This window comes from Triticum urartu, chromosome 6A (genome assembly GCF_056163025.1).
Source record: "Triticum urartu cultivar PI428250 chromosome 6A, HENAU_Tu73, whole genome shotgun sequence".
Classification (NCBI taxonomy): Eukaryota; Viridiplantae; Streptophyta; class Magnoliopsida; order Poales; family Poaceae; genus Triticum; species Triticum urartu.
The window spans coordinates 105,875,624-106,019,802 of NC_141878.1; the positions used below are offsets into that span (position 1 = coordinate 105,875,624).

General features: G+C 44.6%; 5 protein-coding genes, 3 long non-coding RNA genes and 2 pseudogenes across 11 annotated transcripts; 4 read left to right on the forward strand and 6 right to left on the reverse strand.

The window, feature by feature from the left end:
* Positions 1-27,009: 27,009 nt before the first annotated feature.
* Positions 27,010-32,222, forward strand: LOC147964276 (uncharacterized). The gene is made up of 2 exons (XR_015607497.1): positions 27,010-27,421; positions 31,623-32,222. It is a non-coding gene; the product is annotated as an uncharacterized LOC147964276 (long non-coding RNA).
* LOC125531199 (tyrosine-sulfated glycopeptide receptor 1 pseudogene) lies at positions 27,432-31,602 on the reverse strand (annotated as a pseudogene).
* Positions 32,223-36,923: 4,701 nt separating the features above from the next.
* LOC147964277 (protein FAR1-RELATED SEQUENCE 5-like) lies at positions 36,924-39,404 on the forward strand. Its single transcript, XM_087529906.1, has 5 exons — positions 36,924-37,041; positions 37,599-38,041; positions 38,176-38,857; positions 38,899-38,960; positions 39,306-39,404. Exons 1-5 carry the CDS (start codon positions 36,924-36,926, stop codon positions 39,402-39,404), a joined length of 1,404 nt encoding a protein of 467 aa, XP_087386032.1.
* A 3,511-nt stretch (positions 39,405-42,915) lies between these two features.
* Positions 42,916-45,127, reverse strand: LOC147964278 (uncharacterized). Its single transcript, XM_087529395.1, has 2 exons — positions 44,264-45,127; positions 42,916-43,476 (listed from the first exon to the last, which is right to left on the reverse strand). Exons 1-2 carry the CDS (start codon positions 45,125-45,127, stop codon positions 42,916-42,918), a joined length of 1,425 nt encoding a protein of 474 aa, XP_087385521.1.
* A 3,338-nt stretch (positions 45,128-48,465) lies between these two features.
* LOC125515729 (uncharacterized) lies at positions 48,466-50,420 on the forward strand. Of its 3 annotated transcripts, none has more exons than XR_007287104.2 (3): positions 48,512-49,276; positions 49,411-49,547; positions 49,666-50,420. It is a non-coding gene; the product is annotated as an uncharacterized LOC125515729 (long non-coding RNA). The 3 variants fall into 3 exon arrangements; XR_007287103.2 differs by having other exon boundaries at positions 48,514-49,547; positions 49,666-49,989; positions 50,082-50,420; XR_007287102.2 differs by having other exon boundaries at positions 48,466-49,547.
* A 2,802-nt stretch (positions 50,421-53,222) lies between these two features.
* On the reverse strand, positions 53,223-55,697 carry LOC147964279 (uncharacterized). Its single transcript, XM_087529907.1, has 5 exons — positions 55,452-55,697; positions 54,778-54,888; positions 54,530-54,679; positions 54,343-54,441; positions 53,223-54,098 (listed from the first exon to the last, which is right to left on the reverse strand). The coding sequence occupies exons 1-5, from the start codon at positions 55,695-55,697 to the stop codon at positions 53,223-53,225; spliced, it is 1,482 nt and encodes a 493-aa protein (XP_087386033.1).
* A 4,417-nt stretch (positions 55,698-60,114) lies between these two features.
* On the reverse strand, positions 60,115-63,666 carry LOC125515728 (tyrosine-sulfated glycopeptide receptor 1). The gene has a single exon (XM_048681235.2). The coding sequence runs from the start codon at positions 63,331-63,333 to the stop codon at positions 60,256-60,258; it is 3,078 nt and encodes a 1,025-aa protein (XP_048537192.2). The 5' UTR covers positions 63,334-63,666; the 3' UTR covers positions 60,115-60,255.
* Positions 63,667-101,657: 37,991 nt separating this feature from the next.
* Positions 101,658-105,521, reverse strand: LOC125515725 (tyrosine-sulfated glycopeptide receptor 1-like; annotated as a pseudogene).
* Positions 105,522-113,207: 7,686 nt separating this feature from the next.
* Positions 113,208-118,718, forward strand: LOC147964280 (uncharacterized). 2 transcript variants are annotated; one of them, XR_015607498.1, is made up of 2 exons: positions 113,208-113,663; positions 118,009-118,718. It is a non-coding gene; the product is annotated as an uncharacterized LOC147964280 (long non-coding RNA). The 2 variants fall into 2 exon arrangements; XR_015607499.1 differs by having other exon boundaries at positions 118,233-118,718.
* LOC125515726 (tyrosine-sulfated glycopeptide receptor 1-like) lies at positions 113,649-117,344 on the reverse strand. Its single transcript, XM_048681234.2, has one exon. It carries the CDS (start codon positions 117,342-117,344, stop codon positions 114,174-114,176), a length of 3,171 nt encoding a protein of 1,056 aa, XP_048537191.1. The 3' UTR covers positions 113,649-114,173.
* Positions 118,719-144,179: the final 25,461 nt, after the last annotated feature.

A 144,179-nucleotide genomic window follows, 5' to 3' on the forward strand; every position in this document is an offset into this window, starting at 1 on the left:
GAAGATTAACTCCCACTTGATTCAAGCGATTGTAGTACCCAGACAATTTGAGCACATGCTCACTAGTTGAGCGATTCTCCTCCATCTTTTAGCTATAGAACTTGTTGGAGACTTCATATCTCTCAACTCGGGTATTTGCTTGAAATATTAACTTCAACTCCTGGAACATCTCATATGGTCCATGACGTTCAAAACGTCTTTGAAGTCCCGATTCTAAGCCGTTTAAGCATGGTGCACTAAACTATCAAGTAGTCATCATATTGAGCTAGCCAAACGTTCATAACGTCTGCATCTGCTCCTGCAATAGGTCTGTCACCTAGCGGTGCATCAAGGACATAATTCTTCTATGCAGCAATGAGGATAAACCTTAGATCACGGATCCAATCCGCATCATTGCTACTAACATCTTTCAACACAATTTTCTCTAGGAACATATCAAAAATAAAACAGGGGAGCTAAACGCGAGCTATTGATCTACAACATAGATATGCTAATACAACCAGGACTAAGTTCATGATAAATTAAAGTTCAATTAATCATATTACTTAAGAACTCCCACTTAGACAGACATCCCTCTAATCCTCTAAGTGATCACGTGATCCAAATCAACTAAATCATGTCCGATCATCACGTGAGATGAAGTAGTTTCATTGGTGAACATCACTATGTTGATCATATCTACTATATGATTCACGCTCGACCTTTCGGTCTCCGTGTTCCGAGGCCAGATCTGTATATGCTTATCTCATCAAGTATAACCTGAGTATTCTGCGTGTGCAACTGTTTTGCACCCGTTGTATTTGAACGTAGAGCCTATCACACCCGATCATCACGTGGTGTCTCAGCACGAAGAACTTTCGGAACGGTGCATACTCAGGGAGAACACTTCTTGATAATTAGTGAGAGATCATCTTATAATGCTACCGTCAATCAAAGCAAGATAAGATGCATAAAAGATAAACATCACATGCAATCAATATAAGTGATATGATATGGCCATCATCATCTTGTGCTTGTGATCTCCATCTTCGAAGCACCGTCGTGATCACCATTGTCACCGATGCGACACCTTGATCTCCATCGTAGCATCGTTGTCGTCTTGCCAATCTTATGCTTCCACGACTATCGCTACCGCTTAGTGATAAAGTAAAGCATTACAACGCGATTGCATTGCATACAATAAAGCGACAACCATATGGCTCCTTCCAGTTGCTGATAACTCAAATACAAAACATGATCATCTCATACAATAAAATTTAGCATCATGTCTTGACCATATCACATCACAACATGCCCTGCAAAAACAAGTTAGACGTCCTCTACTTTGTTGTTGCAAGTTTTACGTGGCTGCTACGGGCTTAAGTAAGAACCAATCTTACCTACGCATCAAAACCACAACGATAGTTTGTCAAGTTGGTGCTGTTTTTGTTGGAAATATGCCCTAGAGGTAATAATAAAAGGATTATTATTATATTTCCTTGTTCATGATAATTGTCTTTTATTCATGCTATAATTGTGTTATCCGGAAATCGTAATATATGTGTGAATACATAGACACCAACATGTCCCTAGTAAGCCTCTAGTTGACTAGCTCGTTGATCAACAGATAGTCATGGTTTCCTGACTATGGACATAGGATGTCATTGATGACGAGATCACATCATTAGGAGAATGATGTGATGGACAAGACCCAATCCCAAACATAGCACAAGATCGTATAGTTCGTTTGCTAGAGTTTTTCCAATGTCAAGTATCTTTTCCTTAGACCATGAGATCGTGTAACTCCCGGATACCGTAGGAGTGCTTTGGGTGTACCAAACATCACAACGTAACTGGGTGACTATAAAGGTATACTACGGGTATCTCCGAAAGTGTCTATTGGGTTGACACGGATCAAGACTGGGATTTGTCACTCCGTACGACGGAGAGGTATCTCTGGGCCCACTCGGTAATGCATCATCATAATGAGCTCAAAGTGACCAAGTATCTGGTCACGGGATCATGCATTACGGTACGAGTAAAGTGACTTGCCAGTAACGAGATTGAACGAGGTATTGGGATACCGACGATCGAATCTCGGGCAAGTAACGTACCGATTGACAAAGGGAATTGTATACGGGGTTGCGTGAATCCTCGACATCGTGGTTCATCCGATGAGATCATCGAGGAGCATGTGGGAGCCAACATGGGTATCCAGATCCCGCTATTGGTTAATGACCGGAGAGCCGTCTCGGTCATGTCTACATGTCTCCCGAACCCATAGGGTCTACACACTTAAGGTTCGGTGACGCTAGGGTTGTAGAGATATGTATATGCAGTAATCCGAAAGTTGTTCGGAGTCCCGGATGAGATCCCAGACGTCACGAGGAGTTCCGGAATGGTCCGGAGGTAAAGAATTATATATAGGAAGTGCTATTTCGGCCATCGGGACAAGTTTCGGGGTCACCGGTATTGTACCGGGACCACCGGAAGGGTCCCGGGGGTCCACCGGGTGGGGCCACCTATCTCGGAGGGCCCCACCAGCCCCAAGAGGCCCATGCGCCTAGGGTTTCAAGGAGGAAGAGTCCTAAGAGGGGAAGGCACCTCCTAGGTGCCTTGGGGAGGAGGGATTCCTCCCCTTGGCCGCACCCCCCTAGGAGATTAGATCTCCTAGGGCCGGCGCCCCCCCCCTTGGCCCTCCTATATATAGTGGGGAGATTGAGGACTTCTTACCCTTGCCTTTGGTGCCTCCCTCTCCCTCTCCAACACCTCCTCCTCCTCCATAGTGCTTGGCGTAGCCCTGCCGGAGTACTGCAGCTCCATCACCACCACGTCGTTGTGCTGCTGCTGGAGCCATCTTCCTCAACCTCTCCTTCCCTCTTGCTGGATCAAGAAGAAGGAGACGTTACGCTGACCGTACGTGTGTTGAACGCGGAGGTGCCATCCGTTCGGTGCTAGGATCTCCGGTGATTTGGATCACGTCGAGTATGCTTTCCTCATCCCCGTTCTTTGAACGCTTCCGCGCGTGATCTACAAAGGTATGTAGATGTAATCCAATCACTCGTTGCTAGATGAACTCCTAGATGGATCTTGGTGAAACCGTAGGAAAATTTTTGTTTTCTGCAACGTTCCCCAATAGTGGTATCAGAGCTAGGTCTATGCGTAGTTCTCTTGCACGAGTAGAACACAATTTGTTGTGGGCGTTGATGTTGTCAACTTTCTTGCCGCTACTAGTCTTATCTTGCTTCAATGGTATTGTGGGATGAAGCGGCCCGGACCAACCTTACACGTACGCTTACGTGAGACCGGTTCCACTGACTAACATGCACAAGTTGCATAAGGTGGCTGGCGGGTGTCTGTCTCTCCCACTTTAGTTGGAGCGGATTCGATGAAAAGGGTCCTTATGAAGGGTAAATAGAAGTTGACAAATCATGTTGTGGCTTTCACGTAGGTAAGAAAACGTTCTTACTAGAACCCTACTTCAGCCACGTAAAACTTGCAACAACAATTAGAGGACGTCTAACTTGTTTTTTCAGCAAGTGCTTTGTGATATGATATGGCCAAAGTTGTGATGAATGATGAATGATCTATATGTGATGTATGAGATGTTCATGCTATTGTAATAGGAATCACGACTTGCATGTCGATAAGTATGACAACCGGCAGGAGCCATAGGAGTTGTCTTTATTTTTGTATGACCTGCGTGTCATTGAGAAACGCCATGTAAATTACTTTACTTTATTGCTAAACGCGTTAGCCATAGTAGTAGAAGTAATAGTTGGCGAGCAACTTCATGGAGACACAATGATGGAGATCATGATGATGGAGATCATGGTGTCATGCCGGTGACAAGATGATCATGGAGCCCCAAGATGGAGATCAAAGGAGCTATGTGATATTGGCCATATCATGTCACTATTATTATTTGATTGCATGTGATGTTTATCATGTTTTTCATCTTGTTTGCTTAGAACGACGGTAGTAAATAAGATGATCCCTCATAATAATTTCAAGAAAGTGTTCCCCCTAACTGTGCACCGTTGCGACAGTTCGTTGTTTCGAAGCACCACGTGATGATCGGGTGTGATAGATTCTAACGTTCACATACAACGGGTGTAAGACAGATTTACACATGCAAACACTTAGGTTGACTTGACGAGCCTAGCATGTGTACAGACATGGCCTCGGAACACAGAAGACCGAAAGGTCGAGCATGAGTCGTATAGAAGATACGATCAACATGAAGATGTTCACCGACGTTGACTAGTCCGTCTCACGTGATGATCGGACACGGCCTAGCTAACTCGGATCATGTTATACTTAGATGACTAGAAGAGGGATGTCTATCTAAGTGGGAGTTCATTATAATTTGATTAGATGAACTTATTTATCATGAACTTAGTCTAAAATATTTACAATATGTCTTGTAGATCAAATGGCCAACGTAGTCCTCAACTTCAACGCGTTCCTAGAGAAAACCAAGCTGAAAGACGATGGCAGCAACTATACGGACTGGGTCCGGAACCTGAGGATCATCCTCATAGCTGCCAAGAAAGATTATGTCCTACAAGCACCGCTAGGTGATGCACCTGTTCTCCCTGCAGAACAAGACGTTATGAACGCTTGGCAGGCACGTACCGATGACTACTCCCTCATTCAGTGCGGCATGCTTTACAGCTTAGAGCCGGGGCTCCAAAAGCGTTTTGAGAGACATGGAGCATATGAGATGTTCGAAGAGCTGAAAATGGTTTTCCAAGCTCATGCCCGGGTCGAGAGATATGAAGTCTCCGACAAATTCTTCAGCTGTAAGATGGAGGAAAATAGTTCTGTCAGTGAGCACATACTCACTATGTCTGGGTTACATAACCGCTTGACTCAGCTGGGAGTTAATCTCCCGGATGACGCGGTCATTGACAGAATCCTTCAGTCGCTTCCACCGAGCTACAAGAGCTTTGTGATGAACTTCAATATGCAGGGGATGGAAAAGACCATTCCTGAAGTATTTTCTATGCTGAAATCAGCAGAGGTAGAAGTCAAGAAGGAACATCAAGTGTTGATGGTCAATAAAACCACTAAGTTCAAGAAGGGCAAGAGTAAAAAGAACTTCAAGAAGGACGACAAGGGAGTTGCCGCGCCCAGCAAGCAAGCTGCCGGGAAGAAACCAAAGAATGGACCCAAGCCCGAGACTGAGTGCTTTTATTGCAAGGAGAGTGGTCACTAGAAGTGGAACTGCCCCAAATACTTAGCGGACAAGAAGGCCGGCAAAGCAAAAGGTATATGTGATATACATGTAATTGATGTGTACCTTACCAGTGCTCGTAGTAGCTCCTGGGTATTTGATACCGGTGCGGTTGCTCACATTTGTAACTCAAAACAGGAGCTGCGGAATAAGCGGAGACTGGCGAAGGACGAGGTGACGATGCGCGTCGGGAATGGTTCCAAGGTCGATGTGATCGCCGTCGGCACGCTACCTCTGCATTTACCTACGGGATTAGTTTTAAACCTCAATAATTGTTATTTAGTGCCAAGTTTGAGCATGAACATTGTATCAGGATCTCGTTTAATACGAGATGGCTACTGATTTAAATCCGAGAATAATGGTTGTTCTATTTATATGAGAGATATGTTTTATGGTCATGCTCCGATGGTGAATGGTTTATTCTTAATGAATCTCGAGCGTAATGCTACACATATTCATAGTGTGAGTACCAAAAGATGTAAGGTTGATAATGATAGTCCCACATACTTGTGGCACTGCCGCCTTGGTCACATAGGTGTCAAACGCATGAAGAAGCTCCATGCAGATGGACTTTTAGAGTCTCTTGATTACGAATCATTTGACACATGCGAACCATGCCTCATGGGTAAAATGACCAAGACTCCGTTCTCAGGAGCAATGGAGCGAGCAACCAACTTATTGGAAATCATACATACTGATGTGTGCGGTCCAATGAGTGTTGAGGCTCACGGTGGCTATCGTTATGTTCTCACCCTCACTGATGACTTGAGTAGATATGGGTATATCTATTTAATGAAACACAAATCTGAGACCTTTGAAAAGTTCAAGGAATTTCAGAGTGAGATTGAGAATCAACGTGACAGGAAAATCAAGTTCCTACGATCAGATCGTGGAGGAGAATACTTGAGTCACGAGTTTGGCACACACTTAAGAAAATGTGTAATAGTTTCACAACTCACGCCGCCTAGAACACCTCAGCGTAATGGTGTGTCCGAACGTCGTAATCGCACTCTATTAGATATGGTGCGATCTATGATGTCTCTAGCCGATTTACCGCTATCCTTTTGGGGGTATGCTTTAGAGACTGCCGCATTCACTTTAAATAGGGCTCCGTCGAAATCCGTTGAGACAACACCGTTTGAATTATGGTTTGGGAAGAAACCTAAGCTGTCGTTTCTAAAAGTTTGGGGATGCAATGCTTATGTCAGGAAACTTCAACCTGAAAAGCTCGAACCCAAGTCGGAAAAATGCGTCTTCATAGGATACCCTAAAGAAACTATTGGGTATACCTTCTACCTCAGATCCGAAGGCAAGATCTTTGTTGCCAAGAATGGGTCCTTTCTAGAGAAAGAGTTTCTCTCAAAAGAAGTAAGTGGGAGGAAAGTAGAACTTAATGAAGTATTACCTCTTGAACCGGAAAATGGCGCAACTCAAGAAAATGTTCCTGAGGTGCCTGCACCGACTAGAGAGGAAGTTAATGATGATGATCAAGATACTTCTGATCAAGCTCCTACTGAAATTCGAAGGTCCACAAGGACACGTTCCGCACCAGAGTGGTACGGCAACCCTGTCTTGGAAATCATGTTGTTACACAACGGTGAACCTTCGAACTATGAAGAAGCGATGGCGGGCCCGGATTCCGACAAATGGCTGGAAGCCATGAAATCCGAGATAGGATCCATGTATGAAAACGAAGTATGGACTTTGACTGACTTGCCCGTAGAGCGGCGAGCCATAGAGAATAAATGGATCTTTAAGAAGAAGACAGACGCAGATGGTAATGTGACCATCTATAAAGCTCGGCTTGTCGCTAAGGGTTATCGACAAGTTCAAGGGGTTGACTACGATGAGACTTTCTCACCGGTAGCGAAGCTGAAGTCCGTCCGAATCATGTTAGCGATTGCCGCATTCTATGATTATGAAATATGGCAAATGGACGTCAAAACGGCATTCCTTAATGGTTTCCTTAAGGAAGAATTGTATATGATGCAGCCGGAAGGTTTTGTTGATCCTAAGAATGCTGACAAGGTGTGCAAGCTCCAACGCTCGATTTATGGGCTGGTGCAAGCATCTCGGAGTTGGAACATTCGCTTTGATGAGATGATCAAAGCGTTTGGGTTTACACAGACTTATGGAGAAGCCTGTGTTTACAAGAAAGTGAGTGGGAGCTCTGTAGCATTTCTCATATTATATGTAGATGACATACTTTTGATGGGAAATGATATAGAACTCTTGGACATCATAAAGGCCTACTTGAATAAGAGTTTTTCAATGAAGGACCTTGGAGAAGCTGCTTATATATTAGGCATCAAGATCTACAGAGATAGATCAAGACGCCTCATAGGTCTTTCACAAAGCACATACCTTGATAAGATATTGAAGAAGTTCAATATGGATCAGTCTAAGAAGGGGTTCTTGCCTGTATTACAAGGTGTGAAATTGAGCTCAGCTCAATGTCCGACCACGGCAGAAGATATAGAAGAGATGAGTTTCATCCCCTATGCCTCGGCCATAGGGTCTATTATGTATGCCATGCTGTGTACCAGACCTGATGTAAACCTTGCCATAAGTTTGGTAGGAAGGTACCAAAGTAATCCCGGCAAGGAACACTGGACAGCGGTCAAGAATATCCTGAAGTACCTGAAAAGGACTAAGGAAATGTTTCTCGTTTATGGAGGTGATGAAGAGCTCGTCGTAAAGGGTTACGTCGACGCTAGCTTCGACACAGATCTGGATGACTCTAAGTCACAAACCGGATACGTGTATATTTTGAATGGTGGGGTAGTAAGCTGGTGCAGTTGCAAGCAGAGCGTCGTGGCGGGATCTACATGTGAAGCGGAGTACATGGCAGCCTCAGAGGCAGCACATGAAGCAATTTGGGTGAAGGAGTTCATCACCGACCTAGGAGTCATACCCAATGCGTCGGGGCCGATCAAGCTCTTCTGTGACAACACTGGAGCTATTGCTCTTACCAAGGAGCCCAGGTTTCACAAGAAGACAAGGCACATCAAGCGTCGCTTCAACTCCATTCGTGAAAATGTTCAAGATGGAGACATAGATATTTGTAAAGTGCACACGGACCTGAATGTTGCAGATCCGTTGACTAAACCTCTCCCTAGAGCAAAACATGATCAACACAAGAATTCCATGGGTGTTCGATTCATCACAATGTAACTAGATTATTGACTCTAGTGCAAGTGGGAGACTATTGGAAATATGCCCTAGAGGCAATAATAAAAGCATTATTATTATATTTCCTTGTTCATGATAATTGTCTTTATTCATGCTATAATTGTGTTTCCGGAAATCGTAATACATGTGTGAATAATAGACACCAACATGTCCCTAGTAAGCCTCTAGTTGACTAGCTCGTTGATCAACAGATAGTCATGGTTTCCTGACTATGGACATAGGATGTCATTGATGACGAGATCACATCATTAGGAGAATGATGTGATGGACAAGACCCAATCCCAAACATAGCACAAGATCGTATAGTTCGTTTGCTAGAGTTTTTCCAATGTCAAGTATCTTTTCCTTAGACCATGAGATCGTGTAACTCCCGGATACCGTAGGAGTGCTTTGGGTGTACCAAACGTCACAACGTAACTGGGTGACTATAAAGGTATACTACGGGTATCTCCGAAAGTGTCTGTTGGGTTGACACGGATCAAGACTGGGATTTGTCACTCCGTATGACGGAGAGGTATCTCTGGGCCCACTCGGTAATGCATCATCATAATGAGCTCAAAGTGACCAAGTATCTGGTCACGGGATCATGCATTACGGTACGAGTAAAGTGACTTGCCGGTAACGAGATTGAACGAGGTATTGGGATACCGACGATCGAATCTCGGGCAAGTAACGTACCGATTGACAAAGGGAATTGTATACGGGGTTGCGTGAATCCTCGACATCGTGGTTCATCCGATGAGATCATCGAGGAGCATGTGGGAGCCAACATGGGTATCCAGATCCCGCTGTTGGTTAATGACCGGAGAGCCGTCTCGGTCCTGTCTACATGTCTCCCGAACCCGTAGGGTCTACACACTTAAGGTTCGGTGACGCTAGGGTTGTAGAGATATGTATATGCAGTAATCCGAAAGTTGTTCGGAGTCCCGTATGAGATCCCGAACGTCACGAGGAGTTCCGAAATGGTCCGGAGGTAAAGAATTATGTATAGGAAGTGCTATTTCGGCCATCGGGACAAGTTTCGGGGTCACCAGTATTGTACCGGGACCACCGGAAGGGTCCCGGGGGTCCACCGAGTGGGGCCACCTATCCCGGAGGACCCCATGGGCTGAAGTGGGAGGGGAACCAGCCCCTAGTGGGCTGGTGCGCCCCCCTTGGGCCTTCCCCCTGCGCCTAGGGTTGGGAACCCTAGGGTGGGGGGCGCCCCACTTGCCTTGGGGGCACTCCACCCTCCTTGGCCGCCGCCCCCCCTAGGAGATCCCATCTCCGAGGGCCGGCGCCCCCCCTGGGGACCCTATATATAGAGGGGGGAGGGAGGGCAGCCGCACCCATGCCCCTGGCGCCTCCCTCTCCCCTCCAACACCTCCTCCTCCTCCGTAGAGAACGGCGAAGCCCTGCTGCGGTGACTACTGCATCCACCACCACGCCGTCGTGTTGCTGGATCTTCCTCAACCTCTCTGTAACACCCCGGATGTAACTTTCCCAATTTGTACTCCAACTCTTGTCGTTTCCGGCGTTAAGTTATTTTATTTTCTCGGGTTCGGGTCTTTGTCTCCGTGTGTTGTTGTCGTGTCATGCATCTCATATTGTGTCATCATGTGCATTGCATTTGCATACGTGTTCGTCTCATCCATTCGAGCATTTCCCCGTTGTCCATCTTGCATTCCGGCGCTTCGTTCTCCTCCGGTGGTCATTTCTACCTTTCTTTCGTGTGTGGGGATTAAACATTTCTGGATTGGACCGAGACTTGCCAAGCGGCCTTGGTTTACTACCGGTAGACCGCCTGTCAAGTTTCGTATCATTTGGACTTCGTTTGATACTCCAACGGTTAACCGAGGGACCGAAAATGCCTCGTGTGTGTTGCAGCCCAACACCCCTTCAATTTGGCCCAAAACCCACCTAAGCCTTCTCCATCATCTAGAGCGTTCGATCACGATCGCGTGGCCGAAAACCGCACCTTATTTGGACTCTCCTAGCTCCTCCTATGCCTATTTAAAGATCCCCCGGAAATCTCCTTCTCCTTCCCCCCCGAAACCCTAGATTCGTCTTCTGCCGCGCCGGACATGTCCGACCCCCCCGGACAAATCGCCGCCGCCAACCGGGGCGCGCCACGTGGTGCGGGCGCCCCACATCGCCGCCGCACTCCCCGCGGGCCCGCGCGGCCCGTGGCCGGCCCCCGCGGCCCGGGATCCGCCGCCGCCACCCGGGGCCTCGTCTCCCTCGTCCGCCGCCGCCCGTGCCGGCCGGAGCGCGCCGCCGCCTCCGCCGCTCCGCCACGCCGCCGCCTCCGCCGCTCTGCCGTCGCCTCGCCTCGGCCCCGCCGCCCTCCGCCGTCCTCCTCGTCGCCGAATCCCCTCTCCGGCGAGGAGCTCCAGCGAGATCCGCCACCGCCTCGGCTTCCGTGTCCCGGGTTGACTTTTTCTGCGAGGTTGAATTTCGTCTAAGTCCAAAAATTCCAGATCCAAGTGCTCATGTTCGTAGCCCCGTAACTTTGCATCCGTAGCTCCGATTTATGCATATAGCATATCAAAATGTTCATCTCAGAGAGTACATAATTTCATTCCATTGCATCATTTTCATTTGAGTTCATCTTGATGCCTGAAATGCTGTTAGAAGAGGGCTACTTGAGTTAATTGTCAGATCTGCTACTCCATTTAGAGTTTTGTCATTTTTGCCATGATTATTGTATGCATGCTATGCCCTGATGTTCTACATATGTTTTGTTAAGGGTTTTGTCATCTTTCCAGAGGTGCAACCCATGTATTTTTGTGATGAGTATGGTGACTAGTGCAAGCTTGCAAAGTGAGGCACTCGGTAATTCTGTTTTCAGGGACTTAGCAATTCCACCAAGTCCTTGAGCTGTTTATCTCATATGGCCATATGTTCATGTTGTTTCCTAGTGATCCGTGCCTCTTTTGAGGATGATCAGTAAGGATGTTTTGTTAATCCTGTAGTGCTCTATCCATCCATGTCTTTGTTTGCAATTATGGAGCACCCTAGCTTGAGTCAATCGAGCTCTACTTTTGCTACTTTGTGAATCTGGGCAGATTGTCAACTTGTTTGCAATTTTGCCGATGATGTTGTAGTTGATCCGTGCATGCTATGCTATTGTTCTTGCCATGTCTAGCTTGCATTTTATGTGTTCTTGATATATGTATGATTATCTTTTCATGACTTGCACCGTAGTGAGTGCATCGAGCTCGTAAACATGCCTACTTGAGTTATGTTTCAGCATGTGCCAGTTTTCACTAAGTATGAAAACTGATTATGTTTTTGCTATGATCACATGCTTGCATTTGTATTTTCTGATCCCTTTTGGCTCAAGGTCACTAAGGGACTTTTGTTAAGCTCTTTGAGTAGATCCATGCCATGCTTTACTTTGTCATGTTCAGTTCCTATAGCATGTAGTTTTGTTGCTCCGAAGAGTGCTATCTGATCTGAAATTCCAGACAAGTGTTAATTTCACTAAGTCTGAGATCTGTTTGTCATATGCATTTTTCCATGCTTGTTTGAACCTGTTAATGGATGAATTGGCCGTAGCTCAGTGCTAGACTTTTGTTAAGCATCTTGAATGCATCCCTGCCATGTATTTTTTCATCTTGTTTGGGTGCTTTAGCATGTTCATCTCATTGCATTTAGATGGCTACTTGCTGTAAATCGCAGACCGGTGTCATTTTTGAATCGCTTGCCGTTTCCAAACCGTAACTACGATTCCGGCGTCCTTTATATCATTTTCAAGCGATTTCATCTCATCTTTCCAGTGCCACGCTTGGATTTCCAAGTTGAGGCCAGGTTCTTGCATTTCCTGTCATATCTTGCATTTTGCATCCCGCATCGCATCCCGCATAGCATATCATCTTTGCATCATCTTGTTTGATCCTTGCACGTGGTTGATTGTGTCTTGTTGCTTGTTTGTCTTGTTTGGGTAGAGCCGGGAGACAAGTTCGCTAACGAGGAGACCGTTGAGTTTGCTTTCGAGGATCCAGTCAACTCTGACAACTGTGCAGGCAAGACGATCATACCCTCGAAATCACTACTATCTTTGCTATGCTAGATTGCTCGCTCTTTTGCTATGCCAATGCTACGATGCCTACCATTTGCTTTCAAGCCTACCAAATTGCCATGTCAAACCTCTAACCCACCATGTCCTAGCAAACCGTTGATTGGCTATGTTACCGCTTTGCTCGGCCCCTCTTATAGCGTTGCTAGTTGCAGGTGAAGATTGGAGGTCGTTCCTTGTTGGAACATTTATTTACTTGTTGGGATATCATTATATTATATTGTTATCTTAATGCATCTATATACTTGGTAAAGGGTGGGAGGCTCGGCCTCTCGCCTAGTGTTTTGTTCCACTCTTGCCGCCCTAGTTTCCGTCATATCGGTGTTATGTTCCCGGATTTTGCGTTCCTTACGCGGTTGGGTTATAATGGGAACCCCTTGATAGTTCGCCTTGATTAAAGCTTTTCTAGCAATGCCCAACCTTGGTCTTACCATTTGCCACCTAGCCTCTTTTTCCCTTGGGTTTCCGGAGCCCGAGGGTCATCTTATTTTAAACCCCCCCCCCCCGGGCCAGTGCTCCTCTGAGTGTTGGTCCAAACTAGAGTCCTGTGCAGCGCCCCCTCGGGGAAACTCGAGGTTTGGTTTTAGTTGTATGGAGCGCTCATCTGAGTGTGCCCTGAGAAAGAGATATGTGCAGCTCCTATCAGGATTTGTCGGCACATTCGGGCGGTGTTGCTGGTCTTGTTTTAACCTGTCGAAGTGTCTTGAAGAACCGAGATACCGAGTCTGATCGGAACGTCTGGGGAGGAGGTCTATTCTTTCGTTGACCGTGAGAGCTTGTCATGGGCTAAGTTGGGACTCCCCTGCAGGGATTTGAACTTTCGAAAGCCGTGCCCGCGGTTATGGGCAGATGGGAATTTGTTAATGTCCGGTTGTAGATAACTTGAACCTTAACTTAATTAAAATGAATCAACTGGGTGTGTTACCGTGATGGCCTCTTCTCGGCGGAGTCCGGGAGGCGGACACGGTGTCGGAGTAATGTTTGCGCAGGTTGTTCTCTAGTTTCTCGCTCGCGCTTTGCCTCCTCTTCTCGCTCTCTTTTGCGAATAAGTTAGCCACCATATTTTGCTAGTCGCTTGTTGCAGCTCCACATATTACCTTGCCATACCTATAAGCTTAAATAGTCTTGATCGCGAGGGTGCGAGATTGCTGAGTCTCTGTGGCTCACCGATTACTATTACACCAGAAGCAGGGCCTGATGATTCTGCTCCAGGAGACGCGCTTGAGCTCAAGTGGGAGTTCGACGAAGACTCTCAACGTTACTATGTTTCCTTTCCCGATGATCAGTAGTGGTGCCTAGTTGGGGGTGACTGGGACCGTGTCGCATGTTGGGTTATCTTTTATTTTGGCGCCGTAGTCGGGCCATGAGTGTTTGGATGATGTAATGTTATTTATGTACTTGATTGACGTGGCAAGTGTAAGCCAACTATGTTATCTCCCCTTTATGATTTATAATACATGGGATGTTGTGAAGATTGCCTAACTTGCGACATATGCCTTCAATGCGATTATGTCTCTAAGTCGTGTCTCGACACGTGGGAGCTATTGTCGCATCGAGGGTGTTACAAGTTGGTAATCAGAGCCTTCCCCGACCTTAGGAGCCCCATTGCTTGATCGTTTTTAGCGGCCGAGTTTTGTCTAGAAAAATGTTTTGAGTCATTTAGGAATTATATATCGAAGAGTTTAGGAATTCTTTTTTACTTCCCAGTCTCCTCATCGCTCCGGTAAGGCATCCTGACGTAGAGTTTTGACTCTTCTCTTCTCAAATTTCACTAAAAAAATTTAGGATCACATGGGTATCTTGGAATCGTTCCGATGGTTTTATGATGAGAACATTGTCTTGGTGCCTCCTGTCAGGGGTTTAGTGGAAGTGTCCCGGGGAGTTGAGCTCTGAGGTGTTGTCATCATAATTTTATCGTTGCAGTTCTGGAATACCTGAGTTTAGTACGTCGACATCGAAAATCTATTTTATGCAGTTCGTTGGTGAGATAACCTCGACGCCACCCAGTACTGGGGCGGGAGTTCGGGAGTATCGCCATAACTTGTATAACGGATGCTTTTCGAAGGTTGAGGTAGATGGTTTCCGAAGGTTTCTTGGTTATGTGTTGAAGGATGGATACAGCTGGATGTAGGATTTGCTAGATTTGGGTGAGATATTATGCTTCCCCTGTATCCCCAACACCTGATTGCATAACCGGAAAGGTTCGGGAGTTTCATAGGTGGGAATTCTTGTAGCTCTAGTTCTTCTTCCACAGATATTGGTTTGAGATTGGGATTTCTTGCCGATTATTCATTCTTGATCCGTACCTTGTTGATTTATTTCTCTACCTTAATTCTACGCGGCTTCTCAATTTATGGATATGTGACCATTTCAAGAGGAATGCATTCGTTCATTTTGTTCGGAGGTGAAGACTATATGTTGCAATTTTCATTCCGTTGGATTCAGCTTCAATATTTGTCTGTCAATGTGCTAATGGATGTCAACCTCTTCAGGATGGCTCCTCCAACACGCACGACTCCGAATCCTGATCCGCCACTACCTCCACCTCCTCCGGAGGCATGGCAAGCTGTGATGGCCGCAACCAATGCAAACACACAGTTGATCATGCAAATTCTTCAAGAGCGCAATCAAGGCAACCAAGGGAATCAAGGCAACAATCAAAATCACTTTACTACACTCAACTAGTTCCTTGCTAACGGGCCAAAGACTTTCAGCAATTGTGTTGAGGCAACCGATGCTGACGATTGGCTAGTGGATCTGTGCAAGCATTTCGAGTGCAGTAACGTCAGGCCTGAGGACTTTGTCAAGTTCGCTTCCTTCCAACTCAAAGATCAAGCTACAGAATGGTTCCAGCAGTACAAGGACTCCAGAGGTGGACGTGTTATCACTTGGGATGATTTCCGTCGAGATTTCCGAGCTCATCATATTCCCCAGAGCGTGGTTGAAAGCAAGCGTGAGGAATTCCGCAACCTGAAGCAAGGTTCTTTGTCTGTCTATGACTACAACAAGTTGTTCCAGAAGCTCGCCCGCTTTGCCAAGCAGGACGTCCCTGATGAGAAGAGCATGATATATCAGTTCAGGGGTGGTCTCAGAGAAGAAATTCAGCTAGCTCTTGTTCTCTTTGAGCCCTTGAGATACGATGAGTTCTACAACATGGCACTGAAGCAAGAGGCTGCTCAGTTGAGGTGTGATGCTTCCAAGAAGCGAGTCAGAGATGCTACTCCTTCTTCCTCTACTCAAGTGGCCAAGCAGCAGAAGTATTGGCTTCCTCCTCTTCCGTTCCGTCAGCCATATCAGCAGAAGAGCAAAGGTGGCAGTGGATCTTCCCACCCACCCAACCCTGGTTTTCAGAACAAGACTTCGTCTCAAGCTCCAAGATCGAGTGCTCCGTACCACCGTCCGCTTTCAGAGGTCACGTGCAACAAGTGCCAACAGAAGGGTCACTATGCCAACAAGTGTTTCAACCAGAGGCGTCTTCCTCCTCCTCCTCCTGTCAGACCGGCAAGTACAGTTGTGGTCAAGCATAACCCCAAGCACGCTAAGGTCAACTTGATGAATGCAGCTCAGGCAGAGGATTCGTCAGATGTCATCATGGGTAACCTTCCAGTTAACGATATTCCTGCAAAAGTTCTTTTTGACACTGGTGCATCGCATTGTTTCATTTCCAAACCTTTTGCATCAAAGTATGAGTGCGATTATCAGTATCTGAAAAGTTCCTTGCAAATTGTGTCACCGGGCAAGCAGATGACAGCTAACATCTGCGTCCCGGAGGTTACTATCACATTGGGTGATTACAAGTTCCTTTCTTCCCCAATTGTTCTTGGTAACTCGGATATTGATCTTATTCTCGGAATGGATTGGCTTTCTAAGCACAAGGCACATCTTGATTGTGCTGCCAGGCAGATTCAATTGACTCATTTGTCTGAGGATGTAATTGTCTTTGCCGCTCGTGATAATACTATCCGTCTGTTTTCTCTCAATGAGAAGGGTGAATTGGATGCCATCTCGCAAATTCCAGTCGTTTGCGAATATCAAGATGTCTTTCCAGAAGAGCTTCCAGGAATGCCTCCGCACCGGCTAGTTGAATTCGTTATTGATCTTGAGCCTGGCACGAAACCTGTGTGCAAGCGTCCTTACAAGCTCGGACCTGAAGAGTTGAAGGAGTTGAAGAAGCAACTCGATATTCAAGAGAAAATGGGTCTTATCCGGCCTAGTTCTTCTCCGTGGGGTTGTGGTGTTCTTTTTGTGAAGAAGAAGGATGGAACGGACCGACTTTGTGTTGATTACCGTCCAGTGAACAAGAAGACCATCAAGAACAAATACCCACTTCCCAACATCAATGAGCTATTTGAACAACTTAAAGGTGCTCAAGTATTCTCCAAGCTTGATCTCCGTATGGGTTATCATCAGATTCGAATCCGTGAGCAAGATATTCCCAAGACGGCTTTCAGGATAAGCTTTGGTTCATATGAATACACAGTCATGTCTTTTGGCCTCGTCAACGCTCCTCCGACGTTCTCTCGCATGATGAACTTCATCTTCAACGCCTACACCAATGACTTCGTTTTGGTCTATCTCGACGACATTCTGGTTTTCTCGAAGAACAAGGAAGATCATGCCAAGCACTTGCGTTTGGTACTCGATAAGCTCAGAGAACAACAGTTCTACGCCAAGTTCTCCAAGTGCGAATTTTGGCTCGATGAGGTTCTTTATCTTGGTCATATCATCTCTGCCAAGGGCATTGCCGTCAATCCTGAGAAGTTGTCTGCAATTGTGAATTGGGAACCTCCTCAGAACGTGAAGCAACTCCGTAGCTTCCTCGGTCTCGCAAGCTATTGCCGAAGATTCGTTGAAAACTTTTCTAAGATCGCGAAGCCTCTCTCTAATCTTCTCCAGAAGCACGTCAAGTACGTTTGGTCTCCGGAGTGTGACATTGCTTTCAACACTTTGAAAGAGAAATTGATCACTGCTCCAGTTCTCACTCCGCCTAATGAATCCAAGCCGTACAAGGTCTTTTGTGATGCCTCTCTCCAAGGTCTTGGCGCAGTTTTGATGCAAGAGAAGAAAGTTGTTGCTTATACATCTCGCCAATTGAAGCCTAATGAGAAAAACTACCCCACTCATGATCTCGAGTTGGCGGCAGTTGTGCATGCTCTTTTGACTTGGAGACATCTTTTATTGGGAAGAAAAGTGGATATTTTCACTGATCACAAGAGTCTCAAGTACATCTTCACTCAGCCCAATCTCAACCTCAGGCAAACTCGATGGGTCGAAATGATTCAAGAGTATAATCCGAGTATCGAGTATACTCCAGGCAAGGCCAATGTGATTGCTGACGCATTGAGCAGGAAAGCTTACTGCAACAGTCTGATTCTTAAGCCTTATCAACCCGAGCTTTGTGAAGCTTTCCGCAAACTTAATCTGCAAGTTGTTCCTCAAGGTTTCCTCGCCAACCTTCAAGTCTCTCCTACCTTGGAAGACCAGATTCGCCAAGCCCAGCTTCTTGATGCTATGGTGAAAAAGGTGAAGATTGGGATTGCCAAGAGTCAGCCCAAGTACAAGTGCTACCGCCTTGATGACAAGTATACTCTCTTCTTCGAGGATCGTATTGTCGTACCCAAAGGTGACCTCCGTAAAGTGATCATGAACGAGGCTCACAATTCTCTCCTCTCCATCCACCCTGGGAGCACGAAGATGTATCAGGACCTCAAGCAAGCTTATTGGTGGACTCGAATGAAGCGCGAGATTGCTCAATTCGTGAATGAATGTGATGTCTGCAGAAGAGTGAAGGCAGAACACCAAAGGCCAGCAGGTCTCCTCCAACCTCTTGCCATTCCAGAATGGAAGTTTGACCACATTGAGATGGACTTCATGACTGGGTTTCCAAAGTCCAAGCGTGGCAATGATGCTATATTCGTTGTCATCGACAAACTCACCAAAGTGGCTCATTTTCTGCCTATCAAAGAGTCGATCACTGCAGCTCAATTGGCGGAACTCTATACCTCTCGAATTGTCTCTATGCACGGTATTCCTCAAGTGATCTCTTCAGACCGTGGCAGCATCTTTACCTCGAAGTTTTGAGATTCTTTTCAGAAGGCCATGGGCACCAACATCCGCTTCAGCACAGCTTTCCATCCTCAAACTAGCAGTCAAGTCGAGCATGTAAACCAGATTCTTGAAGATATGCTCAGGGCTTGTGTGATCTCCTTCGGCATGAAGTGGGAGGATTGTCTTCCTTATGCTGAATTCTTCCACAACAACAGTTTTCAAGCAAGTTCGGGCAAGGCCCCATTTGAAATTCTGTATGGCAGGAAGTGTCGTACCCCTCTCAACTGGTCTGAAACCGGTGAACGTCAGCTGCTGGGTAATGACTTAATCACAGAGGCAGAAGAAATGTGCAAAGTCATTCGTGATAACCTCAAAGCAGCCCAATCCCGTCAGAAGAGCTACTATGATAGTAAGCACCGTGATTTGGCTTTCGAGATCGGAGATCATGTTTACCTCCGCGTCTCTCCTATGAAAGGTACTCGTCGCTTCGGTATCAAAGGGAAGCTTGCCCCTAGATACGTGGGACCTTTTAAGATTGTCAGCAAGAGAGGCGACCTCGCCTATCAACTCGAGCTTCCTTCAAACTTTGCAAATGTTCATGACGTGTTCCATGTCTCTCAGCTCCGAAAGTGCTTCAAGACTCCTGGCCGCACCGTCAACTTCGAGGACATTGAGCTCCAAGAAGATCTCTCCTATCATGAGCACCCAGTTGCTATTCTTGAAGAGACTGGATGCAAGACTCGCAACAAGTCAATCAAATTTCTCAAAGTCAAGTGGTCACACCATTCCGACCGTGAAGCTACCTGGGAACGTGAGGATCACCTCCGTTCTGAGTACCCGGCGTTCTTTCAGTCCTAGATCTCGGGACGAGATCCTTTCGTAGTGGTGGAGTGTTGTAACACCCCGGATGTAACTTTCCCAATTTGTACTCCAACTCTTGCCGTTTCCGGCGTTAAGTTATTTTATTTTGTCGGGTTCGGGTCTTTGTCTCCGTGTGTTGTTGTCATGTCATGCATCTCATATCGTGTCATCATGTGCATTGCATTTGCATACGTGTTCGTCTCATGCATTCGAGCATTTTCCCCGTTGTCTATTTTGCATTCCGGCGCTTCGTTCTCCTCCGGTGGTCATTTCTACCTTTCTTTCGTGTTTGGGGATTAAACATTTCCGGATTGGACCGAGACTTGCCAAGCGGCCTTGGTTTACTACCGGTAGACCGCCTGTCAAGTTTCGTATCATTTGGACTTCGTTTGATACTCCAACGGTTAACCGAGGGACCGAAAATGCCTCGTGTGTGTTGCAGCCCAACACCCCTTCAATTTGGCCCAAAACCCACCTAAGCCTTCTCCATCATCTAGAGCGTTCGATCACGATCGCGTGGCCGAAAACCGCACCTTATTTGGACTCTCCTAGCTCCTCCTATGCCTATTTAAAGATCCCCCGGAAATCTCCTTCTCCTTCCCCCCCGAAACCCTAGATTCGTCTTCTGCCGCGCCGGACATGTCCGACCCCCCCGGACAAATCGCCGCCGCCAACCGGGGCGCGCCACGTGGTGCGGGCGCCCCACATCGCCGCCGCACTCCCCGCGGGCCCGCGCGGCCCGTGGCCGGCCCCCGCGGCCCGGGATCCGCCGCCGCCACCCGGGGCCTCGTCTCCCTCGTCCGCCGCCGCCCGTGCCGGCCGGAGCGCGCCGCCGCCTCCGCCGCTCCGCCACGCCGCCGCCTCCGCCGCTCTGCCGTCGCCTCGCCTCGGCCCCGCCGCCCTCCGCCGTCCTCCTCGTCGCCGAATCCCCTCTCCGGCGAGGAGCTCCAGCGAGATCCGCCACCGCCTCGGCTTCCGTGTCCCGGGTTGACTTTTTCTGCGAGGTTGAATTTCGTCTAAGTCCAAAAATTCCAGATCCAAGTGCTCATGTTCGTAGCCCCGTAACTTTGCATCCGTAGCTCCGATTTATGCATATAGCATATCAAAATGTTCATCTCAGAGAGTACATAATTTCATTCCATTGCATCATTTTCATTTGAGTTCATCTTGATGCCTGAAATGCTGTTAGAAGAGGGCTACTTGAGTTAATTGTCAGATCTGCTACTCCATTTAGAGTTTTGTCATTTTTGCCATGATTATTGTATGCATGCTATGCCCTGATGTTCTACATATGTTTTGTTAAGGGTTTTGTCATCTTTCCAGAGGTGCAACCCATGTATTTTTGTGATGAGTATGGTGACTAGTGCAAGCTTGCAAAGTGAGGCACTCGGTAATTCTGTTTTCAGGGACTTAGCAATTCCACCAAGTCCTTGAGCTGTTTATCTCATATGGCCATATGTTCATGTTGTTTCCTAGTGATCCGTGCCTCTTTTGAGGATGATCAGTAAGGATGTTTTGTTAATCCTGTAGTGCTCTATCCATCCATGTCTTTGTTTGCAATTATGAAGCACCCTAGCTTGAGTCAATCGAGCTCTACTTTTGCTACTTTGTGAATCTGGGCAGATTGTCAACTTGTTTGCAATTTTGCCGATGATGTTGTAGTTGATCCGTGCATGCTATGCTATTGTTCTTGCCATGTCTAGCTTGCATTTTATGTGTTCTTGATATATGTATGATTATCTTTTCATGACTTGCACCGTAGTGAGTGCATCGAGCTCGTAAACATGCCTACTTGAGTTATGTTTCAGCATGTGCCAGTTTTCACTAAGTATGAAAACTGATTATGTTTTTGCTATGATCACATGCTTGCATTTGTATTTTCTGATCCCTTTTGGCTCAAGGTCACTAAGGGACTTTTGTTAAGCTCTTTGAGTAGATCCATGCCATGCTTTACTTTGTCATGTTCAGTTCCTATAGCATGTAGTTTTGTTGCTCCGAAGAGTGCTATCTGATCTGAAATTCCAGACAAGTGTTAATTTCACTAAGTCTGAGATCTGTTTGTCATATGCATTTTTCCATGCTTGTTTGAACCTGTTAATGGATGAATTGGCCGTAGCTCAGTGCTAGACTTTTGTTAAGCATCTTGAATGCATCCCTGCCATGTATTTTTTCATCTTGTTTGGGTGCTTTAGCATGTTCATCTCATTGCATTTAGATGGCTACTTGCTGTAAATCGCAGACCGGTGTCATTTTTGAATCGCTTGCCGTTTCCAAACCGTAACTACGATTCCGGCGTCCTTTATATCATTTTCAAGCGATTTCATCTCATCTTTCCAGTGCCACGCTTGGATTTCCAAGTTGAGGCCAGGTTCTTGCATTTCCTGTCATATCTTGCATTTTGCATCCCGCATAGCATATCATCTTTGCATCATCTTGTTTGATCCTTGCACGTGGTTGATTGTGTCTTGTTGCTTGTTTGTCTTGTTTGGGTAGAGCCGGGAGACAAGTTCGCTAACGAGGAGACCGTTGAGTTTGCTTTCGAGGATCCAGTCAACTCTGACAACTGTGCAGGCAAGACGATCATACCCTCGAAATCACTACTATCTTTGCTATGCTAGATTGCTCGCTCTTTTGCTATGCCAATGCTACGATGCCTACCATTTGCTTTCAAGCCTACCAAATTGCCATGTCAAACCTCTAACCCACCATGTCCTAGCAAACCGTTGATTGGCTATGTTACCGCTTTGCTCAGCCCCTCTTATAGAGTTGCCAGTTGCAGGTGAAGATTGGAGGTCGTTCCTTGTTGGAACATTTATTTACTTGTTGGGATATCATTATATTATATTGTTATCTTAATGCATCTATATACTTGGTAAAGGGTGGAAGGCTCGGCCTCTCGCCTAGTGTTTTGTTCCACTCTTGCCGCCCTAGTTTCCGTCATATCGGTGTTATGTTCCCGGATTTTGCGTTCCTTACGTGGTTGGGTTATAATGGGAACCCCTTGATAGTTCGCCTTGATTAAAGCTTTTCTAGCAATGCCCAACCTTGGTCTTACCATTTGCCACCTAGCCTCTTTTTCCCTTGGGTTTCCGGAGCCCGAGGGTCATCTTATTTTAAACCCCCCCCCCCCCGGGCCAGTGCTCCTCTGAGTGTTGGTCCAAACTAGAGTCCTGTGCAGCGCCCCCTCGGGGAAACTCGAGGTTTGGTTTTAGTTTTATGGAGCGCTCATCTGAGTGTGCCCTGAGAAAGAGATATGTGGCAGCTCCTATCGGGATTTGTCGGCACATTCGGGCGGTGTTGCTGGTCTTGTTTTAACCTGTCGAAGTGTCTTGAAGAACCGAGATACCGAGTCTGATCGGAACGTCTGGGGAGGAGGTCTATTCCTTCGTTGACCGTGAGAGCTTGTCATGGGCTAAGTTGGGACTCCCCTGCAGGGATTTGAACTTTCGAAAGCCGTGCCCGCGGTTATGGGCAGATGGGAATTTGTTAATGTCCGGTTGTAGATAACTGGAACCTTAACTTAATTAAAATGAATCAACTGGGTGTGTTACCGTGATGGCCTCTTCTCGGCGGAGTCCGGGAAGCGGACACGGTGTTGGAGTAATGTTTGCGCAGGTTGTTCTCTAGTTTCTTGCTCGCGCTTTGCCTCCTCTTCTCGCTCTCTTTTGCGAATAAGTTAGCCACCATATTTTGCTAGTCGCTTGCTGCAGCTCCACATATTACCTTGCCATACCTATAAGCTTAAATAGTCTTGATCGCGAGGGTGCGAGATTGCTGAGTCCCTGTGGCTCACAGATTACTATTACACCAGATGCAGGGCCTGATGATTCCGCTCCAGGAGACGCGCTTGAGCTCAAGTGGGAGTTCGACGAAGACTCTCAACGTTACTATGTTTCCTTTCCCGATGATCAGTAGTGGTGCCCAGTTGGGGGTGATTGGGACCGTGTCGCATGTTGGGTTATCTTTTATTTTGGCGCCGTAGTCGGGCCATGAGTGTTTGGATGATGTAATATTATTTATGTACTTGATTGACGTGGCGAGTGTAAGCCAACTATGTTATCTCCCCTTTATGATTTATAATACATGGGATGTTGTGAAGATTGCCTAACTTGCGACATATGCCTTCAATGCGATTATGTCTCTAAGTCATGCCTCGACACGTGGGAGCTATAGTCGCATCGAGGGTGTTACACTCTCCTTCCCCCTTGCTGGATCAAGAAGAAGGAGACGTCACGCTGACCGTACGTGTGTTGAACACGGAGGTGCCGTCCGTTCGGCGCTAGGATCTCCGGTGATTTGGATCACGTCGAGTACGACTTCCTCATCCCCGTTCTTTGAACGCTTCCGCGCGTGATCTACAAAGGTATGTAGATGCAATCCGATCACTCGTTACTAGATGAACTCCTAGATGGATCTTGGTGAAACCGTAGGAAAATTTTTGTTTTCTGCAACGTTCCCCATCAGTTTTAACCTTGGCAAGGACCGGGCGTAGCCACACTCGGTTCAACTAAAGTTGGAGAAACTGTCACCCGCTAGCCACCTTTGTGCAAAGCACGTCAGGAGAACCGGTCTCGCGTAAGCGTACGCGTAATGTCGGTCCGGGCCGCTTCGTCCAACAATACCGCCGAACCAAAGTATGACATGCTGGTAAGCAGTATGACTTATATCGCCCACAACTCACTTGTGTTCTACTCGTGCATATAACATCAACACATAAAACCTAGGCTCGGATGCCACTGTTGGGGAACGTAGTAATTTCAAAATTTTCCTACGCATACGCAAGATCATGGTGATGCATAGCAACGAGAGGGGAGAGTGTGATCTACGTACCCTTGTAGACCGACAGCGGAAGCGTTAGCACAACGCGGTTGATGTAGTCGTACGTCTTCACGGCCCGACCGATCAAGCACCGAAACTACGGCACCTCCGAGTTCTAGCACACGTTCAGCTCGATGACGATCCCCGGACTCCGATCCAGCAAAGTGTCAGGGAAGAGTTCCGTCAGCACGACGGTGTGGTGACGATCTTGATGTACTACCATCGCAGGGCTTCGCCTAAGCACCGCTACAATATTATCGAGGATTATGGTAGAAGGGGGCACCGCACACGGCTAAGAATATGATCACGTGGATCAACTTGTGTGTCTAGGGGTGCCCCCTGCCCCCGTATATAAAGGAGCAAGGGAAGGTGCGGCCGGCCAGGAGGAGGGCGCGCCAGGAGGAGTCCTACTCCCACTGGGAGTAGGATCCGCCCCCCCCCCCTTCCTAGTTGGAATAGGATTCGGGAGGGGGAAAGAGGAGAGAGAGAAGGAAGGGGGGCGCCGCCCCCCTCTCCTTGTCCTATTCGGACTAGGGGGGTAGGGGCGCGCGGCCCAGCCCTGGCCACCTCTCCTCTCTTCCACTAAAGCCCACTAAGGCCCATATACCTCCCGGGGGGGTCCGGTAACCTCCCGGTACTCCGGTAAAATCCCGATTTCACCCGGAACACTTCCGATATCCAAATATAGGCTTCCAATATATCAATCTTTATGCCTCAACCATTTTGAGACTCCTCGTCATGTCCGTGATCACATCCGGGACTCCGAACAAACTTCGGTACATCAAAATGCATAAACTCATAATATAACTGTCATCAAAACCTTAAGCATGCGGACCCTACGGGTTCGAGAACAATGTAGACATGACCGAGACACGTCTCCGGTCAATAACCAATAGCGGAACCTGGATGCTCATATTGGCTCCCACATATTCTACGAAGATCTTTATCGGTCAGATCGCATAACAACATACGTTGTTCCCTTTGTCATCGGTATGTTACTTGCCCGAGATTCGATCGTCGGTATCTCAATACCTAGTGCAATCTCGTTACCGGCAAGTCTCTTTACTCGTTTCGTAATACATCATCTTGCAACTAACTCATTAGTTGTAATGCTTGCAAGGCTTATGTGATGTGCATTACCGAGAGGGCCCAGAGATACCTCTCCGACAATCGAAGTGACAAATCCTAATCTCGAAATACGCCAACCCAACATGTTCCTTTGGAGACACCTGTAGAGCTCCTTTATAATCACCCAGTTACGTTGTGACGTTTGGTAACACACAAAGTGTTCCTCCAGCAAACGGGAGTTGCATAATCTCATAGTCATAGGAACATGTATAAGTCATGAAGAAAGCAATAGCAATATACTAAACGATCGGGTGCTAAGCTAATGGAATGGGTCATGTCAATCACATCATTCTTCTAATGATGTGATCCCGTTAATCAAATAACAACTCTTTTGTTTATGGTTAGGAAACATAACCATCTTCGATTAACGAGCTAGTCAAGTAGAGGCATACTAGTGACACTCTGCTTGTCTATGTATTCACACATGTATTATGTTTCCGGTTAATACAATTCTAGCATGAATAATAAACATTTATGATGATATAAGGAAATAAATAATAACTTTATTATTGCCTCTAGGGTATATTTCCTTCACGACCCATATCATCTTAAATTGGTTCTGCTTCCCCCCCTTTTTTAAGAATACCGAGTCGGATTATTCTCCTACCAGTAAAAATATAACATGTTGAACAAGATCTTCAGGGAAACCTGCTTGATTTAGATCGAAAAATCACCTTAGAATGGCCTCATCCAAGCGGATGATTGTCGTTCATAAGATAGGCACGTGGTATGTTTGATACTGAGCCACTTCTCCTGTAGTTGTTAGCTCGTTCTTAAAAAAAATCAGATCGGGTCTTCATAATCTAGAGTAAAAGGATTCGAACCTTTGCACGCCGAACCTTAATACATGTATTCCGAAACATTAATTTACTTTAAAAATCCATGAATTTAAAATTTTAATACAGTGTACAAAAATTAGCACAATTAAAAATGTTGATACCATTCAGAAAAAATGCCGTAACAGTTTTTATTTCAAAATCACGCATTTCAGAAAAATGTATTTGACAATGAGAAAAAAGATTATAAAATGTAAATAAAATTTCCATGTAATTAAAATAATGTTTCATACCCTTCAAAAAGAATTGTATGTTGCATTTAAAAAATATTCATGCATTTGAAAAAAATATTCATGATATTTTAAAATAAGGGTTTATACAATGGACAAAAAAATTCTGTGTACTTTAAAAAAATTGTTTTATTTCATTCAAAAGAATGTTTGAACATATATTTAATTTTCTTTAACACATATTTGTTAAATTTTTAGAAACATGTATTTGAATAAATATTAATCATGTATTGCAAACTTATAAAACATGTATAAAATAATGTTTCAGAGGTATAAAAATGCACAATGTGTATGCAAAAAGGTCAACATCAGACACATATTTTAAAAATTGTTATCAAGTACTTGAAAAATATTAAGCATTTATAAAAATGCTCCCGATCTATACAAAAACGTACAATGTGTATGTTAGAAATAAACACGTGTTGAAAAAATTACTCTGCAGTAGAGAAACACAAAAAAAACCTCAAAATAAAACCCTTGAAAATCGGCACAGAAAACCATTAAAAACGAAAAATAGAAAGGAAAACCAGCTCCGGCAGGAACCCGAATTGGGCTGGCTCATAGCGCGCTCTTACTCTGTCTCGCAGTAGGCGAGAAAACGCTCCCCGCGCTCCACAGCCTGCTTTCCGCGGTTCCGCGTTCCCCATCACTCCTCTCTCCCGGCGAGTCGCAACTCCACCATTCTCACCGGCCTTCTCCTCCTCTCACGCCGCCGTGCTCGCAGCGCATCCTCTCTGCCACGTTCGCCCCGTTCCACGCACACGCATGCATCTATTTCTCCGACGCAATGCCGGCCTTCTCTTCCCAGCGCCGTCCGCCTCGGCAGCAGCGCGCTCAGGCCGTTCGGCGGAATGCCGACCCGAGTGTCTTTTCTTGGACCGCGAGTCCGCGACGGACGGTTGCCGTAGAGAGTCCGGGTGGGATCGTGGACCATGCTTGGGAAGTCCTCTGATGCGTATGTGTCTACGCCGGAGGGGCTAGCTACGTTGCAAGGCCCGTGGTTTCTTGGCCGCCTAAATCTTTGGACATGGTACGTAGGTGCTTCTGATCACCATTCCTCTCGTGTTCTGCTAGTGACTGCGTACTAAGTATTCAGTTTGTATTTCAAAGATGGTAGTCGTATTACATTCTCAGTTTCTCATTCCATTTGTTTGAGGCTTGGGCCGACCAAACATTTGCTGTAGCTGGCAATTCGGTAGTTCAGCTCCAACTCTGCGGTTCTTAAAACCGTTGATCCAGAGAAAACAGCTGAAAGACATAATATCTGCCCAATGAAAACCATTTCCAATCTTTCACTGACAAAGCAAGATAGTCATTTCACATGTTTACACTTTGTCTCATGCTTGTGAAACTTAAAAGCATATGTAATACATACAGAAACATCTAAAGGTCCTTGTAAAAAAGATCTGAAGGAAGATGAATACCAAAATATTTCCTGAAAAAAGTACGTAAAGCTCAAGATGGCAACCTGTTAGGCTCTGTGCAGAAATACAGAACAAACTGATTATCAGAACTAGTAGTTCTACTGAAACTAAGAAAGTTACATGTACATCATGCACAAAACTGCAATATTATCTATCATGTGTGGTTTAGTGGTTCATTGTATCTTGGCTGATTTTCGCATCTGCGGGTCAGCATCTATACTGGCCAGGCAGGAGACAACTTCCATGATGGTTGGCCTCATGAATTGATTGTGGTCGACACATTTGGAAGCAGCTTCAAGCACCTTTAACATTTGATCTTCACATCCTGTGCCTCGAAGTGTTGGATCCAGGACCTCAACCTGCTTCCCCTCAGACCTCATCTCCAGCACCCATGGGACAAGTTCTTTTGACGTTGATAGGATTGAGACAGGTCGTATTCCAGTGAGCAGCTCAAGCATGACTACTCCAAAACTGTACATATCACCTCTCAGTGTAGCAACCCATGCTTGCCCATACTCGGGGGGAATGTAACCCATAGTACCGACCAGTTCAGTTGTGACATGAGTTTGGTTGGGAAGAATCAATCTGGCTAGCCCGAAATCTGCAACATAAGCTTTAAATTCTTTGTCCAGTAGTATGTTACTGGATTTGATGTCTCGGTGGACAATCTGAGGGTGGCAGATTTCATGGATATAAGAAAGTCCCAGGCTTGCTCCTTGTGCGATCTTGAGTCGAGTCGGCCAGTCCAGAAATGAGCTAGCATCATCGTCCCTGTTATGGAGCCAATCATCCAGGCTTCCATTCTCCATGTAGGAATATACAAGAAACCTTGAGTTTCCCTGGACGCAGTAACCCCACAGTGGTACAAGATTTTCATGTTGTGCCCTGGAGAGTGCATCGACCTCTGCATTGAACTCCCTTTCCATTAGACACATTTCACCATTGAGCTTTTTGATTGCCATCTTGGAGCCATCAGTCAGCTCTGCCTTGTAGACTAATCCATAGCCTCCAGATCCAATGACGTTCGCCTTGTCAAAGTTGTTCGTGGCTTTCAAAATGTCAGTGAATTTGAGCTTGTTTTCTTCTCCCTTGCCTTGGGGCATCCACATGACGACTAATGTTTGCTCTGAACTGGAGTAGAATGAAGTTGCTTCAACATCTTCGTTACTCTCCCTTCTATGTTTTGCCATAGAACCCTTCTTCCTGATTGTGACAAGGAGACGTGCCAACAACAAAAGAATAGCAATGCCTCCGAAGAACACGCCAAATGCAATTGCAAAAACAGCCTTCTTATCTCGTTTTTTTCTGGAGGATGGAGGTATTGAATCTGAACCACATTCATGAGTGAGAATAGGACCACACAGCTTTGGATTCCCAAGGAAACTAGAATTCTGAAATGTATTAAACTGGCCTCCAGATGGAATTGGCCCTTCTAGGCCATTGTTTGAAATGTTGAATGCTGAAAGGAAGTTCAGTCTATTCAATGCATCTGGAATTCCACCTGTTAGATTATTGCTTGACAAGTCTAACAGCTGCAGGTTTGTGAGGTTGCATATTGATTGTGGGATTTGTCCTGTCAAGTGGTTAAAGCTGAAATCGAGTGAAAGGAGGGCTTTCAACTGACCAATCTCGAGGGGGATTTGACCAGTGAATTTGTTGTTGCTTAGATCTAGCACATTACGCAAAGCAATAGGTACACGGTATTGTAGTGATGGACCATAATAAACAGGTAGCTCAAATGCCCTTGGGTCTAAATGGGCTTCACTCTTATCTGAATTTAGCATTGGCATATCCATAAGGGCTGTTGGAATCCCCCCTGTGAGGCTGTTGTTTGATATGCCCAGATAGAACAGGTTGCTTAGGGTTTTGATCCAGGCTGGTATTGATCCAGTGAGTTGATTGTTAGACAAGATTAATATTTTTAAATTTGCTAGCTTCGATATCCATTGAGGTATTTGTCCAAACAATCCGCATCCATCGACACTAAAAAACTGAAGATTTTCAAAACCATCAACCATGTCATCCTCTGGCATGATTTCTCCCCTGAAGTTGAACGCAATAAGCAGGGTTGTAAGTTTTCTACATCTCTTAAGGATATGAAGTGCACTTGTGATATTTGTAAGAGTGTTGTTAGCAAGTGATAGGAATGAGAGGGACTTTAGATTGCCTATTTTTTCTGACAGCTGGCCATTGAACTTATTGGAAGACAGACGCAGTGCAATTAGGTTGCTGCATGAGTAGATGCTTTCTGGAATTTCGCCACTGAAGCTGTTGTACATAAGATCTATAGTTTTTAGATTGGATAGGTTGGAGAAATTGACCTTGGCGAGTTTCCCGCTGAAATTGTTGCTCTTGAAGTCAATGGTTATGAGATTTGTGCAGTTGGTCAGACTCGATGGCAGCTCCCCATACATGTGGTTGTTGTTTAAATGGAGTTCCTCCAATCTCCTGAGATGACCTATAGACTCCGGAATCTTGCCACTGATGTTGTTCTCTCCAAGATCAAAAGTACCCAGATTACTGAGTTTACCAAAATGCAAGCCTTCAAGTGTTCCTTGTAAACTGTTCCCGGGGAAGGAGACGTATTCTAACAAGGTAGCATTGAAGAGTTCGTCCGGGAGACTCCCACTGAGGTGGTTGTGGCCAACCTTGAGCACTCTGAGCATGGAGCAGCTACCAAGTTGTGGGGGAATGCTCCCTCTGAATTGGTTGTAGCAGAGTTCGAGCACTGCCAAGGATGGCGAGCTGGCACAGAAATGAGTTGGTAGCTGCCCAGTAAAGCTGTTGTTGCTGGCATTGAGTGCAACCAGATTTTTCATCCCCTGCCATGTGGAGGACAGAAACTGTCCTGTAAACAAATTGCTCGAGATGTTCAGTACCTTCAGTGGCCGGGCATGGGTAGACGACAACTCGTGCAGCTCTCCTCCAAGACGGTTAAAGCTGACATCTACGATGAGGATGCTGCTGGAGGATACCAGTTCCTGCGGTAGACCACCGGATAGCAGATTGTTTGACAGGTCGAGGCGCAGCAATCCAGTGAGGTTCCCAAGAGAAGGTGTGATGTGCCCCTGAAGACTTCTAGAAGCCAGCAAGACATCTGTAACAGTGTCATCTGTGCTGCAGGTGATCCCTTCCCACTGGCAGCAATCCGAGCCATTCTTCCATGACACAGCGAGGCCACCATCTTGTGAGAGCCCGCCAAGGAACTGGAGAAGGGAGCCCTTCTCCTGCTCCGTGCAGGAACTGGTAGGAGAGGCCAAGCATATCAGCAGCACAAGACCAAGGCCAAGGGAAGGTATGTGCAATATCTTGCTGTATGTCTTGTTGGGAAAATCGAGTGTCTGCATAGTTTTCTGGTGAAACTAACACGGGAACCTGAGCTTATGTTGTCCCCTGACTGGATAAAGCATCAATGGTGGTGTAACCATGAAAGAGCATGATGGGAAAGGAAGAAGCAGGTCTTGCTCCCATTTGTTCTGTCCCTCGTAGTCATAGTCACCACGAAGAATTTGGGTCAAGAAAATCGGGTTTTACACAACTGCTCCCAGCCCACGCGGCAGCTTCCTAGTTCATACTGATATTTCAGTGCTTCACTATTGGTTGCATGCTGTAATCTACTGGGAAGTGAACTACCCATTCTTCCGTACAAAAAAAAACTGCATTGTAGATTTTCCAGTCATCCTTGAGTCAAATTTTTGATGAATTTTTACAGCATGCCTTACTTTACTTGCCCTGATATCGCTTCTCTTACCAGTTTCACTAAACAAATCTAACCTCTACCCACATCCTTTGCCTTTTGGTGAACAGGAAAAGCCGTGTTTTGAAAAAACAGTTGGTAAAGATATGCAAAATATTCAGCCGGCCAGATGGTGCATGGGGAGATCATTTCCGAAAGGTGCTTGCGATCCAGAGCAAACATCGGCGTCTCAATCAGTGTGTGGACAAACCCAAGTGGACGGCAAGAAGAAGTGCAATCATGTTGCTTAATGGACGGGGTGATGGTTGGCCTGCTGGAGTGCTGGGTATCTGTTTTCTGTTCCATCCTCTTGACCTGAAGCATGAACTTCCTTGTCAGTTATCACGCGTACGAGCTTCGGATGGTGGATACATTTGCTGTTGTTTTCCATTCTCCTGGCTCCACTGGCGCACTATTATTTTGTGGACCATGGACTGTGGTTTTCATCTGAAGTTGGAAGCGGTTCAAAGAAGACTGGGTAGCGTGTGAGCTCTGGCACTGGAAGGCCGGCTCTGGTGCTTGTGGTAGTGGAAGTGCTTGTGCCGTGTGGACGTGGTCTTTGGAATCGCACCATGTATTAATCATTTTTCAATACTTTAGTTGAATATATAAAATTGGTGTTGTTTTTTGCGGGAGTTGAATAATTGGTGTCAAGAATCCCATTTGTTTTCTGATACTGGGTTTAGTTCAGTGCGTGGCTGATGATGTGCTGATGCTAGCTGCACTGTATCATTATTGTTTCCTAGATGCTGCACTCGACCATTGATCAGTGTGCATCTGGTTAATGATTTTCCTCTGATTGAGGGAAAAACTATAGCAAGTGGCTGACGCTCTCCGTAATTAAGGCTCGCTGCAGAGTTAGTAGCATGTATCAGTAGATTTGTGCATGTTATTTTTATTCGATATTCAGATACAGCGTGGATTGAAGAACATAAGAATCTTACTGTTGGATTTGAACAATTTTTCGCATCAATACCCACATGTAGTCAAAATGTGGCACTTAAACAAAAACAATTACAAGAAGATAGCTGGAAGAAGTCGCAACGTGCGCACTGCATCAATGAAAAAACAACCATTCAACCAATTTGGATCTCTTACTAAATGATTGGGTTAAATACATTGGAGGTGCCTCAACTTTAGTACCCAAAGGCCAAAGTTGCAAAATACACGAAACTATGAAACTAGTGCCCGCGTGGTGTGCCAGCATGGCAGTGCCCCACCTGTCCGTGGCTAAGAGCAGGGAAGGCACTGGGTGGCCCGAGCGTGAGGAATTTTTTGTACAAAACCCCCTCATATTTTATTTAATCAAGCAGGAAAACCTCACAAATTAGAAAGAAAAAAAAATGCATGATAGATGATCGAACCTGAGCCCTATCACGGATTGCATTCTACGCAAAGGTTGTCCAACGTGCCATACACGGTGCAGTATATATTGCAGAGGTCGAACTCTATCTATTGCATGGCTATGCAAAAAGTAACTCTGGAGCACGGGCACATTGTGTCCTATTTTTTTTAAGTTCAAAGAAACGGATTTTTATAGCTAAAAGATTCTGAATTTTTTTATACATGCACACATAGAAGTGTAATATATCCGTGTGAATTTTCACCAATATATGTGCTTGTATGAGAGATAAAACAGATGAATACAGGCAAAAAAAATCAGCTTATTTTTTTGCCATATTTTTTTCCATTTTTTGAAGGGTATAATATAACATAATTTTGAGCAAAAGTTGAAAGTCACTTAGAGCACATACATATGTTTTTGTGTGAAAACAATCAACTCATTTTGAAACTTTTAAGTGCTGGTTTTTAGCCTTAAAAACATGCTCAATGGCCGCCGTGCTCCAGAAATACGTTTTGGCTGCTATGTACCTCTTCAAGCGATTTTTTTTATATATGGCGCCTCTATGGACCTGCACAAGTTTTACTTTCATTTTTTCAATCTTGTTATTATTATTTCTCATATTATTTTTACCGTTGAAAAAATAGAAATGGAAGAAAAAATTACAACTTCCATAATAAACTTAAAGAAAGTGTTAGTGCATTTGAAAAATGTTTAACATGTTTTTGGAAAATGTTTCACATGTATTGAAAAATTATAACCTGTATTTCAAAAATGTGTGTCTTGAATTAAAAAATTGGCAATGTGTATGTAGAAAAGTTCAATGTGTACTAAGAATTTATTATGTAACATTTTGAATAATTGTATTAAAAATGTCAACACAATACTTTTTAATGCATGTTGAATAGGTTACAAAATACAATGTTGTCAATTTGTTAATAATTAGGTATTTTAGAAATACAATGAAGATTAACAATAGTAGTGTGTGCTTGTGGTCCAGAAGTGAACATACATAAATTTACACAATAATTTCTAATATAGGTTGAATTATTTTAATCCCCATAATTTTTTGCAAAAGTTCATGTCTACCTCTTAAAAGTACGCAATAATTAAAATAGAAAAATTTCTTAAAGTAAAAAATAGTTGCATATTGTATTTTTATATGGGAAAATTTACGTCGCATGAAAATTAACAGGAACTTGAAAAAAAAAGATAGATAACACATTAAGAAAATTACAGAACGATACATGAAAAGTGTTTACATAGCTTTCTAGCTAAGAGATGAACCCGATGCATATTTTGGTCGAGTGGACAGATTAAGCCGTAGTTGACCAGGAGGTGCCAGGTTTTAAACCCCTCCATGATGATTTTTTTCATGTTATTTCTCATACTTGAGGTCTTTTCTATGTGATTAAATAAATATAAGGGGGTTTCTTAAAAAAGGTCCTCGCGCGTGGAGTACTCGGCACTTTCCCGCTCTCAACCACTTACAGATGGGTCACCGCCAAGCTGGCACGCCACGCGGGCTGGACATGTTCGGATACGGACGGAGGCGCCGTATTTGCATGACCGGACAAGTTCGAGCATCAGTTTCATGTATTTTACAACTTTAGACACCAAACTGACCGTGCACAGGATAAGTTGAGGCATCTCCAGTGTATTTAACTCTAAACGATTCTAACCTGGCTCACTATAAGCCGATATCGTTTTTCAGTAATCCCGACAGATAAGGCATTTTGTTACTTAAATTTCATTTCATCCTAACCTGACTCAACGGAAACTCCCTCAACTATCTTCATGCCAACTCATAAGAATCTCACATGTGTCATAACCATTTTCGGTCTTCATAACCAACCATCAATTTGCCGCAAGTATTCTTCATGTCGCATGTTAGTCCACAAGATGAGTACCTCGGGTGGCCTCCTTGCTGCCTTTGGGAGATCACCCCTCTGCGTAGAAGTTTTGCTCTCGTGACCCTACTTACTGTAGATGAAACATAACCTCGACCTCTTAATCGGTTGCTTGCATGGATGATGTCATGATTGCTTGTAGGCCCTGCTTGGGTCACTGAAAGCAACTGGATCATCTGTATCCTTATCTATCGGCAACACTAATTTGCTTCCGATGGACATTCAACCTGCTTTTGGCACAACGAACACCAAAACCAGTCCCCCATGAGTACAGTAATATGCTTCATGCATCAAGTTAGACACGGTCCAAATGCAATCACATTAACCCTGGGGCACATGCCCTCATGTCATAGCGGGCCTGAAAAGACCCAAGGCGTAGGAAAAAGCTCAGAAGCTAGGTATCGCTTATTGCGAGTGATACCAACAACGGTCATCTAGTCCGGACCATTAGCAGAGCTACTGTACCCCCAGGGCGATGTTGGGAATAGAGCTAGGGCAGTTTTGAGAGCCTTCCGTGAGGTTTTGAGAAAGTCCCATCCATTTTTTTTCTTTTATATTTTGAGTGTTTTTCTTTACAAGTTTCTGTCGATTATTTTAATTTTTTATCCATTTTATTTGCTTTTTTCTTTCTCTTTTTTTATTCTCCTGGTATTTTTTTTCTTTTTCTTGTTTCCATTTTAAAATATATGTTGAGTATTTTTATTTCAAATACATGTTGAATGCTTTTCCAAATACGCGCTCAATATGTTTTTCATAAATACATCTTCACTGTTTTTTCAATGTTGCACCTTTTTTAACACTTGATGAACATTTATTATACACATATTGAACAATTTTTACATACATGTTAAAATTATTTTAATACATGATGAATATTTTTAATCTAGACAAGGAACATTTTTATAAATAAAGTTAGTACAAGAAAATATATATTTGCAATTATGGAAATAGATAAATAAACAAAAATATATAAACCCGAAATATAATTCTTAAATAAATGGACAACAATATTTGGCAACAGTGTGCCCGATAGAAAATTTACCTTACCTGTCGATCACCCGCCAGCTAACCAGGCCAATCACCCCGCCAGCTAACCAGGCCAAACACCCCGCCAGCTAACCAGGCCGACCACCCCGCCAGCTAACCAGGCCGATCGCTGTACAAGGCCCAACAAAAAATGCCATCCCCCCACGACGCACTTTCCAGATCGCAACTTTCCCCCACCCCCCTTACCTTCCACGCAAGTATACCCTCCCCACCAGCCACCCGCCCCTCCCCCCTACACAACTGCTCAAAATCAACACCAAAGACCTACCCCTCCTCCAGATCTGGATCAAACAAGAGCAGATCATTAGGGGAGCGGTGGAAATTACCATGGATACGGCGAAGAAATCACCAGGCAACATCACCTCACCCTGGTAAGAATCAAAGACTCATCCAAAAATCTCCAAAAAATTCTGCTTAATACAAAGACTTACCCCACCCCCACCAGACCCCCTCCCAATCTGTGCAAAAATTACCATCCTTTCACCACTAGAAAAACAGAATAAGCAGACTTCTCTCATAGTTTTGCCTATTGCAGTGAGTTACCAATCAACTAAGTGCAAAATTACCAGCCCCCCGTAGTTTTTGTTGCCAACTTCATGCAACAAAACAGAGTGCCCAAAAAAATACCCCATTCCCTGCTACACTAAACATAGATTTTGTGTTCTACCATGGAAAAATAAAGACAAAAAAAGGAGAGAGGAACCTTTATTGACCACAAAAATCATTCTCTCATACAATGGAAGATGCATTGCAAAAAAGGTACATTTTTCAGTCTACAAGAATGTTATACTGCATGAAGTAATCAAGTTATCAATCTGTACATAGTAAAAGTTATCATCCACTTTAGCTAAGTACTAACATTAGATAAAGAAAAGTGCTGCCTTTTAATGGAGATGCTCATGTCGTACTGTAAATTCTCCTGTTTAGTGTTCTTCCCAATCACCCCTGCGATTCTTGCCTTCAGACACCTATGTAAAGAGTAAAACAAAACAACGAGTTTCAAAAAAAGAGTGAACACGTGTAAATGTGTACTAACGTGCAAACGTGAAAACAAATCAAGCAGGAGTAGATAAATGGATGCTAGCAGAGGATATAATGCAGAGGATGGAGGAGGGGGTAGAATGCATGAAGAAGGCGATGCAGCGCGCACACCAATCAGCAATTCAGCATACCCAAACATCATGGGGACAGGTAAAATTACCAACATTACTGTTTACATATCATCATGGAATGAAAAACCCAGTCTTATACTTTACTATTGAAGTGGGTTTGAAACCTACCAGCATTGGTGCACACATATTACCAGGTCCAGAAAATGCAAATTACCAGGGTTTTTTAGGCATAAAGAATAGTTTACTATTGAACTGGGTTTGAAACTTACCAGCATTGGTGCACACATATTACCAGGTCCAGAAAATGCAAATTACCAGGGTTTTTTAGGCATAAAGAATAGTTTACTATTGAAGTGGGTTTGAAACTTACCAGCATTGGTGCACACATATTACCATGTCCATAGGATGCAAATTACCAGGGTTTTTTAGGCAGAAAAGAATGCTTTACTATTGAAGTTGGTTTGTAAAATATCAGCATTGGTGCACTCATAATACCAGGTTCAGAGTATGCAAATTACCAGGGTTGTTTAGGCATGAAAAAGAAAGATACATTCACTGAATCTTCAGAAAACTACCATGATGGAAAACTGTTATTTATCATGTAATATTCTACTAATCTACCAAGCCAAAATGCAGGTGCTCGGGCAATCAGCGCAAACAACAGCTTGCCCAGTGGTGGAACAAGTGCACATAGTGCTGGAACAAATGCAAGCACAGGAGCTAGGAGCCTTGGAGAGCAGACAATAAGTGAACCAGCAACTCCAGAATCTGCTGGGATCGATGCTGATATGGAAGGCAGCAACATGGAGGCATATTCCACACCTAAGCCACCTTTGCAAGGGACAAAATTTGACATCATGGAGAGCGCACGTGACCACTACAGCACCTACGCGCGCAGAACTGGCTTTGCAATTAGGCAGCAATTCAAGAAAGAGAGGGTTGATGGAACTATAAGCAGGGTGCTACTAGTTTGTACAAAATATGGCAAACGACGCAAGGACAGGGATGAGCTGCAAGATGTGGAAAACCCAGACAACATTGTCAAGAAGAGGAAAAAAAGAAAGTTGTTAGGACTGAATGTGAAGCGCACATGTACCTATCCCACGATGATGCATGGTGGACTGTTGACCGTTTTGAGGACACCCACAATCACCCCCTGATCAAAAAGCCTTCCCTAACAAAATTCTTATCATCACATCGGTACATTCTGAAGGAGGAGCAGGACTTCTTGAGGGTTCTGCACGGATGCAACGTTGAGACTGCGAGGCAGATGCAGCTGATGTCATGGTTCTACGGGAGCGCTAAAGACGTACCCTACACGACACAAGACATTGCTAATCAACGAGCTAAGTTCCGCTTAGAGCACCGCCACAAGGACGTTGGGAGCATAATTGCATACTTCCAAGAGATGAGGGCCAAAGATTCATATTTCTACTGGAGAATCAAACTTGATGATGAGGATAGGGTTGAGAACTTGTTCTGGATAGATGGCGCATCGCGCAGGGCATATGCAAAGTATAATGACTGTTTGTCGTTTGACACGACATACATGACAAACATGTATAAGATGTCGTGTGCACCATTCATTGGAATTAATAACCATGGTCAATCCATTCAGTTTGGGTGTGGCTTCATTCGAAATGAACTAAAGGAAAACTTTGTCTGGCTGTTTAACACATTCCTCCATGCAATGGGTGGTGTTGCCCCTAAAAACATCATCACAGACCAGGACTTTGCAATGAGGAGTGCAATCGACGAGGTCTTCTTGAACATAATACACAGAAATTGCCGCGGGCATATAATGAAGAAGGCGCAGGAGAAACTTGGAAAACTTATGGCTGATGATAAACCACTAAACAGAGCGTTCAAATACTGTGTCGACAACAGCTTGACTGGTACGTACCTAATCTGTTGACCCATTTTAATTACCATGCAGCAAACTTGAGAAGCCATATAAATATATGTGATGCACAAGTTACCATGCGTGGGTCTACACAAGTTACCATGATGTAGTTGGCTATATTACCAGGGGGCAGTCACATATGTTGATACCAACTTGTGGTTTAGGAAAGTTACCAGATCTAGAAAAACTGTTCAATAAATTTACCATCTAACAACTAAGAAAAGTTACCAGCATACTTGTACTTTAATTACCAATGATTGTGTATGATGTTGTAATTGTCTAATGTTTTGTGTATCATAGAGGAAGAGTTTGAAAACAAATGATGGGCAATGATGGATGAACATGGCCAGATCGACAACGAACATTTTCAATGGTTGTGGGAAAATAGGAAATGTTGGGCCCCAGTGTACTACATGAAGCATTTCTTTTCATTCTTGCAGACAACTGCAAGGAGCGAGGGATTCAATGTTGTGCTCAAGAAGTACGTGAACCCCAACAACTCATTGATTGAATTCGCAACTCAATACACTGCAATCTAGGAGAAAGTAATGGTGGCTGTGGCGAAAGAGCAAGTGGACACCATTTACAAAGAGGCAGACATGTATTCCTTGAACCCAATCGAGTTATAGATGCGAGGGATATACACACAAAATCTGTTCTCCAAGTTCCAGGTAGAGATGAAGCTAAAGACTACTTACGGATGCGACACTTTGCAAGATGGAACCTTCAGGATGTGGTCGCTCCGAGGCATACTACCAAAGTATGGGGATAGGGACTACCATGTGCAGGCGAACAAGGATGAAGGGGTATACTCATGCACTTGCTGCAAGTTTGATCGCGATGGGCTATTATGCGCACACATACTACGAGTAATGGAACAGATTGGAGTCTACGAGATACCAAGGAGGTATATCCTGGATAGGTGGACATGGGATCCAGAAAGAGGATCTTGTTCAGCCTGATTACCAACAGCCAACAGTTAAGAAGGGTATGACAGAGGAAGGAAAAAATATCATGAGATATACATCTATTCTGAATGATTTCAAGGAACAAGCAAAAGACGCTTGCACTACTGATGAAAGGATGGCATTGGCAAGGAAACATGTTAATGCTTTCAGAGACGACATGGATGCACTAAAAAAGAGGCAGCTAAAGAAAGCAAGAAAGGAAAAAGATGAGCGAAAAGAAGCACAAATGTTTTCTTCACCACCAGGGACTAGTGCCACTGAAGGTGTCCCAGTAGCGCATCAAGGAAGCATTCCTATCACGCATGTGTCTGGCAATATTTTCTAGTTCCAGGGCTCACATGCCGAGGGATCCCAATCATCAAACACAAGAGTGATACTAGACCCACCAAAGTCTACTACGAAAGGGCGTCCAAGAGAGAAAAGATTCCAGCACCCATTTGACATTGCAAAGCCAAAAAAAAGAGAGTAAGTGTAGAGTTTGCGGGTCGACAGAACATGATAAACGCAAATGTACCTCACCCATCCCGCACTGAGAAATGCAAGTTAGATGGGCATTGAAATGCAAGTTAGAGATTTTACTTATCAATTTTACCCATTTTATTGTGTAAAACGGTGTCGAGACACCATGTAATGAAAAGTTATCAGCACTGAAACATGTAAGTTATCGTCCAGAATGTAATGTGGATTTTCAGAAATGAGAATGAGATTAGTCATCGTTCTTTGTTTGTGAGCAAAATGTTATGACACAATGAAAAAGAAAGTTATCAGCACCTGTTATAGTATGTTATCAGCATTGACTATCATAATTATCAGCAAAAAATGTATAAAAAAAGATAGTAATCAGCCCAGAAAAAAATGTATAAAACTATCACCGTTCTTAAACATAAAACTTATATTGGTGCAAATTTCTCACATCAATTACTCCTTATTGAACAAGTGATAGCGCCATTGCGTGCATTTGTTAAGAGGATGGTCCAGCCACATGCTTGTCAATATCTTTCTCAGCGCCGGGATCTGCTCCTTAGTTATTGTCGGGATATTTTTACCATCCCAGAACTCCAAGATCTTGAACGCGAAGAAACCGCAATCAGTGCTGTAAGAAAAAAATGTGTTAAAAAGCAAAATAAGATAAGCAAAAAGCTGAACAAACTTTTAAAATGCTACACTACTAAGTTACCGGGTATTTAGTTGAAAAAAATGATGGAGTACTAGCCAAAAAAACTAACCCATTGGCCCTGTTTGGATACTCTAACTCAGTTAGATGATAGAGTTAGATTCTAACTCTGAACTAACTCTGAACTAACTCTAACCAATAAGGTGTTTGGATGACAAGGTTAGATTGATAATAAATATACTTTCTCAATCATTTGGCTCTTTTAGACCCTTTTTCCTACCGGATTTGGTGTGGCCGGCTCTTATGTGGCCTCCTCCCGCTCACAGTTGACATAAACAAATGATGTTTACAAATCAAGGGTCCAAAACATGATAAATTTTATTTTGTCCATACAAATGAGATGTCCCACTTAAACATACAAATCGTCAATCAAGCTTCACAAAAAAATTACACTCCATGAAACAAAGCATGAGCTAACTCCTCACGGAAGGCATTCATGTCGATATCTTCAACAAGAGGTTCGTCTTCTGGCCATGCGGATGCAGAAGAACTAGGCATTGGGTTATAATTTTCATCCGCATCACATGCATCAAATTCCCTATCCGCAATTCTTCTCTCTCGAATGAAATTATGAAGAGCCATATAAGCAACAATAATTCTACTTTGCTTGTCCTCTGGAAATTTTGGCATGCTCAATAAAATCCTAAATTTCATCTTCAACACTCCAAAGGATCGCTCAACGACATTCCTAACTTTGGCATGTGCATGGTTGAAGGTTTCTTTCATACCTTGTGGCGGCGGGCCATTTTGCCATTGTTCCACATGGTACCTTGTACATCTGTATGGTGAAAGGTAGCTCGGCCGGTTTGGGTAGCCCGCATCAACCACATAAAACTTCCCTACATATTGTGGAAGGCACACAATGAGACTTAGTTGCACGAGTGTAATTGGATAAAAAGTGTTGGAAGACAGTTCAAGTAGCAAACCTGATGGTGGATGTGGAAATTTCTGATGATGAGTAGTTATGGCATCTTTGAAAACTCTCATGTCATGTGCTGATCCAGGCCATCCCGACATCACAAATGTAAATCTCATGTCGAAATCACAAACAGCAAGCACATTCTGACTGGTTTCATTGTGTCTGTTCAAGTATGGAATCCTTTTACTCTTATCCACCACAACATTCACATGTGTCCCATCTATAGCTCCTATGCAGTCATTGAAGTGTGGCCAGAATGCTGGATTTTCTAAGTTTGGGTGCACCTCTGAAAATGTTGGGTCCTTGGGTACAATTATGTCATGTGCTAACTTGAGGAGGCATGTCAAAACTCTGCTAAAGGTCCTACTTACTGTCTCCATAGACCTCCTAAAACGGTTCTCAGCTTGTCTAACTGACTGTGGTGATCCAACAATCCATAAAAACATAGCTAGAGCCTCTACAGATGTCATTTTTGAAGTGGACTTCAAGCCATATGATTGCACCAAAATATTATGTAGCCGGTTAAACAAAGGTCTCTCAACCCTAAACATGTTATAGCATTGGGTATCTCGGGCTAGTGTCTCCTGCACCCAATCCAAACCAGAATATCCACTGACCCTCCTAGGTAGTTTCACAAAGTAGTTATCAGAGTACATACCCAAGATAGGAACCAACTTGAAGATTAAATTCTCAGACTGCACCAAATTGTTGCGGCACATGGATATGATCTCATCCTCACTTGTGCTACCTCCATCATATTCTTCTTCCTCGGTCATGGGGACATGATCTTCTTCCTGCTTCAACACATGTATCAAATTGTCAACACATATCATAAAACTTGAAGGAATGTAAGCAAATGAAATTAATTCAGCCCGCAGATAAAACAAAATAGGTTCAACACAGATAATAGTTCAACACCTCACAAACACACGATAGGTTCAACATACAACAATTTAAATAAGTTCAACATCTTAACACACACTTCAGAACTACTCCAAATTGTTGTCACTGCACCATTTCTTGAAGTAACCCAACCTAAGCTCAGGAGTTAATAGGCCACAAAAGAACTCCCTTTGGTACTCTATTTCGAACATCTTAGACATAGCATAGACAGATTCAATTGTTTTCTCAACGCCACACTCAAACGCCAGCTCCTGACACCTCTTCACAGAAAATGCAGCCTTCTCATTTGCACGTTTCTGCATTTGCTTAGTGTTGGCTGCGACAGACTCCTTGTAGGTATTGGCTATGTCCTTGACAATCTTCACCATTGGGCTCTTGCTCTTCTTCAATGGACTGGTCAAAGTGCTTGAAGTGCTTAATGACCTCTTGCCCCTCTGGCTCCTTTGGTTGCTTGTACTTGTAGGTGTTCCTTGAAACCCCTCCTCTTCCTCTTCTGCCCCTGGATCGTCTTGCCCTTGATTCTGACCATAATCATCTCCAGGCACAAAGGTTGTGCTTCCATCCACAGTGTAACCTCTGAAGAGTCGATCAAGCAACTCCTCGTTTGTTGGAGGACCCCACTGCAACTTCCTTAGGTATGGTTTCTTCTGCAGGATAGTGAAAAAGTAAAACTTGTTAAGATATGAGACTGGCTCAGATAGAAAACGAACGATCAAAATTTACTGCTCGAGACTTAAATTATTTGTCTAGATCAGATTCATCAACATATATATATATATATATATATATATATATATATATATATATATATATATATATATATATATATATATATATATATATATATGGCCAGTAAGTATACGAGTCGGTCATCCTATACGTGCACCCAAGAAAAGGTAAAAAGGAAGAGTAGCAGATTGCTCTCCGTTGCAAGCAGTCAATCAAACTACGATAGCAATCTGATTTTTTTAGCTTATTTGAAGAAAAGGTATTCAGAGATAGTGGCTGTATTTTGCTAAACAATTTCAAAATTTAGTTCAAAATTTGATATTTAAAAAAACATCCAGCAGATACTACATGTTTCCAATAGTAAACTAGGGAATTTTCAGCTTGTTTGAAACAGGGGAATGGGAGATAACGACTATATTTGGCTAGACAGATTTAAATTGCCGTTCAAATTTTGATTTTTCTTAAAATGCCAATAAACAATCCATATTTTCAGTAGTATTCTGGTTACAAGAAACATATATTACTCCCACAATAGAGTTTGGATGGATGAAGGGAGTATACCCATGATTAGTTACTCCCAGGCTAGAAATACAGTAGTTATGTCTATACATTACTTCCCTCAAACTCTAACATACCCAAGACATTCTACATGCGGTGGAACATATTTAAAGATATACTACATTGATATAGACAGTAAAAGTGTACCTCTGTGTGTGTTATCCAGAACTCAGAGTCAGCATCAATGGTTCCATCTGGTTTCCTCCCCAACCCTGTGTGCACTTGCATGTATCGCCAAAAAGAGTGGGTGTTTTTGAGTACGACTATCTGGTTCTTCACCTGCACACGGGAATACACCAACCCCCTTCTAGCAAGCAAGCCGTCGATAACAGCTTGGTACCCTTCAGCAGTCATTTGTACACCATTATACGTTCCTGCCGCACGTTGCTCAAGGCACAATTCTAACAAGCAAGCACTATTAGCATCATTCCATTGGGCTCGATTTGTTTGGCTCACCAGGGGACCTCCGGAGCTCGCTAACTCCTCCACGTCATCCTCCAATTCTTCATCACCATTGGCGAAGGGACCGCCGGAGCCGGATGCTTGCCCACGGACGACACTCCTCGGTGCCCGGCGGCTGGGTGCCGCGGCGGCCGAGTTGGCGCGCTGCCGAACGTCACCGCCACTGAACGTCGTCCTGCTGCGCTGGTTACGGCGGCTGGGGGCCGCGGCGGCCGAGTTGGCGCGCTGCCGAACACCGCCGCCTGCCCCCAACGATGACCCGTCGAGGAACACACCATCGTTTCCTCCTCCGCGACCGGCTGCTGCCGACAAGGAGCCGCCGAAGTTCAGTCGTCGGGCGTAGGGTGGGCGATAGGGAGGGAGCCCGAAGCCTCTGACGCGTCCAGGGAGGAGCTCATCATTGTCGCTCTGGAGGAAGGCTCCGTAGAACCCAAGCCCCGGGAACCCCTCCGACGCCGGCGCTTGCGAGTTGAGGTCAAGACCGGCATGGGTAGCGGGGCCGCTTGCCGACGGCTGCGAACCCCACACGTCGAAGCCGTCTCCGTCCATCGCGGGTGCTCTGCTCCAAGCTATACTACCTGCACCAGAAGAGAAGAATCAGTAGCGCATCCAGGAAGTACTACAAGCAAGCCGAACTCAACACCGCACACGCAGTCGTGCTCTTCTCCGGAATAAGTAATCGTGTCCATGTTAATTTATGAGATATATTTCTAACTTTGATTATTTATAACAGCTAGTGCATAACAAAAATGAAATTATACTCTGATTCAGATAACATTCTTCACATTCGACTCTCTTTCTTATGTAAAATGCATCATTGGTTTTCTTTTAACCATCACTGCCAGTGCTGTTAACATAAAATGGTACAAAATCTAGCTATGAACTAATCAGAAGTTCCACCAACAAATCTAGCTATGGAGTACTCTTGCTAACTTGCTGCTCACTAGCTAACTAATCACAAACATCCAGCCACGCCGCTGCTCACTAGCTAGCTAATCAGAAACATCCAGCCACGCCGCTGCTCACTAGCTAACTAACAAGAAGCTCCGCCAATAAATCTAGCTATGGACTACTCTTGCTGACTTGCTGCACAGACGGACGCGTACGAGGAGGGAGAGCACGAGTACAGAAGGAACGGGCGGACTCACCTCTCGCTGGATCCCTGGTAGATGCGCCGCCTCCGCGCACGAGAGAGAGAAACGACCGGGAGCGGGGCGAGCTTCGGACAGGGAGGGCGACCGGCGACCGGAGGAGGACGAGCGGCGGCCAGAGGAGGTCGCGGCTTGGGCAGGCAGCGCGGCGCCCGGGCCGGCGGCGCGGTGGGGAACGAGAGGAGAGTCGCGCGAGGGGGTGCGGGAGGGAGGGTGAGATCTGGTGCGGGAGGGAGGGATCTGGTGTGGGGGGTGATTTTTTTAGTTATTTTTGTGGGCCCTGGGAAAACTAGCCCAAATAGCACCTCTTCACCGGGATACTTTTTTTACATGGGTTAGATGCAACCAACCGAATCTAACCCACCTGTTTGGATCCTTTTGAGCTATTTGAGCCCAAAATAACTCAAACTAACACTAACTCTAGGATCCAAACAGGGCCATTGTCCTGTTTGAACACATCGATGTACACAAGATTATAGTATTGGATCTGCTTACTCGAGTCCTTGTACGCAATCAACCAGGCTTTTTTAATGCCATTCATAAGGTTCGTCGCATGTGTGATGAGCGAAGGGCTATCTTGTGGACGAAGAGAATCAAGAACTTCAAATCGTTTTGCCTTGAGATTAAGGCACAAGACATACCAATGCCCGTCCTTTGGTAGAGGTCCCAACTTTTGCAGTGTTGGAAACAGTAGCTGTTAAAAAAAATGTGAACACATGAACACAAGAAGTTATCAATGCATTTACAGTTAAAAAGGCAAAGTTATCAGGACACTGACGACATATGTTACCAGTAGGCATAGATGAAAGTTACCACAGAAAAGTAACATAACTAGGTACCAACTAAAATTCTTTAATGGTACGATGTCTGACAAAACCAAAATAAGAGTCTGATAAAATTGCCTGTTAGACCAACTAAAAAACAGCTTGTACGATTTAAAAGAAGAAAAGTATGTAGTTTACGTAAAAAATTGTACCAGATTTTGGTGACTAAGTATGTAGTTTGCATCACGACGGAAATGTTTGATTAGGAACTTGCTCGTCATATCATGTATGAGAAGATATACTGGCAGCAACCATGGAAAAATGATTTTCCCTGAGGGTACAGAATCAGAAAGAGTTCGGATGTTGAGCTCTGCAATATTATTCGAAACTTGGCCACCTTCTATCACACTATTAGCGAGCTCCTCCAATGTGACCCATCGCCCATCGATGTCAATAACCCTAATACTGAAAAGCAAACAAAGAAAAAAAATAGTATATAAGCAAATGTTTTGTCGGTGAGGGGTTAAAATACTAGAGAAAAGGAAAACAGTAAATGTCATTACTGTTTTATCTTGGAGTCAACTGAATCAGTGGTGTGCTTGATAACTTCTGCGTAAATAACCTCTTCGAGTGCAGATGCTGTGAGGCCACAATATGGAGGCAGAAGGAACTGCGATGGGCGGCTTACCCTAACTTTCCGAATGTAAGATTTAGGAGTCACACTGGCTGAATGATTACCATAGGGAGGTTGAATAACTGGTGTAGCAAATTCAGGGCTGGTGGGGTGGTCTAGAAGAAAAGTGAGGGGAGTTATCAGAGTTGGAATGGTGGAAAGAAATATTATGAGGAAACAAAAAGAAAAGAAGTTATCAGAGTTTAGAACAGTAAATTATCAACATGGAGATAATGATGTTATCAAGGTTGGCAGTAGGAAAGAGTTTGTTAAATAAAATCTTCCTATCAGTACCTTTTACAGAACTGTAATTTGCTTTTGCTCTAACAGTGGAACGTTCGACTTCTTCAACCCACATAATTACATCGTCGTCTTCAACATCCGCATCATAAACTCGAAATCGACTCTCTTCAAAAAGTTGCGATCAGGTCAGTTTGTGAACTGACAAAAGGAATGTCAAATATGTGGAAAAACAGCTAAAGAATAAAGTGATAGATAGTACAGAATGATGATAGAATTATTGTAGAGAGAAAAGGGAAGAAAATGAGGGGGGTCAGGATAGTTAAAGGGGCAGCATAAAATGTATTAGAATGGTTTGTCTGTGCATGCAGGGAAAGGAAGGGGAGGGGTGTATTTACAGCATCAATAAAGGAAACAAAAATGGTTGGAGTTATCAGCATGGTGATAGCAGAAGTTATCAGGGTATGATCACAAAAGTTACCATCTTAGTAACTAGTTAGCAAAAAAAAATAAGAACATGTAGGTATCTACTTAGAACAAAAAAATACTAGCACAAAATTCGCAAAAAGTTATCATGGTGAAAGTTCCCATACGATAAAAATGGTAAGCTGGAAAACAAGGTACAAATATCTTTCATGTAGGACGATGTATTTATCAGTTAAAAGTAGAGCGATACAATTATCAATCATATGTTAGCATGGTGATAGCATAAGTTACCCACACAAAATGTTGAAGTTATCAACATGGTGATAGCAGAAGTTATCAGAGTATGATCACAAATGTTACCATTTAATTAACTAGTTAGCAAATAATTATCAGTCGGATGTTAGTAAAAGTTACCAGGAAAAATGAACAATAATTTATTTAAGGACAGTATAACTGAACCTAAACGGAGCTTTCTCGCGCGTCCACGCTTTTAGCCGTTCGATTTCGTGGCTGGATGCTTGCTGGCCGTATGATACTCCCCTCTCGCGCGTGGGCTTGCTCTTGGGCCAACTGTCTCGCGCTTGGGCCTTCTTGGACCAACTGTCCTCTGGGCAGCTTCTCCGGAGACCAAATCGAAGCCATATCGTTATCCTATATGATGTACGTCCGATTCCGGATGGACGGTCGTCGATGTTCCCTCCCATTCTACCCTGACCTGGACTCTCGTTCAGTTCCCACCTTATCTCCATCTCCCTCACCCACGACACAGGTTGCGCCGCCGCCGTTGTCGCTTCCTTGGGCTTGTAGCTCCTCATGGCACAGTCTTCAACCACCTTGTAGGAACGTTGAATCCATCTCCGCCTAGCCGCCGCTGTCCTCGTTCTCCTGTCTTTCTTGTGGCGTCGGCGAGCTCCATCCCTAGATCGGTGGCGCACTACGCCCATCAAGAATTCTACGCCATATCTGAAGTCGTTGGCGCGGCACGACCAGATCGACCATGATCAAGCAGTTAGCCGGAGGGCGGAAGTTGGGGTTGTTTCAGTTGGGGGTATGTGTTCTGACCTCGTCAGCTTTGGTTAGCACATCAGATAAGGAACGCGGGTTTACCCCACACTGGAGGTTTGTGCTGCTAATTATCTGCACTTGATGCTCTTATTTAAGATACTGGTCAGGTAATCATCCTGTATACTGTCATAACTTTGTAGATAAAATTAGGCCTTCCCAATACTAACAAAGTTGTTGATGGGTGAATAAATCATTACGATTAATCTTTAAGTATGGTTGTTATTGCGACTAGATTCTTCCCTGATCTTCGTGCAGCATGTCTCAGTAGCCCCATCGTCCGTTATTAGCTACAAACCGTTGTTTCCACTCAGGCAGATTAATGGATGCACGTGTCACGTGTGAAACCGATTGACATTCCAAGTGAAGTTGACAGTGAAGGGTATATGTTCTCCACATGCAAAATTACTACAGTGTGATGTTTGTTGCTCTCCTTATTTTTCTAATCATTATGCACTGTCTTTTGATGCGTCAAAATTACTAATATCCTATGTACACACTTCATTGTTGTGCTAGGAATAGGATGGATGTGGTGGTCCACTTGTTGATTTTGATGGGAACATTGTTTGGAAGAATGACACACATGATCAGAAAATTACAGGATGTGTACAAACAAATAAAATTCGTGGATATTTGAGGGATATTTGGTTATGGTATGTCATTTAGACTTGTCGAATTTAATCATACTTGTGCTGTATGAATTATGATGGGTTCACTGCATTCTACGGTGTGAATGAAATGCAAACTTTTCCATTACCTTTGGTGCCCCAGGTGGTTCTCATATGATCGTTTGGGGGATTCTTGGAGGATAGATATATCCATAATTGTGATATTACTATGATATTTGTATACCGCATGATTGTGGACAATGGTGCACCTGAAGATGCACATCCTGGTACAAGGTCGTCTAAGAAACTAGGGATGTCCATGGATATATCAGTCCTAATATGTCTTAGATTCAGCATTTGGCTCAGACATATGGAACACAAGACCACTCCAACTAAGTCCAGATGGTTTATAATTGGACTCCACCGATCATTACGCAACTCCGGTATTTCTGCCTTTTCATTCTGATCTCATTTGACAAGTTCTGAGGTGATTTTCTGCCATGGATAGTTTTACCATTTTTATAATATTTCTTTTGATAACTACATCTTCATACTCATATCTATTACTTGATTCCACAGACTATGAAGAAATAGATAATTTTATATGTGCGGGTGATTTCTTTCTGCCATGAATTACCAATTGACACTATGGATGAGTTGATTTGTGGTGTACTATATTCTGTACAATTCAGTACTTTCCTGATGCAATCAAAATGCCTCAATTGAATGTAGAGAGGTCTCTGATGGCAGATTTAAATAGTCCAGATTCAGACCTAGACATGTGTGATTCCATGTAGTATATAATTTTGCACCCATGCATACAATGTCAAATCTGACCACGTTTTCATCCACACGTGCATGTTGATAATCCATAGCAGAAACAAAAATGGTATTAAAGATCGATTACATTTTTTTCTCCTTTGTGAACTTGGTGTATACTATTTCTTTGTATATGTTACTAACAATAATCTCACAGGTCATGGCTACACCAAATAGAAATAACTCTCGTGCAGAGAAGATGTTTCAACTGATTAATCAACTACATAAAAATGTTGTGTCCTACCTAATTGATCTCTATATGCCTATATCTCCACAATACATAAGAAAACCTCCACCAAAGTCCCTTTATCTGATAAATTCAATTCTCTTCGCTCAATATGTTATTTAACTTGCAGGCCTTTCATTACTAACAAATATATATAGTTCTTGATAAAAATATCATGCAAATTTACTTTAATTAATAAAAATTGAACTTTCATGTTTCATGCTCCATATATTTATAGAAATACTCTTACCATTGTATTGTCAAAATAGACGGGCGCGGCAACGCGCGCCATCATGATCTAGTAATCACGTATAATACATCCACACACCAGGCAACATAAAAAGTAAAAGAGCGCAAATGTGAAACGAAAACACATAGTTCATTACATAGCACACATGCAAAAGCATAAGTCATTACATGTGAGAGGGGGGGGGGAGGTTGTCCATACATAAGATAAAAAGAGCATGAATATACACACAAGGATCAAACTAAAAGCATAAAAAAGGTCTTCAAAAAGTAGACATCCATCCTATCACTCTTTTGTGATAAAGCGAAGACACGTATATGCCTTCACTTACCAAGGTCAGCAGGCTCAGATCCTGAAAACGGATTGGAGTCAATAGGATTATCTTCTGCATTCTTTAAATCTCGTGGTGCTGCCGCCATATGATCAGTTGGGGGTGCTGCTGCTTGGTCTTGGGGAGCATTGTTAACCGTTGGGGCCACTGCTGGTGCTTGAGTTGTCGAAACAACCGTTGGGGGCGGTGTTGGTACTGCAGCTGGAACTGTGGTCGTCATAATAATATCTGGTCCGGGCGGTGTGGAGCCAAAATCTAGGCCAAGAGAGCAAGATGGTGGGGTGAAATCCCAGTAGGCCCTATCAGCAACAACATCTTCTACATCTGCAATGATGCTGAATTATTGGGCGGCGACTTGGTCATCCCCAGGTTGAGCTTAAACAAACACTGCATCTTCAGTTTCAACTGGTTCTGCCACATTGGATTGGGAAGATTCAACTTGAGCTTGAACAACACGTGGTATTTTGACAGGAGCTTGGTCATCTTCAGCTACAACAGCGGTCATTGGAGAAGCAATTCCTTGAACTTGATGAGCAGAAGTTTCAGCTACGGCAGCGCTCGTTGAAGGAGCAATTCCTTGAGGTTGATTAGCAGAAGTTTCAGCTACAACAGCGCTCATTGGAGGAGCAATTCCTTTAGGTTGATCAGCAGAAGTTTCAGCTTCAGTGCCAATAACAACATCGGCAATTTCTTCTACCACTTGAGTAATAGTGGCTGCTGCCGCGAGCTCATCCACAGCTCCAAAACCAGCATCTGGTGAATTCCTCACAGGGGCATTATCTTGCACAACAGCTTTGGAGAACTGACCATGGGGGAGTCTTCAAAATCATCTTTCGCGTCCTTGGGAGCAAAACGAGGAGAAGACCTAGTTGCAACTGCAACTGTAGAAGACCTCTTAACCTTCCTCACAGTAATCTTGGTTTTCTTGCTGCACACAAAGAAAAATAAACATGGACATCAACAGCTTATAAAAACAGTAGTTACCAGCTTATATTATCATTAGTTATCAGATTATATTTGCATACAACAACTAAAAATAACATTAGTTACCAGCTTATATTGACAGAAGTTAACAGCTAAAAAATAACTTTAGTTACCAGCTTGTATTCAAATTATTTGACAGCTTAGGGCCATATTGGTTATCCACATAATGCAAAAAATCAACATCGTCACGAATCATTAATGAAGATGGTAACTATGAAGATAACAAAGTTACCAACAAATTTATCATGCTAAAAAAACAGTAAATATTGTAAGAGCTTTGACTATAAAAACTACCAGTCATTCCCGTACAGATTATGATGCCACGCATAAAAGAGTTAAATTATCGGTATATATTCACCTAATTTACAAATGAAAAATAAACAAACAGAGAAAATCATTTAGATATCATATAGCGAGGAAAAATAACATTCATAATCACCCGCTTGACGTGTCAGACGAGTCAACATCTGCCGAAGAACGCGCACGATTAATAGGTATCTCCTCAGACGTGACACCCACACTGCTAGACCGCGTTTGCTGAAGGTCGGCAACACTAATAGATGGAGCATTCGAACACCTGACAAGTTATTATTTGAAAAAGGATATAGTGCACGTGAGAAAAATGTTACCGTAGACAAATAACACATGCTTACCAGCATATAACTACTAAAATTATCATGTAAACAAAGTTAAACTACATATTGTTCAAATAAAAAACTGAAGTTATTATCGTGAAAATAGCTACTGAAAGTTATCAGCCTTACCATGATATAATTACTATCCTTTCTAGAAAAAAACACAAGCTTGATAAGGAATAGAAACTATCCAGACATATTTACTTCTAATTATCAGAAGCTAGGTGCTAGGAAAAGTGATAACACAAAAGAGTAACAATAAGTAAGTATGTACACAAAGAAAAATAAACATGGACATCACCAACTTATAAAAAACATTAGTTACCAGCTTATATTAACATTAGTTATCAGATTATATTTGCACACAACAGCTAAAATATAACATTAGTTACCAGCTTATATTGATAGAAGTTACCAGCTAAGAAATGCAATATAACAAATGAAAATAAAAAGAAATCAACTAGCAGATGATAAGAAATCACTTGCGAGGATGTTGCTTCTTCCGTGTGGGATTGGCAATTACTGAGTTAGTGCCCTTATCAGGGCCTACAATGCCAAGCTCATTGATGACTATTGCCTTGATAGAACGATGTGTATCATCCAACAACGGCTGGTTAGAAACAGTTGTACCAGTGGCCATGGGCGGAGAAGGTAGGCGTAATTTCTTGCGACACCTGAAATATTGCTTTTCCAAGTTACGGACGAGAGAAGAACTGCACCTCTTCACAGAAGCATCAACAACAGCCTCGTTTTGAGTATCCGTCATATCTGGCTGGTTATGCAATCCATCACTAGATACATTCCCGGAACGTGCATTAAGCATAATCTGAGACTCGAGAGGCTGATCGGTTCCTGTAGTAGCAGTTGCATCAATTCCGGCTGACCTTACCGACACATTGGCAGTTGCAAACATGGTTGCACCCACATCTGCATTCGCTGCGCCACTACCTGAAGCATCATGGGCATTCGGTCCAGCACTACCCCCACTACCTGAAGCCTCATGGGCGTTCGGCCCACCTGAAGAACCATGGTAATGAACGTGAAAATCTAGATCTTCGTCAGAGTGACCATCACCGCCACCATCACTATCCTCATGATCAGAATCTGAAACTTCGATAGCTTGCTTGCCGGTATCTTTTACTTCACGCGAGCGGGATGCAGGACGGGTGCTTGCAGTCTTCCCGGCAGTCTTCCCAGCAGCAGAAGATAAACCCTTTAGTTGGTCCTCTAACACATGGGACATACATGAGCTGTCTTCATCATCCAAGGACATGAACTCATTAACAAGACCACCCAGGAGGCCAACCATGCCAGACGAAAAGCGACCCACAATAGCAAAAGCTTTAGCAAGTTTCTGATAGAAAATCACGAATGAAAAAACAAATAATCAGGTTGTGAGAGACATTAAGTACCATGCAAAAACAACTAAAAATACCACACAAAGATAAGTTAAAATGAAGTTATTCCAAAGTGAGAATCTAAAAAAATAAAAAAAGTTACCATCCTAAAAACAGAACAAGTTACCAGGTCTTTATAACAATATTTACCAGGAAAAGGAAAACAAAAATACCCAAACGCACTAAAAAGATTAAAAATACCTGTTCAGAACAGTTTTGCGGTGCATGAACACGCATGAATTTATCTAGACCTTGTAAACCACCAAACAAGCAATAGTCTTGACCATATTGGGGCTTAAGCTGAAAAAAATATGATAAAAAAATTAAGATCTTGATAAAAAAGATGGCAATACATAGAAGGTAAGAAAAATGACGAATGGGAAATCACCGGTAATTTCCCATAAGAAAGCTTGTCCCTCTGGACATCCATCCGGAGAACTTTCGATGCCAACTCATTCGTCCACAGATTAATTGCAAAAGGACCATTAGGCAATATGATATCAAGGCCAGTTAAGTCAATATCATCTATATACAGAAGCTGGAAAAACAGAAAAGGTCGTTACAATCTAGCTGTTTAGCGGAATAAGACGTACAATCCAAATATAATGGGAACAAAAAAAGAATAGGGGGACTAACATTGTAGAATATGAGGCAACCCGTCGTAGGCTTTCCTTTTGAAAGGGCTTTGTGAAGCTGATCCGCAATAAATTTGCACCAGTTGAGGTTTTTTACATTGCCAATATTTTGCTGCGAAAAAAAAGAAAGCACATGAAACCTAGAGGAATGTATGCACACAAGTTAGCAGGGGACATAAGTAGATACTTATAACACTGTTAAAGCATTGAATCACCAAGTACATAAGCACACAATTACCACATTATTGAGAAGTAAGTCAAAATTACCATATTGCAAGGCATACATAAATTATCAGGTGCATTACTAAATAATTACCATACTTTCAGAAAAAGTTATCAGGCACATTACTACATAATTACCACACCATCAGAAAAAAGTTATAATGTGCATCACTATGTAATTACTACACCCTCATAAAAAGTTATCCGGTGCATTACTATATAATTACTACACCTTCATATAAAGTTATCAGGTGCATTACTACATAAATACCACACTTCAGATCACAGGAAAATCAAAGGGACAGAAGTTACCACACTCCAAAAATCAGGGTAAGTTATCAAGGTGCATATGTGCATAATCATCAGACTAAGAAGCAAAAAATTACCAGGTAGAAAATCAGAAAAGAAAAGCGATAAAAAGCATGAACTAGAAAGATATCCAGATGTTCTTACCAACACAGGATACCATCTGGTGCTGATCTTGTTCGAAGTCGTCGACGCCATCACGGTGCTGGCAGCAAGCACAAGCCACAAGCGCTTGAAATTGTCGTCATGACGGTTAGTGCTCAGGATAAGGTTTAATACATCCATAGTTTTAGGAGCATGTCCAAGATCACCAAAAAGATCTCCCGCAAGCTCAAGCTCTGCATCTGTAGGAACCTTGAAATCCACCGCAATATCACCTCGGGGCACACCCATTATACGATGCACAGACTCTTCACTGACCGGTAACCTTCCGCGACCGGGTACAACAACCTCACGGGAATCAGGGTCGTATAGACCAGCAAGCCATTGAGAAAGCCGATTTGAACAGATTATCACACTTGATATTCCGCAGACTAGTGAAATCCATGTCATCGATCGCGGCCATTCTCTCATCTGACATATCCTTACAGGCAGTCACAAGAGCACTAGGAGAAGCCCTATTCCGATCTGCGGGAGGCTTATGCTTCTTTAAGGGGTTCACCTCCTCAAAGTCATCATCTAATTTGCGCTTTCTTGGCATCTTGACCTGACACACAAGAATAACAAAGAGAAAAAGTGAGCATAAAGGATGCATAGCTGTTGAATTAATAGTCACATACATATTCTTATGATACATTGGTAACTTGTGAACATACAACAAGACAACTCATCCACAACAGAGAAGGATGAAAAAAAGGACATGTCTGCTTCTACTAGATATTGAATACCTGATTTTTTTGCTTACGATACACCGATAAAATGTATGTGTCAGGCAAGATAACTTATGCAAAATAAGGATGGCAACAACTTACACACAAACACATATATTGGACATCACATCACTAAGTATTAAAAAAATCAGTGACATGATAAATTTTACAGTGGACTCCTGATAAATAATTCACACCACTGATGGTAATATTCACAATTAAAGTTCAGGTAAGTTAAATGATGGCACATCCATTAGTTAGAAACACAAAATGCATCATGAAACGAGACACCACTGGTAGTGCTAGAACAAACAATCCATCATGACAATCTAAACACAACGAGATGAACTGCATATAAAACACACAAACAGTATGAGATTATCATCAGCAACCTAATTATACTGGTGGTAATTCAATGCCTTCACTGCAACCATAAGAGCATGATAAAACGGAGCCCAACATAGATACAGAGTGAGGAGATTCGTTGTAAAATCCCCGCACCAAACCCTACCGGCGACCAAAATAACAGCAGAAATCATCATAGGATAACGCCGTCGAATCATGAACGGAGATATGATGGTTATGCATCTAGAGAAAACCCTAGAAATCAGAATCGAGCCGCGTAGCAGAAGGGATCAGTTCAAAAATTACGGCAACTACCCACGAAATCAAAAACGGCAAATTAAGCATTAAAACGATGTGCATGCGAAACAGGGACTAACAAAATAGCAAATGCACCATGAATTGAACGTATTGGGCGCATTCCTCGTCTGTTCTAACCTGCGACCAACACGACGAACATCCCGCCACTAATGGCGTCGAGAAACAGAGCACGAACTACTCGGGCGGATGTGGGGGAAGGGGGGATTGAGTCGAGACTAACCAGTGGAAAAGAACACTGGCGTCGAGAATCGGCCGGAGAAGGAGTCGCCGCTCGCCGTCGACAGATAGAGAGAGCGCGGGCGGAGCGGCCGAGAACCAAAGAGCGGAGCAGAGCGCGGTTGCCGAATGAATTGAGGGAGTGGTGGGGGAGGAAGGAGTTAAGTCAGCGCATCGGGGGGGGGGGGGGAGACGGTTCGAGCGACGCGGGCGTGGAGCGATGGCCCACACAACAGCGACAGAAAAAAAGAAACGGCTCGCTGGAACGTGTAGAGCGCGTTGGATTAAATTGGACGACATCCAAGTGGTGTGGCGTTTTTGCAATCTGTCACAGGTGTGCCAAATACATTTTTCGTAAATAAATATGGTTTTTATTTAAATTTAGTAATTTAGAATATAATAATAATAAGTTTTTTAGCAACATATAACATAATAATAATAATTTTTTTGAGGGGGAACATAATAATAAAGTTTTTTTGGGGAGAGTATAATAATAAGTAGAACAAAGAAGAAACAAAAAAGCAAAAGAACCAACAAATCGTACGACGCAGCTTAGTAGGTTTGGGCGAATGGGCCGGCCCACCCCACGCGGACGTGCGGAGCGCCCTAGGCTATCGCGCATATCAACGCCAAATCGGTTTTCACAAAAATCTCCCCTAATTCTCCCCCATATAATAATAAAGCACGGAGTGCTTCTGCCCGTACGTTATTAAAATTGCACCCGAAGTTGAAAAAAATTACCCACCAATGCCACCTATAAGTTATAAAAAACGTTGCACACAGAAAAATTCGGACTGGGCCGGCCCATTTCAGAATATCTAATACTACGCCCAGCGCACAGAAAAAGACACACCTTGCCTGGGCCGACCTATATATGGGTGATCAATTTTTTATTTTTTATTTTTATTTTCCGTTATTGCTTTTTGTCTACTTGAAATGATTTGTGAATTTAAAATAATATTTAATAAATCATAAATGTTTGCGGCTTTAGAAATTGTTTGTTATTTTTCAAAATATTAGCAAATTTTCTAATAAATGTCCGGAAAATAAACATACATTAATGAGTTTTTCTAAAAAAGTTCATGTATTTAAAAATGTTTTAAAATTTCACAAAATTTCGTCAATTCAAAAAATATTCATGTATTAGAAAATAGTATAAAATAAAACTGTTCATAAATTCAAATATATGGTTTTTGATTCACAAAATATACGTGGATTCAAAAATGTTCACTAATTTAGAAAATTATTTTATCAAATCCCAAAAAAATGTTAGCTGATTCTAGAAATGTTCGCAGATTAAACAAAATGTTTGCATATAATATGTTCATGAATTCAGAAAACGTTCTTGATTTTACAAAATGTTCGTGAATTTTAAAAAGTTCACAATTTCAAATATGCTCATGAGTTTAAGAAAATGTTCATGATTTTTAAAAATTGTTCATGTTTTCACAAAAATAAGAGTGATAGTGTATATCGATGATGTAGTAGGATGTGATTATTGCCATTCGAAATTATGCATTGCTTCTGCCCGTTCACCAGCAGCATTTTTTTACAGAAGACCCCCTTTGTTTTCAGGTAATTAACCTGCTATATCAGTTAAATGAGAAAACGAACCCTTTTTTACTGTTTTATAGAAAACCCCTTTTTTCTGATAAATAACCCGCACTCCCAAAAAACATATCGTTTTTGCCTTTTTTCTATAATTAACCTGCATTCCAACTAGAACAAATAATACTTTATCAAAATACATCTTTTAAACCATAACTTCAATTTTAACATGTTATATATTAAATTTGATTAGAAAAATAGGTAGAATATGAATCTGATGTTATTTCACCTGTTAAACATTTTTAAAATGCTATTTAAGGTGCAACCTTAATGAATAGCGTACGATCCATCTTTCTTTGGTATCGACATCGACCCGGATTACAATGAACACCCCATCAAAGCCAAATTGGAGACAGAAGAAACCGTCGATAACCTTGCATGTACGCCTTGACAAAATATTGCATGAAAATAAAGCAGATTCTCATCTAATGCCGAGAGAGACGTCTCGGCAATATCTATTGGGGTCTTAGTCATGGTTATTGGGTTAGGGCCGTGCGTTATTTTCTTTTCCGATTGCAACGCACGAGCTCTTTTGCTAGTAAAAATAAAAAAATCAACACCCTTTCGCTTTCGCCGCTCTATCGCCATCGCTCCCCGCTCCCCGGCGAGTCGCAACTCAACCATTCTCACCGGAAGACGGACGTGCCTCCTCCTCCTCGCACGCGGCCGTGCTCGCTCCGTTCCACGCGCACGCTGGCATCTACTCGTATTCCTCTGACGCAATGCCGGCCTTTTGTGCCCAGCGCCGGCCTCCTTGGCAGCAGCGCGCCCAGGCCGTTCGGCGGAATGCCGACCCGGGTGTCTTTTCTTGGACCGCGACGGTTGCCGTCGAGAAGCCGGATCAGCTCGTAGAAGAAGCTTCGGAAGAACTCTGATGCGTATCTATACGCCGGAGGGGCGAGCTCCTGTGTGAGGCCCGTGGTTTCTTTGCCACCTGCCCACGTGAATCCTTCGACATGGTACGTACTACTAGGTGCTTCTGATAGCCATTCCTCTCGTACTACTTATTCTGCTAGTGACTTCATTCTGTTGCCCGTGCTGAGTTATATAAATTTGAAGACAGTAGTAGTATTACGTTCTCAAATTCTCATTCCAGTTGTTCGATGGTTGGACTAACCAAACCTTGATGTATAGTAATTCGGTAATGCACCTCCAACTCTGGTGGTTTTCTCAAAACAGCTGATAGAAAGCAAATGGATGACATCACACAACATCTGTACTTGAATGGAAACCATTTTCAATGCTGACAGCACATGGTATCTGTACTTGAATGGAAACCATTTTGAATATTTATCTGAGAAAAAAAACATTTCTCATACTAACTTTGTCCAATGCCTGTGAAACTTAAGTATATCTATACTTTACATAGAAAAATTATACGAAATCTTGCAAAAATCTTTTCTTAAAGAAGTACCTGAAGCTCAAAATGGCAACCTATTAGGCTCTGTACAAAGTACAAAACAAACTCTAAAGGTATATCAGAAGTAGCAGTTCTATCGAAACTATGAATGTTACATACTTACATGTATATCATGCACGAAAATACAAGATTATCTATCATGTGTAGTTCATTTTATCTTGGCTGATCATTGCATCTATGGATCAGCTTCTACACTGGCAAGGGAGGAGACTACATCTGAGATAGCTGGCCTTCTGAATTGATTGTTATCAACACACTTGCAAGCGGTTTCAAGCACTTTCAGCATTTGCTCTTCATATCCTCTTCCTCGAAGTGTTGGATCCAGGACTTCAGTCTGCTTACCCTCGGACCTCATCTGTAGAACCCATGGGACAAGTTCTTTTGATGTAGACAGGACTGTAACAGGTCTCCTTCCGGTGAGCAGCTCAAGCAAGACTACTCCAAAACTGTACATATCACCTCTCAAAGTAGCAACCCATGCTTGCCCATACTCGGGAGGGATATAACCCATAGTGCCGACCAACTCAGTTGTAACATGAGTTCTGTCGGGAAGGATCAATCTGGCTAGCCCAAAATCTGCAACATAAGCTTTAAATTCTTTGTCCAGCAGGATGTTACTGGATTTGATGTCACGGTGGACAATCTGAGGCTTGCAGACGTCATGGATATAAGAAAGGCCCAGGCTTGCTCCTTTTGCGATCTTTAGCCGAGTCGGCCAGTCAAGAAATGAGCTAGCATCATCGTACCTGTTATGAAGCCAATCATCCAGGCTACCATTCTCCATGTAGGAATATACAAGGAACCTCGAGTTTCCCTGGATGCAATAACCCCACAGTGGTACAAGATTATCATGTTGTGCCATGGAGAGTGCATCAACCTCTGCACTGAACTCCCTTTCCATCAGACACATATCACCGTTGAGCTTCTTAATTGCAAGCTTGGAGCCATCAGGTAGCTCTACCTTGTAGACTAATCCATACCCTCCACATCCAATGATGTTCTCCTTGTCAAAGTTGTTTGTAGCTTTCAAGATGTCAGCGAATTTAAGCTTGTTTTCTTCTGTCTTCCCTTGTGGCATCCGCATCACCACTAATGTTTGCTCTGAACTGGAGTAGAATGAAGTTGCTTCAACATCTCCATTATTCTCTCTTCTATCTCTTGTTGTAATGCCATTTATCCTGATTAGTACAATGAAACGCCCCAGCAACAAAAGAACAGCGATGCCTCCAAAGAACACACCAAAGGCAATTACAAAAAGACCCTTCTTATGTCGTGTTTTTGTGGATAATGGAGGTATCGAAGCTGAATCACATTTATGAGTGAGCATAGAGCCGCACAGCTTTGGATTCTCATTGAAACTAGAATTCTGAAATGTATCAAACTGGCCTCCAGATGGAATAGGCCCTTCTAGATCATTGTTTGAAATATTGAATGCTGAAAGGTAGTGCAGTCTGTTCAGCGCAGCTGGGATAGTACCTGTGAGATTGTTGCTGGACAAGTCTAGCACCTGCAAGTTTGTGAGGTCGCAGACCGATTGTGGGATCTGTCCAGATAACTTGTTGAAGCTGAAGTCAAGTACAGCAAGCACCTTCAGCTGACCAATCTGTGCAGGAATTACACCTGTGAAACTGTTATTGCTTAGATTCAACACTGCTGGGAAAGATGTAAACACACGGTATTGAAGTGCTGGACCATTATAAACAGGCAGCTCAAAGACTGTTGAGTCCAAATGAGTTGCGTTGTCAGTTGATTTTAGCATTGGCATCTCCATCAAGGTTGATGGGATTTCTCCTGTAAGATTGTTGCTTGACACATCCATATAGAAGAGATTGCTTAGAGAGGTGATCCAGCCTGGTATTGGTCCAGTCAGTCGATTGTCACATAAAACTAACATCTGCAAGTTTGTAGCCCTTGATATCCATACAGGTATTCTCCCAGAAAAATTGCAACCTTGTATATCGAGAAACTGAAGATTTCCAAAACCATCAATTGTTTCATCCTGTGAGAGGATCTCTCCCATAAAGTTGTGCCCCATAAGCAGTGTTGTCAGGTTCTTGCTGCTCTTAAGGATCTGAAGTGCATTTGTAATGTTTGTGAAATTGTTTTTACCGAGTGACAAGAAGGAGAGGTACTTCAGATTACCTATTCTCGATGAGAGCTGCCCATGTAAGTTGTTGCTAGATAGCCGCAGTGCAATCAGATTACTGCACGAGTATATGCTTTCTGGAACTTCACCGGTGAAGTTGTTTAACCAGAGGTCTAAAATTCTTAGATTGGGCAGGTTGGAGAAATTGACCTTGGTAAGTTTTCCACTGAAGTGATTGCTCTTGAGGTCAATTGTTATGAGATTTGTGCAGTTGCTCAGAGCAGATGGCAGCTCCCCTGACATGTTGTTGTAGGCCAAATGGAGCTCCTCCAATTTCTTGAGCTGTCCTATAGAAGCTGGAATCTTGCCACTGAAGCTGTTCCATCCAAGATCAAGGGTTACAAGATCTCCGAGGTTGGTTATGTGTGTACCGTCAATAGCTCCACTGAGGTTGTTGTATCCAGCCCCGAGCTCTCTCAGCTTGGAGCAATTACCAAGACTTGGGGGGATGCTGCCAGTGAATTTGTTGAAAGACAGTTCAAGTACAGCGAAGGACGGCGAGCTATTACATAAATGAGTTGGTATCTGCCCAGTAAAGCTGTTCTTACTTGCATTGAGTGCGATCAAATTCACCATTGCTTTCCATGTGGTGGATGGAAACTGTCCTGTAAATGAGTTGCTGGAGATGTTCAGTACCTGTAGAGGCCGGGCAGGCGTTGAAGATGGCAGCTCCTGGAGCGTTCCATTTAGCTGGTTAAAGCTGACGTCAAGGATAGTAATGCTGCTGGACGACATCAACTCCGGTGGCAGTCCACCGGACAGCGAGTTGTGGGAGAGATTAAGGTACTGCAGCCCGGTGAGGACCCCAAGGGACTGTGAGATGTACCCCTGGAGGCCCTTCCAACGCAGCAAGACAGCGGTGACCGTCCCATCTTGCCTGCAGGTGATCCCTTCCCACTTGCAGCAATCCGTGCCATTCCGCCATGTCGCAGAGAGGCCACCGTCTTGTGAGAGCCCGGCAAGGAACTGTAGAAGGGAGCTCTTCTCCTGCTCCGTGCACGAACTGCCAGGACAGACCAGGCAGATCAGCAGCACAAGTGCGAGGCCAAGGGAGGGTATGTGGAATACCTTGCTGTGTGTCTTGTCGGAAAAATGGAGTGTCTGCATGGTTTTGTGGTGAAACTAGCATGGGAGCCAGAGCTTAAGTTGTGCACTGACTGGATAAAGCATCTTCCTAGCGGGGGGAAGAAATAAGCAGATCTTGCTCCCATTTGTTCATCACCAGCCCACCAGCTGCTTCCCAGTTCACACTTCACACTGACGTTTCAGTGTTCCACTATTGGCTTCCTGCTATAATCTACTGACAAGTCAATTGCCCGATCTCCCTGAACACCTTCCGTACAAAAGAAAACTGCATTGTAGATTTTGTGGTCATCCTTGACTCAATCCTTAATGAATTCTTACAGCGCTTCGTACTTTGCTTTCCCTGACATCGCTTATCTTACCGGCTTCACTAAACAAATCTAACCTCTACCCACTAGCACTTATCTTTACTTGCCCTGACATCCTTTTGGATTTTGGTTAACAGGAAAAGGCATCTTTTGAAAAAGAAACAGTTGGTGAAGATTTGCAGAATATTCGGCTGGCGAGATGGTACACAGGCGATCATTTCAGCAAGGCCATTGCAAACGAGAGTGATCATCGGCGTCTCAATCAGAGTGTGGACAAGACCATTTGAGTGGAGGACAAGAAGAAGTGCAATTTTGTTCCTTAATGGACGGGGTGGATGGTTGACCTGCTGGGTGATCATCTCTTCTCTCTTCCATCCTCTTGATTTACTTACCCTTATCACCTTATCACGTGAGCTTTGTCTGATGTTTACGTTTGCTGTTGTTTTCCGTTCTCCACTGGCGCACTGTTGTGCACCATGGAATGTGTCTGTCGTCTTAATTCGGAACTTGGTAGCGTGTGAGCTCTGGCACTGGCAGGCCGGCTGGTTCATCACTCTCCTCTGATGCTGATCAGCTTGTGGTTGTGGGAACGCCTGTGCTGTGTGTGGACATGCATGGTCCTTTGGAACCTAACCATGCATTAGGTATAGTTTAAGAGCATCTCCAACAGGCGCCCAATATCAGCCTCGTGCCTAAAAAAATCGCAAGTTTAGCGCGCGCGGAGCTAGAAATAACACTCCAGCGGACGCTGTATAATAGAGCACGCCGTAAAAAGTGTTCAGCGCGCACGAAGAAACTGGACCCGAAGCCGTATATTTGGGGCGTGAGCTCCAGCGCGCCGAACATCCCACGCATGCACGCGCCCGCCCGCCGGCCTCCTCGCGTGCGCACGCCAGCTCGCCAGCCGGCCACGGCCACGACGGCGGCGTGGGCCGGAGGAGCGCGGCCACGGGCGGCGGGGCGTGGGCGCGGCCACGGCGGGGCGAGCAGGGGCGGCGGGTCGGGCGAGCAAGGGCGGCGCGGTGAGCAGGCCACGGCCACGGCAGGGCGGCGGGGCGAGCGGGGCGGTGGGGCGAACAGGGGCGGCGGGGTGGCGGGGCGAGCAGGCCGCGGCCACGGGCGACGGGTTGGGGCGCGGGCGCGATCACGGGCGGCGGGGCGGGGCGCGGGCGCGGCGAGCAGGCCGCGGCCACGGGCGGCGGGGCGGGGCGCGGGCGCGGTGAGTAGGCCGTGGCCACGGGCGGCGGGGCGCGGCCACGGCGGCGGCAGGGCGAGCAGGCCACGGCCACGGCAGGGCTATCTGGGGAGGAGCACGACCACGGCCATGGCGGCTGTGGGCCACGGCCACGGCGGCTGTAGGGCACGCCCACGGCGGCGAGCAGGCCAGGGGGGCGGCGTGTGGCCATGACCATGCTGGCGAGCTGGGTACGGGCGCGAGAGGTTAATTTTGGGCGTCTGTTGGAGAGGCTCTGAATACTTTATTAGTTGAATAATTAGCGTTCGGAATCACATTTATTTTGGGAACACTGTGCCATTATTATTTTGTAGTAGTAGATGATAATGATGTGCTGATGTAGTGATGTTAGCTACAATGTACTATCATTATTATTATTTTAGATGCTGCACTCTATCATTGAGCAGTGTACAGGTGGTCAATGATTTTTCCTCTCTGATTGAGAAAAAAATATGGCAAGTGGCTGACACCCTACATATCAGTGACACCTCTGTTTTCCTGTTGCCATGAGCAGGATCCCAGGATTTGTGCCGAAAATGCATCTCTGCACCTGAGCTCATCTGCACCTGTGCTGATGAAAAAAAATTAAAACAAATACTAGGAAAATTCAAAAAATTTCATTTTTTTGTGCAGTAGAAAATTTGATGCATGAGGTCCTCTTCAATTTTCACATCATTTGAAAATTTGAGGAGATCTCAGCAAAAAAGACAAATTGGGGGTCGGTAAAAATATTTACTGTTCATGTACTGTTTTGGCCCGTTTTGTCTTTTTTGCTGAGAGCTCCTCAGATGTCCAAATGACTTGAAATTTGGAGCAGACATCACACATCAAATTTTCTCCCACACAAAAAAAATTGGAATTTTTTGATTTTGTTTTGTATTTTTTATGAAATTCTTTCTAACCGGATACAGATTAGCCCGGGCATCGAAACGCCCTACTCGGATTTGTGCATGCTATTATCAGATACCGTGCGAATTGAATGAAGAACATAATACAGGAAAGTGGCTGGCCCCTGCTTTTTTTTATTAATTATTTTTTGCTATGAGCCACACGTTGTATTTGGCGTGTCCGCCTGGGGATCAAGCGTGTATTTCCACACGTTCATGAATTTTGGCGCGTAGAAGCAACTTGTTTTTGTGCATAGCGCCACTTGGAAGTTTCACACTTGGCCACTTGGAGTACAAAAACGGCGGCGTGACCACTGGCCCGACTACGCGACGACTATGGTTCTCTGACGTGCTTGTACGTTTGCTCCCAACGCGTAGTTGATCCCATCGTCTTGTTTGTTGTCCTAGGTGTTATCTTCTCCTTTCTCCAGTGTGCTTGTCTTGAGTCTTGACCGGGGGTAATTTTGCCCATGGAGAATAAATAGGTTTTTTTTAACACCCAGCCCACTATCGTTCAAGAACCCAAAGAAGCTCCACACTAGCGGCGCCCGGCGGCCGGTGCGCCGGCGAGCAGGGCAGTAGCAACGGGCTCCGGCACCCGGGAGGCCGGCCAGCGTAGAATAGGCACGTCCGGCACGTGCTCTGGCCGTTTGCCAGCTGCACGCGACGGCGAGGCCGCTCTCGCCGTGGATGCAAAACCAAACTAGCCCATACTCCTACGTGCTTGTGCCTCCGTTAGTCCGTATCGCCGTTTCACCGTGAGGCCGTGATCGATGTCTGTCGTGTCCATGTTTAGTACCACATCGCCAACTTTGGGTAGCACCTCACAGCATAAAAGCTGACGCCCGGGAGCCAGTTCCACCGTGCGGCAAGCACGGTATAAAGCAACAGCCTATTGTGCTGTAATCCTCTTGGTATAAACCTCGACAAGGTAATTACTATCTCTATGATACAAAACACCGGCTCACTTGATCTATTACGGAAACTAACCCATGGAAGCCCGTCGTCCTTGCAGGGGCGGCTTTTTTTTAATTAATGTTTTAAAGAATCCGGCACCCGGTTGTGTGGTCGGCAGGTGTCCGTCCGGCGATGTGGATGATTTTGCGTGGCTTTCTTGTGTGCAATGATGGCGGCTTCAAGCGGAGTCGGGTTTGCAGCTGTGTTCTGATAGTCGGTCTTATCCAGCATGTTTGAGAGGTCGTTTGCAGTTGTGTTCTGGTAGTCGGTCTTATCCAGCGTGTTTGAGGGGTCATCGTGACTTGCTTGTCTTTCTGAAGTCGGAGTTGCAGAGGAGGAGACTTGCAGTGATGATGACACGAGACAGTTGTTGGTTCTGGCGCTGACTTCATAATTAAAAAAACCGAACCGGCAACTGAACCGATGAGTTTTTTCTGGTAGTTTTTATGGCGTAAAATAAAATATTTTATAGGAAAAACAGTTCAAAGGAGTTGTGTCCCTTCAATTTGGCGTGAACGTGGTCTTGACTGAGTTGGATATTGGGCTGCATTTATGCTTTGACCTCTTATCCGAGCGACCAATGATTTAATCCTGATGTGTGCACCCTATTTTTCTGGATCTGCTATACATTCGCTAGTTTTCTAGTCCGGTTTTAATAAAAAAAACAAGCACTTTAGCACGGTTAATCGGTTTTCTCTGGTCCATTGCACGAACAGTCTTTTTGGCTTAAAAGACCGGCAGGGTGGCTGGTTACGGTTTTTTACAGTTGGACCGCCGATCTGATCTGATTTTTTAAACTATGGCTGGCTCAACGCCTTTTCTCCTGCAATGCTCGTCGACAGAGTCAGAACTGCCTGTCCCAGGCGTGTGCGGTAGACTGTTTGACATTGGTCGGCCCAGGCCTCGGCATTTGTCTATGGCAAGGTGTGCTTTCCGGGATACTTTGATGCTTTGTGATTTAGTGGACCTGGGTTTTTCAGGTGTGCCCTATACCTACGACAATATGAGGTCTGGTGCAGCAAATGTGCGAGTCCGTTTAGATCGAGCGGTGGCTACAAATTCTTGGCGGAACCTGTTCGCTTTTTACAGTGTGCGGCACCTTGCGTCTCCATGTTCTGATCATGTGTCGTTATTGCTCAAGGGTGCCCCGGACCAAGAACAATGTAAAGTGCATCCACGCAGGTATGAGATATTTTGGAAAAGAGACGCCGGGTTACCAGAATTAGTCCGCAAGGCTTGGGAGGCCTATGGTGCGATGGATGATCTAGGCCATGTCAATAAAGTTTTGAGAGAGACTATGGTGTCCCTTCGGAAGTGGAGCAGTAAAAAGTTCGGTAATATCACAAGGGACATTAATAAAACAAGAACCCGGCTAGAGGAACTAATGAATATGAATGCAGATAGTGCAGAAATCCGAGAGGTTTCGGATAAACTCAATGAATTACTGTACAAGGAGGAGATGATTTGGTTACAACGATCGAGGATCACTTGGTTGAAAGAAGGTGATAGAAACACGAAGTTCTTCCAGAGTAAGGCGGTTTGGAGAGCAAGAAAAAATAAAATCACTGAGATACATGATGCTAATGGTACTGTACACAAAGATGCTCAAGCCATGGGTGATGTAGTCTCGTCTTATTTTCATGACATCTTTGCTGCTGACCGAACCCTTGATGCCACGGAGGTTTTGGATCTTTTTAATTCAGTTGTTTCAGATGACGATAATGTTAAACTTCGTAGCGAATTTTCGGATGCTCTTTTTCAAATTGGGCCTTTGAAAGCCCCTGGGCCAGATGGTTTTCCAGCAAGATTCTTTCAGAGGAATTGGGATGTGGTGAAGACTAATATAATTAAAGCAGTGAAGGAGTTTTTTAGAACGGGTATTATGCCGGATGGTGTTAATGAGACATCTATCATTCTTATTCCAAAAATTGCGAATCCAGTCAAGGTCTCCGATTTCCGGCCTATTAGCCTATGCAATGTTATTTACAAGGTTGTTTCCAAATGTTTGGTTAATAGATTGCGTCCTCTCTTGGACGATATAATTTCTCCTGAGCAGAGTGCCTTCATATCTGGTAGGATGATAACTGACAATGCCCTGATTGCATTTGAGTGCATCCACCATATTAAACAGGAGAAGGATCCTACTAAGGGATTTTGTGCTTACAAAGTGGATCTATCAAAGGCATATGATCGGGTTGATTCAAATTTCTTGAGGCAAGTGATGCAAAAGATGGGTGTTACGGCATATCTCTCTCAAGTAGTTTTGGTGATTGATGACAACATGTTTGCGGACTAATCTTGTGCTTTGAATTATTCACAGATTCTCCCCTGGCACGAGACGCCTTCTTCCCCTCGGAGTTTTATTTCAAGATGGTGTAGCTCTTTCGTTTCTTTCTCGGTGGACTAGTTGCGTAGAGGGCACCGTACTATCAAGAGGGGGTCCGCTAGGGTTTTGCATGGGTGGAATCATCACGTACACATCAGCTTCTCACCCTCCGAGCATTTCCTTTCCATTGAAGAGATCTCTCCTCTCTCTTCTTTGTCCTGTCTGGGTCACGCGGTAGCACCGCGCACCCAGCGGTAGTACCGCTGAGAAGCCACAAGCGGCAGTACCGCTCCGCAGCGGTAGTACCGCTGGGGGCCTGGCACCTCCGCCTTGTCCTCAGCTTTTTTGAGAGATTTCTTCTCTCTCGCGCGCGTCCCAGCAGTAGTACCGCACTGCCTGCGGTACTACTGAAGGAAATATGCCCTAGAGGCAATAATAAAGTTATTATTTATTTCCTTATATCATGATAAATGTTTATTATTCATGCTAGAATTGTATTAACCGGAAACATAATACATGTGTGAATACATAGACAAACAGAGTGTCACTAGTATGCCTCTACTTGACTAGCTCGTTAATCGAAGATGGTTATGTTTCCTAACCATAAACAAAAAGAGTTGTTATTTGATTAACGGGATCACATCATTAGGTGAATGATCTGATTGACATGACCCATTCCATTAGCTTAGCACCCGATCGTTTAGTATGTTGCTATTGCTTTCTTCATGACTTATACATGTTCCTATGACTATGAGATTATGCAACTCCCGTTTGCCGAAGGAACACTTTGTGTGCTACCAAACGTCACAACGTAACTGGGTGATTATAAAGGTGCTCTACAGGTGTCTCCAAAGGTACATGTTGGGTTGGCGTATTTCGAGATTAGGATTTGTCACTCCGATTGTCGGAGAGGTATCTCTGGGCCCTCTCGGTAATGCACATCACATAAGCCTTGCAAGCATTACAACTAATGAGTTAGTTGCAAGATGATGTATTACGAAACGAGTAAAGAGACTTGTCGGTAACGAGATTGAACTAGGTATTGAGATACCGACGATCGAATCTCGGGCAAGTAACATACCGATGACAAAGGGAACAACGTATGTTGTTATGCGATCTGACCGATAAAGATCTTCGTAGAATATGTGGGAGCCAATATGAGCATCCAGGTTCCGCTATTGGTTATTGACCGGAGACGTGTCTCGGTCATGTCTACATTGTTCCCGAACCCGTAGGATCCGCACGCTTAAGGTTTCGATGACAGTTATATTATGAGTTTATGCATTTTGATGTACCGAAGTTTGTTCGGAGTCCCGGATGTGATCACGGACATGACGAGGAGTCTCGAAATGGTCAAGACATAAAGATTGATATATTGGAAGCCTATATTTGGATATCGGAAGTGTTCCGGGTGAAATCGGGATTTTACCGGAGTACCGGGACGTTACCGGAACCCCCCGGGAGGTATATGGGCCTTAGTGGGCTTTAGTGGAAGAGAGGAGAGGTGGCCAGGGCTGGGCCGCGCGCCCCTCCCCCCTAGTCCGAATAGGACAAGGGGAGGGGGCCGGCGCCCCCCCCCCCTTCCTTCTCTCTCTCCTCTTTCCCCCTCCCGAATCCTATTCCAACTAGGAAAGGGGGGAATCCTACTCCCGGAGGGAGTAGGACTCCTCCTGGCGCGCCCTTTCCTGGCCGGCCGGACCCCCCCTTTTGATCCTTTATATACGGAGCAGGGGGCACCCCTAGACACACAAGTTGATCCAGGTGATCATATTCTTAGCCGTGTGCGGTGCCCCCTTCCACCATAGACCTCGATAATATTGTAGCAGTGCTTAGGCGAAGCCCTGCGATGGTAGTACATCAAGATCGTCACCACGCCGTCGTGCTGACGGAACTCTTCCCCGACACTTTGCTGGATCGGAGTCCGGGGATCGTCATCGAGCTGAACGTGTGCTACAATTCGGAGGTGCCGTAGTTTCGGTGCTTGATCGGTCGGGCCGTGAAGACGTACGACTACATCAACCGCGTTGTGCTAACGCTTCCGCTGTCGGTCTACAAGGGTACGTAGATCACACTCTCCCCTCTCGTTGCTATGCATCACCATGATCTTGCGTGTGCGTAGGAATTTTTTTGAAATTACTACGTTCCCCAACAATGGCATCTGAGCCTAGGTTTTATGTGTTGATGTTATATGCACGAGTAGAACACAAGTGAGTTGTGGGCGATATAAGTCATACTGCTTACCAGCATGTCATACTTTGGTTCGGCGGTATTGTTGGATGGAGCGGCCCGGACCGACATTACGCGTACGCTTACGCGAGACCGGTTCTCCCGACGTGCTTTGCACAAAGGTGGCTAGCGGGTGATAGTTTCTCCAACTTTAGTTGAACCGAGTGTGGCTACACCCGGTCCTTGCGAAGGTTAAAACAGCACCAACTTGACAAACTATCGTTGTGGTTTTGATGCGTAGGTAAGATTGGTTCTTGCTTAAGCCCGTAGCAACCACGTAAAACTTGCAACAACAAAGTAGAGGACGTCTAACTTGTTTTTGCAGGGCATGTTGTGATGTGATATGGTCAAGACACGATGCTAAATTTTATTGTATGAGATGATCATGTTTTGTAACCAAGTTATCGGCAACTGGCAGGAGCCATATGGTTGTCGCTTTATTGTATGCAATGCAATTGCGCTGTAATGCTTTACTTTATCACTAAGCGGTAGTGATAGTCGTGGAAGCATAAGATTGGCAAGACGACAACGATGCTACGATGGTGATCAAGGTGTCGCGCCGGTGACGATGGTGATCACGACGGTGCTTCGAAGATGGAGATCATAAGCACAAGATGATGATGGCCATATCATATCACTTATATTGATTGCATGTGATGTTTATCTTTTATGCATCTTATCTTGCTTTGATTGACGGTAGCATTTTAAGATGATCTCTCACTAATTATCAAGAAGTGTTCTCCCTAAGTATGCACCGTTGCGAAAGTTCTTCGTGCTGAGACACCACGTGATGATCGGGTGTGATAGGCTCTACGTTCAAATACAACGGGTGCAAAACAGTTGCACACGCGGAATACTCAGGTTAAACTTGACGAGCCTAGCATATACAGATATGGCCTCGGAACACGGAGACCGAAAGGTCGAGCGTGAATCATATAGTAGATATGATCAACATAGTGATGTTCACCAATGAAACTACTCCATCTCACGTGATGATCGGACATGGTTTAGTTGATTTGGATCACGTGATCACTTAGAGGATTAGAGGGATGTCTTTCTAAGTGGGAGTTCTTAAGTAATATGATTAATTGAACTTTAATTTATCATGAACTTAGTCCTGGTAGTACATGTTGTAGATCAATAGCTCGCGTTGTTGCTTCCCTGTGTTTATTTTGATATGTTCCTAAAGAAAACTGTGTTGAAAGATGTCAGTAGCAATGATGCGGATTGGATCCGTGATCTGAGGTTTATCCTCATTGCTGCACAGAAGAATTATGTCCTTGATGCACCGCTAGGTGACAGACCTATTGCAGGAGCAGATGCAGACGTTATGAACGTTTGGCTAGCTCAATATGATGACTACTTGATAGTTTAGTGCACCATGCTTAATGGCTTAGAATCGGGACTTCAAAGACGTTTTGAACGTCATGGACCATATGAGATGTTCCAGGAGTTGAAGTTAATATTTCAAGCAAATACCCGAGTTGAGAGATATGAAGTCTCCAACAAGTTCTATAGCTAAAAGATGGAGGAGAATCGCTCAACTAGTGAGCATGTGCTCAGATTGTCTGGGTACTACAATCGCTTGAATCAAGTGGGAGTTAATCTTCCAGATAAGATAGTGATTGACAGAATTCTCTAGTCACCATCACCAAGTTAGTAAAACTTCGTGATGAACTATAATATGCAAGGGATAACGGAAACAACTCCCAAGCTCTTCGTAATGCTGAAATCAATGAAGGTAGAAATCAAAAAAAACATCAAGTGTTGATGGTAGACAAGACCACTAGTTTCAAGAAAAGGGCAAAGGGAAGAAGGGGAACTTCAAGAAGAACGGCAAGAAAGTTGCTGCTCAAGTGAAGAAGCCCAAGTCTGATCCTAAGCCTGAGACTAAGTGCTTCTACTGCAAAGGGACTGGTCACTGGAAGTGGAACTGCCCCAAGTATTTGGCGGATAAGAAGGATGGCAAAGTAAACAAAGGTATATTAGATATACGTGTTATTGATATGTACTTTACTAGTGTTTATAGCAACCCCTCGGCATTTGATACTGGTTCAGTTGCTAAGAGTAGTAACTCAAAACGGGAGTTGCAGAATAAACAGAAACTAGTAAAGGGTGAGGTGACGATGTGTGTTGGAAGTAGTTCCAAGATTGATATGATCATCATCGCACACTCCCTATACTTTCGGGATTAGTGTTGAAACTAAATAAGTGTTATTTGGTGTTTGCGTTGAGCATGAATATGATTTGATCATGTTTATTGCAATACGGTTATTCATTAAAGTCATAGAATAATTGTTGTTCTGTTTACATGAATAAAACCTTCGATGGTCATACACCCAATGAAAATAGTTCGTTGGATCTCGATCGTAGTGTTACACATATTCATAATATTGAAGCCAAAAGATGCAAAGTTAATAATGATAGTGCAACTTATTTGTGGCACTGCCGTTTAGGCCATATCAGTGTAAAGCGCATGAAGAAACTCCATACTGATGGACTTTTGGAACCACTTGATTATGAATCACTTGGTACTTGCGAACCATGCCTCATGGGCAAGATGACTAAGACTCCGTTCTCCGGAACAATGGAGCGAGCAACAAACTTGATTGGAAATAATACATACTGATGTATGCAGTCCAATGAGTGTTGAGGCTCGCGGTGGGTATCGTTATTTTCTGACCTTCACAGATGATTTGAGCAGATATGAGTATATCTACTTGATGAAACATAAGTCTGAAACATTTGAAAAGTTCAAATAATTTCAGGGTGAAGTGGAAAATCATCGTGACAAGAAAATAAGGTTTCTACGATCTGATCGCAGAGACAAATATTTGAGTTATGAGTTTGGTCTTCAATTAAAACATTGTGGAATAGTTTCACAAACTCATGCCACCTGGAACACCACAGCTGATGTGTCCGATCGTCATAACCGTACTTTATTGGATATAGTGCAATCTGTGATATCTCTTACCGATCTACCACTATCGTTTTGGGGTTATGCATTAGAGACAGCTGCATTCACGTTAAAAGGGCACCATCTAAATCCGTTGAGACGACACAATCTGAATTATGGTTTGGCAAGAAACCAAAGTTGTTGTTTCTTAAAATTTTGGGTTGTGATGCTTATGTGAAAAAGTTTCATCCTGATAAACTCAAACCCAAATCGGAGAAATATGTCTTCATAGGATACCCAAAGGAGACTGTTGGGTACACCTTCTATCACAGATCCGAAGACATTTGTTGCTAAAAATGGATCCTTTCTAGAGAAGGAGTTTCTCTCGAAAGAAGTGAGTGAGAGGAAAGTAGAAAACTTGATAAGGTAATTGTACCTTCTCCCTTATTGGAAAGTAGTTCATCACAGAAATCTGTTCTTGTGACTACTACACCAATTAGTGAGGAAGCTAATGATGACGATCATGTAACTTCAGATCAAATTACTACCGAATCTCGTAGGTAAACCAGAGTGAGATCTGCACCAGAGTGGTACGGTAATCCTGTTCTGGAAGTCATGTTACTAGACCATGACGAACTTGCGAACTATGAGGAAGCGATGATGATCCCAGATTCCGCGAAATGGTTTGAGGCCATGAAATCTGAGATATGATCCATGTATGAGAACAAAGTATGGACTTTGATGGATTTGCCCGATGATCGGCAAGCCATAGAAAATAAATGGATCTTCAAGAGGAAGACGGACGCTGATAGTAGTGTTACTATCTACAAAGCTAGACTTGTCGAAAAAGGTTTTTGACAAAGTTCAAGGTGTTGACTACGATGAGATTTTCTCACTCGTATCGATGCTTAAAGTCTGTCCGAATCATGTTAGCAATTGCCGCATTTTATGAAATCTGGCAAATGGATAACAAAATTTCACTCCTTAATGGATTTCTTAAAGAAGAGTTGTATATGATGCAACCACAAGGTTTTGTCAATCCTAAAGATGTTAACAAAATATGCAAGCTCCAGCGATCCATCTATGGACTGGTGCAAGCATCTCGGAGTTGGAATATATGCTTTGATAAGTTGATCAAAACATATAGTTTTATACAGACTTGCGGTGAAGCCTGTATTTACAAGAAAGTGAGTGGGAGCACTACAGCATTTCTGATAAGTGTATGTGTATGACATATGGTTGATCGGAAATAATGTAGAATTATTTTGCAAGGCATAAAGGAGTGTTTGAAAGGATTTTTTCAAAGAAAACCTCGGTGAAGCTGCTTAAATATTGAGCATCAAGATCTATAGAGATAGATCAAGACGCTTGATAAGTTTTTTTTCAATGAGTACATACCTTGACAAGATTTTGAAGTAGTTCAAAATGGAACAGTCAAAGAAAGAATTCTTGCCTGTGTTACAAGGTGTGAAATTGAGTAAGACTCAAAACCCGACCACGGCAGAAGATGGAAAGAGAATGAAAGTCATTCCCTATGGCTTGGCCATAGGATCTATGAAGTATGCCATGATGTGTGCCAAATCTATTGTATACCCTACACTGATTTTGGCAAGGGAGTACAATAGTGATCTAGGAGTAGATCACTGGACAACGGTCAAAATTATCCTTAGTGGAATAAGGATATGTTTCTCGATTATGGACGTGACAAAAAGGTTTGTCGTAAAGGGTTACGTCGATACAAATTTTTGACACCGATCTGGATGACTCTAAGTCTCGATCTAGATACATATTGAAAGTGGGAGCAATTAGCTAGAATAGCTCCGTGCAGAGCATTGTTGACATAGATATTTGCAAAATACTTACGGATCTGAATATAACAGCCCCGTTGACTAAAATTATCTCACAAGCAAAACATGATCACACCTACTTTGGATGTTAATCACATAGCAATGTGAACTAGATTATTGACTCTAGTAAACCCTTTGGGTGTTGGTCACATGACGATGTGAACTATGGGTGTTAATCACATGGTGATGTGAACTCTTAGTGTTGAATCACATGGCGATGTGAACTAGATTATTGACTCTAGTGCAAGTGGGAGACTGAAGGAAATATGCCCTAGAGGCAATAATAAAGTTATTATTTATTTCCTTATATCATGATAAATGTTTATTATTCATGCTAGAATTGTATTAACCGGAAACATAATACATGTGTGAATACATAGACAAACAGAGTGTCACTAGTATGCCTCTACTTGACTAGCTCGTTAATCGAAGATGGTTATGTTTCCTAACCATAAGCAAAAAGAGTTGTTATTTGATTAACGGGATCACATCATTAGGTGAATGATCTGATTGACATGACCCATTCCATTAGCTTAGCACCCGATCGTTTAGTATGTTGCTATTGCTTTCTTCATGACTTATACATGTTCCTATGACTATGAGATTATTCAACTCCCGTTTGCCGGAGGAACACTTTGTGTGCTACCAAACGTCACAACGTAACTGGGTGATTATAAAGGTGCTCTACAGGTGTCTCCAAAGGTACATGTTGGGTTGGCGTATTTCGAGATTAGGATTTGTCACTCCGATTGTCGGAGAGGTATCTCTGGGCCCTCTCGGTAATGCACATCACATAAGCCTTGCAAGCATTGCAACTAATGAGTTAGTTGTGAGATGATGTATTACGGAACGAGTAAAGAGACTTGCCGGTAACGAGATTGAACTAGGTATTGAGATACCGACGATCGAATCTCGGGTAAGTAACATACCGATGACAAAGGGAACAACGTATGTTGTTATGCGGTCTGACCGATAAAAGATCTTCGTAGAATATGTAAGAGCCAATATGAGCATCCAGGTTCCGCTATTGGTTATTGACCGGAGACGTGTCTCGGTCATGTCTACATTGTTCTCGAACCCGTAGGGTCCGCACGCTTAAGGTTTCGATAACAGTTATATGATGAGTTTATGCATTTTGATGTACCGAAGTTTGTTCGGAGTCCCGGATGTGATCACGGACATGACGAGGAGTCTCGAAATGGTCGAGACATAAAGATTGATATATTGGAAGCCTATATTTGGATATCGGAAGTGTTCCGGGTGAAATCGGGATTTTACCGGAGTACCGGGAGGTTACCGGAACCCCCCGGGAGGTATATGGGCCTTAGTGGGCTTTAGTGGAAGAGAGGAGAGGTGGCCAGGGCTGGGCCGCGCGCCCCTCCCCCCTAGTCCGAATAGGACAAGGGGAGGGGGCCGGCGCCCCCCCCCTTCCTTCTCTCTCTCCTCTTTCCCCCTCCCAAATCCTATTCCAACTAGGAAAGGGGGGGGAATCCTACTCTCGGAGGGAGTAGGACTCCTCCTGGCGCGCCCTCTCCTGGCTGGCCGCACCCCCCCTTTGATCCTTTATATACGGGAGCAGGGGCACCCCTAGACACACAAGTTGATCCAGGTGATCATATTCTTAGCCGTGTGTGGTGCCCCCTTCCACCATAGACCTCGATAATATTGTAGCGGTGCTTAGGCGAAGCCCTGCGATGGTAGTACATCAAGATCGTCACCACGCCGTCGTGCTGACGGAACTCTTCCCCGACACTTTGCTGGATCGGAGTCCGGGGATCGTCATCGAGATGAACGTGTGCTAGAACTCGGAGGTGCCATAGTTTCGGTGCTTGATCGGTCGGGTCGTGAAGACGTACGACTACATCAACCGCGTTGTGCTAACGCTTCCGCTGTCGGTCTACAAGGGTACGTAGATCACACTCTCCCCTCTCGTTGCTATGCATCACCATGATCTTGCATGTGCGTAGGATTTTTTTTGAAATTACTACGTTCCCCAACAACTACGGCCGAAGGGTCACAAGCGGCAGTACCGCTCCGCAGCGGTACTACCGCCCTTGACCCCACTGCCGTAGTACCGCTGGGCAGTCTGGTTCCTACCGCCTCGATTCGAGAGGTCTTTTTCTCGTGTCGGGTTTTGCGGCACTAGTCACGGTTGTAGTGGCGGTAGTACCGTTCCAGGAGCGGTAGTACCGCCCTACCACCGTGGTAGTACCGCATTTGGGTTTGTTCCCTACTTGTCTCCCCAATGCGGCAGTACCGCTGGCTGGCGCGGCAGTACCGTTGTCCTGGCGGTAGTGCCGCCCCCTCTCAGCGGTAGTACCGTCCTGTGCGGGGCTGGTTGGTGGGGGGCAACGGGATTGTTGCCCCCACTATAAAAGGGAGTCCCCTTCTTCATTCTCACCCACCTCTTCCTCCCCAAGCTCCATTTATTGCTTAAGCTCCATTAAATACTCCAAGCTTCATTTTCACCCGATCTATCTCTCTAGCCAATCAAATTTGTTGATTTGCTCGGGAGTGGTTGAGAAGGCTCCTATCTACACTTCCACCAAGGGATTTTCGATTCCCCCACTCATCCCTAGCGGATCTTGTTATTCTTGGGTGTTTGAGCACCCTAGACGGTTGAGGTCACCTCGGAGCCATATTCCATTGTGGTGAAGCTTCGTGGTCTTGTTGGGAGCCTCCGATTAAGTTGTGGAGATTGCCCCAACCTTGTTTGTAAAGGTTCGGTCGCCGCCTTCAAGGGCACTAATAGTGGAATCACGGCATCTCGCATTGTGTGAGGGCGTGAGGAGAATACGGTGGCCCTAGTGGCTTCTTGGGGAGCATTGTGCCTCCACACCGCTCCAACGGAGACGTACTTCCCCTCAAAAGGAAGGAACTTCGGTAACACATCATCGTCTTCACCGGATCCACTCTTGGTTATCTCTTACCTTTACTTGTGCAAGCTCTTTAGTGTTTCTACCCTTGCTTGTTTGTATGCTTGTTGTTATTGCATCATATAGGTTGCTCACCTAGTTGCACATCTAGACAACCTAATTTGATGCAAAGTTTAATTTTTTAAAGAAAAGCTAAAAATTGGTAGTTGCCTATTCACCCCCCTCTAGTCAACCATATCGATCCTTTCAATTGGTATCAGAGCCTCGTCTCTTTATTAAGGACTTTACCGTCCAAAGAGTATGGTTGATACCGTAGACGGTGTGAAGGAACACTCCGGTGTGAATCCGATCTTGTCTACGGGAGATGGGGGAACTTCGGTCTCTCGTGAGGAGTTCAATGTGGCCTTGGAGACATTGAAAACCTCCATGACGACCGAAGTTGAAAGCATGTTTACTAAATTTCTTGAGGGGCTTAAACTATCCACCGCACCGTTGAAAGTGGGTGATCCCACCAACAAGGTGTCGGATACTATCCCCGACAAGGGGGAAGCTAGTAGTGAAAAGGCTCCTTCATCTAGTGGCAAGAATGGCACCGGCATCTTTGCCCATGTGGAACCACCACTTGTTTATGGTGGACCTGTTCCTTCCACTCATTTGAATCATGTCGGTCCTCCCCCTAAGATTGTGAAAAATGAGGATTTTGATTCTTGGGTTTACCGATTTAAACATCATTTAAATCATGTGAACACTAACCTTTGGAGAATCATTGAAGAAGGTTTCTATCCACATGATCCAAGCAACTTCACTCCTCGAGAAGCAGCGGACAATCAATTCAATGAGAATGCTCTCTTCATCATTCAAGATGCAATTCCACCCGAAGACCTACCTCATCTTCGTCCCTTCGCCTTGGCCAAAGATGCATGGCATTGTGTCGTGTCTCTCTAATGGGGAAGCGCAAGCATTCAACACTCCAACTATGAAGTGGTACAAGATGAGGCCGATGAGTTTGCAATGAAGGAAGATGAAGAACCTCGTGAGCTTTATCGGAGAGTAACCAAACTCGCGGTCTCACTACGAGATCACGGGAGCAAGGACACGGATGACAATTGGATCAAGCGCAAATTCCTCAAGGCAATGATGCCCTACCACAAGGCCATGTTGTAACGCCCCGAGACCGTTGTGCCAGGTGTCGTCCAGTTATTCGCTGTTGTTGCCTTGTCATTGCTTGCGTGTCATGCATTGCATATCATGTCATCATGTGCATTTCATTTGCATACGTGTTCGTCTCATGCATCCGAGCATTTTCCCCGTTGTCCGTTTTGCATTCCGGCGCTCCGTTCTCCTCCGGTGGTCATTTCTACCTTTTTTCTCGTGTGTGGGGATTAAACATTTCCGGATTGGACCGAGACTTGCCAAGCGGCCTTGGTTTACTACCAGTAGACCGCCTGTCAAGTTTCGTACCATTTGGACTTCGTTTGATGCTCCAACGGTTAACCGAGGGACCGAGAAGACCTCGTGTGTGTTGCAGCCCAACACCCTTCCAAAGTGGCCCAAAACCCACCATAACCCTCTCCATCATCTAGAGCGTTCGATCACGATCGCGTGGCCGAAAACCGCACCTCATTTGGACTCTCCTAGCTCCCCCTACCTATATATATGTGATCCCCTCCAAAATTCACGGTGCAAACCCTAACTTCGTCCTCCTCCCGTCGCCGGACAAATTTTCTCCCACATCGGACATGTCCGCGCCGGCCTCCCTAGCCAACCACGCGCTTCCAACTCACCGCCGCCGTCCTCTCTCTCCTCCCACCGCCGTCGCAGCCCGCGGAGCCCATCCGGGGCCCGCGCGGGCCCAGATCCGCCGCCGCCGCACAGGCGCGCCCGACCGCGCCCGGCTTCCCTCCGCCTCGCGAGATCTGCGCGCCGCCGCCGCATCCTTTTTCCGGCCATCGCCGGAGCCTCGCCTCGCCTCCCGACGGCAAAATCCAACGCCGCCAACTGCCGCCCCGCGCGCCGCCCGATGCCTCCGCAGCGCCGCCCGGCCTCGCCGTCGCCGGATCCGGGGGGCCCATGCCTGGATCCACCCGTCCCTGCTCACGGCCGACCACCTTTCGCCGGAGCTCCGCTCCGTCGCCGGAGAGCCAGCGCCGGCGCCTCTCTCCTCCGACGCCATGGCCTCGTCCTGCTCGGGAACGAGCTCGCCCGCTTGCGCTCGGATGGGCCTCTCCACGGCCCATCTCCTCCTACCACCTGGGCTGTGCAACGCGCCAGAGCCGGCCCAGTTCCAGATCCGGCCCGTGTGGCCCAATGTGAGCACCCATGTTTTTTTCCCGAGCTTTGGCTAAGTTCCAGTTATTTTATGCATTTTTCATGTCATCATAACTCATCATCCGTAACTCCGTTTTGGGCATATAGCATATCAAAATGTTCATCTCAGAGAGTACATCATTTCATTCCATTGCATCATTTTCATTTGATTTCATCTTAATATCCGAAATGCTGTTAGAAGAGTGCTACTTGAGATAATTGTCAGATCTGCTGCTCCATTTAGATATTTGTCATTTTTGCCATGATTATTGTGTGCATGATATGACCATGAGCTCTACATATGTTTTGTTAAGGGTTTTGCCATCTTTCCAGAGGTGCAACCCATGTAGTTTTGTGATGTGTGTGGTGACTAGCACAAGTTTGCAAAGTGGAGCATTCGTTAATGCTGATTTCAGGGACAACATTTCCACTAAGTCCTTAATCTGTTTATCTCATATTGCCATATGTTCATGTTGTTTCCTAGTGATCCGTGCCTCTTTTGAGGATGATCAGTAAGGATGTTTTGTTAAACTTGTAGTGCTCTATCCATCCATGTCTTTGTTTGCAAGTATGGAGCACCCTAGCTTGAGTCAATCGAGCTCTACTTTTGTTATTTCGTGAATCTGGGCAGATTGTCTACTTGTTAGCGATTTTGCCGAGGATGTTGTAGTTGATCCGTGCATGCTATGTTATTGTTCTTGTCATGTCTAGCTTGTATAATGTGTATTCTTGATGGGTGTATGCTTAGATTGTCATGACTTGCTTTGTAGTGAGTGCATCGAGCTCGTAAACATGCCTACTTGATTTCTGTTTTCAGCATGTTCCAGTTTTCACTAAGTCTGTGATCTGATTATGTTTTTGCCATGTTCACATGCTTGCAATTGTATTTTCTGATCCTTTTTGGCTCAAGGTCACTAAGGGACTTTTGTTAAGCTCTTTGAGTAGCTCCATGACATGCTTTACTTTGCCATGTTCAGGTAATGTAGCATATAGTTTCGTTGCTCCGAAGAGTGCTACCTGATCTGAGATTCCAGACAAGTGTTAATTTCACTAAGTTTGAAATCTGTTTACCATATGCATTTTTGCCATGCTTGTTTGAACCTGTTAATGGATGAATTGACCGTAGCTCAGTGCTAGACTTTTGTTAAGCATCATGAATGGATCCCTTCCATGTATTTTGTTGCCATGTTTGAGTGTTGTAGCATGTTCATCTTGTTGCATTTAGATGGCTACTTGCTGTATATTGCAGACCGGTGCCATATTTGAATTGCTCGCCATTTCCAAACCGTAACTCCGATTCCGGTGATCTTTATATCGTTTTCAAGCGATTTCATCTCACCTTTCCAGTGGCACACTTGGATTTCCAAGTTGAGGCCAGGTTCATTCATTCCTTGTCAAAACATGCATATGCATCGCATACCGCATCCTGCATATCATATCATGTTCATGTGTTGGTTGTTTACTATGTTGTGTGCTTCCTTTCCGGTGTTTGCTTCTTCGGGTTGGTTCCGATAACGTCGCGTTTGTGAGGACCCGTTCGTCTACGTCCGTTTGTCTTCTTCATGGACCCGTTCTTCTTCCTTGCGGGATTTAAGGCAAGATGATCATACCCTCGAAATCACTTCTATCTTTGCTTGCTAGATGCTCGCTCTTTTGCTATGCCTATGCTGCGATACCTACCACTTGCTTATCATGCCTCCCATATTGTTGAACCAAGCCTCTAACCCACCTTGTCCTAGCAAACCGTTGTTTGGCTATGTTACCGCTTTGCTCAGCCCCTCTTATAGTGTTGTTAGTTGCAGGTGAAGATTGAAGTTTGTTCCTTGTTGGAACACGGAGATGTTGTTCCTTGTTGGAACATGTTTACTTGTTGGGATATCACAATATATCTTATTTAATTAATGCATCTATATACTTGGTAAAGGGTGGAAGGCTCGGCCTTATGCCTAGTGTTTTGTTCCACTCTTGCCGCCCTAGTTTCCGTCATATCGGTGTTATGTTCCCGGATTTTGCGTTCCTTATGCGGTTGGGTAATAATGGGAACCCCTTGACAGTTCGCCTTGAATAAAACTCCTCCAGCAATGCCCAACCTTGGTTTTACCATTTGCCTCACCACCACCTACTTTTCCCTTGGGAGTCGCTCTCTTGAGGGTCATCATTATTTACCCCCCCCCCCGGGCCAGTGCTCCTCTGAGTGTTGGTCCAACCGAGCGACGTCCGGGGCTACCAGGGGCAACTCTGGGCTGGCCTACCCGACGTCTGGCTCATCTGAGTGTGCCCTGAGAACGAGATATGTGCAGCTCCTATCGGGATTTGTCGGCACATTCGGGCGGTGTTGCTAGATTTGTTTTAACTTGTCGAAGTGTCCTGTAGAACCGGGATACCAAGTCTGATCGGAATGTCTCGGGAGAAGGTCTATTCCTTCGTTGACCGTGAGAGCTTGTCATGGGCTAAGTTGGGACACCCCTGCAGGGATTTGAACTTTCGAAAGCCGTGCCCGCGGTTATGGGCAGATGGGAATTTGTTAACGTCCGGTTGTAGAAAACCTGAAGTTGACCTTAATTAAAATGAATCAACCGCGTTGTAACCATGATGGTCTCTTTCCGGAGGAGTCCGGGAAGTGAACACGGTGTTGGAGTTATGCTTGACGTAGGTTGTTCTAGGATCACTTCTTGATCATAGTTTCTCGACCGTGCTTTGCCTTCTCTTCTCGCTCTCTTTTGTGTATGTTAGCCACCATATATGCTAGTCGCTTGCTGCAGCTCCACCTCATACCTTTACCTTACCCATAAGCTTAAATAGTCTTGATCGCGAGGGTGCGAGATTGCTGAGTCCCCGTGACTCACAGATACTTCCACAACCAGCTTGCAGGTGCCGATGAGTCCGTGCAGATGACGCAACCCAGCTCAGGAGGAGCTCGATGAAGATCTTGTCCTTTGTGTTGTTTCGTTCTAGTCGATCAGTAGTGGAGCCCAGTTGGGGTCGATCGGGGACCGTGTCGCATTTGGGGTTCTTCTTTTATTTTGGGTTCCGTAGTCGGACCTTGATTGTATTTGGTTGATGTAATGCTTTATTCATGTATTGTGTGAAGTGGTGATTGTAAGCCAATTATGTATCTTTTCCCTTATGTATTACATGGGTTGTGTGAAGATTACCTCACTTGCGACATTGCTTTCAATGCGGTTATGCCTCTAAGTCGTGCTTCGACACATGGGAGATATAGCCGCATCGAGGGCGTTAGACATGTCCTCCGTCATTCGTCAAAGACCGGACTTCCACACTTTGACCTCAAGCGAAGTGTTGGATGAGTTTGTGGCCATGAACATTTTGGACAAGACCGCCGACAATGCGGTGCTCCGTTCTCAACGGGCAAAGAAGCCTAACCTTGCATTGAAGGCCAAGCTCACCGTGGAAGAAGAAGAAGAGGAAGAAGAGGAGAGCAACCCCGAAGATACGAAGTATGCATATCGTGAACACATGGCACTTGCTTCAAGGCAATTTTGGAGCAAGAAAAAATCGAGGCCCAATTTTAGCAAAAACAACTCGAGTGGCACAAGGGGCAAGCAACGTGTAAGGACTTGCTACAATTGCGGCAACATGAGTCATTTCGTTGCGGAATTCCCATATGAGAAGAGGGAAGACAATGGTGGCAAACTCATCCGAAAGGACAAGGCCAAGTCGTTCCCCAACAAGAACAACTTCACCAAGAAGACTCCTCCCAAGGCTTTGGTTGTGCAAGAAGAGTACAATGAGGATGATGACGATGATGAAGATGATGAGTCGGTTGCCATGGCCTCCGTTGCCATTGCAACAACGTCACGGGTGTCTCTGTTCGACTCACCCAACGAGAGCATCACCGCCAAGTGCCTCATGGCTAAAGCCACCAACAAGATAACCTCCAACATCAAAACTACCATCATTAATCATCCTTCCCCAACGGATAGCATTAATGAACTTGAGGGAGCTAATGTGGAGGCTAACGAGTTTGAGGCCTTTATGGGCAAACTCAAGGGAAAATCCAAGAAGCACTCTGTTGCTCTCTTGTAACAACTGGGTGAGGCCAATGACATGATCGAGGCTCACGAAGACACCATCTCTAAGATGGAAGGGCATAGTCGTGACTATGCCGATGAGATTTCGGATCTTTCCAATGCTCTTGAGGAAGAGCATGGTCTTCGTTTGGCTCTTGAGGAGTCACACAACGTTGATCATGCTAAGTTAAAGAAAGATTATGATCATGCCCTCATTGTTTCTCGTGTGCTAAATTCCGAAAAGGCCAAACTCGGGGTTGATCTTGCTAGACTCAAAGAGGAGTTTGATATACTTGACAAGGCCCACAAGACCTTGAAGGGTATTCACGCTAGTCTCAAGGAGTCTCATGATCAACTCCAAGTGAAGCTAACTAAGGAGAAAGCAACTTTTTCTCATATGGTTTTAATTGATAATGCAAATGCTACTAACCCGTGTTGTGAGCATATACATCTTGTTGAGGAAAAATGCTAAGTTGAAGGAGCAACTTGAGAGAGGTCTTGCGACTTGCATACAAGGCAAGAAGAACCTCAACGATCTCTTGATCAACGAAAAGGGAAGTGTGGCCAAGGAAGGGGTTGGGTACGTGCCCGACTCCAAGAACAAGAAGAAGAATGACAAGACCAAACGACCTCCTCCCCTCATGCAAACCTTTGTGAGGGAGGGAGAGAGTGCCCCCGAGGAGAAGAAGAAGAACAATGTCAAGAAGGGCAATGTCACCCCTCCCAACAAAGCCGGCGATTTTAATCCTTCTTATGTGTTATGCCGTGCTAGTGATGGGCATGTTTATGCCAAATTTGTTGGTTCTCTTCATGAGTACATTGAATGGTCTATTTGGGTTCCTAAGACCCTTGTTACTAACATCAAAGGACCCATTACAAAATGGGTACCTAAAACCAAGCATTGATCTCTTGTAGGTGTTTGCTTCCGGTGGTGGATCATGGTTGCTCGATAGCGGAGCTACAAATCATATGACCAGAAGCAAGGACTTGGTGGTGGACGTGCACAAAGTTCCATCTATGCCCACCAATGTCGAGTGGGGTGATGCCTCATCCTCTAAGGTATTGGGACTTGTCAAGGTGGTCATCTCTCATGATCTCACGATCGAGAAGGTCATGCTTGTTGAGTCCCTTGCATACAATTTACTTTCCGTTCGTCAACTTGCAATCATGGGCTTTGCCACTTTCTTTGATATCGATACCGTGGCCCTCTTGTGGAGCAAGACTCTTAAAGTAGCTTTTGTTGGGCATGTCGAGAACGGTCTATATGTGATTAACTTTTCGGAGCGACCCACTAAGACCGCGACATGCCTAATGGCTAAAGTTGATGTGGGATGGCTTTGGCATCGCCGTTTAGCCCATGTCAATATGAGATCTTTGCAAAGTCTCCTCAAGGGGGACCATGTCCGTGGACTAATGAATGTTAGTTTTGTTAAAGATCGTGCTTGCAGTGCCTGTATCGAAGGAAAGCTACATGAGAAGGCTCACCCTCCCATGACTATCATTTATTCAAAGAGGCCCTTGGAGCTCCTTCACATGGATCTTTTTGGGGCCCCATCCATCGATAGTCTTGGAGGTAGGAAGTATTGCTTGGTGATTGTAGATGACTACTCAAGGTACACGTAGGTGTATTTCTTCAAGAGGAAGAGCGAGACCCAACAAACCGTCATTGACTTTGCAGATGAAGCACAACGTCAACACAATGCAAAGATCTTGACAATAAGAAGTGACAACGGCACCAAGTTCAAGAACTACACCTTGGATGAATTTCTTAGTGATGAGGGAATCAAGCATCAATATTTCGCACCATACACCCCTCAACAAAACAGTGTTGCGGAGAGGAAGAAGCGGACGTTGATGGAGCGGCAAGGACCATGATGGCAGAGTTCAAGTCTCCATACAACTTTTGGGCCAAAGCCATCAACACCGCGTGTCATGCATCCAATCGGCTCTACCTCCGCAAGGGCTTGAACAAGACTCCATATGAGATACTCACCGGTAACAAGCCCAACCTCAAGTACTTCCGGGTATTCGGGTGTAAGTGTTTCATTCTCAAGAAAGGTGTTCGGTTGTCTAAATTTGAGGCTAGAGCTTATGAGGTCATATTTGTTGGTTATGCTACAAACTCTCATGCTTACCGTGTCCTCAATAAATCCACGGGACTTATTGAGGAGACGTGTAACGTGGAGTTTGATGAGAATAACGGCTCCCAAGTGGAGCAAAGTGGCACTTGTGATGTAGGTGATGAAATTCCTCCTCAAGCCATAAGAAGAATGGGTGTTGGTTTCATCCTACCCATTGAGGAACCCCTTGTGGCCGAAGGAGAAGGACAATGCTCCACTCAAGTGGAGCCATCACCAACCCAAGGCCCACATGCTTCCGAAGAACAAAGTGAAGGCCCTCAACCTCATGAACAAGACCAAGGGCAAGATCATACTCAAGACGGTGTTGACACACCAAGTGATGCCCAAGGTCAAGTTCTCTCCCCCGAGCAAGTTCAAGATCAAGAACAAGCTCATGACGGCGCTCAAGATGATCAAGTAACCTCTCCTCAACTCACCACCGAGGAGGAATTAGAGCGTCGTGCCGCCAAGGTTGCTTCCAAGCTCTCCACCAAGGATCATCTCATGACGAATGTGCTTGGAAGCTTAAGAAAGGGGGTAAGCACTCGTAGACAATTAGCAAATTATTGTGAGCATCACGCGTTTGTCTCTTGTGTGGAACCCCACAAGGTCTATGAGGCGCTAGAAGATCCGGATTGGCTCAATGCCATGCATGAAGAACTCAACAACTTCGAGCGCAACAAAGTGTGGAGATTGGTACCAAGGCCAACGGGGAACCACAATGTCATTGGAACCAAGTGGATATTCAAGAACAAGCAAGATGCACATGGGATTATCATTCGCAACAAGGCTCGTTTGGTAGCACAAGGCTACTCCCAAGTCGAGGGTATCGACTACGGTGAAACCTTTGCTCCCGTTGCTCGTCTTGAATCCATTCGCATGTTGATTGCATATGCTTCTCATCATAACTTTACGTTACAACAAATGGATTTGAAGAGTGCTTTTCTTAATGGTCCCATTAATGAATTGGTTTACGTCAAGCAACCCCCGGGTTCGAGGATCCCTACTTTCCTGATCATGTGTATCAACTCGATAAGGCACTCTATGGCCTTAAACAAGCCCCACGTGCATGGTATAACCACCTTACCGAGTTGTTACAAGACCGTGGTTTTGAAGTTGGGCTAATCGACCCCACTCTTTTTACTAAGAAGGTCAAAGGGGAGTTGTTTGTGTGCCAATTATATGTTGATGATATTATCTTTGGTTCTCCTAACAAAGCTTTCAATGAGGAATTTGCCGCTCTCATGACCTCAAAGTTCGAGATGTCCTCCATGGGAGAGTTGAAGTTCTTTCTAGGGTTCGAAGTGAAGCAAAGAAGAGAAGGAACCTTCATCAATCAATCCAAATACACTCAAGACATGCTCAAGAGATTCAAGCTAAGTGACGTCAAGCCGGCCTCCACTCCAATGCCCACCAAGTGCCAACTTGAGTTAGATCCCAATGGTAAAGTGGTGGATCAAAAGGTATATCGTTCCATGATTGGTTCCTTGCTTTACCTTTGTGCATCTAGACCGGACATCATGTTGAGTGTGGGAATTTGTGCATGGTTTCAAGCCGCACCTAAGGAAAGTCACTTTGTGGCGGTCAAACGAATCTTTCGATATTTGGCTCATACCCCAAACTTTGGCTTATGGTACCCAAGAGGATCAAACTTCAAGCTTGTAGGGTACTCGGATTCCGATTGGGCGGGAGACAAAGTGGATAGGAAGTCCACTTCCGGAGGGTGCCAATTCCTTGGTTGCTCTTTGGTAAGTTGGTCTTCCAAAAAGCAAAGTTGTGTGTCTCTCTCGTCCACTGAGGCGGAGTATGTTGCCGCCGGTAGTTGTTGTGCACAACTTCTATGGATGAGGCAAACTTTAAAGGATTACGGTGTCACTTGTGACAAAGTGCCTCTTTGGTGTGACAATGAAAGTGCCATCAAGATTTCTCTCAACCCAGTGCAACACTTCAAGACGAAGCATATTGAGATTCGGTATCACTTCATCCGGGATCACATTAGGAGAGGAGAGATCGAGATCAACTATGTCAACACTCATGACAACCTTGCAGATATTTTCACGAAGCCCTTGGATGAAGCAAGATTTCACGAGTTAAGGCATGAGCTAAATATCATTGATTCGAGCAATGTGGCTTGGACCCGTGCACACCCTACCACACTCAATTTGTTGTCTAGTTTAGGTGTAGGCATGGACATAGGGGGAGTGTTGTTCTCTCAATGAACTCTCCCTCCCCCCATTATGCATAAATTGATCAAGTCTTTCACTTTAGCCATTGTTGATGGCACTTGTGCTTAAAAGACGAGTTTTGGTCATGGGCCCAAGGTTAAAATCTTCGCGGTGCCATACCTTTTGACTCAAACATAGGTGGCCTCGGCCACCGCCCTCTTGTGAAGAGGTGTGTCTTGGTCGCTTGCTGGTGTGTTTGCCGTTTTTGTCGTTTCGTCGAGCTAAAGCCATGTCTGTTTAGTTGCCGTGGCGTGCTGGGCGGTACTACCGCTGGTGGTGCGCGGTACTACCGCTCGTAAGCGGTACTACCGCCCCCCAGAACGGTACTACCGCTGGGGGATGAGAACAGGGGGTTAAGTCGGGGGCAGGGGGAGGTTTCTTCTCCCCCATACCCATTCACTTCGCCCCTCTTTTCTCTTCCTCTCTCCAGCCTCCTCTGGCCGCGGGAGGGCTCCGGCGGATCTCCGTCTCCGGGGGCGTCCCTCTCCATTTCCTTTGGTGGAGTCGATCCCCACCTTGTCCTCTTGCCATGGATGCCGGTATTGCCCCCGTTCCTTCTTTCGTTTTGTCTCTTTTTTTAGTTCTTGTTTCTTACGGGCAATGGTGGTTGCATCTCTAGATTTTTGGCTAAATCTAGGCTTGAGTTTGTTAGAGAAGGCAACTAGACTATCTCGATTAGAGTTTGGTAGGATTATTTTTGAATTTGGTAGGCCGGTAGTGCCGGATCTGACTGCGGTAGTAAGAACCCGTTGTTTCACCGCCTCGTGCTATATGAAACTGTTGTTTCTCTGCCTCAAGCAGTACTACCGCTCCTCTTGGAGCGGTACTACCGCTCCCTTTGGGGCGGTACTACCGCTGAATGCCAATTTCCATCATTTTCCTGCCTTACCTTGATCTTTTGTTGAGTTTGTTGGCTTATGCTCGTTCTTTCTGGTTGTTTTGCGTGTTCTTGTGTTTGGCTCCAGGTGATGACCTTTCCGAGCAGCAAGGTCGCCGTATCAACCCTGGGCGTGCCACATCAAAACGCTACCGCACCTCAGAGCTAGCCGGTGGTTCCTCGAGCACCCAACCGCCTCCAGCAAGTGCATCTGCAAGTGTTCCTCCACCTCCTCAGCGATCGAAGCGAGCCGCCAACAAGCCGAAAGGGAAGACTGTGACTGAGATGACCAACAAGGAGTTTTGGGAGAAGCGTCGCCGCAACCCCTATGCGGTGGACCAAGAACCCACTTTGGTTAACCGCCCGTTCTGGAACCGTTTTCAGTTTGCCATCTACTTTGATGTGATCAAGGCCAAGAAGAATCTTTTTGTTGATGTTCGCTCCATTGACACTGATGCTATGGAGAAGGACCCGGAGTACTTTGGCGAAGCTCTTCAGATGTGCACTCAGCTGAACATTCTCAGGATCATGCAATTCAAGAAGGATTTTGATGCGGATTTGGTGGCTCAATTCTATGCCACCGTCCATCTTGGGACGGATGTCGACAGGACTCTGACATGGATGACCAATGGCAAGCTGCTTTCTGTCAAGTGGAAGGCTTTCATGGAGTTACTTGATGTGGTGGATACCGGGCTTGAGACTCCTTTCGCTTTCCGTCCTCACCGCAATGCTACATCCACCCACAAGCAAGCCCTTTGGCCCTACTGCACTGTGAAGGTTCACCCAGTAACTGAGAAGAAGACCTATGAGCTGTCTCCGTATCTGGACATTCTTCATCGCATATTCCGTGAGACTCTCTTCCCTCAGATTGGGAATATGGATATGGTCCACTCTTACCTCGTGGACATGCTCCTTTTCTGTCAGCATGAGAAGGAAGCAAGCACTGGAGAGAGCCTGGATATCTCTCATGTCATGTGGTCTGAACTTTTATCTGCCGTGTCTGAGCGCAAGTGTCCTATCTATGGTCCATTCATCATGAGGCTCATTGAGAGGGCCTGGGCACAGACTTATCCCAGAGTGCTGCTAGAGACTGGAGACTTGGTTTCTCATGAGATCAAGCGTCTGAGGAAGAAGGACAACTGGACAGCGCCTCACACAGGGGGTCCATCTGCTACTGCTGCCACAGGGGGCCCGTCTGCTGCTGCTACTGCCATGGGGACCGAGTGTGAGGCTGCTACTGATGCTCATGAGGAGGACTTTGGCCCCTCTAGTGCAGAACCGTCGTGGGCACAGAAGCTTAAGCGCAAGATGAAGAAGCTTTTCTGCATGGAGTCCCATGGTCAGTACATGACTCATGTGGCGGAGAAGCATGCCAGGACGCGCCACAAGAAGCTCATGCGTCAGATGGGAGCAACAGTTGCCAGTGGGTCTGAGGGTCAGATCACTGAAGAGGAGGACTGGATTCATCAGAATTGCCACTGGACCGACTCCGATGCCGAGCAGTTTTCGACCCACGACGAAGATGCAGAGATGTGATGTTCGAGATCTTCCTCCTCCCATCACCTGGAGTCGTAGTGTCACTCTATGCCCTTTTTGGTGTCTCGCTACCAAAGGGGGAGAGAGTGTAGGGATTTGCTTCTTGTGTCGTGCTTTGGGTCGTCTTGTGTTTTCTTGTGTGTTCCTTCTTTGGTTTGGTTTGGTGTGAGACCTTAGTTCTAGTTTCTAGTCATATGGTGTAAGACATATGCTCCCTATCGCTACCTTATTACTTATGTCATTTCATAGTACTGTAGTTTATTGTGAGATGCATGATTTTCCTGTTTATTCACTTCTCTCATATATCTTGTCCTTAGTATTGTTGGACTATAAAATATAGGGGGAGTGTTGATCCGAATGTGTGTGTCGTGCCATCTCTAGGTGCACACATTCTGGGGGAGCCCGTCTATATTTTGTAGTTCTTAGTTTTCTTCATTTCATTTCTTTTCCTTGCGCAAATCCCTAGTTGTCATCAATCCACCAAAAAGGGGGAGATTGTTACGGCATATCTCTCTCAAGGTAGTTTTAGTGATTGATGACAACATGTTTGCGGACTAATCTTGTGCTTTGAATTATTCACAAATTCTCCCCTGGCACGAGACGCCTTCTTCCCCTCGGAGTGTATTTCAAGACGGTGTAGCTCTTTCGTTTCTTTCTCGGTGGACTAGTTGCGTAGAGGGCACCGTACTATCAAGAGGGGGTCTGCTGGGGTTTTGCATGGGTGGAATCATCACATACACATCAACTTCTCACCCTCCGAGCATTTCCTTTCCATTGAAGAGATCTCTCCTCTCTCTTCTTTGTCCTGTCTGGGTCACGCGGTAGTACCGCGCACCCAGCGGTAGTACTGCTGAGAAGCCACAAGCGGCAGTACCGCCCGTGGCTCCACAACAGTAGTACCGCTGGGGGCCTGGCACCTCCGCCTTGTCCTCAGCTTCTTTGAGAGATTTCTTCTCTCTCTCTCTCTCTCTCTCTCTCGCGTCCCAGCGGTAGTACCGCACTGCCTGCGGTACTACGGCCGAAGGGTCACAAGCGGCAGTACCGCTCCGCAACGGTACTACCGCCCTTGACCCCACTGCCGTAGTACCGCTGGGCAGTCTGGTTCCTACCGCCTCGATTCGAGAGGTCTTTTTCTCGTGTCGGGTTTTGCGGCACTAGTCACGGTTGTAGTGGCGGTAGTACCGTTCCAGGAGCGGTAATACCGCCCTACCACCGCGGTAATACCGCATTTGGGTCCGTTCCCTACTTGTCTCCCCAACGCGGCAGTACCGCTGGCTGGCACGGCAGTACCGTTGTCCTGGCGGTAGTACCGCCCTGTGCGGGGCTGGTTGGTGGGGGGCAACGGGATTGTTGCCCCCACTATAAAAGGGAGTCCCCTTCTTCATTCTCACCCACCTCTTCCTCCCCAAGCTCCATTTATTGCTCAAGCTCCATTAAATACTCCAAGCTTCATTTTCGCCCGATCTATCTCTCTAGCCAATCAAATTTGTTGATTTGCTCGGGAGTGGTTGAGAAGGCTCCGATCTACACTTCCACCAAGGGATTTTTGATTCCCCCACTCATCCCTAGCGGATCTTGTTACTCTTGGGTGTTTGAGCACCCTAGGCGGTTGAGGTCACCTCGGAGCCATATTCCATTGTGGTGAAGCTTCGTGGTCTTGTTGGGAGCCTCCGATTAAGTTGTGGAGATTGCCCCAACCTTGTTTGTAAAGGTTCGGTCGCCGCCTTCAAGGGCACCAATAGTGGAATCACGGCATCTCGCATTGTGTGAGGGCGTGAGGAGAATACGGTGGCCCTAGTGGCTTCTTGGGGAGCATTGTGCCTCCACACCGCTCCAACGGAGACGTATTTCCCCTCAAAAGGAAGGAACTTCGGTAACACATCCTCGTCTTCACCGGATCCACTCTTGGTTATCTCTTACCTTTACTTGTGCAAGCTCTTTAGTGTTTCTACCCTTGCTTGCTTGTATGCTTGTTGTTATTGCATCATATAGGTTGCTCACCTAGTTGCCCATCTAGACAACCTAATTTGATGCAAAGTTTAATTTGTTAAAGAAAAGCTAAAAATTGGTAGTTGCCTATTCACCCCCTCTCTAGTCAACCATATCGATCCTTTCAATGGGGTTTTCACATCGATGGATTGACTGGATTATGACCTGTGTCACATCGGTGAGATATACTGTAAAATTAAATGGAACCTCCTTGGATTCATTTGCACCGTCGCGTGGGCTTCGGCAAGGTGATCCACTCTCCCTGTTCTTATTTCTGTTCATTGTTGATGGTCTATCTTCTATTCTCAGAAATAGGGTGAACTCTCGAATTTGTTTGCCAGTGAAAATTTGTCGTAGGGCTCCGGGAATCTCTCACCTTTTGTTCGCAGATGATACACTATTGTTTTTTGAAGAAAATCGTGTACAGGCGGAAAGAATTAAGTCTCGTCTTGACCTTTATGCTAGAGCTACATGCCAGTTTCTAAATTATAATAAGTGTTCAATCATGTTCGGTGAAGCATGCCCTACCAATCTTCAGGAGGAGGTGAGAGATACTCTGAATATTCAGAATGCTGGTTTCGAGAAGAAATACTTGGGTCTTCCAACACCCAATGTTCGTATGTCCAAAGGCAAGTTTCAAAATTTACAAGCACAACTCTTGAAAAGACTTGTCCAATGGGGTGATGGCCATTTTGCTCAGCCAGGCAGGGAAGTTCTTATTAAATCAGTGGCGCAAGCACTTCCTACATATATTATGGGTGTTTTTAAACTGCCTTTTTCTGTGTGTGATGATTTAACAAACATGACGCGGAACTTCTATTGGGGTTCGAGGGAAGGAAAACGAAAGGTTCATTGGAAGACTTGGCAAAAACTCCAGCAGCCAAAATGTAAAGGCGGAGCTAGGTTTCGGGACTTTCGGATATTCAATCAAGCACTACTCGCGCGCCAGGCATGGAGACTGTTGACAAAACCGGATAGCCTATGTGCTCAACTTCTTAAAGCTTGGTATTATCCAAATGGGAAGCTAGAGGACACTGTGTTCGCAGGTAACGCCTCATCCACATGGACGATGATTTCTCATGGCCTGGATCTTTTGAAGAAGGGGCTGATTTGGAGAGTCGGCAATGGCCAACAGATAAGAATCTAGCGAGACAGTTGGATTCCAAGGCCTTTCTCATATAAACCTATCTCGCCACAGGACATGTGTCGGTTCCGCTTTGTCTCCCAGCTGCTCAACAACAATGGTTCATGGAATGTAAATTTGTTGCAGTCTATTTTCTTGCCATGTGATGTTACAGAGATCCTAAAAATTAGAGCCTCGCCAAGACTTGGAGATGATGTGCTTGCATGGGGACCCGGAAGATTGGGTGCCTTCTCTGTGAAATCTGCTTACAACATGGCTTTTGAAGAAACCTGCAGAATGACTTCGGTTGCAACTAGTTCGGCGCTTGATGGTCATAGGACGTGTTGGAAAATGATATGGGGTAGCAACGTCCCACCTACAATCAAGAATTTTGCATGGCGTGTGGCTGTGAACTTGCTTCCAACTTGGGAAAATAAACACAAGCGAGGACTAGAGGAGTCAGATGTGTGCCCAGTGTGCGACAGAGAAACTGAATCTTCCTTCCATGCTTTATGTCGCTGTCCCCTAGCCGTGGACCTTTGGAACTGCATGGGGGAGGCATGGCGTTTGCCAAGTTGGGAGATATCAGTAACACGGGGACCGAGTGGCTCCTTGATATTTTATTTCCGCTAAGTGAGATTGAATGGGCGATGCTACTCTTCACACTATGGAGGTGCTGGCACAATCAAAATGAGGTTGTTCATGGCAAGATTCCACCTCCGATGGATGTCTCAAAGCAATTCTTGTGCAGCTACCTTGACTCGCTACTTGCGATTGCTCGAAACACGGAGTGTGATCCTTTGAAGGGAAAAGTTGTAATAACTTATGCTAGTACCAAAACACCACATGAAACAATAGGTCAGGACCCACCTGTTAGGTGGGTTCCTCCACCGACGGGTTGGGTCAAGCTCAATACAGATGGATCATGGACAGAGGAAGGTGGAGCAGGGGCAGGCATGGTTCTGCGTGATTGTCTTGGAAAAATTATTTTCTCTTCTTGCAGGGTGCTCTTCTCCTGCCGAGATGCACTTGAGGTCGAACTATGTGCTTGCATGGAGGGTATTTCTCTTGCTATCCAGCGATCGGAGCTGCCAATTTGTGTGGAAATGGATTCTGTAGTGGCGGTGAATATGGTTAAGGACAGAGACACGGACATGTCTATATTTGCCTCCTTGGTGAATGAGATTAAACACTTGATGTCCCTTCGTACAACTAGTGTATTTCATATCAATCGTAACCAAAATGTGGTTAGCGATTATTTAGCTAATTTTGCAAGAACTGAAGGTAGAACAGTAGTTTGGTTGGCTCTGGTCCCCAACAGGTTGTGGACTTGTGTAAACTGAATTGTAATTCCCTGGATCTTTGATTAATACAAGTCTTTCTCGCAAAAAAAGGTGTGATGACGAAGACACCAAATTACAACCTTGGCGGCGCTTTTCCCCTTGACGACATTATTGTGCACCACGGAGTGTAGTAATTGTTGAAATATGAGGATGGGCCTAGGGCCCATCTAACAATTTTAGAAAAATCTACAAGGGCCCATCTGGGTGATGTACATTGGCATGCTGTTGAAAGGATTATGCGTTATCTGAAAGGTATCATGAACTATGGACTTCACTATATCGGATACCCATCCGTACTTGAAGGGTATAGCGGTGTGAATTGGATATCTAATGTTGACAAGATGAAGGCCACAACCGGGTATATGTTTATTCTTGGAGGTGGTGTTGTTTTCTGGAAGTCTTGTTTAAGAGCGTTAGACACGTCTGGTGTCGAAGCAAAATGGCTTCGGTATCTTTTGATGGACTTGCTAGTGGTTGAGAAATCGGTTCCGACTATCCTTATGAACCGTGACAATCAGACAATTATTGTCAAGGTAAAGAGTTCAAAGGACAACATGAAGTCCAACAAACATATAAGAATGAGATTGAAAACTGTCAAACATTTGAGAAACTCTGGAGTGATAGCGTTGGATATATCCAAACGGCCAAGAATCTGGCAGATCCCTTTTCTAAAGGGCTATCGTGTTTTGTGATAGATAATGCATCGAGGAAGATGGGCATGAGACCCACATGAGTTGCCATGGTGGTAACCCAACCTATGCGATCGGAGATCCCGTGAAGTAGGACCTAGGGAAAACAAGTCAGTGGTGGACTGAGGAGAGTAACTATACTAACCCACTCCATTGGAGATGTAATACTCTCAGGAACTGTATGGTAGGTTGACTATTGTCTTAATGTATTCCAAAGCCCATATAAGAAAGATGGTATCCTACAGAGCAATCTTTGAAGGAACACACCTATATGAGCCCGACTGCTAGTCACAGTCTTTAAGATTGGGTGATATCTAGCAAGCTCATGAACAGGCCAGGAGTGTGACTAATATGCTTCATCCGAGGGGTCAGCCTTCGGCAGCCTAGTACTAGTAAGACATGTGGTGAAACTTCTTTACGCCAAACTGACAATTCAAGGCATAGTTGTTCAGTTGTGAAGGAGTGTAGATACTTGCTCTAGGTGGAGTTCAACCTTATTTGGTCTCCAATGAAATACTTGTATATCAAAACAGTGTTTGGAACAAAGGACAAAATGGGCCCTTGAAATTTGGTGGGGAATTGTTGAAAATGAGGGTGGGCCTAGGGCCTATCTAACAATTTCAGAAAATCTACAAGGGCCCATGTGGGTTTTATGGCAATGGGTGTGGAGAGAAGTTTAGTCTCACATTGCTAGTTGGAGAGGAGTTGGACCTCTTTATAAGGGATTCTCTTCCACATTCTATTGGAGCTTGAGAAGGGAAATTGTTCCCGCGTGCTCCTTCGCCGCCCGCCTCGCCACGTCCCGACGCGACGCGACGTGAGTTGCGGAAATGAGCCGAGCCGAGCTCACACCTATGCGCTTATTTTGCCGCCGGTGCGTATAAGGTTGACGGGAGAGCAGGCCTCCGAAACCCTGCCTTTCCAGATCCTGTACGGGAGATGGACGATAGTTTTTTGGGAAGCGTCTCCTACGCAACTACTCGCCGCTATTCGTCCGAAGCCGATCGTGTCGCCGCCGAGAAGTTTGAAGCCGAGAAGAAGGCCACTGAGGACGCCGTTGCTGCCGCCGCCGCCACCGCGGCGTCTGCCTGGCCGTTGAAGGGTATAAATTGCTTATCTCGTTCTTGTCTATTACTCTATTAGCCATACTACTGTTATAAATATATGTATGTACTATTTGCGTAGTATGGTTTTATGTGATTGAATATTAGTATGTGTTCAATACTCTCAAGGTCATGACTATTTTCTAGATTAATTTAATCAAAAAACTGCTTATATACTCAACCGTTATTGTCTTAATTCGGAGGCGGCACAAGGTAAACTAGGTAGCGTGTGAGTGTGAGCTCCGTTGGCAGGCCGGCTGGTTGATCACTTGTCTCTTATGCTTGTCAGCTTGTGGTTGAGGGAACGCTTGTGTGGACAATGTACCATGTATTAGTTATAGTTTTGATGCTTTATTAGTTCAACAATTAGTGTTAAGATCCACATTTCATTTTGGGTACACTGTGTCATATTATCTCATAGATAATGATGTGTTGATGTTGTGATGTTTTCTTTTGCGGAAAGTATCATATCTCTTATAAAATTTCATCAAAAATACAAAAGCATCTCAAACGCTAAATTACATCGAGATTCTGAGACTACTGAACGGCCATTGCCTTCAGAACAAGCAGCCGACGCCTCGCTGGCGCCGCTCCCCTACCGGAGCCGGCTTGACCTTGTCGATGACAGCCAGGAAATCTTTGTGCACATACCTCTAAGGACCAACGCCTTGAGCCACAATCATCACCGTTGAACCCTTGCATAGATATGAAGCACATAACATCAAATATCACCACATGACGAGAAACGTAACCTCACTGCCCCAAGAGATGACATGAATCTACATCTGAGCTCCGTTGACTACGTCCAAACGGACGGACTCGAGGATGATCGAAGCTTGGAAAACAAACTTGAAGAGGAAGCGCCGCCATCCACTCGAGCGTCGCATTTGCGTGGACTAAAAACCGTAAACTAAACTACTAACTGGAGCCCAGGCACCGGGATTCTCCTCCCCGCCACCGGCCACCGGAGCGACAGGCAGAGGGGAACGAATTCACGAGCGCCCGGTGAATTTATAAACACTCGTTTATTAATCTTCCCTTTTATTTTAGTTTACTTTATCAATCTTTGATTTTTTTTCTTTCAGGTTCATTTTTCTATTACTTTTATTTTTTATTTCCATTTTTTTCCCTTTTCCCATTCTTTTTTTTCATTTTAATTTTTACAAACATCGTTCAAAATTTGTTAACATTTTTTGAAACCATAAACATATTTCTAATACACAACTTTTTTGCAATTGCATTTTTTTTCAAATTCACGAACATTTCTTTGATATCATGGGCATTATTCGAATTTGCGGACATTTCCTGAAATTCTCAATATTTTTTGAAACTCGTGAACATTGTTTTCGAATAGGTGAATATTTTTGAATTGGCAAACATTTTTTGACATTTGGGAACAATTTTTGAAATTCACAGACATTTTTTAAGGAACATTATTTGAGTGCATGAGCATTTTTTGAATCAGCAAAACAAATTGAATCAATGATCTTTTCTGAAATTTGGAGCATTGTTTAAAATTCGGGAACATTTTTCCGATTTTTGGGAATATGTTTTAAATTCATGAATTGTTTTATGAAATCCTGGAAAAAATTTAAATTTATGAACATCTTTTTGAATTAATTTTTTAAAAGCTTTTTAAAATTCATGATCATTTTTCAAAATTATGATTGAATTGACGAACATGTTATGATTTCTCAATCTTTCTTTTTCAATTTTTTTTACATTTTTTCTGAAATTGGGAACTTTGTTTAAATCCTATATTATTTGAAAGAAAAAAAGATAAAAACTGAGGACGTCCCACCATGAGCATGGGGGGGGGGGCGTCCTTTGTTTCTTTTCATTTTGTTTTTTCTTTGAGTAAAAAATAGTGGTATCATCTTTGGATTGAAGAAGTTGTCACATATGCATTCGTAGTTGATGAGAACGTGTCGTCCCACTGAATGCACGTCACCTTAATGCCTGTAATAAAAAAAATGCAAGCACCAGCATCAAGTCTACGACTTGAATCCAAGTGGTCTGAAAAAACCACTGCCGTCCTAACCATTCAAGCACAGGCTGGTTCGCCTTTTCCTTTTAGTTATGAGAGCTCCTACATGTATGATCAAAATTTATACAGACATTTGTGTGATCAGACTGGGCTCAAACACCGGGAAGTGGGCCACTCTCTTGTAGAATGAAAATCATATGGAAAACTATAGTAGTCAAGATAGTTTCATTTGGTTATTTTTTTCCCATTTCCTGAATACATGTAAAATATTTTTTAAATGCATGTTGAATTTTTTAATACACATTAAACATTTATAAAATACACATTGAACATATTTAATAAACATCGTACTTTTCTGAATGATTTTGAAATTAATAAATACGTGATGAATATTTCTTAAAGATGAGTTGAACATTTTTTAAATTCACATTGATTTTGTTTAATTTGTAATGAATATTTTTTCAATAGATGATAAACATTTTATAAAAAATAGTGAAGTAAAAAAATATTTCCAAACGTAAAGTATATTAATATATTTTTGGAAAAACGAATTGATTTTTTGAATTCAAACAGACTTTTATTTAAGATTAATTAATTTAAAATGCTACTGTAGAAAAAGAAACAAAATAAAAAAACAAATCAACAAAAAAAATGGAGCTACCGAGCTAGCGATCGGACGGACTGACCAAGCGCACATAAGCGATACATATCAGGGCCCCCCTGCTTTGCCCGCTCGGCAGCTCTATCGCCATCGCTCCTCGCTCCCGGCGAGTCACAGCTCAACCATTTTCGCCGGAAAACGGAAGTGCCTACTCCTCCTCGCACGCTGCCGTGCTGGCACCGGACCCTCGCTTCCACGCTCGCCCTATTCCATGCGCGCCCTGGCATCCATTTCTCTGACGCAATACCGGCCTTTTGGGCTCAGCGTCGGCCGCCTCGGCAGCAGCGCGCTCAGGCCGTTCGGCGAAATGCCGACCCGGGCGTCTTTTCTTGGACCGCGACGGTTGCCGTCGAGAAGCCGGGTCGGCTCGTAGAACAGGCTTGGGAAGTGTTCTGATGCCGTGATGCGTATGTGTATACGCCGGAGGGGCGAGCTACGTTGCAAGGCCCGTGGATTTCTTGGCCGCGTGACTCCTTCGACATGGTACGTAATTGCTTCTGATCGACATTCCTCTCGTGTTTTGCTAGTGGCTGCGTGCTGAGTTATTTGTATTTCAACAAAGGTGGTGGTCGTATTGCATTCCCATTTTCTCATTCCATTTGTTCGACGCTTGGACCAACCAGGCATTTGCTGTAGCTAGTAATTCGGCAATTTACCTCCAACTTTAGTGGTTTCTAAAATCGATGATCCAAAGCAAAAAGATGACTGCAGATACTATCTTCCCTTGAATGGACTCCATTTTCAACCTTTCACCGATAAAGCAAGATTGTCATTTCACATGCTTACACTCTGTTTCATGCTTGTGAAACTTAAAGCATATATAATATACAGAGACCATTTAAAGGTCCTTGCAAAAGAAATCTAAAGGAAGATCAATTTTACAAAATATCTTTCCATAAAGAACCACGAAAGCTCAAAATGGCAACCTGTTAGGCTCTGTACAAAGTACAAAACAAACTCATTGACGAAACTAAGAAAGTTACATGTATATCTTGCACAAAAAATACGAGACATCTATTATCGTATCTTGGCTGATCTTTGCATCTGCGGCTCAGCATCTATACTGGCCAGGCAGGAGACTACTTCCATGATGGTTGGCCTCATGAATTGATTGTGGTCGACACATTTGGAAGCAGCTTCAAGCAGCTTCAGCATTTGTTCTTCATATTCTGCGCCTCTAAGTGTTGGATCCAGGACCTCAACTTGCTTTCCCTTGGACCTCATCTCGAGCACCCATGGGACAAGTTCTTTTGATGTAGATAGGACTGAAACAGGCCGCATTCCAGTGAGCAGCTCAAGCAGGACTACTCCAAAACTGTACATATCACCTCTCAACGCAGCAACCCATGCTTGCCCATATTCGGGGGGAATGTAACCCATAGTGCCGACCAACTCAGTTGTAACATGCGTTTGGTTGGGAAGGATCAATCTGGCTAGCCCAAAATCTGCAACATAAGCTTTAAATTCTTTGTCCAGACAATTTGAGGCTTGCAGACATCATGGATATGAGGCTTGCAGACATCATGGATATGAGGCTTGCAGACATCATGGATATGAGAAAGGCCAAGGCTTGCTCCTTGCGCGATCTTCAGCCGAGTTGGCCAGTCAAGACATGAGCTACCATCGTCATCCCTGTTATGAAGCCAATCATCCAGGCTGCCGTTCTCCATGTAGGAATATATGAGGAGCCTTGAGTTTCCATGGATGCAGTAACCCCACAGAGGTACAAGATTTTCATGTTGTGCCATGGAGAGAGCATCAACCTCTGCACTGAACTCTCTTTCCATAAGACACATTTCATCGCTGAGCCTTTTTATTGCCAGCTTCGAGCCATCACATAGCTCTGCCTTGTATACTAATCCATAACCTCCACATCCAATGATGTTCTCCTTGTCAAAATTGTGTGTAGCTTTCAAAATGTCAGTGAATTTGAGCTTGCTTTCTTCTCCCTTGCCTCGTGACATCACTACCAATGTTTGCTCTGAACTGGAGTTGGATGAAGTTGATTCGATATATCCATTGTTCTTGTCCGTTGTATTTTTTACTGTAAAACCATTGACTCTGATTGAGACAAGGAGACGCCCCAGCAACAAAAGAACAGCAATGCTTCCAAAGAACACTCCAAATGTAATTGCAAAAAGAGCCTTCTTATGCCGTTCTTTGGAGGGGATCAGAGGTGGTGAAGCTGAACCACATTTGTGAATTAGCATAGAGCCACAGAGCTTTGGATTCCCATCGAAACTAGAGTTCTGAAACGTATTAAACTGACCTCCAGATGGAATAGGCCCTTCTAGGTCATTGTTAGAAATGTTGAATGCTGAAAGGAAATGCAGGCTGTTCAATGCAGCTGGGATTCCACCTGTGAGGTTGTTGGTCGACAAGTCTAACACCTGCAGGTTTGTGAGGTTGCATATTGATTGTGGGATCTGTCCTTTTAAGTCATTGAAGCTGAAATTGAGTGAACAGAGGGCTTTCAACTGACCAATCTCCAAGGGCATCTCACCAGTTAATTTATTGTTACTTAGATCCAGCACTTTTGGGAAAGCCATTGGTAACCGGTATTGAAGTGATGGAGCTACATAAATTGGTAGCTCAAAGAATCTGGGGTCCAAATGGGTTGCATTATTCTCTGATCTTAGCATTGGCATCTTCGTTAAGGCTGCTGGGATTTCCCCTGTCATGCTATTATTTGATATGTCTAGATAGAAGAGGAATTTTAGGCTGCTGATCCAGTAAGGTATCTGTCCTGTTAATTGATTGTTTTCTAAAAATAACATCTCCAAATTTGTCAGCTTTGATAACCAATGTGGTACTTTCCCCAACAGTGAGCAATCTGTTATTGCTAGAACCTGAAGATTCTCAAAACTGACAATGATGTCATCGTCTGGCATGGTCTCATTCATGAAGTTGAGCCCAATAAGAAGGGTGGTGAGACTCTTGGATCTTGCAAGTATCGGAAGTGTACTTGTGATATTTGTAAGATTGTTGTTAACAAGTGATAGGAATGAGAGGGATTTCAGATTGCCTATTTTTTCTGACAGCTGGCCATGGAAATTATTGAAGGATAGCCGAAGTGCAGTTACGTTGCTGCACGAATAGATGCTTTCTGGAATTTTTCCGGTGAAGTTGTTCCACCCAAGATCTAAAGTTTTTAGATTGGGTAGATTGGAGAAGTTGACCTTGTCGAGCTCTCCAGAGAACAAGTTGTTCTTGAGGTCAATGGTTATGAGATTTGTGCAGTTGCTCAGGGTTGATGGTAGATCCCCAGACATGTTGTTATTGTTCAAATGGAGCTCCTCCAATCTGTGAAGCTGACCTATAGATTCTGGCACCTTTCCACTGAAATTGTTCTCTCCAAGATCAAGGGTTATGAGATTACTGAGACTGACAATACGTGCATCTTCAAGTGTTCCTTGTAAAGTATTCTTGGGGAAAGAGAGGTACTCCAACGAGCTAGCATTAAAAAGTTCATCTTGTAGAGGCCCACTAAGGTTGTTGTGGCCAACCTTGAGCACTCTGAGCTTGGGACAACTACCAAGTCCAGACGGAATTCTTCCACTGAATAGGTTGTAACAGAGTTCAAGCACAGTGAGCAATGGCAAACTGGTGCATAAATGACTTGGCAGCTGCCCAGTAAAGCTGTTCTTGCTGGCATTGAGTGCGACCAAATTTTTCATCACTTGCCATGTGGAGGACGGAAATTGTCCTGTAAACAAATTGCTCAAGATGTTCAGTACCTTCAGTGGCCGGGGAGGAGTCGAAGATGATAACTCTTGCAGATCTCCACTGAGGCGGTTAAAGCTGACGTCTATGGCGACGATGCTGCCGGATGACATCAATTCCTGCGGTAGGCCACCGTATAGCAGATTGTTTGACAGGTTGAGGCGCAGTAATCCAGTGAGATTCCCAAGAGAAGCTGAGATGTGCCCCTGAAGACTCCTAGAAGGCAGCAAGACATCCGTAACAATCCCATCTGTACTGCAGGTGATCCCTTCCCACTGGCAGCAATCCGTGCCATGCTGCCAGGACGCAGCGAGGCCACCGTGTTGTGAGAGCCCGGCAAGGAACTGGTGAAGGGAGCCCTGCTCCTGCTCTCTGCAGGAACTGGTAGGAGAGGCCAATCCGATCAGCAGCACAAGAGCAAGGCCAAGGGAAGGTATGTGCAGTATCTTGCTGTAAGCCTTGTTGGAAAAATGAAGTGTCTGCATGGTTTTCGGGTGAAACTAGCACGGGAACGAGAGGTTATGTTGTCCCCTGACTGGATAAAGCATCAATGGTGGTGTAACCATGAAAGAGCATGATGGTAAGGAAAGAAGCAGATCTTTCTACCATTTGTTCTGTGCCTTGTAGTGGTACTAACCACGCTTGGATTTTACACAACTGCCCCCAGCCCACCAGGCAGCTTCCTAGTTCACACTGATGTTTCAGTGTTTCACTATAGGTTGCATGCTGGAATCTACTGAAAAGTCAATTGCCGAACACCTTCCATACAAAAAAAATTGCATTGTAGATTTTCTAGTCCTGCTTGACTTAATTCTCGATGAATTTTTACAGCATTCCTTACTTTAGTTGCCCTGACATCACTTCTCTAACTGGCTTTCACTAAACAATTTGACCTGCTTACCACTAGCACTGAATTAAACTATTGCTTCTTGATGCATCATTTGCCTTTTGGGAACAGAAGAAGGCACGTTTTTGCCACAACGGTTGCTGAAGATCTGCAGGAAATTCAGCCACCGAGATATTACACGGATGATTATTACCGGAAGGCGCTTGCACTTGAGCTTGAGAGCGATCATCGGCGTCTCTGTCAGTGTGTGAACAAACCCAAGTGGAGGGCCAGAAGAAGTGCGATATTTCTTTCTTGCTTTATGGACGGGGTGAATGGTTGACCTGCTGGAGTGATCTGTTCTCCGTTCCATCCTCTTGACCTGAGGCATTAACTTCCTTATCGCGCGTGCGAGCTTCGTCTGATGGATACATTTGCTGTTAGTTTCCATTCTCCTGGCTCCAGTTGCGCACTATTGTGGACCATGGACTCTGGTTTTCATCTGAATTTGGAAGCGGTTCAAAATAAACAGGGTAGCGTGTGTGCTCTGGTAGTGCCGGGCTGGTTCTGATGCTTGTCAGCTTGTGGTTGTGTGGAAATGGTTCTTTTGAACCGAACCGTGTATTAGTTATAGTTTTAATACTTTAATTGAATATAATCGGTGTTGTATAAGAATCACATTTCATATTGCGTATACAAGTTTAGTTTAGTTTTTGGATGATGATGATGATGTGCTGATGTTAGCTGCACTGTATCGTCATTATTTCTTAGATATTGCGCTCTATCATTGATCAGTGTGCATGTGGTTAATGATTTCCCACTCTGACTGAGCAAAAATATAGCAAGTGGATGACGCTCTACATGATTAGGACTCGCTGCAGAGTTGGCAGTGCAGCCCCTTTTGTTGTCATGTTTAGCATGTATCAGTGATACCTCTGTTTTGTTCTGTCAGGTGCAGCAAGGCAGGATTTGTGCATGTTATAATTATCAGATTCAGTGCGGATTGAAGAACATAACACAAGAGACTGGCAACAGTTTATTTATTTGTTTATTTTGCGTTGAGCCACACGTTGTATTTGGCATGTCAGCCTATGGATCAAGCGTGTATTTCAACGCGTTGATGCGTCGCGTTGATGTAGCTAGACCACGAATTTAGCGTGTCATTTGGTCAAGCGTGTATTTGGCGCGGTCTTGGCGGCATGCTCTCTCGTTACCAGAGGAGCTTAGAAAAACAAAAGAAAATTGTTTTTCTCCATAGCGCCTTCACACTTGGCCACTTGGAGTACAAAAATGGCGGCATGACCACTGGCCCGACTACCAGACGATGGTTCTCAGACCGTTACTTAGTTGTTCTCTGACGTGCTTGTACGTTTTCTCCCAACGCGTAGTTGATCGCATCGTCTTGTTCGTTGTCGTAGGTGTTTTGAAAAGGCATGTCACCTTGTATCTTCTTCTTTCAATAGTGCGTTTGTCTTGAGTCTTGACCGGGGTAATTTTACCATGGGGAATAAATAGGTCTTGGTTCTTTTTTTGATGTAAAAAAGTGTCTTGGTTCTTTTTTTTTTACTTTCGTTGAAAGAAAAAAATATAAGCATCTCCGGGCTCTAGCCCAGGCCAAGCGTCCAAGGCCTAATTAGTGATCCCGTTGATTCCTGGCCAGCGTTGTCCACCAGCAGCACGGCCCACTTACAACACTCAGTCTACTCCCCGCGATTGATGTGTGTTGTGTAGATGTTTAGTACCACATCGCCAACTTCGGCCAACACACCACAGCCTAAAAGGTGGCGGTCGGGAGCCAGATCCACCGTGCGGCAAGCACGGTATAAAGCAACAGCCTATTGAGCTAAAATCCTCTTGGTATAAACGTGGACAAGGTAATTACTATCTCTATGATATGATTCAGAACACCGGCCCACTTGATGAATTATCCAAACTAACCCATGGAAGCCCGTCGTCCTTGCAGGGGCGGCCTTTTTTTTTTATCATTGGTCTGGTTTTTTCTCCCACAACCTTGTCAAAAGTCAACAGTTTACGCACGGATTCGACACGCTGCATGTTTTTTTCCTTTAAAGAACTCAAAATGTATTCTTTGACCGCTTGACCTGTAAGAAGAAAAAAAATAAACCACCTAACGACTACAAGCACTGAAATGAACCAAAGGCGTGCCGTTGTCATCACCCCTCCCTCGACGAAGAACATTGTTGGAGTAGACAAGTCAGAGAATTGTCATGCTAAGGCACCAAAGGACCAACGCATTAGCACAACCATCATCGTTGATAAATAGAAGCATACATTAGAAGGATCCAATCAGTAGACACACAAACATAGACGAATGAAGACCAGATCTAAGTAGATCCACCGATGACAAAAGCCGAATGAATCCCACGAGATCCGCTGGAGACACACCTTTATCTGATACCTTTCATTTATTTGATGCCTTCCTCTCGGTTTTGGAAATTTATGTCCGGTTTCTGTTTCCTTCTTCTTTTTTAGTGTTTTTCTCTGTTGGTTTTCTTTCGGTTATTTCATTTTCATTTTCTTTATTTTCCTTTCCTTTTAAATTTTTAAATACATGTCAAACATTTTGCAAATATATGTTGAACATTTTTAGATACACACTGAAAAAAAAGATTGACATTAAACATTTTTCAAATAAATACACATTAAATTTTTTAATACACATATAACATTTTCAAAACAATGTTCAACTCTTTAAATACACGGTAAATTTATTAAGCACACATTTAATAGATTTTAAATAGATTTTGTTTTTAATAAATATTGAATAAATATTCAAATACTTGATAAACATTTTTGTAAATTAGTATAATGGAAAATATATTTCCAAATATAAAATAGATAAATAAACAGAAACCAAAATGTGAAAAAAAGATGCAAAATGAAATTTATATTGAAACTAGCAGACATGCCCGTGCATTGCAACGGGAGGAAAAAAGTCACACAATCAAGCCAGGGAGCTTCATTTCTGTACGATGAGATCGGGAGTATTGCACAAAGATCCTTTATCCTTCGGGTAATATAGCAAAGAAAAGTGAGAATTCATGTCGGACACACGAGGGACTCCGAGTCCGACTCCTCATGCATTTGTAACCGGTACCGGTAGGTCGAGCAACGCAGGCTTCCTGCTGGTGATGCCGAAGAGAGGAGGATGTCGGTGGCAGGCGGCGGATGGTCAGCGATGGCCACCCAAGTCATTAGTGTGATTTGCATATGGCATCACTAATCATTGAACCTGGAAATACAAATGCAGTAGTATGATTGGAACTTATATTTGCTATCGACGGCCTCATTTGAAAGCTAGCACAAAGATACATCAAAATCTTAGATTTTTCTTCTTTGCACCTAATAGATTATTGCAGCACCGGCAACCTGAGAATTTTTTTGAGAGTCCATGTCGGTTATAATCATCTAACATCACACAATCAAGTAGTACTTATAGGGTTTGAAGATCTACCACACTTGATGACAACGTAAAGCATACTCTGGTTGTTGGGATTTCAGTTGTTCCATGTGCATTCACACTTGGAGGTTCAGAGTATTTACCGAACAGTTTACCAAGAACCAAAATGACATGCATCACAGGACAGTTCAATTGTTCAAGAGTGAGCATGCATATGTTTCTATTTGAGTGCTAGCATTGCTTTTCTAATTTAATAGATATGCACTTATAAGTAGTAACATTTAAAGAAAACCCGGATGTACATATTCCATCATTATTCAGAATAGCAGGACAAGATCATAAAGCATATATCGTAAGTTCTTTGGTAATGTTGTGGGTTTAATCAAGCGAAGTACTAAGCAAATAAACATTACAAATATAAATGGTAAAAAGATAATTTCATATACAAATTGTAAAGCCAAAAAGCAGTAGAAGGAAACACAATAGCTGGTATGAGCCTATAGGAGCATGTGCCTATGAGAGCAGCCTCATCCTCGCAGTACTAAGCCTCAGACCCTCGATGGATATGTGACAAAACCAAGGCCACGTTAGTCTATTTAACCAAACATAATATAAATATGTCATACAACGGCAAGATGAGAAAAGTTTAAGAACGGAAAACGCTCCTTGGCACGCAAGCGTTGGAACGAGCGATGCACTATCGGTAGCCAGGGATAGAAGGGCCCACCCAAGTCTGCATTTCAGATCTGCGGAAAAGCATACATCACGGGATCTTTCCTTACTCTTTCTCCATCCTGAACTTAATCTCACCACCGCCCCCCGATTCAACGGGTGGGGCCCATGTGGGGCTCAGTTTCCCGTAAATATCTCTCCCTTGATTTTCTCAAAAGGGAAAGTCTGACTTGACAGAAATTGATCGTTGCAACGGGCGCGCGTCCAGGCATGGACGCGGAGCACGACAATCAGCAAGATGATATGGTGTGGGGGGAAATATCTAGTACTCCCACCTCTAGGGTGTTTCCGGTGCTCCAAACTTGGTAGCACATTTTAAAATGTTTAAAAAATTCTGAAAAAAATCGAGCACATTGACACAACATCAATGTACGTTGTTAAAAAATTTCAAATCAAAATTCAAAACATTGCTCGAGATAGAAAAATGACAAAATAGACACCAATGTGATAATGGGCCTAATCTAAAGCCCAACTTAAGTTGCGTACTATTTACTGTCAAATTTGTCATTTATGTTTCTCAAGCTACGTTTCAAATTTTGATCTCAATTTTTTTGACAACATACTTTGATGTTGTGTCAATGTGATGGATTTTTTTTCAGAATTTTTCGAACATTTAAAGATGTTCTACCGAGTTTTGGAGCACCGGGAGCACCCTAGGGGTGAGAGTACTAGCTATTTCCCCTATGGTGTGGACGCCCGGCTGCATAGAGAGCAAGGTGGGACTAACACAACATGAGATATTAATTCTTGTCCAGCTGGTGCCTTAGGGCATCTCCAATGGTTGTAAGATAGTTGTCGGTAGACTTTACCACATAGGATTTTTGATGATGTGTCATGCAATAAATGAGGAAAGAGAGGAAGGTTGTATGTACATGAACCAACACCCATTGCACAAGCTCCAATGTAGAATGAGAGAGCACCTTATTTATTATCTCACATCCTATTGGGCATACTAGATACAACCCATTAGAGATGTTGTATGTTAAGATGTTGGTTAATGACATGGTATATTTTACCAACAAGCTAATATACAAACTGTTGGAGATGCTTTAGATGTTACCTGGGGTTGTAAGTTCGATCCTCACTGGCTCCTATCTTTTGGGGGGCTTATACTTATATTTATCAGGGCTTCCAAGAAAGCTCACTTGGTGGCCCATAATGTAGAGGCCCAGCTGAGCATGCAAAACACATGCAGCCAACAAAATACGAAGATTTGTCTTAAAAAAACAAAATACGAAGAAAATGAACCACAACAGGTAAAAAGGGAATTTCCTATTCGCCGCTCTTTGTGGCAAGTAGTTGACCGGACGCACAGGCAGATTGACGAGCGCGTTAGGATGGACCGGCCCATTCAAAAGTTAAAGCGAATCCGGTTTTGGGAATCTTCTAGGTAGTTCCCAGCCATTTTTTCTGGTTTTGGGAACCTTCTAGAAGGTTCCTCAACCGGTTTTTCTATTTCCCCCTTTACCCCTTTTTGTTTCTTTTCTTTTACTGTTTCTTTTTCTTTTCATTTTAATGTTCTTTTTTCTTTTTTATCTTTTTTTCGTTTTTGATGTTTCTTTTTTTCCTGTTTTCTGTTTCTTTTTCATTTTTTCGTTTTTCTCTTTTCAAAGTTATATTATTATTTTTTCAATTTTTTTGTGTTGCTCACAATTGTTCAAAACTTCACAAAATGTTCTCATTTTTCAAATTTTGTTCACACTTTCAAAAAATTGTTCAAAACTTCACAAAATGTTCTCATTTTCAAATTTTGTTCATCCTTTCAAAAAAATTGTTCAAAACTTCACAAAATGTTCTCATTTTCAATTTTTGTTCCTGACTTGAAAAAATGTTCATGCTTTCAAAAAATTATTCAAAGTTAAAAAAATGTTCTCATCTTCAAATTTTGTTTCTCTTTTCTTTTCTTAGTTTATTTTTCTTTTTTATGTTTTTTTCACAACTTTGCAAAATTTCTTCGCAAATTAAGAAAAATGTTCATTTTTTCAATTTTTGTTCGTGAGTTTCAGTAAATGTTCCTTTTCAAATTTTGTTTGCATTTTTTCAGAAAATGTTCGTGTTTGAAATTTTTGTTCGTGACTTTCGTAAAATGTTCCCATTTCAAAAATTTGTTCACATATTTCAAATTTTGTTCGGGATTTTTAAAGAATGTTCACATATTTCATACGAACTTAACTTTTTCTCTCAAACATAACGTTCGCGTACAAAATTTTGTTCTCTAAATTCAAAAAATGTTCGGGATTTTAAAAAGTGTTCATTTTATCAAAACTTTGTTCAAGTTTTTTAGTTGTTCTTCTAGCATTCAGCAAACGCGAACAATTTTTGAATTTTTGAATTTTTTGAACATATCCAATGTTTAAGGTTTCTAGGTGGGGGTGTTAGATATGTAGTAAATGATCTTTTAAAGTACCCGCGTTACATATGACCGAAGGAGGTAGTTAGCTCGCCTGGTTAGTGACAAGAGTATACTAGCTCCAGATGCAGGGATCGATCCCCGCTCCGCGTTATAATTTTAGGTGATCATTTTGCTGTTTCGTCGCGACGATGGGCCGGCCCATTCGGGGGGGGGGGGGGGGGGGGGGCTATACCTGTGCGGCGCGTGCGAATCGGACGCAAAGAGCGGCGCATAGGAGGTCCCGGTAAAAAGAATGACACACAAAGAAACGGATGAAAACATGGGCCAGCCCATGAACACATAAGTGGAGGAGGACTTTGCGTTAGAAAAAGGATGGAAATAGTGAGGAGGCCGGGGATCAAACCCTGGTCCCCTGGCTAGAAAAGCTAGTCATTAGCCACTATGCTCCTTGTGATTCTAATAATATTTATATCGTTATTATGTCTATAAAACAATGAAGTGCGATGTCAACTTTGAAAACAAAAAATGAATCTTTTTTAACTTATGGGTGGCATTGTGGGTAATTTATAGCAACTTTGAGGGTATTTATTACGACGTACGGGCAGAAGCATTAGCCCTTTTATTATTAGATAGATTAGGTAAAGATAAGGGCACTGCTACGCGTCGGCTGACGAATCCTTTTTAAAAATTGGCCGCCTGGCCAGACATCAAATATAGTGGATTGAGCGGTGAGCATCACCCTCTACCATTGTAATAAAGGCCGTGTTGCAGCAATTTTTTGCAACAAGAGACATGTTGCAGAATTTTTCCAAAACATAGGTCAGGTTGTAATTTTTTTTTGCAACAGAGCTCTTGTTACAGGTTTTTTTTTTGCGACAGAGCTCTTGTTACAGGTTTTTCTTTTTTGCAACAATGGCTGTGTTACAATTTTTTTTTGCAATAGAGGTCTTGTTACGGTTTTATTTTTTGCAAAAGATGCCTTGTTGCAATTAAATTATTTTTGTAACAGAGGTCTTGTTGCAGGTTTTTCTTGCAACAGAGGCGTTGTTGCAGAAAGGAGAGATCATGGGGCCGGTTCACCACGTCATGTGGGACGCGTTGCGTGCAATCAAGGCGGCAGACACAAGCTTGTTAATCCGCCGGCTGAACCATAGCGTTTCCTTAAATATAAAGATAACTAATAACGAATTAAAATTAATTTTTTAAGGAAAAAGAAATAAAAGGCAAAAAAAACAAAAACAAATCGTACATAGCCTACTGGACCCGATCGAACCTAGTAACGAGTGAGTCGGCCCATCCCACATCCCACTCGGCGGACGTGCGGAGTGCTGTAGGCGATCGCTCTATGCGTACCGCTTTCCCCGCTCTGTCGCCATCTCCCGGCCCCCGGCGAGTCGCAACTCTCGCATTCTCACCGGAAGTGCTTCCTCCTCCTCGCACGCTGCCGTGCTCGCACCGCGTCCTCGCTTCCACGTTCGCTCCGTTCCACGCGCACGCTGGCATCTATTTCTCTGACGCAATGCCGGCCTCTTTTGCCCGGCGCGGGCCGCCTCGGCAGCAGCGCGCTCAGGCCGTTCGGCGAAATGCCGACCCGGGTGTCTTTTCTTGGACCGCAACGGTTGCCGTCGAGAACCCAGGTCGGCTCGTTTAACAGGCTTAGGAAGCGTTCTGGTGCGTATGTGTATATGCCGGAGGGGCGAGCTACGTTGCAAGGCCCGTGGATTTCTTGGCAGCGTGAATCCTTGGACATGGTACGTAAATGCTTCTGATCTCCATTCCTTTCGTGTTCTAGACTGCTAGTGGCTGCGTGCTGCGTGATTTGTATTTCAAAGATGGTTTCTCATTCCATTTGTTCCACGCTTGGACCAACCAAACATTTTCTGTAGCTAGTAATTCGGCAATTCACCTCCAACTCTGGTTTCTAAAATAGCTGATCCAAAGCAAAAAAGATGACTGCACATACTATCTGCCCTTGAATGCACTCCATTTTCAATCTTTCACCGATAACGCAAGATCATCATTTCACATGTTTATACTTTGTTTCATGTTTGTGAAACTTAAAGCATATATATAGAGACCATTTAAAGGCTTGCAAAAGAAATCTAAAGGAAGATGAATTTTATAAATTATCTTTCCTTAAAGAACCACGAAAGCTCAAAATGGCAACCTGTTAGGCTCTATACAAAGTACAAACAAACTCGTAGTTCTACGAAACTAGGAAAGTTACATGTATATCATGCACGAAAATACAAGATTATCCATTATTGTATCTTGGCTGATTTTCGCATCTGCGGGTCAGCATCTATACTGGCCAGGCAGGAGACAACTTCCATGATGGTTGGCCTCATGAATTGATTGTGGTCGACACATTTGGAAGCAGCTTCAAGCACCTTTAACATTTGATCTTCACATCCTGTGCCTCGAAGTGTTGGATCCAGGACCTCAACCTGCTTCCCCTCAGACCTCATCTCCAGCACCCATGGGACAAGTTCTTTTGACGTTGATAGGATTGAGACAGGTCGTATTCCAGTGAGCAGCTCAAGCATGACTACTCCAAAACTGTACATATCACCTCTCAACGTAGCAACCCATGCTTGCCCATACTCAGGGGGAATGTAACCCATAGTACCGACCAGCTCAGTCGTAACATGAGTTTGGTTGGGAAGGATCAATCTGGCTAGCCCAAAATCTGCAACATAAGCTTTAAATTCTTTGTCCAGTAAGATATTACTGCATTTGATGTCACGGTGGACAATCTGAGGCTTGCAGACATCATGGATATGGGAAAGGCCAAGGCTTGCTCCTTGCGCGATCTTCAGCCGAGTTGGCCAGTCAAGCCATGAGCTAGCTTCGTCATCCCTGTTATGAAGCCAATCATCCAGGCTGCCGTTTTCCATGTAGGAATATATGAGGAGCTTTGAGTTTCCCTGGATGCAGTAACCCCACAGCGGCACAATATTTTCATGTTGTGCATTGGAAAGAGCATCAACCTCTGCACTGAACTCTCTTTCCATAAGACACATTTCACTGTTGAGCTTTTTGATTGCCAGCTTGGAGCCATCAGGTAGCTCTGCCTTGTATACTAATCCATAACCTCCACAACCAATGATGTTCTCCTTGTCAAAATTGTTTGTAGCTTTCAAAATGTCAGTGAATTTGAGCTTGCTTTCTTCTCCCTTGCCTCGTGACATCACTACCAATGTTTGCTCTGAACTGGAGTTGAATGAAGTTGATTCGGCATCTCCATTGTTCTTCTCCCTTGTATTTTTGGTGGTAAAACCATTGACTCTGATCGAGACAAGGAGACGCCCCAGCAACAAGAGAACAGCAATGCTTCCAAAGAACACTCCAAATGTGATTGCAAAAAGGGCCTTCCTATGTCGTAGTTTTGAGTGGATCAGAGGTGGTGAAGCTGAACCACATTTGTGAATTAGCATAGAGCCACACAACTTTGGATTCCCACCAAAACTAGAGTTCTGAAACGTATTAAACTGACCTCCAGATGGAATAGGCCCTTCTAGGTCATTGTTAGAAATGTTGAATGCTGACAGGAAATGCAGGCTGTTCAATGCAGTTGGGATTCCACCTGTGAGGTTGTTGGTCGACAAGTCTAATACCTGCAGGCTTGTGAGGTTGGATAATGATTGTGGGATTTGTCCTGTCAAGTCATTGAAGCTGAAATTGAGTGAACAGAGGGCTCTCAACTGACCAATCTCCAAGGGTATCTCACCAGTAAATTTATTGCTACTTAGATCCAGTACTTTAGGGAAAGCCATTGGTACGCGGTATTGAAGTGACGGAGCTAGATAAATTGGTAACTCAAAGAATCTGAGGTCCGAATGGGTTGCAGTATTATCTGATCTTAGCATTGGTATCTGCATTAAGGTTGTTGGGATTTCCCCCATCATGCTGTTATTTGATATGTCTAGATAGAAGAGGAATTTTAGGCTACTGACCCAGTCAGGTATCTGCCCTGTTAGCTGATTGTCTTGTAAAAATAATATCTCCAACTTTTCTAGCTTTGATAGCCAATGGGGTATTTTTCCCAACAATGAGCAACCTGCTATTGCTAGAACTTGAAGATTCTCAAAACCGGCAATTCTGTCATCATCTGGCATGGTCTCTTTCATGAAGTTGAGCCCAATAAGAAGGGTGGTGAGATTCTTGGAGCTCCTAAGTAGATGAAGTGCACTTGTGATATTTGTAAGATTGCTTTTAACAAGTGATAGGAATGAGAGGTACTTCAGGTTGCCTATTTTTTCTGACAGCTGGCCATGGAAATTATTGAAAGATAGCCCAAGTGCAGTTAGATTGCTGCAGGAGTAGATGCTTTCCGGAATTTTGCCTCTGAAGCTGTTGTTCCTAAGATCTAAAGTTTTTAGATAGGGTAGGTTGGAGAAATTAACCTTGGCGAGTTCTCCACTGAAATTGTTGTTCTTGAAGTCAATGGTTATGAGATTTGTGCAGTTGTTCAGAGTCGATGGCAGCTCCCCATACATGAGGTTGTTGTTTAAACGGAGTTCCTCTAATCTCTTTAGATGACCTATAAATTCTGGAATCTTGCCAGTGATGCTGTTCTCTCCAAGATCAAGAGTACTCAGATTACTGAGTTTCCCAATATGTGAGCCTTCAAGTGTTCCTTGTAAACCGTTCCCGGGGAAGGAGACATATTCTAACAAGGTAGCATTGAAAAGTTCATCTGGGAGAGTCCCACTGAGGCGGTTGTGGCCAACCTTGAGCACTCTGAGCATGGAGCAGCTACCAAATTCAGGGGGAATGCTCCCTCTGAATTGATTGTAGCAGAGTTCAAGCACTGCCAAGGATGGCGAGCTGGCACAAAAATGAGTTGGTAGCTGCCCAGTAAAGCTGTTGTTGCTGGCATTGAGTGCAACCAGATTCTTCATCACCTGCCATGTTGAGGACGGAAACTGTCCTGTAAACAAATTGCTTGAGATGTTCAGTACCTTCAGTGGCCGGGCATGGGTAGATGACAACTCGTGTAGGTCTCCTCTGAGACGGTTAAAGCTGACGTCTACGATGAGGATGCTTCTGGAGGATACCAGTTCCTGTGGTAGACCACCAGATAGCAGATTGTTTGACAGGTTGAGGCGCAGCAATCCAGTGAGGTTCCCAAGAGAAGGTGTGATGTGCCCCTGAAGACTCCTAGAAGCCAGCAAGATATCCGTAACAATCCCATCTGTGCTGCAGGTGATCCCTTCCCACTGGCAGCAAGCCGTGCCATGCTGCCAGGACGCATCGAGGCCACCGTGTTGTGAGAGCCCGCCGAGAAACTGGAGAAGGGAGTCCTTCTCCTGCTCCGTGCAGGAACTGGTAGGAGAGGCCAAGCATATCAGCAGCACAAGAGCTAGGCCAAGGGAAGGTATGTGCAATATCTTGCTGTATGTCTTGTTAGGAAAATGGAGTGTCTGCATGGTTTTCTGGTGAAACTAGCACTGGAACCGGAGGTTATGTTGTCCCCTGACTAGATAAAGCATCAATGGTGGTCTAACCATGAAAGAGCTTGATGGGAAAGAAAGAAGCAGATCTTGCTCCCATTTGTTCTGTCCCTTGTAGTGGTAGTCAACAGGATTGGATTTTACACAACTGCCCCCAGCCCACCAGGCCGCTTCCTAGTTCACACTGATGTTTCAGTGTTTCACCATCGGTTGCATGCTGTAATCTACTGACAAGTCAATTGCCCAATCTTCCTGAACACCTTCCGTACCAAAAGGACTTCATTGTAGATTTTCTAGTCCTCCTTGACTCAATCCTCGATGAAATTTTACAGCGTGCCTTAGTTTAGTTGCCCTGACATCACCTCTCTAACTGGCTTCACTAAATAAATCTCACCTGTTTCCCACTAGCACTGAACTAAACTATTACTTCTCGGCGCATCATTTGCCTTTTGGGAACAGATAGTACGCAGGTAATTATTTCTAGAAGGTGCTTGCGCTTGAGAGCGATCATCGGCGTCTCCGTCAGTGTGCGGACAAACACAAGTGGAGGGAAAGAAGTGCAATTTTGTTGCTTAATGGGCACGGGGTGGATGATTGACCTGCTGGGTAATCTGTTCTTTGTTTCATCCTCTTGACCCAGGCATTAACTTCGTCTGATGGATACATTTGCTGTTAGTTACCATTGTCCTGGCTCCACTTTCGCACTATTGTGGACCATATGGACTGGTTTTCATCTGAATTTGGAGGCGGTTCGAAGTAAACATCGTAGCGTGTGAGCTCTGGCAGTGGCAAGCTCGTTCATCACTTGTCTCTGATGCTTTTTTTTTTTGCGGAACAAAGGGCTGATACATATATATGTATCAGGAAACAGAGTTTACAACAAGCCCTTAGTTGTGAGGGACATCTACAGGACTACTACCAATTCAACACGCTGTGTGAAGACTAGTTCTAGCATAACAAGCAAGGTTGTGACTAAACATATTCTGCTCCGTACTAATCTTCATGACAATAGTCTCTGATGCTTGTCAGCTTGTGGTTGTGGGAACGCTTGTGCTGTGTGGAAATGGTCCTTTGGAACCGAACCATGTACAGTATCAGTTATAGTTTTAGTACTTCAGTTGAATATATGTTGAATATATATATGATTGGTGTTATGTAAGAATCACATTGCTTTTGGGGTACAAGTTTAGTTTAGCTTTTGGATGACAATGATGTGCTGATGTTAGCTGCAGCGTATCGTAGATGTTGCACTCTATCATTGATCACCGTGCATGTGGTTAATGATTTTCCACTCTGATTGAGGAAAAATATACCAAATGAATGAAGGCTCGCTGCAGAGTTGGCAATGAATCCCCTTTGTTGTCATGTTTAGCATGTATCAGTGGTACTGTGTTTTCACCCCTCAAGAAAAAAAAGCGGTACTCTGTTTTCTGCTTTTGTCCATGTTATAATTATCGGATACAGTGTGGATTGAAGAACATAACACAAGAGACTGACACCATTTTATTATTATTATTATTATTATTATCATTATTATTTATTTTGTGATGAGCCACATGTTGTATTTGGCATGTCAGCATGTGTTTCAACACGTTGATGTGCCGCGTTGATGTAGCTAGACCACGGATTTGGCTCGTCATTTCGTCAAGCATTTATTTGGCGCGGTCTTCACGGCGTGCGACAGCCGGCTCTCTCGTTACCAGGGGAGCTTATATAGAAAAACAAAAGCAACTTGTTTTTTGTGCATAGTGCCACTTGGAAGTTTCACACTTGGCCACTTGGAGTACGAAAATGGCGGCGTGACCACTGGCCCGACTACGCGACGATGGCTCTTAGACCGTTACTTAATTATTTGGCGTGCTTGTACGTTTGCCGCAAACGTGTAGTTGATCCCCATCGTCTTGTTCTTTGTCGTACGTGTTTTGGAAAGGCATCCTTTTTTTCTTTTTCTTTTCTTCTTTCACCAGTGTGCTTTTCCTGAGTCTTGACCATGGGGGATTCTTTTTATTTTTTTTGGAGACAAGCCCAGGGGGAATAAATAGGTCTTGGTTCTTTTTTCTTTGGTTGAGAGAAAACATAAGCCTCTGCGGGCTCTAGCCCAGGCTAGGCCTCTAAGGCCTAATTTGTTATCCTGTACGGCCTAACGCCGCCGACTCCTCGTCCACAAGCAGCCCGGCCCACTTCCCCAACACCGTCGTGGCAACTCGCGGCAGCTCGAATCGAGCGAGGTACGACGAGCGCATGTTCGCCGTTTGGCAGCTGCATGCGACGGCGATGCCGCTCTATCTGGAACATACTACGTGATTGTGCCTCTTTACTCCGTTTCGCCGTGTTACTGCAAGGCTGTGATCGATTACGTAATACGGTACATGTTTAGTACCACATCGCCAACTTTGGGTAGCACCCAACAGCATAAAAGGTGGCGGCCGGGAGCGAGTTCCACCGTGCGGCAAGCACGGTATAAAGCAACAGCCTATGAGCTATAATCCTCTTGGTATAAACCTCGACAAGGTAATTACTATCTCTATGATTCAAAACACCGGCCTCACTTGATGGATTGTCCAAACTAACCCATGGAAGCCCGTCGTCCTTGCAGGGGGCGGCTTTTTTTTTGGGTTTGGTTTTTTCTCCTGCGACCTTGTCAACCGCACAAATTCGACATGCTGTATTTTTTCTTTTGAAAAAACTATGATTTATTAATTAAACTGTTACGTATAATGTGTTGCCTAGTCTTTTCCATCAGATCGGTCTTTTGATTGCATTGGCTAGAGCATGCACATCTACACAAACATCATGACAGTACAAAAGAACATCAAAATTGATGAAAAATTATATACATGTCCGTAGACTGCCTAACAACGACTAGAAGCAAAATGAGCCGACATCGTCCCTCCCTCATTGCAGTCGGCCAAATCTTGTAGTAGTAGATATCTAGGAAGTCTTCCTGCAGGCCCCAAAGGACCAGCACAACAACCATCCTCGATGAAGAGAAGTGAAGATTGGAGGGATCAAATTTGTAGACACATGAACACAGATAAATAAAGACCGGATCAAGCAGATCCATCGAAAACAGAAAACGATCAAATCCAGCGAGATCCGTCAGAGACACACCTCCATGCGCTCTCCAACGACATTGGACGGATCACCAAGATGGGGAACAGGCGAAGAGAACCTTATTTCACCTTCAGGGAGCCGCCGCTACCTCACCTTTCTGAACAAGACACAAACCATAAACAAACTCTGAAAAACACCTAAAACAAGCAGGATCCCTCCCGCCGACAGAGACTGAGATCCACCGCGCCTCCATAGCCCTAAGGCCAGAGAAGACGAGTAGATAGGTGGCAGCAGCGACATGAGGCGAGGAACCCCTAGTCAGCTTTGACATGTTGCATTATGCAACAACCAATTCCCTTTTTTAAAGTGCAAGAATCAATTCATTTTACACACGACACATTAACCATTTAAAAGAAATAAATAACTGAATTCTTCAAATCAAAGGCATAGCTCGAACTGGAAAACTAGGCGCGACGCATGCGCCCAGGTGCCAAGAACGTGTCATCCTCCGCGTAGCCGATGATGACGCCTTCGTCATCGCACCTGAAGTATGTCAGGATGTTGTCTGGGAAGCTACACCGCATTAAAGAAGGTCCATGCTTATGCTCTAGCTACTGGCTCGTCAGTGATGGCGGTGAGGGAGAAACACGGCGACTAAGGACCTGTTTGGTAATCCACCAGCTCCACGAATCCGGCGGAGCACCTACTCCACCGCTCTGCAAATGTGAACTGCAGCCCGCTCTGCTCTCTGGCAGAGTTGTGGAGCGGAGGGGCTCCGAACAGGCACTAAGATGGGGAGTTTGTGTTGCTCTGTGACGCCACCACCCTCTCCATCATCCCCTTCAACATGGGCAACTACAACAGTTGGTCAAGCATCGACACCGTATGAGAGGACTCACATGGGGTGGTTGCAACCGGTCGTTGCCACAGAGGGTGGTGACTTTGATATCAATGTTGGGGTCCATATCGACAAGGAGTCATCTTGGATCGTGGAGACCATCCAATTTCTAAAGAGAAGCCGCATGCGATGAACATAAACTAGAGGTGGTTCCTAATTTACAACCACCTCCAATATTTCATGCACGCGGTTTCGTCTCTCTAACCGTCTCCCAAGCCTTATATAGTACTCCCTCCATTCCTTGATATAAGGTGTATAAATTTTTACGAAAAAACTGAAATATAAGGTGTATTGCATTGCACCACTTGTTTGGAATTTTTTTTAGGGATTTGATTACATTTTCTTATATCAGGCAAACTCCTCTATTTTCTCATGTCAATTAGTCATTTGTAATCTTGCCCAAAACTTGTGAAATTTTCCCTCCATGTGCATTCTTTAATTTCCGTGCCAAAAACTATATTATCTGGTTGTGGTATTACATGCAACTTAGTTCCGCTTGTCACAACCGCCTCCAAGGCCCGCATCTAGTGCTCCCTCTTTCTATTAGTGGATAACGCGTGGTTACATGGTGGGTTTGGTCTGTTAGGGTTCACTCACTTGTACCACAATTAGTAAACAAAGTAATGAACTATCTCTATTGTTTAGATGAAGATAATACACTACATGGACAAAAAAGCATGAGCAACATAGACTCTCGGTACAAACAATAGTTCACAAGTTTCACCTTCGGCATCCTGGTTTTTCTCCACACCTTCAGTTAATGAAAATACAGAAGAGCAAACATGTACATGTGTATGATCTTAGAGACTTTTAAAAGCCACACGAACCACACCAAAAGTTGTCAAAATCTAGGCCTGCTGGATACACCATGCCCGAGAACATGACTCTTGTAAGATAGAATGTCAAACCACTACTCCCTCCATTCACAAATATAGCATGTTTTTGATATTTCAATATGGACTACGTGAGAATATCAGGTGCTCTGAGAGCACCTAAGCTGAGGTGCCCCATGCGACCTGGGCCATCGGATGATAGTCCAACGTGCAGCATCACATGATGTGGACCAAAGCATGATTTCACGAATGGAATGTTTGGGGGAGTTTTTGCAAAACTCGCATTGACCAATGCTCACCATTCGATTCATGATCCAACAACCCAGGTCACATCAGAGCACCTCAGGTTAGGTGCTCCGGCAGCACATGATATTCTCCCTATGGACTACTCCCTTCATTCCTAAATACAAGTCTTTTTAAAGATTCTACTATGGACTACATACGGAGCAAAATAAGTTAATCTATACTCTAAAGTATGTATATATACATCAGTATGGAGTTTGTACTGTAATCTCTAAAAAGACTTATATTTAAGAACAGAGGGAGTACTTGCAAAATGAAATTAGAGAGTCTAATCTCTAAAAAGACTTACACTTTAGAGTGTATATTCACTCGTTTTGCTCTGTATGTAGTTCATACTTTAGAGTGTATTTTAGTCTAGAGATTAGTGAGTCTTAGGTTTTCTCTCGACGAAAGAAAAAACTAGTCCAAGCCAAGCCTTGGAGGCTTAATTATTTAGGACAATGCTACACGTCGGCTGGTTGATCCTTTAAAAAGCTGGCCGGGTCACGATCCGTTGATCCATCACGTGACAACCGTCCAATCCAGCTGACGAGGTTTGCAACATGGGTCATTGCCTGGAGGTTTGCAACATGAGTCACATTGCACTTGAATATTTACACGAAGAGTTCTTGGCAACATGAGACATGTTACGCTCGGAGGTTTGTAACATGACCCACGTCGTGCTCAGAGGTTAGGAAACTAGACATTTCCAACACGAGCCACGTTGCCACTGCAACATCGCTTGCATTGCAGCTGTTGTCGTTGCGCTACCACGGTTTGTAGAAGCATGCCTCTTCCAACACTGCTCACACCTGGCGGCGCTTCTCATAATGCCCGTTTGACAGGGACTGCCATGGGAGGAGCCATGGAGAAGGGGATAGCGATGGCAGCCGAAAGCGCACATGTTATCAACTGTCTGAACGTTAGTGTTTCCCAATCAAAAATGTTAGGGGGATATTTCCCAATTAGGGGGTGTTTGGATGGAGGAAATTCGAAAGGTATTGGAGTGGATTGAGAAGGACTAAGAACATCTCCAGCCGATGGCCCCCCAGGGGCTTGGAGATAGCGCTGCCTGGGGGCGAACCGGCGATAATTTCGGCGTGGGGGCGACTGGGTTCCCAGCCGCCGCATCTAGGTCGCCCCCAGACGCCGTTTTTTGAAACATAAAAATTGGCCAAACACGACACAATTTTGTCCAAACTAGACGATTTCATTGATATTTGTACAAAAACATAAAAACACAAATTAAAAACACAAACTAAAAACGACTACGCCTAGCCGCCGCCCGCCGCCCGCCTTCTACATGCCGAGGAGCCTGTAGAACCGGGTGTAGTCGCCGATGCCGTCGTCGTCGCCGTCATCGTCTCTACCGTGCTAGGTGAAGGAAATATGCCCTAGAGGCAATAATAAAGTTATTATTTATTTCCTTATATCATGATAAATGTTTATTATTCATGCTAGAATTGTATTAACCGGAAACATAATACATGTGTGAATACATAGACAAACAGAGTGTCACTAGTATGCCTCTACTTGACTAGCTCGTTGATCAAAGATGGTTATGTTTCCTAACCATAGACATGAGTTGTCATTTGATTAACGGGATCACATCATTAGGAGAATGATGTGATCGACTTGACCCATTCCGTTAGCTTAGCACTTGATTGTTTAGTTTGTTGCTATTGCTTTCTTCATGACTTATACATGTTCCTATGACTATGAGATTATGCAACTCCCGTTTACCGGAGGAACACTTTCTGTGCCACCAAACGTCACAACGTAAATGGGTGATTATAAAGGTGCTCTACAGGTGTCTCCAAAGGTACTTGTTGGGTTGGCGTATTTCGAGATTATGATTTGTCACTCCGATTGTCGGAGAGGTATCTCTGGGCTCACTCGGTAATGCACATCACTATAAGCCTGGCAAGCATTGCAACTAATGAGTTAGTTGCGGGATGATGTATTACGGAACGAATAAAGAGACTTGCCGGTAACGAGATTGAACTAGGTATTGAGATACCGACGATCGAATCTCGGGCAAGTAACATACCGATGACAAAGGGAACAACGTATGTTGTTATGCGGTCTGACCGATAAAGATCTTCGTAGAATATGTAGGAGCCAATATGAGCATCTAGGTCCCGCTATTGGTTATTGACTAGAGAGGTGTCTCGGTCATGTCTACATAGTTCTCGAACCCGTAGGGTCCGCACGCTTAACGTTCGTTGACGATATAGTACTATATGAGTTATGTATGTTGATGACCGAATGTTGTTCGGAGTCCGAGATGAGATCACGGACATGACGAGGAACTCCGGAATGGTCCGGAGATAAAGTTTGATATATGAGATAGTAGTGTTTGATCTCCGGAAGGGGTTCCGGATGTTTCCCGAAATGTTTGGGCACGAGAACACTTTATCTGGGCCAAAGGGGAAAGCCCACGAGGATTTTGGAAAGTGCAAGTGGAAGTTTTGCGGAGACCAGAGGCTAGACGCCAGGAACCCCGGCGTCTAGGGGGTAGACGCCGGGAACCCTGGCGTCTAGCCCTGGAGTCCGAGAAGGACTCTTGCCTTTCGGGTAAAACCGACTTTGAGGAGGCTTTTACTCCAAGTTTCGACCCCAGGGCTCAACATATAAATAGAGGGGTAGGGCTAGCACCAAAGACACATCAAGAAACACCAAGCCGTGTGCCGGCAACCCCGTCCCCTCTAGTTTATCCTCCGTCATAGTTTTCGTAGTGCTTAGGCGAAGCCCTGCGGAGATTGTTCTTCACCAACACCGTCACCACGCCGTCGTGCTGCCGGAACTCATCTACTACTTCGCCCCTCTTGCTGGATCGAGAAGGCGAGGACGTCACCGAGCCGAACGTGTGCAGAACTCGGAGGTGCCGTGCTTTCGGTACTTGGATCGGTCGGACGTGAAGACGTACGACTACATCAACCGCGTTGATATAACGCTTCCGCGAACGGTCTACGAGGGTACGTAGACAACACTCTCCCCTCTCGTTGCTATGCATCACCATGATCTTGCGTGTGCGTAGGAAATTTTTTGAAATTACCACGTTCCCCAACAGTGGCATCCGAGCCTAGGTTTTATGCGTGGATGTTATGCACGAGTAGAACACAAGTGAGTTGTGGGCAATATAAGTCCTACTGCTTACCAGCATATCATACTTTGGTTCGGCGGTATTGTTGGATGAAGCGGCCTGGACCGACATTACGCGTACGCTTACGCGAGACTGGTTCTACCGACGTGCTTTGCACACAGTTGGCTGGCGGGTGTCAGTTTCTCCAACTTTAGTTGAACCAAGTGTGGCTACGCCCGGTCCTTGCGAAGGTTAAAACAACACCAACTTGACAAACTATCGTTGTGGCTTTAATGCGTAGGTAAGAATGGTTCTTGCTAAGCCCGTAGCAGCCACGTAAAACTTGCAACAACAAAGTAGAGGACGTCTAACTTGTTTTTGCAGGGCATGTTGTGATGTGATATGGTCAAGACATGATGCTAAATTTTATTGTATGATATGATCATATTTTGTAACCGAGTTATCGGCAACTGGCAGGAGCCATATGTTTCTCGCTTTATTGTATGCAATGCAATCGCGCTGTAATGTTTTACTTTATCACTAAGCGGTAGCGATAGTCGTGGAAGCATAAGATTGGCGAGACGACAATGATGCTACAATGGAGATCAAGGTGTCGTGCCGGTGACGATGGTGATCATGACGGTACTTCGGAGATGGAGATCACAAGTACAAGATGATGATGGCCATATCATATCACTTATATTGATTGCATGTGATGTTTATCTTTTATGCATCTTATCTTGCTTTGATTAACGGTAGCATTATAAGATGATCCCTCACTAAATTATCAAAGTATAAGTGTTCTCCCTGAGTATGCACCGTTGCGAAAGTTCTTCATGCTGAGACACCACGTGATGATCGGGTGTGATAGGCTCTACGTTCAAATACAACGGGTGCAAAATAGTTGCACACGCGGAATACTCAGGTTAAACTTGACGAGCCTAGCATATAACAGATATGGCCTCGGAACACGGAGACCGAAAGGTCGAGCGTGAATCATATAGTAGATATGATCAACATAGTGATGTTCACCATTGAAACTACTCCATCTCATGTGATGATCGGACATGGTTTAGTTGATTTGGATCACGTGATCACTTAGAGGATTAGAGGGATGTCTATCTAAGTAGGAGTTCTTAAGTAATATGATTAATTGAACTTTAATTTATCATGAACTTAGTCCTGGTAGTATTAGCATATCTATGTTGTAGATCAATAGCTCGCGTTTAGCTCCCCTGTTTTATTTTTGATATGTTCCTAGAGAAAACTAAGTTGAAAGATGTTAGTAGCAATGATGCGGATTGGATCCGTGATCTGAGGTTTATCCTCATTGCTGCACAGAAGAATTATGTCTTTGATGCACCGCTAGGTGACAAATCTATTGCAGGAGCAAATGCAGATGTTATGAACATTTGGCTAGCTCAATATGGTGACTACTTGATAGTTTAATGCACCATGCTTAAACGACTTATAATCGGGACTTCAAAGACGTTTTGAATGTCATGGACCATATGAGATGTTCCAGGAGTTGAAGTTAATATTTCAAGCAAATACCCGAGTTGAGAGACATGAACTCTCCAACAAGTTCTATAGCTAAAAGATGGAGGAGAATAGCTCAAGCAGTGAGCATGTGTTCAGATTGTCTGGGTACTACAATCGCTTGAATCAAGTGGGAGTTAATCTTCCAGATAAAATAGTGATTGACAGAATTCTCTAGTCACCATCACCAAGTTAGTAGAACTTCATGATGAACTATAATATGCAAGGGATAACGGAAACGATTCCAAGCTCTTCGTGATGCTGAAATCAACGAAGGTAGAAATCAAGAAAAACATCAAGAGTTGATGGTAAACAAAACCACTAGTTTCAAGTAAAGGGACAAAGGGAAGAAAGGGGAACTTCAAGAAGAACGGCAAGCAAGTTGCTACTCAAGTGAAAAACACAAATCTGGACCTAAGCCTGAAACTGAGTGCTTCTACTACAAAGGGACTGGTCATTGGAAGCGGAACTACCCCAAGTAATTGGCGGATAAGAAGGATGGCAAAGTGAACATAGGTATATTTGATATACATGTTATTGATGTGTACTTTACTAGTGTTTATAGCAACCCCTCAGTATTTGATACTAGTTTAGTTGCTAAGAGTAGTAACTTGAAACGGGAGTTCCAGAATGAACAGAGACTAGTTAAGGGTGAAGTGACGATGTGTGTTGGAAGTGGTTCCAAGATTGATATGATCATCATCGCACACTCCCTATACTTTCAGGATTAGTGTTAAACCTAAATAAGTGTTATTTGGTGTTTGCGTTGAGCATGAATATGATTTGATCATGTTTATTGCAATACGGTTATTCATTTAAGTAAGAGAATAAATTGTTGTTCTGTTTACATGAATAAAACCTTATATGGTTACACACCCAATGAAAATGGTTCGTTGGATCTCGATCGTAGTGATACACATATTCATAATATTGAAACCAAAAGATGCAAAGTTAATAATGATGGTGCAATTTATTTGTGGCACTGCCGTTTAGGTCATATTGATATAAAGCGCATGAACAAAATCCATGCTGATGGGCTTTTGGAATAATTTGATTATGAATCAGTTGATGCTTGCGAACCATGCCTCATGGGCAAGATGACTAAGACTCCGTTCTCCGGAACAATGGAGCGAGCAACTGACTTATTGGAAATAATACATACTGATGTATGCGGTCCGATGAGTGTTAAGGCTCACGGCAAGTATCGTTATTTTCTGACCTTCACAGATGATTTGAGCGGATATGGGTATATCTACTTAATGAAACACAAGTCTGAAACATTTGAAAAGTTCAAAGAATTTCAGAGTGAAGTGGAGAATTATCGTAACAAGAAAATAAAAGTTTCTACGATATGATCGCAGAGGTAAAATATTTGAGTTAAGAGTTTGGCCTTCAGTTAAAACAATGTGAAATAGTTTGATTACTCACGCCACCTAGAACACCACAGTGTAATGGTCTGTCCGAACGTCATAACCGTACTTTATTAGATATGGTGCGATCTATGATGTCTCTTACCGATCTACCACTATCGTTTTGGGGTTATGCATTAGAGACAGCTGCATTCACGTTAAATAGGGCACCATCTAAATCCGTTGAGACGACACCGTATGAACTATGGTTTGGCAAGAAACCTAAGCTGTCATTTCTTAAAGTTTGAGGTTGCAATGCTTATGTGAAAAAGTTTCAACCTGATAAGCTCTAACCCAAATCGGAGAAGTGCGTCTTCATACGATACCCAAAAGAAAATGTTGGGTACACCTTCTATCACAGATCCGAAGGCAATATATTCGTTGCTTTGAATGGATCCTTTCTAGAAAAGGAGTTTTTCTCGAAAGAAGTGAGTGGGAGGAAAGTAGAACTTGATGAGGTAACTGTACCTGCTCCCTTATTGGAAAGTAGTTCATCACAGAAATCTGTTCCTGTGACTACTACATCGATTAGTGAGGAAGCTAATGATGATGATCATGTAACTTCAGATCAAGTTACTACCGAACCTCGTAGGTAAACCAGAGTGAGATCCGCACCAGAGTGGTACGATAATCCTATTCTGGAGGTCATGTTACTTGACCATGACGATCCTACAAACTATGAGGAAGCGATAATGAGCCCAGATTCCGCGAAATGGCTTGAGGCCATGAAATCTGAGATGAGATCCATATATGAGAACAAACTATGGATTTTGATTGACTTGCCCAATGATCGGCGAGCCATTGAGATGGATCTTCAAGAGAAAGACGGACGCTGATAGTAGTGTTACTATCTACAAAGCTAGAATTGTCGCAAAAAGGTTTTCGACAAGTTCAAGGTGTTGACTACGATGAGAGTTTCTCACTCTTATCTATGCTTAAGTCTATCCGAATCATGTTAGCAATTCCCGCATTTTATGGCAAATGGATAAACAAAACTGCATTCCTTAATGGATTTATTAAAGAAGAGTTGTATATGATGCAACCAGAAGGTTTTGTCAATCCTAAAGGTACTAACAAAATATGTAAGCTCCAGCGATCCATCTATGGACTGGTGCAAGCATCTCGGAGTTGGAATATACGCTTTGATAAGTTGATCAAAACATATAGTTTTATACAGACTTGCGGTGAAGCCTGTATTTACAAGAAAGTGAGTGGGAGCACTACAACATTTCTGATAAGTATATGTGAAAGACATATTGTTGATCGGAGATAATGTAGAATTATTCTGCAAAGCATAAAGGAATGTTTGAAAGGAGTTTTTCAAAGAAAGACCTTAGTGAAGCTGCTTACATATTGAGCATCAAGATCTATAGAGATAGATCAAGACGCTTGATAAGTTTTTCAATGAGTACATACCTTGACAAGATTTTGAAGTAGTTCAAAATGAAACAGTCAAAGAAGGAGTTCTTGCCTGTGTTACAAAGGTGTGAAGTTGAGTAAGACTCAAAACCCGACCACGACAGAAGATAGAGAGAGAATGAAAGTCATTCCCTATGCCTCAGCCATAGGTTCTATAAAGTATGCCATGCTATGTACCAGACCTATTGTATACCCTGCCCTGAGTTTGGAAAGGGAGTACAATAGTGATCTAGGAGTAGATCACTGGACATTGGTCAAAATTATCCTTAGTGGAATAAGGATATGTTTCTCGATTATGGAGGTGACAAAAGGTTCGTCGTAAAGGGTTACGTCGATGCAAGTTTTGACACTGATCCAGATGACTCTAAGTCTCAATCTGGATACATATTGAAAGTGGGAGCAATTAGCTAGAGTAGCTCCATGCAGAGCACTGTTGACATAGAAATTTGCAAAATACTTACGGATCTGAATGTGGCAGACCCGTTGACTAAACTTCTCTCACAAGCAAAACATGATCACACCTCAGTACTCTTTGGGTGTTAATCACATAGCGATGTGAACTAGATTATTGACTCTAGTAAACCCTTTGGGTGTTGGTCACATGTCGATGTGAACTATGGGTGTTAATCACATGGTGATATGAACTTTTGATGTTAAATCACATGGTGATGTGAACTAGATTATTGACTCTAGTGCAAGTGGGAGACTGAAGGAAATATGCCCTAGAGGCAATAATAAAGTTATTATTTATTTCCTTATATCATGATAAATGTTTATTATTCATGCTAGAATTGTATTAACCGGAAACATAATACATGTGTGAATACATAGACAAACAGAGTGTCACTAGTATGCCTCTACTTGACTAGCTCGTTGATCAAAGATGGTTATGTTTCCTAACCATAGACATGAGTTGTCATTTGATTAACGGGATCACATCATTAGGAGAATGATGTGATTGACTTGACCCATTCTGTTAGCTTAGCACTTGATCGTTTAGTTTGTTGCTATTGCTTTCTTCATGACTTATACATGTTCCTATGACTATGAGATTATGCAACTCCCGTTTACCGGAGGAACACTTTGTGTGCCACCAAACGTCACAAAGTAACTGGGTGATTATAAAGGTGCTCTACAGGTGTCTCCAAAGGTACTTGTTGGGTTGGCGTATTTCGAGATTAGGATTTATCACTCCGATTGTCGGAGAGGTATCTCTGGGCTCACTCGGTAATGCACATCACTATAAGCCTTGCAAGCATTGCAACTAATGAGTTAGTTGCGGGATGATGTATTATGGAACGAGTAAAGAGACTTGCCGGTAACGAGATTGAACTAGGTATTGAGATACCGACGATCGAATCTCGGGCAAGTAACATACCGATGACAAAGGGAACAACATATGTTGTTATGCGGTCTGACCGATAAAGATCTTCGTAGAATATGTAGGAGCCAATATGGGCATCCAGGTCCCGCTATTGGTTATTGACCAGAGAGGTGTCTCGGTCATGTCTACATAGTTCTCGAACCCGTAGGGTCCGCACGCTTAACATTCGTTGACGATATAGTACTATATGAGTTATGTATGTTGATGACCGAATGTTGTTCGGAGTCCGAGATGAGATCACGGACATGACGAGGAACTCCGGAATGGTCCGGAGATAAAGTTTGATATATGGGATAGTAGTGTTTGATCTCCGGAAGGGGTTCCGGATGTTTCCCGAAATGTTTGGGCACGAGAACACTTTATCTGGGCCAAAGGGGAAAGCCCACGAGGATTTTGGAAAGTGCAAAAGGAAGTTTTGTGGAGACCAAAGGCTAGACGCCAGGAACCCTGGCGTCTAGGGGGTAGACGCCGGGAACCCTGGCGTCTAGCCCTGGAGTCCGAGAAGGACTCTTGCCTTTCGGGTAAAACCGAATTTGAGGAGGCTTTTACTCCAAGTTTCGACCCCAGGGCTCAACATATAAATAGAGGGGTAGGGCTAGCACCAAAGACACATCAAGAAACACCAAGCCGTGTGCCGGCAACCCCGTCCCCTCTAGTTTATCCTCCGTCATAGTTTTCGTAGTGCTTAGCCGAAGCCTTGCGGAAATTGTTCTTCACCAACACCGTCACCACGCCGTTGTGATGCCGGAACTCATCTACTACTTCGCCCCTCTTGCTGGATCGAGAAGGCGAGGACGTCACCGAGCCGTACGTGTGCAGAACTCGAAGGTGCCGTGCTTTCGGTACTTGGATCGGTCGGACGTGAAGACGTACGACTACATCAACCGCGTTGATATAACGCTTCCGCGAACGGTCTACGAGGGTATGTAGACAACACTCTTCCCTCTCATTGCTATGCATCACCATGATCTTGCGTGTGCGTAAGAATTTTTTTGAAATTACTACGTTCCCCAACACTAGGTGCCTCCGCCGTCCCTGCTGCACCCCTGACCAGCGACGCCGATGCGCGGGGGGGGGGGGGGGGGGTTGGATGGCCCGGGCGCATCCTCGTTGTCGCTGTCGAGGACGACCAAGCCGCCCTCCTCGCGTCCACGGCGTCGAGCGGCAATCTCCTCGATGGCCCGGCGCTGGCGCTCCATCTGCTCGCGGACGTAGTCCGCCTTCGCCCACTTGAGGGCGGTCTCGTCGGCGGCAGCCATGGCCTCGTGCTCCTTCTTCACGGGGAGCAAACCTGGCTTGGTCTTTGGCTGGACGAGGCGGTAGGAAGAAGGAGAAGGGGCGGCCGCCCTCGTTGATGACAAAGGCGCCGCCGCGGGTGCGGCGCCCCAGTGGCGTCTCCTACGGCTCCGGCTTGACGGGGTGAAGCGCCGGCGAGACGGAGGACAGAGAGCCAGAGCCCGACGACGACACCGTCTCCATTCGCTGCGGCGTCCAGGAGCTGCCGCAGCGGCGAGAGAAGGAGGGGGCTCCGGGTACTCCAGGCGCAGCGTGTTGCCGGCCTCGATGTGCTCGAGGACGGCCTCAAGGGTGCGGCCTGGGGCGCCCCACCATCGGCGCCTCCCCTCGGAGTTGTGGTGGCCGTGGGGCTCGACGCCGTTGGTGGTAGCAATCTACTCCTCGTGGCGCCGCTTGAAGTACGTGTCCACAACCCATTGCTATCGGGGGCGTACCTCGGCTGGTTTCGTTGTGGCTCCGGCAGCGAGGACCGGATGCGCGTGATTTCGGCTCGTCGAGCCGCTTCGGTCGACGCGGGCGGCACCGGGACGCCGGCTGCGCTAAGCCTCCAGGTGCCCGGCACCCGCATGTCCGGGGGCTCCGGGTAGTCGGCCTCGTAGAGGAGGCGGGCCTCATCCTCATGTAGATGGCGGCCGCCAAATCCGTTCGCCGCTGCGCCAATCGCCTGAGAAGCGCTTGGCCATGGACGTCGGCGTGGAAGAGGGCGGGAGAGAGAGGCGTCGGCGGCCAGAGGTAGAGAGAAGGGCGTCGGTGGCGAGAGCTTGTGCGTTCACCAGCGAGGGAAGATGGCTTTTATAGCCGCGGATGGGCGGTGGGAGAGCTGTCGCCGTGTGTCGTGTGGCGGGAGCAGGCCCGTGAGGCATCATGTAAGGCTGACCGGCGCAGCAGCGCGACAGCTTTGGCATTGATTCCCGCGGGAACCGAGGCGATGAGGACGACGAAGGCGGCGAGTCGCTGACTCGGCAGACCCACTCATTTTCGCGCCAAAAAACGTTTCCCCGGGCGCCCCACGGCGCATCGGGTTCGGCCTGGGTCCGTCGGCACCAACCAGTGAAAATTAGGCTTCTGGGGGCGTGACTGGGCCGAATTTTCTATGAAAAAGGGCCTTGGAGTGGGGGGGGCATGTTAGGGGCGCAACTGGAGATGCTCTAAATCCCCTATAAGTCAAACTCCCCCTTGATCCCCTTTAACCGAATAAGGCCTTAGTTTTTTTAATAGTTTCTTAATTACTTCTTAAAGCAAACCGCCCGAGCCACAGAGTACAATAAGGTTTATAACATATACACCGAAACACAAAACACAACAGAGGTCCAAACTTTCTGTGCTGAGGATACAGCTCAACAAGTTCAAAGATTCTTAATTACTTCTTCCGTCTCAAAACAAGTGTCGTGGCTTTAGTTTAAATTCGTGTAAATTTGAACTAAAACCACAATACTTATTTTGCTTGTTGTTCATTTGTTGCCCAATTAGTTTTTGTTTTGTTTTGAGGGGAATGTTGCCCAATTTGTTAACGCATACGGCCTAGCACCATTCTGTCCACCAGTGTCGTCGTGACTGTCGTCTGTTACCAGCCCGGCCCACTTCCAACAAAGTCCATATCGTTCAAGAACTCAAAGAAACTCCACACAGGCGGCGGCGAGCAGGCAGTGCCGCAGTGGCGTCCGGTTCCAGCAGCCGGGAGAGTAAGCACGTCCGGTACGTGTTCTGCCCCGGCAGTTCCCCGCCAGAGTAAAGCACGTCCTGCACGTGCTCTGCAAACTCGCGGTGACGGGCGTGCCGGCTCGAATTAGGTGAGGTACGACGCGCGCGTGTTCGTCGTTTGGCAGCTGCACGCGATGGCGACGACTCCCTCGCTGGAAGCCTGGAATTGAGTGATCGCACGCGATCGCCGTTTTACCGTGACGCTGTGATCGATGTCTGTTGTGTACGTAGATGTCTAGTACCACATCGCCAACTTTGGCCAGCACCCCACAGCATAAAAGGTGGCGCTCGGGAGCCTGTTTCACCGTGCGGCAAGCACGGTTTAAGCAATGGCTTATTCAGCTATGAAATTCTATTGAGAAAACTTCGACAAGGTAATCACTATCTCTATGATTCTAAACAACCGGCCCAGTTGATGGATTGTGAAAACTAACCATGAAAGCCCGTCGTCCTTGCAGGGGCGGCCTTTTTTTATTTTTATTTTGTCTGATTTTTTCTCCCACGACCTCGACCTTGTCAACAGTCTCATACGTGCTGGTTATTATGCTATGCTGAGGTTGCGCACGAGTTCAACATGGCGCACTATGCAATAGCTAAATCCATTTGCGCATCTATAACACAACACATTGACCATTTACAAAAAAACAAGAATTGAATTGTTCAAATCAAAGGCCCAGCTCGGTTGTCGGTGGTGACGGTGAGGGGGAACACAACGGTGAAGCTCTCTAAGACCGTCACCTGCTCCTTCATCTTCTTGAACCTGGGCGACTACAGGAGTGGAAGCATCACACCTCCATGAATTATAGGTTCCAAGAGCGAGCGGAAGCATCACACCTCCTTGAATTATATGTACTTATCGTAAAAAAATAACTAACCAAAACCAATTTTCTAAAAATCCTTCAAAAACTCGTTTTTTAAATCTTACGTCAAATTCCCCATATCCAAACAACCACTTTGAGACTTTCAAAAGCCACAAGAGCCACCCACTAAAAGAGATCAAAATCTATGCTTGTTGAATACACCATGACCGAGAATATGACTCTCGTGAGATAGAATGTCAAACCACTAATCCCTCCGTCCGGGTTTATTGGGCCCTTGGCGGAGGGAGCGCGTCCGCTCCTATTAGGCCCCTCCCTCGATCCCGCTGCGAAAAGCAAAAACGCCTTCGTTGCTTCTTAATCTCCCCCGCAATGGTTCGTCTTTCGAAGCGCAGTAAATTTCCACCGATTCCCCAATCACCAGCACAATAACCATGTCAGGCCAAAGTGTTTTTTTGGAACACAGTACAGACGCAAGCGCTCATATACACGCACATACACTCATCCCTGTGAAGGTACACACACCCTATCCCTATGAGCATCTCTGAAAGACTGAGCCGACATATCATCTTCATAATTACGAAGTCACCGTAGGCACCTCGTCGTCGACAGAAACGTCTCCTCCAACTGAATGTGCATCGCCGGAAATTCTGAAATAAATCCAGGAATAAATGCGAGCACTAGGATTTGAACCCCTGGTGGGATGGAGATACCACAGTCCCTCCAACCATCTAACCACAGGTTGGTTCGCATGTCAGGCCAAAGTGTTGGTGGGTAACTCATCAACCGAGATCGGTCTTGGGTACTGCCCCACATGAAGATAGAGGTAACTTCTTTTTATACTGAACAAAACAATGCCAAAATCCTTCTACAGTTGCCATGAAAAAACATGCAAAATTCTAACACTATAATGAACTGAAGGAGACCCTGGATGATTTGATTTGGGTTACCCCGACCTAATAAGAGGGTTAGAGACGGTAGCAGAAAAGGTGATGTCTAAGTCGCTGACATTTCCATGCGAGTTTTTTTTTGCGTCAAGAGAAAACGTAAGACTTTGTGGACCCTAGTACAAGCCAAGCTTCAAAGACCTAATTAGTTAGCACAACGCTACGTGTCGGCCCATTGATGTTTGAGAAGATCGGCTGGGTCTTGAGCCGTCAAATCCATCGCGTAGTAGCCGTCCAATCCAGCCGATGAGGTTTGCAATATGGGTCATGTTGTGCATGGAGGTTGCAACATGGGTTATGTTGCACTTGAATATTTAAATGGCGAGTGCTTGGCAACATGAGCCATGGCACCCTTAGAGGTTTGCAACATAACCCACTTCGCGCTTGGTGGTCTGCAAACCAGACATTTTGCAATAGGAGACATGTTGCCACTGCAACATCGCTTGCATTGCAGCCGTTGTCGTTGCATTGAAGCGGTTTGCAGAAACATGCCTTTTCCAACATGTCTCGCAGCGCGGCAGCGACTCCCGTGATGTTAGTTCGATGGGGACTGCCGTGGGAGGAGCCAGAGAGAGAGAGAGAGAGAGAGAGAGAGAGAGAGAGAGAGACGACTTGCTGCAAAGGGGTGAGGAAGTCGTTGTTGCTGCTGCAAGGAAGGAGGAAACCGTGGTGGCGGCTTGTTTCAAGGAGCGTCACAGCGGGAACGTCGTGGAATAAGGCGGTGAGATAAGATTGCTTCCGGACAGCGAGGAAAGGGACTTTAGCCTTTAAGAAGACGACGCGATGTTCCTGGAGAAGTCAAAAAGATATGATTGAGAACTATGATGTGGGGCTATCCGAGCACGTGCCAATGGGAGGCAGCCGACCCACACATGTTATCAACCACCTGAACGTGAGCGTTTCCCAATTTTATTTTATTCTTTTGCATTTCCGAATTTATTTTCCGAGGTACGTTTCCCAATTAGTTTTCCTAAGCGATGTTTATAAAATATTTGATATTTCAATAGTTGGCACATCACTGAACTTCACATGTGACAGTAATGTGGCAGACCCACACTCTCTCTTTTCTCTCACACAATAAATTAAATATATTTTTTCACCTTGGCTAATTTATAACATTCATATCTTTTAAACCATATATTCATTTTTCACCGTGCGGCAAGCACGGTTTAAGCAACGGCTTATTCAGCTATGAAATTCTATTGAGAAAACTTCGACAAGGTAATCACTATCTCTATGATTCTAAACAACCGGCCCAGTTGATGGACTGTGGAAACTAACCATGGAAACCCGTCGTCCTTGCAGGGGCAGCCTTTTTTTTATTTTTGTTTTGTCTGATTTTTTCTCCCACGACCTCGACCTTGTCAACAGTCTCATACGTGCTGGTTATTATGCTATGCTGAGGTTGCGCACGAGTTCAACATGGCGCACTATGCAATAGCTAAATCCATTTGCGCATCTATAACACAACACATTGATCATTTACAAAAAAACAAGAATTGAATTGTTCAAATTAAAGGCCCAGCTCGGTTGTCGGTGGTGACGGTGAGGGGGAACACAACAGTGAAGCTCTCTAAGACCGTCACCTGCTCCTTCATCTTCTTGAACCTGGGCGACTACAGGAGTGGAAGCATCACACCTCCATGAATTATAGGTACCAAGAGCGAGCGGAAGCATCACACCTCCTTGAATTGTATGTGCTTATCGTAAAAGAATAACTAACCAAAACCAATTTTCTAAAAGTCCTTCAAAAACTTGTTTTTTAAAATCTTACGTCAAATTCCCCATATCCAAACAACCACTTAAAGACTTTCAAAAGCCACACGAGCCACCCACTAAAAGAGATCAAAATCTATGCTTGTTGAATACACCATGACCGAGAATATGACTCTCGTGAGATAGAATGTCAAACCACTAATCCCTCCGTCCGGGTTTATTGGGCCCTTGGCGAAGGGAGCGCGTCCGCTCCTATTAGGCCCCTCCCTCGATCCGGCTGCGAAAAGCAAAAACGCCTTCGTTGCTTCTTAATCTCCCCCGCAATGGTTCGTCTTTCGAAGCACAGTAAATTTCCACCGATTCCCCAATCACCAGCACAATAACCATGTCAGGCCAAAGTGTTTTTTTGGAACACAGTACAGACGCAAGCGCTCATATACATACACATACACTCATCCCTATAAAGGTACACACACCCTATCCCTATGAGCATCTCTGAAAGACTGAGCCGACATATCATCTTCATAATTACGAAGTCATCGTAGGCACCTCGTCGTCGACAGAAACGTCTCCTCCAACTGAATGTGCATCGCCGGAAATTCTAAAATAAATCCAAGAATAAATGCGAGCACTAGGATTTGAACCCCTGGTGGGATGGAGATACCACAGTCCCTCCAACCATCTAACCACAGGTTGGTTCGCATGTCAGGCCAAAGTGTTGGTGGGTAACTCATCAACCGAGATCGGTCTTGGGTACTGCCCCACATGAAGACAGAGGTAACTTCTTTTTATACTGAACAAAACAATGCCAAAATCCTTCTACAGTTGCCATGAAAAAACATGCAAAATTCTAACACTATAATGAACTGAAGGAGACCCTGGACGATTTGATTTGGGTTACCCCGACCTAATAAGAGGGTTAGAGGCGGTAGCAGAAAAGGTGATGTCTAAGTCACTGACATTTCCATGCGGGTTTTTTTTGCGTCAAGAGAAAACGTAAGACTTTGTGGACCCTAGTACAAGCCAAGCCTCAAAGACCTAATTAGTTAGCACAATGCTACGTGTCGGCCCATTGATGTTTCAGAAGATCGGCTGGGTCTCGAGCCGTCAAATCCATCGCGTAGTAGCCGTCCAATCCAGCTGATGAGGTTTGCAACATGGGTCATGTTGTGCATGGAGGTTGCAACATGGGTTATGTTGCACTTGAATATTTAAATGGCGAGTGCTTGGCAACATGAGCCATGGCACCCTTAGAGGTTTGCAACATAACCCACTTCGCGCTTGCTGGTCTGCAAACCAGACATTTTGCAATAGGAGACACGTTGCCACTGCAACATCGCTTGCATTGCAGCCGTTGTCGTTGCATTGACGCGGTTTGCAGAAACATGCCTTTTCCAACATGTCTCGCAGCGCGGCAGCGACTCCCGTGATGTTAGTTCGATGGGGACTGCCGTGGGAGGAGAGAGAGAGAGAGACGACTTGCTGCAAAGGGGTGAGGAAGTCGTTTTTGCTGCTGCAAGGAAGGAGGAAACCGTGGTGGCGGCTTGTTTCAAGGAGCGTCACAGTGGGAATGTCGTGGAATAAGACGGTGAGATAAGATTGCTTCCGGACAGCGAGGAAATGGACTTTAGCCTTTAAGAAGACGACGCGACGTTTCTGGAGGAGTCAAAAGGATATGATTGAGAACTATGATGTGGGGCTATCCGAGCACGTGACAGAATGGGAGGCAGCCGACGCACACATGTTATCAACCACCTGAACGTGAGCGTTTCCCAATTTTATTTTATTCTTTTGCATTTCTGAATTTATTTTCTGAGGTACGTTTCCCAATTAGTTTTCCTAAGCGATGTTTATAAAATATTTGGTATTTCAATAGCTGGCACATCACTGTACTTCACATGTGACAGTAATGTGGCAGACCCACACTCTCTCTTTTCTCTCACACAATAAATTAAATATATATTTTTACCTTGGCTAATTTATAACATTCATATCTTTTAAACCATATATTCGTTTTGATTTTTTATATTTGAACACCTTGCGCCAAAACCTTTGAAATAAGACTAATCTTGGATATTTTTTAACCATGTTTAAATTTGAACATACATTTCACATTTCAAAATAATCAACTTCACAGTGATACATTACAATTTCACTTTTTCTAGGTACTTTTTCACAACTCCGAATTTAGATTTCACTTTTCACTGAGTTGTTTCACAAAAATAACATATATTTCAGTTGCGCATTTCTCAAATAACCTATTTCACTCTTTGAAATAATTTATTTCACATTTTCAAAATAATCAATTTCACACTGATGGATTGCAAAATTCACCTTTCTCTAGATACGATTTCACAACTTCGAATTTAGATTTCACTTTTCACTGGCTTGTTTCACAAAAAGTAACATATATTTCAATTGCACATTTCTCAAATAACCTATTTCATTCTTTGAAATAATTTATTTCCAATTTTCAAATAATCAGTTTCACACTGATACATTACAAATTCACTTTTTGTGATTACTATTTCGCAATTTAGAACCTACATTTCACTTTTCACTGGCTTGTTTCATAAAAAATAAAATTCAATTGCACATTTTTCAAATAAACTATTTCACTCTTTTGAAATAAATTGTTTCACATTTTTTAAATAATCAAATTCGCAATGTCGCACTATAATTTCACTTCCCGTGGTTGCTATTTCACAATTGAGAACCTACATTTCACTTTTCATTGGGTTGTTTCGCAAAAAAAAAACCTATTTCAATTGCACATTTTTCAAAAGACATGTTTCACCCTTTCAGTCTTTTTTTTTAAAGGGCCAATTCCATTTTCCAACACAGTCCATCTTACCATATCGTTCAGGATCCCAAAGAAGCTCCACACAGGCGGCAGCCGGTGCGCACGCCGGCGAGCAGGGCAGTGGCCCGGCTCCGGCAGCCGAGAGGCCAGCCAGCGGAGAGTAAGCACGCCCGGCACGTGCTCTGCCCTGGCAGTTCTCCACGAGAGTAAGCACGTCCGGCACGTGCTCTGCAAACTCGCCGCGGCTCGAATTGAGTGAGGTACGACGCGCGCGTGCTCGTCGTTTTGCAGCTGCACGCGATGGCGACGCCGCCCTCGCTGGAATTGACCGATCGCACTCGCACGCGATCACCGTTTTAACGTGAGGCTGTGATCGATGTCTGTTGTGCACATGTTTAGTACCACATCGCCAACTTGCGGTCTCACCCCACAGCATAAAAGGTGGCGGTCGGGAGGCTGTGCCGCACGGTATAAAGCAACAGCTTATTCAGCTAAAATTCCAATTCCAATTGAGAAAACCTCGACAAGGTAAATACTATCTCTATGATGATTCTTAACAGCGGCCCAGTTCTTAACAGCGGCCCAGTTCATAACAGCCCGTCGTTCTTGCAGGGGCGGCCTTTTTTTTTTTCTGATTTTTTCTCCCACAACCTTGTCAACAGTCTCTCTTATGCTGAGGTTGCACAGGAAATTCAACACACTGCATATTACATTATGCAGGCTGCACCCAATTCCTTTTACGCATCTATGAACACAACACATTGTCCATTCAAAAAAAAAACTGAATTGTTCAAATCAAAGGCGCAGCTCGGCGCACACGCCCAGGTCCCCAAATAAGAACGCGTCAGCCTTCGCGTAGACGCTGATGCGCTCTTCATCATCGCACCCGAAGTACGTCGTTCGGGAAGTTGCACTGCGTTGACGAATTTCTAGGCTTCGGCTCCTGCCGGTGGGTCGTCGATGATGGCGGTGAGGGGGGACAAGACGACGAAGGCGGCGAGTCAGTGTTGCTCTGGGAGGCCGCCACCCGCTCCATCATCTCCTTCAACCTGGGAGATCGCCGAGACGGTGGACTCACGTGGGGTGGCTGCAACCGATCTTTAACACAGAGATCGGTGTTGAGACCGCCCGCGTCATCGGTGTGGCAGCGGTGGTGCCACTTTATGTAGCGACTGACGTTGAAGTTGGTGACGACATTGTGGCTGCGATGCTCGATGGCAACGCCATGGCTGCCTCCTCATGCGTCACTGCCATAGGAAAAATGCATTTCCCAGTAGTACTACATGGTAACAAAATAAAATCGTTTCACGCAAAGAAATCCCTATGAAATCGTCGGTAACTACCAAATGCGACGGTAGATCTGACTTCCGGGTCAAACGACAAGTGCAAGGTTCCCAGCGGGGAGGCATGGAGAGGGACCGATCGATTGGAACCTTTTGGGCAATGGATCAGATCGTGTGCGTGCGTGACTACGTGTGGCGTGGCAAGCGCATCCTGATGGAACCCATTTTTGGTCGTTGCCCGCGAGACTTTGCTGTGCTGATGGAGCTCGTGGTTGATGCAGATTCTCAAGCCGAGCATCCAAAAACTGTTAGAAATATTAGCACTTTTCCGATTAGATTTATCCACGAGTAAACAGTAAGCATGACATAAAAGGTATGCATCTCATAGCGATACCTAAGCATACTAGCACGTACAGACATAGAATCGAACCATCTATGAGCAGCATATATACGGCTAGCATAAGTACGACTAAATGAGGGATGGACAGATCATACCCTTCGGTTGGCCAGACCAACGCGGCGGCGGCAGCAGCAGCCTCGGCGTCGTCCGTGGCCTTCTTCTTGGAGGAGGTGTCGTCGGCCATGGTGTCGATGCAGGGGAAGTAGTGGAAGCAGAGGAGGACGAAGTTGGGGACGGATCGGGAGCAGTCGTGTCGAGACGCTCCCCAAAAACCTTATTGCCGTTCTCTCGGGCAGGATCTCGAACAACAGGATTCCGGAGGCACCTGCTCTCCCGACCAACCGTGCACGCGGTCGTCGGGATGGGATCGCCGGAAGCAGCACAGAAAGAGGAACAGTAGCTGACGGCTAGGATTGTACGAGAGGGAGTGAGTGAACTGAGTTAGGGTTCACTCCACTGGCCAGTGCCTTCTTATATAGGCCTAGGCCAGGCCCACGACCGAGTCCACGAACAACCCACGTCTCGGACAGTGGCGCTTCTGTAAGCGACTCGTTAATTAATTAACAATTAATTAACCATTTCTGAGCGGCAAAAATAAGCTTCGGCTCGGCTCATTCCCGCAACCCGCAACCCGCGGCGCGCGCGTCGTGGCGAGGCAGGCGGCGGAGGAGGAGGAGCGCGCGTGTACCACTCCTCTTCCCAAGCTCCCATTGGCAAGTGGTAGAGCAGCCCTTATAAAGGGGTCTGAACTTTCCTCAACTAGCAAGGTGGGACTAAACTTCCCACCACCTGCCATCTCATACATGGGCCTCAAGATTAACCAGGGATTAGTGTCTTATATGGGCCTAAGCCCATCCATAATCCAACAATCCCCCACTAGATCTCGAGGCACATAAGTTTGTCAATTGTTCCAAACAATGTTTGATATACCCGAATTTTCAGTGGAGACTGTTAAGTTGAACTTCCACGTAGAGCAACAGGATTAGACTTCTTCACAACTGAACAATGGACTATGCCTTGAATTGTCAGTTTGGCGTGCAGAAGTTTCGCCTGTTGTCAGCTGATACGTGGCTGCCGTAGGCTAAACCCCACGGGTGGAGCTTATTAGTCATACTCCGTACCTTCTCATGAGCTTAATAGAGATTACCCAATCTCATAGAGTGTGATCAGCAGTCGGGCTCACATAGGTGTGTTCCTCCAAAGAATGCTCTGTAGGTTAGCATCTTGCTTACACAAGCTTTGGAACACATTAAGACAAAAGTCAGCCTGCCTTACAGAATTGAGAGTATTGTGCATATCCAACGGAGTGGGTTAATTAAGGATACTCTCCTCAGTTGATCGCTGGATTGTTTTCCCAGGTCCTAATTCACGGGATCTCCGATCACATAGGTTGGGTTACCCCCATGGCAACTTACGTGGGTCTCATACCCATCTCCCTCGATGCATTTTCTATCACAATCCGTGATAGCCCTTTCGTAAAAGGGTCTGCCAGATTCTTAGCCGTCTGGATGTAATCCAATGCTATTACTCCGGAGTTTCTTGATTTTCTGACAGATTTCAATCTTCTTCTTATGTGCTTTGTGGATTTCATGTTGTCCTTTGAACTCTTAGCCTTGGCAATCACTGTTTGATTGTCACAATTCATAAGGATAGCCGGCACTGATTTATCAACCACCGGCAAATCCATCAAAAGCTCTCGGAGCCATTCTGCTTCGACGCATGATGTGTCTAATGCTGTGAGTTCTGCTTCCATAGTCGATCTGGTTAAGATCATCTGCTTGCAAGACTCCCAGGAAATAGCACCACCACCAAGTGTGGAGACATGTCCACTTGTGGCTTTCATCTCATCAGCATCAGATATCCAATTCGAATCACTATACCCCTCAAGTACCGTCGGGTACCCAAAATAGTGAATTCCATAGTTCATAGTACCTTGCAAATAAC

What these genes read in the sequence shown, in the direction of transcription:
- LOC147964277 (XM_087529906.1), top strand. Translation starts at nt 36,924, where the DNA reads ATGGATGCTAGCAGAGGATATAATGCAGAGGATGGAGGAGGGGGTAGA. An exon ending in TGTCGACAACAGCTTGACTG is followed by an intron (nt 38,858 to 38,898) that starts GTACGTACCTAA and finishes ATTACCATGCAG; the next exon opens with CAAACTTGAGAAGCCATATA. An exon ending in CCATGCGTGGGTCTACACAA is followed by an intron (nt 38,961 to 39,305) that starts GTTACCATGATG and finishes TCATTCTTGCAG; the next exon opens with ACAACTGCAAGGAGCGAGGG.
- LOC147964278 (XM_087529395.1), bottom strand. Translation starts at nt 45,127, where the DNA reads ATGGACGGAGACGGCTTCGACGTGTGGGGTTCGCAGCCGTCGGCAAGC. An exon ending in TCTGGATAACACACACAGAG is followed by an intron (nt 43,477 to 44,263) that starts GTACACTTTTAC and finishes ACTATCCTGCAG; the next exon opens with AAGAAACCATACCTAAGGAA.
- LOC147964279 (XM_087529907.1), bottom strand. Translation starts at nt 55,697, where the DNA reads ATGGGTGTGCCCCGAGGTGATATTGCGGTGGATTTCAAGGTTCCTACA. An exon ending in CCAGATGGTATCCTGTGTTG is followed by an intron (nt 54,889 to 55,451) that starts GTAAGAACATCT and finishes TTTTTTTCGCAG; the next exon opens with CAAAATATTGGCAATGTAAA. An exon ending in GTTGCCTCATATTCTACAAT is followed by an intron (nt 54,680 to 54,777) that starts GTTAGTCCCCCT and finishes CTGTTTTTCCAG; the next exon opens with CTTCTGTATATAGATGATAT.
- LOC125515728 (XM_048681235.2), bottom strand. Translation starts at nt 63,333, where the DNA reads ATGCAGACACTCCATTTTTCCGACAAGACACACAGCAAGGTATTCCAC.
- LOC125515726 (XM_048681234.2), bottom strand. Translation starts at nt 117,344, where the DNA reads ATGCAGACACTCCATTTTCCTAACAAGACATACAGCAAGATATTGCAC.